The sequence below is a fragment of the Pezoporus wallicus genome, unplaced genomic scaffold (genome assembly GCF_028554395.1).
Source record: "Pezoporus wallicus isolate ANWC-B61680 ecotype Strahan unplaced genomic scaffold, APGP_CSIRO_Pwel_v1 contig_593, whole genome shotgun sequence".
NCBI classification, from domain to species: Eukaryota; Metazoa; Chordata; class Aves; order Psittaciformes; family Psittacidae; genus Pezoporus; species Pezoporus wallicus.
This window is the reverse complement of record NW_026642342.1, coordinates 8825177-8969355: the sequence shown is the minus strand read 5'-3', so window position 1 is coordinate 8969355 and position 144179 is coordinate 8825177. Positions and strand designations below refer to the sequence as shown.

Genomic DNA, 144179 nt, shown 5'->3' with positions numbered 1-144179 from the left:
AGTGCTGCAATCATTCAGAAACTTGCAGCCTTTTCAATGAGTTAACCTTTCTTCTTTGCACCTTTCACATTACTTTGCATATGAAACATCTGTGTAAAAAAGAACATAAGCTGTATATATATGAATTGTATGATTTGAAAATACATTTTAATTCCCCAGATAGCAGTATAAAAATCTTATCTACCTATTTCATCACAAATTTGTACCGTTTTCTCCTTAAAACAACTCCAAGACTTAGTTCGAGGTTTTCCTTCACAGGAGCTACATCAGGTTTGTAACTCTGGCAAGCAAGAATAACTGATTAAGCAATAATAAACAGAAAAAGTAAGAACAGGAAAGATGGTCAAACACAGAAGTCTGGAAAAGGTCATATTCTGATCTTCAAAGAAATAAGTGCACATATGCTATAGGGAGAAAGGAAAAGTGTGTAGGGACTCTCCTATGCATGGGTGGAGGAGAAGTTTGATCTGGCAGGGCTAGGGAGACAACATTCACTCATGCTGATGCTTGTTCAGTAGTAGAGGCCCAGCACACTCAGGTAGTGAGAGACTTCCACTTACATATAGAAATCAAACTGATTTTCTCAATAAAGGAAACAGAAGTCATCTGTAAGAATGGGGAGTCATGGGGCCCACTACTAACAACTAGTCTACAGACTTAGTCTGCTCATGTCATACACAGCAGCAAACTCATAGCACAGAATCCAGAAGTTAAGATTGGACTACTTTCTCCCCATTTATTGTCGTTAGTGCCACTTCTTTGTTGGCCAAAAGTGATTTTATATGTAACTCAATTTGTCTAAATTTTGCCTGTTGCCTATGTAAATGAGAACTGTCTGAGCATTCTTGAAATCTGGGGGAAAGAGAGTGGGGAGAGGAGGAAAACCTATCCATGCTGGTTTTACAAGGCTATTACAACAGTCAAATCTTTTAGCACAAAAAGAGATCTTGTGAGCAAGAAGGTGTCACTTTCAACTAACTGCTTTTCAAGATGTACTTACATTTAAATAATACACGTAAATTCTTTCTTTGACCTGCAGCTAAGACCACAGGTCTTTTTAAATCAGAATTTTACGTTCAGGCTCTTCTGTGAAATTTACTCATAGCTCTGGAGAATATCCAGTTGGTGTTATTTTTATACCAGGACACAAAAATCAATGAAAAGCCTTGTGCAGCTTGAAAAGGCGCACAATTCTGTCAATAATAAAGCTGAAGAGTATCTGACATTTTAAAAACAACAACAAAAGCTTTCCTGTGTCAATACACAAGTTCACTGTTTCTATTTTCAGACTGCACAACAGAAAAGGTTTCTTTCCTCTTGATGTTGTTATTAATACACAGAAAAATGGTAAGAACCTGAATGTGAACCCCTCACATACCCAGGTCTCCTCCCAGGAGCTCAGTTGCACTGTAAAGTCAAAGCAGCATTGTCTTAGTGAGGGAAAAAAAACAAAAAATAGATTAAGAATCATAGAATCGTTAGGGTTGGAAAGGACCTTAAGATCATCAAGTTCCAACTCCCCTGCCATGGGCAGGGACAACTCACACCAAACCAGATCACCCAAGGCCTTGCCCAACCTGGTCTTGAACACTGCCAATAAAGAATATAAAAACCCACCAAGTACTACCCAAAACCACCCATATTAATGCCTTTCAAAGTTATATTTTCAGTTCCACTCTCTTTGGCAAATTGAACAAAACCAGATGCAAGTATACATGGTCCTTAAAGAGCAGCTGCATTTAACTTTATATTTTCTGGAGAGGTCAGGCTGTTTCAGGACACACAGGTTTTATCCAGTCAAACTTCTTCAGCTGGGCCAAACCCCGCAGGTTTTTCCAATACAGAAGAGGGCTGGCTGCTCTCAAGGGCATTCTTATCAATAGAAGACTAGTCCACCAACGTCATAAAAGTAGCATTTGTGCAACAAGCCATATGATCCCCAAGCTGTATTTTGTACACTCACTCAGCAACTGAAAGACTGTAAGTCATGAAAGGAGTCTGGACAAAAGGAAAAGAAATACAATCCAATTAAAAACAAAAGAACCCCATAGTTTGTTCCCCAAACTCTTTTTGTGTCCCTTTGCCTGGTGGGTTATGCTATCTTCACTTCAGCTCAGTGCCAGTCCACTAAGTATATATAAAAGTACCATCAGAACAATGCCAAACCTTTTAAAAAGCAATATTGTCCCAGAAATCCCTTTGAAATAACATATCTAAATGTTTTTTAACAAAAAAAAAGTAAGTTAAAATGATCTAATAACAAGCAGAGAATCTGTTACAGAACATCTTACAGCTTTCATAAAACTGATTTTATGGTATTATATGATTTACAAGCTGGAAAACCCTAGCTTGAAGCACCAATATTCTCCTACCTTCTAACAATGTGCTATGGTGAGCACAGGTGGGCATGCACCATGTAGAGGCCCAACATCATTTCATTATGATTAAATACTTTAGTTACGAACATTAACTGGACAGTTTTTCCCTGTGAGAATGATCAGCCACCATTTCTTCCAACGTTTTACACACAAAGAAAGCCTAATAAATATCACTCTAGCAGTTTATCATATCAAGTAGTTTCAAGTGTTCAGAAATCTGCAATGAGAAAAGCAGCCACCTCACTGCCTAAGGCAGCCTGCAGATCTTAAAAGGATGTTGAAACGGGTTTGAAGACCAAAATGGATCTTTAGCGAGATCATTCTAAACCTGACATCTTTGTGTGCTGCTCTAAGCAATTTCACTCAAATGTCATTCTCCAACACCACAACTTGACCTGCCCAAAACGCACACAAACAAAAGATAGAAGAATGCTACTCAAGGGTGCGCATTTCCACCTCTCTGAGCAAATTTGTTTTGCAGGTTTTTTTAACTCCCTCACATTCAGGATATTTTCCACTTTAGACTAACTCATTCCTACAAATCATGGGTGTGCTCTCCATACTTCCACCCAAACACAAAGAGAGGAGCTGTGAAAAGGCAGCATCGTTTGAGGAACTGGCAAGTCTAGTAGGAGCTCTATGTGTGAACCTCCCGAGATGTCCCTGGCAGCTATCCTGAGAGGCTGCAGGTACCTGCTCAACACCAGAGCAGCAAACAGCAATAGTTCAGGCAAATCCTTTATGGAGCCAGAAGGACAGTGACACCTTGGCTGCCACACACCAAAAGGGACTTAATTTTTTCCAAGGGGAACTGTCTTTATGAAGAGGGCAGACATGTGCTTGCCCTGAGCAAAATCAAAAGAAATCTGCCTGTTATTCATACAAGAGTACATATGGGAAAGCTGGCTTGGTTTAATTTAAAATTAGCATGTTTGCAAAGTTTGTAGAGAAACAGAGACAAGCTACACACATGCTTTGCTCTGGCTGCTCTCCTAACACTGCCAAAATACAAAGCGTGAAGAGAATAGCTCAAAAGCTCAGTTACCAAAAGAGGTAGCAGCTTCTTCTCTCGCTCCCTAGCTCTCTGTCTCTGTATGGGGGAAGAGGAAGATAAAAAGAGGATATAGCAGAGGTGGAAAGTGGTTACTGCAGAGGGAGAGCTGAGCCCACTGCCGTGAGAAGGCTCTGCCTGAGCAGCTCAAGATGGCTTCAGTCCAAAGATGCAGACCTACTCCTGAAATAAAAACCATAGGAGGCACAGAAAACCCCTTCAACACCTATCCCTGCCCAAGGCAGGATTTTGTGCATCTCCCCATAGGTGTCTCCAAGCTGCCCTGTGTGTGCATGCCCAGTCAGCACTCTTAAAAGTCATGCCCTTTGCTACTGCATCTCACATTGCAGCTTCCACCCGGCCCTCACACAGGAGACAAACCCTGCTGCTCAAGCAGGACATGACAGGGCAGGACTGGGCACTTGGCACACTGTGTGGTGCCCATCTAGCTACTCAGCGAGGGATGGATGCTGAGACAGGTCTGCATAGGCTGGGGCTTCCTTCAGCTACAGTGACCACTTCTGAAACAGTTAAATCTGTTTCTCCAGTAAAGGTAGGTGGGAGCAAGAAGAAAACAAATCCAGAACTAAAACACACCTATATTTTTAAGGTTGGGAAACATCATTTTATAGACAGTATCATGTGAGGGAATCTGCGCTGCTTCTAAACATGTCATTGACATGAGTTTCTGTTGGCAAAAGAGCTATTTACTTTGGAATCACTCATAGGAACTGCTTGCCACATAATATCACTGCATGATCAGTTTTTGCAGTTCTGTTACCTCAGTAGTAGCTGGAAAGCTCCAGAGAGATAAAACGCATCCCTTCAGCATGGGTATGTCAAGTTCCCGCAAGCAATCTTCTGTTTATCTTGTTAACGTCAGGCCAATACACAGACTAAAACAAGCGTTAGCACTGAAACAAACCTCGACAGACTAAGAATAGCTGTATTTATATACTGTCTTTCATCTGAGGAAGTCAGAATGACTGAAGACAAGACACACAATCCTTCGCTGCACAGACTGCTCTCCTTCTAGTGCTGGAAATACGAGAAGCAAAAAGGGTGACAAGCACTGGCTGAGCAGCCAGTGTAGCTCTGGTCCCATGAAGTGATCCTGTGTCCCTGGATTGGCACAGTTCATCACCTTTGGCCCTGTTTGAACTTTTTCTCTGATTTATTTAACTTTAAAATACGTACAAAATAAATCTTGGCAGCACTCACTGCAGCATAGTGCATCACCAGAGTCAAATTCTTGCTGCAACCATGGATTTTTAATTACCTTGTGTTTTAAATCGCTGCTATTTCTGCCTCACCAGCAGGTCATAGGGATGGCACTGCTTTCCCCAACACCCACTACTCCAAGATGAAGACTCATCTGTCCAGGAGTGAACTCAGCCACCACTGGACTGCACACACCAAGCTCGAACAGACCTGCAGTAAATCTGCTCTGGAGCATTAGGATGTCATCTACGTTGCCTGATCTATACCAACTGACATACTTTTCTCTAAAAATTAGCCCTCACCCAGTGGCTGGCACCTCCTCCACACCATGCCAGCTGCTTTTACATACACTGCCTGTGCTGAACAGTGCTTACTCATTTAAGCCACAACAGGCAGTGCTGTGGGGAGACAAGACATGCTTGCAGAACTTGTGGCAAGATGCAGGTGTCTTGAAGCAGCCATGGCCTGCCATTTATCTTCTCCTCACCCCACCTCACCACTTCTGCAAGTCCTCTTTTAGCCAGCATTTTGGGCCCCAGCCCTGGACCCTGTGGACAGCTTCCCATGGGTCAAGGAGCATCATCCCACAGGTATGAGAGATCCTACCCATGACAGCCCCTTTGCAGCCTGCTCCATAGCACCCAGAAGTGCTGCCAAAGGCAGGCTGCTGCTTGTGAGCTCTTAGGTTTGTGGGAGGTTTGAAAAATTAGTTGTTTTTCCCCCCATTTCCTGAAGTACAACAACTTCATGGACAGACAGAAGCCCCTAGTTACTGCTTCCATTTTCATATTTCCTGAGACATGGCAAACTACTCTTGTGAGTAAGAGATGTTGCTCCACAGTTAATCTTCTTTCCAATCAAAACTGCATTTACCTACTTCAGTGCATGGGTAAAGGGCTGTTACAGTTCTGAAACTGCAAACAACAGCATTGATGGATATGATCACCACACCAAGATTGCACACCGCAAACTGTCCTCCTTTTAAAAAGAATGCAGCTTTAAGTAAACACAAGACATTCCAGATAAAGCTAATAGAAAGAGCAGAGAAAGGATGTAGGCTGTCTGGTTATGTGAGATACATATATATATATATGTATATATTACAGATATAGAGATAATTTATCTTTTGTACAATGTGCTAAAATGAGAGTAGGGTTTCATTTGGGCCCCCAAGAGCAGTGCCAGGGCTCAGTGTCACTTTTCGGTTCCCCAGAGGTCCTCTCAGAAGCTTTGTTTCTTAGCTGCATTTTACCACACAGCCTCCTGACTGAACTGCTCCAACCTCAAGCAAAGCGCCCTCTACTGCAATGTCAAATAAACTATAGAGGCTCCCTCAATAGTCACTGAAGAGCTTGTGACATCTCCAGTGAGCAATTCAGCTTTTTTAGGGTCTGGATTGCCCTCAACAAGAGTCACTCCATCCTCCTGCAGGACAGAAGGCTACTTGAACATTTGGGCTCTCAGATCACCTGTCTGTGTCCTCCACATCTGCTGGATCCTTGCATATCTATATGTTGCAGATGAAACCATACAGATGCTTATTAGGCATCTCTGCCACCCTAGTCACCTCATTACTGACAAAGATGCAGCCAGCAATTATTCCAGAAGCTAGCTGAGCTCTGGAAAGGAGACCATGCATGACTACCCTTGTAGGTTAATAGGAATTCAAACAGTCATTAGTATCTCTATTAAATTGACTAATTATCTGGTGTTATTGGGAAAAACGAAGATTCCAGTGTTTTGCTGAAACCTTCAATCCATTTATTTACTGAGTAAGCATAACTGTAATTTGTTTCCCCTTTCCTTGAGTATACTTTGGCTGGGGAATTTTCCTCAGTATTTCCTACAATCATACCAATGCCTGTGGAATATACCACTTCTTTTAATATGATCCTCATACCTCAGCTTTAATCTTCTACAGAGCACTGCCTTTTCTCTGCTTCCACTGCACTGCAGCATCTTAAGTGTGCTCAGCACATTACAGTTTCAGTAAAATCAGAGAACTCTGAACATCACCAGCTGTCTCTTTCTAACTTAACTGAAATCATACTGCAAAGCAGGGCCTGTGACACAATTGCCTTGAAACCATAGGAGATCACTCGACTGGTTTAAATATGACTGTGGTTCTTTTGGCTTTTTTCCATGTAACAACAAGCACTAAGCTCAATAAAGACAGTAAAATTATTACCAGGAAATAAAACCTTCAAAACCTGTTTCTCTTTAGGCTTTTGTAGTAAAAACACAAAGGAATCCTGAGAATTAAATCTTTTTTCTTAGAAGTAGACAGTGTGATTCATTTTGAGTCACAAACGTCCCTAAATGAATCTAAATCACATTTGCCTAATTTACAAAGAGAAACCTATTCTTTCTTCTATTTTGAATTCCACCACTGGAAATTCAGCTTGGGGAATTCAGCTGGATCATTGCTTAGTTACACATCCCCGTCAAACAAATTCTGTGCTGACTAAACTCCCTAGAAATCCATTTCACTGCTATTTTCTGGCAACACACAGACATAAGGAGGGACCAAAGCTGACGCTACAGCTAGAGCCTCACCAGCAAGGATGCTGACAATGTGAGAGAATGAGCACATGGCTCCCTTTCACGCTCATACTGGAGAGCAAACCCCTGCTCTCTCTTACACCATTATTCATTTAGAACACAGCCTAATGCTTCTAGTATCATCACTTGTGGGTTTCAGTCTAACTCAGTGGGAATTGCCCCTGTGTTGGCTCAATACTGCAGACAGGAGAAAAACAGAAGCAAAAAAGTCCTACCATCAATTAAAGTATTTCATAAGTGCACCAAGTACCAAGTCTATTATGTATAAAATGTGTCCAGGTAGCTCTTTAGAGACAGAATTTGCTATCACCACCTTCAGCAAACCAACCAGTGAGAATTCTCTCCTGTGAAAACCTGACAAGACTTAACCTTAGCTTGTAAACAGAGAACATAAATCATGCTCTGTCTCCCAGCATCCAGTAGGTGGGAATTAGCAGGGAGACATTTCCCTACTTTCAGCCTTCAGCTACACCTTGCTTCCAGACTTTTGCCCTCGAAACACCCTTGGTCATGCATCAATGGCTTGGTTTTATTGTCTCCTGCTTTTAAGCTGCTGTCTTTGACTTTCTGGTGCATTCTTCCTACAATTTGACCTTTGGACATATCAAGAGGTGTGACCAGCTAAATCTTTCATCCTGTTTGCAACCAGTGCACCCACTGATGAAAACTCTTTTCAATGGTAACACCAAATATTGTTTATTTTAAATGAATTAGAACTTCATGTGGCTGATAGCATTGCCAATCTCTGTCAATGCCAGAGTTAGCATCTGCACCATTAGTCTTGTCTTTGGGTCCCTGTTTTTCCAGTCATCACTGTTCCCTCAATTTGTTTGACTGGAAGGTGAAGAGTGCATCCACGAGCTTCAGTGTGATCTGTAAATGCCTAAAAAGCAGAGATAACATTAGCAGGAGGCATATCAGCAGAGGCCCTTGGTGCACACAGGGCCACAACAGTGATGCTCACAGCTGAGGCATAGTCCTTTTAAATATGCCTGCTAGTGCATCACATACAGGTGATGTCTGTCATCCATGACTCACCTGTATGGCCAGAAACCTCTCAAACAGCAGCTGTCATGAATGACAAAGTATTGATTTTTTTTTTTTGTAAGTTTTTAAAGATTTCAGCTCCACTCTTTTCCCATGATGTGCTTGCATAGTTCTTTAACAGAAGCACAGCTGGGAGACAGCACTGAAGCAGGGGCATGTTGAAAGGCAGTCTCTAAAGGACAGCACACATAACACACACTTGCTGCATTTACAAGACCTGGCACAGAGCTTCAAATCAGTTGCTTTGCAAAGGTCAGTAACTCAGATGGTACACATATTATACAATATAAATAAACCACTGCTAGCTCCCTATCACAACAGACAGCCAATATACCAGCACACTGGTAGAGTGATCCCAGGAGCATTTTCAGTCTCTCAGCAGGTGCAGAGTTTCCTGCGGCACAAACACTGGCTAGCTATGCTCTTCCACCAGAAGTTCTTAACGTTTAAGTGGCTGTACCATGTAGAGTACCAAATACACCACAGTCCTCCAGGCCCTAAGGTAATACCAGTTATTCAAATTTTAACATTCCAGGCAATCTGTTTCTGTCCCTGAGCATGGCCTCAGCTGAAATGCAAACCCTCTTCCATTCCCAAGCCTTCCACACTTTTTAACCTTTACATTTCAGTTGTCAAAACTAGTTTGTTCCTGGATTGCTTAAATTGAAAGGCTCCTTACCAAACTTTGCAACTTTGCTTGTCCTCTCACCTCCACCTAAGGTAGGAAGGTATCCTCCAGGCTAGGGAAAAGAAAAGACATCCCTCCAGCACTCCCTGAGGAGCCACCCCCCTCTTACCCCACAGATATCCTCTGCCTTCCTCCACCTCATGTTGCCCACTGAGGGAGTTGCCTGGCCATGGGGCTCTTTCCCTTGCTTGACACTTGCTAGAAAGCCATGGCTGAGACTCTTCAGAGAATCTGCCCCAGATTTCCCTCAGCAGAGGGAAAAAGCTGCTTTTTCCTGTACACTGGAAAGCGTGCAATTGAGTCATATGTCTTCTCATTTGTGAGCTGGGAGTCCTGAATGTTGTGTGTACCTCAGGGTGGAAAATGTGGTGCTAAGTAAAAAGTGAAGAACGGAGGGTAATGAAGTAACTGCTGTGCAATGTGAAAACAACATGAGCACAAAAATGCTGCCTGGGTTTTCTTCTTGCTGGGATGTTTGCTGCAGAGCACTCTGACCCTTCTCAGTCACTCACACAGGTTTACCTTCGGCAGCATGATGCACCCTCGGTGTCTCCTGTGCCTTGGTATAGAAGATGGACCTATCTGAAATGTATTGAAATTAAATGGAACACCTGTAAGTAATGAAGATGACTTAAAACACAGCCCTTTACTACAAGCAGAGAGATATCTGAAGAGGGGATCACCCACCACCAAGCATGGCCCACCAGAAGGAAGGCACAAGGTGGCAATCTTTAGGCTCCCAGCACTGAGGCCCTGCCTGCTTTTCCTGCCCTTCTGTTGAATAGAAACTGGCCCCTGGACCCCTGACAAGCTGGAGGGGACTAAATACAAGCTGTGCTTCCTCCACAGCCATGCAGCACAGCAATGCACAACCTGGCTGTGAAAACTCAGCTGAATGCAAACCAAAACCCAGCACTCACATTCGCTCTGTGGTTCATCTGTACACAAAGTCCCACGGTCTAACTAGCATCAAGGTGACAAAAAGAAATGGTTTTACAGTGACATCACGCACTGCCTGTAAATCTCTGTCCTGCTGAGTAGTAGCTCTCTCTACCACGGGTCCTTTGGAGATTGGTGTGGAAGGTGCTGTTGAGCAAAAGAGTGGGAAGCCACATTTGTTTGTGAGGGGAAATACAATTAAATCAGCATGGATGGGTTTCCCCTCAATCCAGAATCAAAAGCAAGAGTTATCCTACACAAAACTGGTCAATATTTCTTAGTTTGATAAACCAGGTCAGTTTAAAAGAAGCTCCAGGAAGAGATTTGTCTGAAATGTGACGGGCTATGTATATGCTAATAAACCGCAGTTTTAGAAACTTTAGAAACTTGCAGTTTAGAAACTCATCTTAATATTGAATTTGACCTAAATTTCACAAGTTTATGAGATACAGAGGAACGGAAGAAACAACAGTCTGGATCCTGGAACAATTTACTTGGAAGAAGCAGGTGTCACCATTGCAAAAGTCTGCAAACATTGAACTATGGCAGGAATAATCTCGTAGTTAAAGAAAAAGGTATTCTAACAGTTTCTCCCCCTCCCCCTGTACTTCAGCTCACAAGCCTAACTGCTAAATAAGCATCAAAGCTACAGGCCTACTTAGTTTGGCTTCAGTGGTTGTCGTTATTTACAAAGAAATGCTCAAGACCAGAAAAATTTTATGCTAATATGTTTGAATAGTTGACTTCAGAGCTGCATACCAGGAAAACAACAGGAAAAGGATGTGGCCTGATAAATGCTCATAATAACTTCATCAGTGTCATATTTATTCTAATCAACTCAATTTCAGTAAGAATTAATAAGTGTGAGGAGTCTGAAACATAAGCATACCGCATTATAAAATAACCAGTTCAATAAGCTCCATTTTCAGGCAGGAAGACAGACATTTTTAAACTCACAGCAAATGCTGGTCACCAAAAGCCATTTAAACCTTTCACTGGAGGCACAGAAAATAGAGACAAAAGGCACAGAATAGTGCAGCCTCAGCCCTCTGAGGAAAGCAAGAGGTGGCTGGTGGAAAGAGGGAGGATGGCATGAAGGAAAGGGCAGGAGCAGAGGCTCTCCCTTCACTTGGTCGAAACCCAGGTTGTGGTGCCACAAAAGCTCCTTTCAATAGGAGCTACACATCTAACTATGCATACATACTATACCATATAGTTACATATACATAACAGAGTGCAAGTGGCATGAATCTCCCCCTGCCGTTATGCTGCAGGGCAGGAACACATTGCACACGCTTGCAGTGAGGACAGATGGAAAACATATAGAAAGCAAATTCAGCGGAATCCCCATGAAAAAGTGAAAAGGCCATCAAACCCCTTTCCTCTGTCTTTCTTCTGTCTCCTCTTGTGTCCTGCTTGTCCCCATGAATATGTGCAGACTGACAGCAAGCAGAGGCTACATTGCCCCTGTCTGCATCAGTCTCCTGCAGCTCTGGCTTAGAGAGAGCAAGCAGTAAGAAATTTGGCCTTACTGGACAACTAGAGGTACAAAAATGCATAATGAAAATATCAGCCTTTACTTGAAAACATGATCAAATCTCACCACTTCCACAGTGGGAAAAAAAAACCAAACAGAAAAGGAGAATGCAATTCTGTTAAATTGCATCTCTTCTCTCCAAGCCAAGAACTTAGTAGGATTCAAAGGAACAACAAACAGATGCAAAACAACAGGTATTGGGAAGAACTGCTTCCCTTAAATCATGTTATTTACAGGTTATTTCTTGAAACAATGCTTGAATCTTTCTCTCCACAAACCCTGCAGTGCAAGGGACTCAGAGGGTTAAACATGCCACTTGCTGAGTACTTTCCTGAACATGCTTCTAAGCTTGTTATGTGCTGAATGTGGTTCACCAAATGCTTTTCTAAGCAAAACTACTCTGTACATATTGCCCCACAAACATTAAACCTCACATAGTCCTCATTTTGTGGGTAAACCAACTCTAAGGGTCAGTTTACACTATTAAACCATAGGGCTGCTCAGTGATCAGTCTCTTCGGGAACTTTAGAGCACTGCTTTGGTTTACAACAAGCACTGGTGCCAGTCTGCAGGACAGGAACAAGCCAGTGACCACTGTTCAAACTCCCTTGCAGAGTCCTGGCCAGCATGTGCCAGGGTCCTTGCCTCCTGTCCCACATGTGCTGCAGAAGAGACCTTCCCTGCCCCATCCCATGAGGAGAAATCCTTCCATCAGCCTCAATGTCAGGCAATGGGAAGATGTCCACAAGTCATTAGCATCCAAGAGGGCAAACTGCATCCTGGGGTGCATCACAGTATAACCAGCTGGTTGAAAGAGGTGGTTATCCCTCTGTATTCAGCATTGGTGCAGCCTCACATTGAATACTGCATGTAGTGCTGGGCCTCTCCAATTAAGAAGGATGTGAAGGTCCTTGAATGCATTCAGAGGAGAAATGTCCTAACACAGAGCAGCTAAGGACTTTGGGCTTGTTTAGTTTGGAAGAAAGGAGGCTGAGGGGCAATCTTACTGCTCTGCACAGTTTCGTGAGGAAGGGAATTGGAGAGGGAGGTGCTGATCTCTTCTTCCTGGTATGCAACGAGAGGAGTGGTTCAAAACTGCACCAAGGGAGTCTTAGACTGGGCTTTAGAAAGCATTTTTTTACCTGGAGGGTGGTCAAACACTGGAACACACTTTCTAGAGAGGTGGTTGATGGTCCAAGACTGTCAGTGTTTAAAAGGCTTTTAGACAATGCCCTTAACAACATGCTTTGACTCGGCAGCTGGACTAGATGATCATTGTAGGTCCCTTCCAAATTAAATAGTCTAGCCTATTCCATCAGTCAAAAGCTTTAAAAGGGGCTGGTGTTCAAAATAGGCCTGGAAATTCAGAGTTCCCTTTCTGCACCCAAATGTAATTATGGCACAGTAGCTCTTCTGAGAAGAGAGAGCAGGTCAGAAACCACCTCTTGCAGAGGTACCTAATGCTAAATGGCAACAGTGACAAAGAACACAAAGCTATTGGAAGTCTTCCTTTTCCTCTGCCTTAAATCTGAACGTGAAATGAATGAGGTACTGGACTTGCTTCTGCATAAACTGTTAGCAACCAAAGCTTAAAAAGAAAAAAACAGCCTACTCAAAAAAATACTGTATCAAACGTAATCAAATTATAAATGTGTGAAAAGGAAACAAAAATGTGCAGACTATTTTCTATGGTTCACAGACATGTGGGATGCCACACGTTTAACACAGGAGAAAGCAAATGCTTGACACCACTGCTTAACCATAGTCTAGAAACCATCAGCAGCACTGCAGTAGGCTTTAGCGTAACCAAACTGGTGTTTCAAGACCTGAACCTGTTGTGAGAAAGAGTGTGCTGGCAAGGCAGAAAAAGAAGAAAGCCTTCTGCTAAATGCACAAGGGACACTTGACCAAAGAAACCAAATATTTAGAAGTGCAGATTATCTCTAAGTTGTACCGTCTTCAAAGGAATAATAATGGAAAAAATAAATTATGAATTATGAGTGCCCAGCAAATTTCCATAATGTAGGTGACTAAATGATACATGCTTCAGCACAAACACTACCATCAACACACAACAGTGCAAGATCTGCTTCAAGGCCACCGCTTCCTGAATTCAACTACAGAAAAAAAGAGGTAAAGATATTCTTCTCTTAATCCTTGCCAAATCTGCTGTCCTGCTACTGCTAAACCCAGGACATCTGCACAGAGTGTAACTGCAGAGACACCATGCTTTTATCACATAAACACAGCCCCCCCCATCTAAACTGTTACTGAAAGTACATAGAAACACTGAAATATTCAAGTGATCACATATACAGGGAAAATTATGACTGTCCATTTTTGATTACTTCTTTTGCACGTTACTTCATACTCTCAACATGTACCAAGAGAGAATAGTTAATTCTGAATATGGAAGAGCAGACACACAAAGTATTTCTAAAGAACGTAGGACTTGTAGAAGGAGTGTGAGCATCCAGACACTATTGGTGCAACGCTGTCTCTCCTGGGCTGCATAGTGGTTATAGCAAAGGTAAATCCTACTAGCACATAATGATAAAAAACCTATGCATTGCTTCTGACCTGTTAAAGTTGTAGTAGACCATGAGTTGACACTTGGCACAGTAACAGTACACACAGTTTACATAATGAAGTAATAGGGTAGAACACAGAGAAAGTAAAAAGAATTTTAATTTAAATAAAAATTAAAAGCTTCCATTTTTTCCCAAAAAATATGTCTTTTGTAAATGCATTATTCTGTAAAAATATTTCCTTTGAGGAATATGTTATCAATATAAATTCAGGGGAAAGTAGCGTTGCCAAATTCTGACTGCTGTCACTGCATTTTTAACTCATTTATCTCTTCATGCTAACCATCTAAACTCAGATGTTTGCTGTCTTTCAAGAAGAAAGAAAGTCAAAAACTGTGATTCATCTGGCAACCTATCTCCTTTCTCTGTTAAGCAGTATTAACAGATAAACTACCTCTACTAAACACTGGAAAAGTAAAGTTGTAGCATCATACAGTTTGCGGGTGGTTTGGCTTGTTTTTAAAGGAAGCAGCAGTTAAATACTACAGTTCATAAATATCCAACTGGTTCCCTGAAATGCTAAAGATACATAGATAAAGCATTCTGGTTTTTTCAGCATAAAGATGCTAGAATTGCCTGCTAAACAGGTATGTGCATACCATGTTCAGTGCATGGCATGTATCTGTTAAGGCCTCAGTAGAAAAACAATGGGGCATGGGAACAGCAAAGTTTGGAACTTAAGGGAGCCTTAAGATCAAGCTTTCCTTATTTGCTAAGCTTCTTCTTGCTAGAAGCACTGTCAACAATAGGAATGCATTTTCTTAGTGCATTCTTCTCCTAAATATCCACTGCTGCCTCTGTCAGACAGGATGTCATATTAGACACACTATTTCTCTGGCCTAAAACAACTCTTATATTCTTTAGTTCATTATTTTCTCACAATGACATGCAACAAACTTCCCTCCCCTCCATGAGGGCTGCTGTAAGTACACCTAACCATTTCTCACAGACACACACTGGGCCCTTACACAGGCCCCAGAAACAAGGCAAGGAAAACTGACCTTTTCCATAAGAAGAAATAGAGCCTTGAGCCATGTGGGCTCTGATGAAGGTTCTCCTGGTCACCACAGGGTGCATACCAGAAGGATGCAGTTCCTCAACCGTACGAGCAGCCCTGTGAGCTCAAAATGCATCTGAGGGTCTTTTGAACTGGAGGTCCAGTTATGAGTTGAAGACCAGCATAGCTAGTAGTTTGAGTAGGGGAAAACATACAGAAATACCTTAAGAAGTGTCAAAATGACTCAGCCAAAAGGCTGGAAGGAGACACACAGAGTGATCTGTGTGTAAGGTCCCAGCCAGGGTGAACAAGTCACGCTTGAACAACTGCTTTGTGGAGTGGGAGAATAACTACAAGTGAAAGAGCTGAAACACAAGAGGCAGATCTTCACCAAGTTGTAGCTGTTGGGGCTGCAGCTTGAGAATCAGCAGAGTAAGGATGTAAGGGAATAAATGCCTGAATTGCCTGGGCCTTATTTCACAACATGGTAGAAGATTTAACAAAAGGAGTTCCTTTTGCATTTATTCACATTTCATTAGTCCTGGAGCACTGATAGAAGAACCTCCCACGCTGCTGACCTAGCCTCAGGGGTCCCATAGGAGCATTCCCAGCTGATTTCTCTGTGGAAGTGGAGATATATGTCTCAATAAATACTAGATCCCTTCAAAACTAAACATACCAGGGCTCAGAGAGAGAAATCAGCTCACCTGCTCTCCCAGGCAGAAGATTAAGCTCCTCCAGCATTGAAAGGACCATTCTCCACTGGGACACCCTTGGCACTGGTGCACAGTCAAGGATTGCTGGCACCTCTCTCTAACTGTAGGGTCCTTCAGAGGACACTAACCAGCATTGACAAGGCCATCGGCTGAGGTCAGACCAGTGTACTGGGATCTCAGCCTTATCAGGACCCCACACGCAGCAGAATAGCTCCACTTCAGTTGTTTGTGAGCTTTGGTCCTCTCTGCTTCTCACCATCACAGCTGTTTGCTCTCCCTTTTCTCACCTGTCCTGGGCTGTCAGGATGGTGGGTGGTGAAGACAACAACCTCTGCTGGTGGAGGCAGGTTATGGAATAAGCTGTCTGAGCTGCAGGAGAAGCTGTTCCTTCTGGTGACCCACCGCAGGGACGCCAGAGGGCTGAAGCCGCGTTTCTCATTTCCCCTGTAGCCACAAGATGGAGCATCACCATAACAAACAGCTCTCTAGAGCCACCAGATTTAAGTGACGGGATTATTTCATCACAGTTGTGGCACACCCTGAGGCGCAGGCAGCCCTGGAGGGATGCTGCAATAGCCCAAGGCAAGTACTTGGCCCATGGGGGGCAGGAGCAAGCTCCCATAGCCTCTTAGCCCATGTCCCAAGTGAGATGCAGGGAGAAGTTGGCATTCCTGGGTGCCACTCAGCGAGGCTTCACAGCAGGACCAAGGAGTTCAGACATGCTGTCAGCCCCCCATGGCAACCTTAATCAAGCACACTCTAGCAGTAAAAGCTTCTCCAACACCTTCCCAAGGCTCCATACATTGCTCTACTGTGGCCATTACACTGCTCACTGGGTTTAATTTTCTCCTCTCCATCAGCCCTCAGCATCACCCTTTTTCACCGTGTGAAAGGAGAGGAGTCTTCACACCTTGTCTCAAGTGCATTTGTACCCCCTGCATGCCTTTCTGGCCATTCCTCCACAGATCCCTCCTTAAAAAATATCCCGAGGAAGTCTGCTGGAATAAAAAAGTGGAACAACCACTGTTGGTGGCTGGACTATGATGTGCCAACCTGGCATTGCTGCTTCCTCATCCTCCCCTTTCCAAAGCACCTTTCTCCAGATGCCTATCCACATGGGGCTTTGTGCAGCAAGCAGGCCCAAGGAGGCATGCTTCTGGTGAGGTGGGCAGCACTTAGGTAGCATAAGAGTATGAGTATCAAAGAGAAAATGAGAAAGAAGAGAATGCTCCAAGTGTGTGAGGTGGAAACCTTGAATGAGGAAGACAGAACATCCACTCCAAGCACTGGTGGCAGTATCAGAAGTGTAATCTAGCTGAGGAATGCAATGAAGTATTGTTCACTCAGACTTTCTATCATGGTTTTTTTTTCCTTTGGGGGTGTTTCTTCTGTTTTTACTTAAGTAGAGTCATTTTGAATGAAATACCATGGGGAAACCCCAAGTACTATTTTTTTCTCTTATCTCCTATCCCCCACTGCTTTCACAGATGCACAGTTTGAATCCAGCCAATATAATCCTCAGGTTTCCTATCTATGGGCTATGCAGAGGACCAAGCAAAACTACCCCTCTGGCACTGCTTTCCCCCTTTGGTAAGAGACTGCAAACCCATGTGCAAGGTGGAAAGAAAAAGAAAGAATAAAAAAAAAAAAGAGAAATTAAATCTTTTTTCTCCCTTCCTACCTAATCAAAATCAGCCCCTGACACAATTCATGGGCAAATGCCCTGTTCCCTAGGGGTATAAACACATTTTAGAGTAAACCCTGTCTTTTCTTTAAAATACCAACTGGAAATGAACATATCAGATCACCATTGAAAATCAATGACCTCTTTTACCCTTTTGGTATCATGAAAAGTAATGGAAACAATGACACCGATATCTTAGGATTTAGCTTAAAGCACATTTTAACAGCTTATACTACCCACAGATGTTACCTACAATCAATAAAACCATGTCTTGTAGAGGAAAAAAGACAAAGGTCTGTAAGGCCAGAATTTCCTTCTCTGTCACTGGATACTGTTTTGAATGGGTGACTCAGAGACACTAGTCCCACAAAGCATTTACATCCTTAAATGGGCTCTGCATGACATAATATGTACATATTGCGTGTATGCAGACCCAGCGTGGGGAGACAGCTGCCGTAATGGAAATACGTGATGAAACCAAAATCAGCAGCACTTTATGCTTCCTGGCATCCTGACAAGCCATTTGCATGCAGCTCACTCCACTGCCTCCAAAAAACAACACAAGGCTCAAGGATTCTACAAGCTGAGAAGGAAGAAAAGTCACCAAGCAGAGCTAAACACAACCCAAAGGTAAGATGGTGAGAGAGAATATTCTACTGTAGTAAAACCTTAACAGCTTTTCTCTTGCTACAAGAGCTGAAAATTAAATATATTTGTTATAACTTGTTCTGTTTATAGCATATCTACTATTCATTCTTAAGAATGAACAGAGCTACCCTTTTTGTTCATGCTTTAAAAGTTTTCTGCTTTGCTTACAGATCTACACAACAGACTCTGGTCTAAAATCCCTTTTTATCATAAGTAGATTTTTCTCAGGTAAAAATCTTGCTGTGAAGTTGAAATCCTATTTCTCTGTAATGGGTTCCCTCTCAGTATTAGACTCAAAGTGTTTCATTTGATGCAGGGGACTCAGCAGAGCAACGTATTGGGCAGTGTCTCTGCCCAGGTCACCAGTGGAACCCCTCATCTGCCGTGAGACACAACCCAGCTCACAACAAACTCCCCAGCCCCGTGGCTGCAGGAGGGTTGAACTCCCAGGCAGTGAACGACCTGCAGCATAACAAGGTACTTCTCCCCTCCAGCCTCTCAGATCCCCAAGTGCTTCACAAACTCATGCTTTGCTTTTCTATTTGGTGAGGGGAAATGCATTCTTTCCCCTCCAACCAGCCTCAGTCGCCCCCAGATGGCAGCAGAACAGGTACTGCTGTCGGAGTTGCTGCTGCACTGAGCCATGTCCCCCCATGCCTTATAGGCAGTGGTGCTCTGCTGGAGGAGGCTTTACACAGCCAGCAGCATTGCCAGCTGCAGGGACCTGAATAAAACCTGTACCTGCTACAGCAGTGGATGGAGCCCTGCATCTGACCCCACTAGAGGGATGCTTTCCTGCACCCATAGCCCTGCCAGCACCCCATTCTCCTCATCAGGCTGGGTTTCTACCCTTGGTTTTCTCACTTCTGCAGTGTAAACAAGTATCTTACAGAATCGTTTACCTGGCACCAGTGTGTCCTCAAGAAGCAAACAGCCAACCTGCTCTGTCTTCCTAACAGTAACTGCTAGGTTTTAAGAAATAATTACATTTCCTTTTTTGCTGATGCTAATCCCCCTCAAATCACTGTGCAGGAGAGCTTACCTCTGAAATACTCAGGGAGCAACTTGATCTGCAGAACAGGAACTTTGATTGCACATTTGAAAACAGGTTCACAAGTCTGAAATGAAACAGCACCAAGATCAGTAACTCATATAGGAAAGTCACTAGGTGGAAGTAATAACAATTAGAGAGCAGCAGATCAAATGTAATTCCTGTGTGCTGACAGAAAGATCTCTGAAAGGCTTTATTTACAGGTTACATTTGCTGTGACGGAAGTGGCTGGAAGAAAGGACCAGCTAGTCCTGTGCATTTGCATTTTAAGTGATTCCGGCTGATTCCAGCATTGCAGAAACCAATGAGAGCCTTCCCGGTCCTAATCATGAGAGTTTCAAGGCAGAATTAAACCGGCACCCTTCCTCTAAAGAAGATTACTCCATGACCCCTCCTCATAGGGTGCCTACCTCAACATTTTTAGTTCCCTCTTTGCGGAGGAGAAACGAGCTGTCTTCTGCAAATCCTGTGTCTGCAGACACAACTTCATCTGCTGTGGTAAGTCTGGCTGCTTTAGACAAAACCTTGGGTTCTTAAATCTCATTCTGCTTGTAAAGATTTGACCCCTTCTAAAAATAGCCTGCTTGAAACTTCCTGCCTGCTGCTTTTAGCAAGTTTGTCAGAAGGGACAGAGGTAATCACAGCCAGTGGTGGTTCGAGAGGGTGCAGAATGCCCATGACCATTTGGGATCTTCACATTAATAAATATGCAGGACCCTTCATGCTTTTGATTCCCCAAAATCTATTATAATAGCTTGATTCAGGAAACCCAATCCAACTAATTGTTTCTATCCCCATAATCCAAGTAACCCTAAAATCAGGGGCTGCTTCCCCAGCTTTGCAAAGAGATTGCAACACTCCAAGGGGATGCTGCAGTCAAACCTATATTCTGCCTAGCCTAAATTATAGGGCAGCACAGTTTGGGGTAACAGTGCCAGTGACCTCAGAAATCCTTGCTTCTCCTTGAGGCACAATCTTGCCCCAAGATCCCTTGGCAATGATAAGCTCTGTGTTACTGGCAGCTGCAATTCAGCACACAGCAGTCCAAGAGGAAAAAACATCTCTATGGACACAAAGACCTCATTTGCCTTTGTACCGTGTCTTAAATGTGATCTTTATCCTTCTTTGTGGTGAAGGTGATTTTCTTCTCTTCCAGCTGGAGAATACCTCTTCATACCTGGAGATATGAATGAGACCCGTGCCAACAGCAACATCAGCAGTATCAGTGCTACTGTGGAACTGTTCCAGCTCATCATGTACACCCCCATATTCACCCTGGGATTGCTGTTCAATGTGATGGCTCTGTCGTTCCTGCTTTTTAAGGTTAAAAAGCTGTCAGAGTCTACAGTCTACATGGTAGCCCTTATTTTCCTGGATACTTTGCTGCTGTTTACTCTTCCTTTTAAAATTATTTCCTACCACCTTCAGGACCAGTGGAACTTGGGATCTGTGTTTTGCTCCACCTTGGAGAGTCTTTACTTTGTAAACATGTATGGCAGCATCCTCATTTCCCTCTGCATCTGTGTAGACCGGTACATTGCCATCCGGCACCCTTTCACAGCTTCCACCCTGCGATCCATCAAGAAAGCTGCTGTGGTCTGTGCTATCATCTGCCTGGGCACCTCAGCTGGGACAGTCTCTACTTTCCAGCTGCATGGAAAGGGCCACAACATCTCATCCTGCTTCCATAACTTCTCCAAGAGCACATGGGAAAATGCAGGTCTGTTCAGCGCCTTGGAGGCCACCTTCTTCGGCAGCATGGCAACCATGACCTTCTGCACTGCTCAGACCGTCAGGTGCCTGAGAAAGCACAGAAAACCAGATAACCCCCAAACACACACCATGAGGGCAGAGACGATAGTGGTGACAAACCTTGTGGCATTTCTGGTCTGCTTCACACCTTACCACGTGGCATACTTCCTGTACTTCTTGGTGAAGAATAACATCATTCACACCAGGTTTCAGCAGGTGCTACGAGACATCCTTCAGGTCACCCTTTGCTGGGCAAACCTGAATTGCTGTCTTGATGGGACATGTTATTATTTTGTTTTAAAGGAGTCAATGGAAGACCCATTGCAAAACACTGTATACAGAGTCACGTGAAAGCCGCGATCCATATGCTGCATGTTAGTTACTTGCAATCATTTGTCTGAGGCTTTCATGGGAAGTTCAGGGTCCTGAACTGCTTATGTAAGCAATTTATTTTAAATATTAAAATCTGAAAATAGTCCATAAGAAACAGAACTAAGTCCGTTCCCAGGGGATTGCTCTTAACTTGTTTTTGTTTCCTTCCATAATGTTTTGTGTTAGCATTTACGGGTAAAAAGAAATGGAATTACTGCTACAAATGATGATGCATGTCTTTTTAGATGTGATTCCTCTTTACTTTGTATAAAACCAAAACAAATATTCACTTACACGGGGTAGGATCTTTCAGCCTCCCTGTCTACACTGCACCTGCAAACCTTCTTCAGGACTTCAGCCACTACAGACTTGGGCTGCTGAGAAACAGAGACTTGGAGGTAAAAAGCTTCAAAACTAAATTCTGTTGTCCCCCTGCCCTGATCATTTATGCTCATTCTCACACCTCAGGTTTAGATTTGCACATGTGATTTGGAGAAATAAAATGATTGGAACTCTAAATCCAAAGGCAGCTTTAGGTTAATGTGGGCACAGCAAGATCTCCATGACATTCCTCCACTTACTCTGCAAGGTGCAATGCTTGTTTTAGTGACAGGTCATGCGCACATTGCACTTCTAACTAATGCTGCCACTAGCTCAAGTCCTTGGATAGCTCAGATTAACTATCCCGGTTCCAGGCTTCCTCACCAGCTCCTCTCCTACTCACAGGTTTTTCACGTATCTGTTCCTTCCTTCTTGGTTACAAACTTAGTTTCATAAACAGAGCCAAAGCAAACAAGAACATGAAATGAAAAGCCCAATGTAGTAGCAAATACGTGATTCTGAAGGAACAACCCCCACCTTACTGATGATTAAGAAGAGCCCTGATCCCTAAAGCAGCAGCCAGCAACACAGGATCCCAGGGTGAAAGCAACCTTTCAAACCTTGGAGCAAGCTGAGCACTAGCACTTCCCAAATAAACAAGGCAATAAAAATTAATCCACCAGCAGGAGCCTAACGTGCCAGTCAGTTACTTCTTAACAGTGCTTATAGGCGTCTAGATAAACTGAATGACAACATGCATCCAGCCTGGAGAAAGGCAGCTCGCTGCTCAGGGTCACCCCAATTGCTGCCTTTTTCCTGAGTGATGAGTATGACGACAACTGAAGCAGTTAGATTTCATAGTCATGTTGAGCTGGATCCCTGCAATGCCTCTCGTAGGCAGGGAAACTAATCCCAGCCTTTGAACTGTCTTACCTCTGTACGCTTTGGAGAAGGGTAACACACAAACTGTGCACTGATTTCTTCCCCAAGCAGGTGACTGCATTTGGAGACTCCAGCTCTTCAAAGTGAAATTTTCTAAGTTGTTACTTCTATGCATGAGATTGTACCAAACAAGTCCAGCTGCTGAGGAGGCAAACACTAACCAAACATAGATATAAGTGTGTGCTGCTGTTTACAGAGCTGTTTTAGTGTTCAGACAATGAACCTTGCTTCTGAGGTTATAAGGCCTGTGCATTTCGACTAATGTCCCACTCATATTCAAGTGCATGAAAATAAAACCCACCAGGGTATTCCAGCAAGAATTCTCTCTCCATATCAATTGCCATTTCCATTTGCTCCCTCAGAATATCTAACTTCTCTGCTCACAGATACTGAATCCTCATCACACCCTTGCTTATAACTTATCTCTTAACTAACTACACTCTATCAATAAACACCAGGGTTTTACCACTGCGACTTCAGGTCCTTTTGGAAGCAGAGTTAACAAAAAAATACAAGAAATGCAGAAGATTTCTTTTACTTCTCAAATCAGTGGGCAATGCCAAGAGGTTCTCCACTTATATGATAATGCCTGAACATAAGTAACAGGGATTTTGTCACTACCTCTAGAGGCAGAAAATGCCTAAGTATGAGAGAAAACTGATCTCAGTTGCTACTCTACAGTCTGTGGTATGCCCATTAGTTTTACCAGTGTGTCTTTGGGCTTACACTGCTATAATTGAGACTAGAAGCTCGCCTAAAGTTTTGGTTTTCCTCTGTTGCTCAGCTTTCTTTCACCCCTATTTTTAAGGATGTATGTTCTTTCTTACTTGTTTCCCTGCTGTCCTTGATTCCAGGATCATACAGTAACTTGCACTGTCATTTCATTTAGAGTTCTGAATTTAGGAATTCAGGGGTTCTTGGCTACCTACTTCAGCAATAACAGGTATGCTGATCAACTTAAACATAGCTGTATTTGTATAAGGGACAAGTTAAAGTCATTTCTTTTTCTCTCAGACTTCCCCCCTATGTTTTTCCAGTGTTTCAGGCCATTGATTTTTCTAGAAGCAAACAGGCTGGGATGTGGAAAGGCTGTACCCTGCCTGTAAAAAGGGTACAGCCAGACACCATCTGAGCTCCCTGCCTCTACACACGACTCACAGTACCTCTGCCAGCTATAACTAAGCACTAATGGTCAAAGGCAACATTTTCTACTCATGTTCTCTGCTGTATCTTACTGCTTCACAGCCTCTGAAAATTCACTTTCCAGGCCAAATCTGGTGTGGTCCAATCCCTGCTTTGCTCAGGTGGGTAGCTATAACAGCTCTTTCTTTTGTAGGGCTTTATATCCAGATCATGATACTCGGTATCTAGTGAGACCACAGCCATTTCTGTTTTCACCAAAAGAATATTAAAGACAGAGTGCTAAGAAAGAAAAGGAGAAAAATAAATTTGAAAATCTACAATCTAAAGTCATCACAGGCTTTCTGTATTACAGGTCCGGATCAATAAAGAAAGCAAAACCAAGGATTTGTTTAGAAATCATTCACCCCTAAGAACTGAGAACTCATTCCTAACACATTCTGTTCTCCACTAAAAATCACTAGTTTACTGTGTAAGAATGAGAATGGGGGTTAGAGAGCTGTTATGGAGCACTTTTTCCACATATATGTGTTTTTGCATTTGGATTGTGAAAGGGAAAGAGTTTAAACCAACACTGAAAGCCTAGCTGTGAAACTTAAACTTAGGTCTCCACTAACTGTGTATATCTGTCCTTTGCTTTCCACATTTCTGTTCTTCTGGTACAGCTATTATCTTGTGTTTCAGGCTCAAGAAGTATCTGTTTGGATCGGGAAGGGACAAGGTTTAAGAGAAAACATCACTGATGATATTGGCATATAAGCACAGAAATCCCAATCAAAAAAAAGAAAGAATCGGCACAGGCACCAGGAATGCAGTACTTCCTACAGATTTCACTGTTGCCTTTAATGTTTTATGAGAGATATTCACATACAATGAATGGAACAAAATATTTACCATGAGCAATGCCACATAGTAAATATGATTGTCAGTGATAATGAGAAAAACCTCAGAAAAGCAAGTCTCAAGGTAAAAGTAAAGGCTTTTACAGAAATCCTCACATGCATATACTCCTCTCAAAGCGTTTTCAGTATTTCTATTGCCACTAGAGAGGATTAGAACTGTCCTTTGTTTTCTCTGCAGAAAGACAGTGCCATGAGCTCAAGATGAATTTATAGCACTCCAGATGCTAGGAAGAAGCCTTCTGAGAAAACTTGCACAGACAAGAAGTGTGAAATAGTTAATTTTGGTGTGACAGTGGAGTACTACAGACAGGCACATACAGAAAACACACCCCAGCTCTCTTCACAGTTATTTCCCCACAGAGCAAAGCTGTTTGTATGCTCTTTTCATCTGTTACATTTCCTAGCAGTATGAGATCAAAGTCTTATAAACAAGTAAAAATGTTCTAAGTGACACAATAAGGTGATGGAGCATTTCCATTGCTGACCTGGGTGTGACAGAGACACATAGAGCCCTGAATGTGCCCAGTTCTGGTGGGAGGATACTCTGACTCACAGGCTCAACCTGTGCATTTTGCTCCTAGATTTGCAACAGGCCATGTAAAGCTACAATGCAATCAAGTGCCCCCGGTCACCTTACTCAGCCCTGTCTTCACAGAATAGCTAGGGTTGGAAAGGACCTTAAGACCATCTAGTTCCACCCCCCCTGCCATCCTCCCTTCCCCTTTCACATGCCTCTATCTTCAGCTTTCTGAAGGCACTGAAATCTCTAGAAAAGCAATCTCTTCTTACTGAGAAACTTCTACCATAGCAACCAATTCCGATGAAACACTGTCTTTAGCTACCAAGAAAGGGAAAGGACACCTATAACCCCCTTCATTTTATCTCTATTCTTCTCGTTTTGATTTTTATACACTCTTACTCCATGAGAATGACATTTACAATATCATCTAATGTGATATAAAAGATTGCTGCTAGATACTGATACAACCAAAAACCGATGAGGAATCAGAAGTATTTCCCAGGAAAGTAAGCTGAATCAGTGCCATTTACAGACACCAAAGGATGTAGAACCTCACGTCTGCTGTGTGTTACTGATTCCTATTAATCCTTATCTCTATTCCAAGACAAGTATTAAACTGAGATCACAGTTGAGAGCAAGTATCAGCAGTTTAGAGTTATAAACACTGTGAGGCAATTGTTAATCTAATACTAAGCATTACAAACCCAGGAAATCCAGTTTAGATTACACTCTAGCACACCAGCACAATCCCAACCATTCCCTGTAAAGTACTAACCTCATGACTACAAGTAAGGCCACCTCCCAGAGACTAGCATTTAACCTGCTCCCACCTGGCCAGCCATAGGATCTGAGACAATGGACACTGTCTGCAGAGACAGACAGTATTTGTAACCTACTGTGTGCTATAATGGGAAGACAAAATACAACCCTGTACACAGTAGTAAGTATTACTGAGACTTTTAATGGTCCTTTCCTTTTACAACACAGAGGTAAGAATTGTATGTTCCCTCATTTTGTAACAAACGGGCAGGAATTAAGCAGTACCACTGAGTCTTATCCTAGATTTAATTTCTGGACATAATCACACTGTTCACATGGTTATTATACTTGATTCTGTTGAAGTTGTGGGTTATTGCTCTCTCAAGTTAGCCTGTGTCACTTGCCTTGGGATGTCTACATACACCACATACACTTATCACAGAACATCTTTAGAAGACATGCCAAATCTCTCACCCACTTTTGGGCAATCAAAGAACTCACCCTGTGGGTAGACATACCCAGTCTAACTTTTAGTCTATCAGGTTGGTGCCTAACTTGCACAACACAGCAGCCAGACTCCCATACTGAAAACTATTTTGTTTACATCAGATAAAAGGCTTGTATTTCCAGAACTCCACTTATTTTCAACATCATTCTGAGCCACATTAGTCTTACAATCCAGCTCCTGCCTCATGTTTACATGTCCTTCAAAAACAGATGCAAACAGAACCCCATACGTCACAATCTCTCTTACCAAAGTTTGGGCAAAACTACTCAGGGTACAAATTATCATCTGCTGGGACAAATACAAGATGTCAAAGCAGCAAAGCTTGCTGGTCATTCTGACAGGGAGCCGAGAGGAAGGAAGCACTTCACTGGTCAGTTCAAGAACACCTAGAAAACTCTTGCAACATTTTGACCGGCGATGAAACCAGCACATAGTATGCATTCCCCAAATTCAAGGAGATGAAGACATGGCACAAGAAGCCTGTTGCAGGTAACATACCAGCCACGGAGCAGAGCTGTGTTGGAAGAGGCCCACTGGAGCAAAGGGGTAGTGGATCACGGGAAAACCCACAGCATCGGGGGAAGAAATGGGGTTCAAACATGGCTGGGAACAGCACATGCAAATTTCAGTTCTTGAACAGCTACCTTTGCCCTTGAGGACCCTGTCAGAAAGGTAGATCACCCATGTAACTGGTATTTTCTGTATTACTGCACCCCACTCTCCATTACAACCACATTCGCTCAACTTCTGCTGCATACTTAATCAACCCGAAGTTAGAAACCCTTTTCTATAGCACAATGAGTTGCTGTGGAAATGAGCCCAGTACCTCAGAGGATTAGAGTCTGAAGGGTCTGATTTAATTGCACTGCCTGGACAGACCCAGACTCCAGTGGTCAATGTCCAAATGAGGAATGAGTAATAGGGATGGATCAGCTCTTGAGAAACAAAAAGTCCCATTTTCATGCAAACAGCATTCGCTAGGAACAACAATGAAGGAGAAATAAAGAAAAGTCAGAAACAAAGCCACAGAATCCTTCTTGGGCTGAAGGTTTTTCAAGAGGCATCAGCTGCTCTTTAAACTGTAAACAACGTTTCAGAGCTTGTTTAGATTTGTTTTTTTGCATCCCTAGGTGGGAGTTGGTAGATGCAACCAAAAGCAAGTGTCCGATTTGCTTTTAGTTTCTTTTTGTCACTTGGCTCCTATTCACACCCTTAGATGGGAGTAATTTCCAACATCTGTTCCAAACTCTTAAAGGAGAAAGAAACTTTAAGAAAGAAAGAATAAGAAAAGGAGGAAAGAAAAACACAGCAAAAAGAAAAGTGGTGGCAAATGGTGGCAGCTTTCCTCGGCAGGTGCTGGCTGTGAAAAGTTCCTTTGGGAAATCCTGGCATCAGCATCCCTCAACCCAGTGCCAGCAAAGGCTGGTGGTGGGAGACGACAGAGAGCTAGCAAGCAGTGGGCAGCAGTCATAATGCCTGCAGCAGAAGCAGGAGGATATTTAAGGTGTTATGCAAAGCAAGGGGGAAAACTCCAGCCTTACACTGTCACAGAGGGAAAACGCCAAGAAAAGGTGTATACAGTGACAAGCTTTTTGAATAAATCCTGTTTTGCATGTATGCCTCTCAATGGCTATTTTTCCACGGTTTATTTTTACATCAGAGCACAGCAAGAGCAAGTCACATCCAACACTCACATGGGGAAGAGCTCACTGCTGCCCAGTGTCAGTCACCAACTATGCCAGCTACTTCCTTCTTTTACCACAGTTGTTAAGATGACAAAAGCAATGGCAGATGACAAAGAGATACCATCCCTTGTGGCATGGCACTTTGCCTGCCCTTCCTCCTCCAGCCACTCTCCACACAGCTGGTTTAGTTTGTTTAACCCCCCCAAAAGAACGCTTTCCTAAACACACCACCACATTTGGGATTTCATCTCCAAGATCATCTCCTGAGGATCTTGGTTTTGCCATGGCCCCTGACAGGAGACCAAGGGACAGGGAGGACAAGCCCAGCTGTGGGCAGACTGTGCCTCAACACTGCAGCCTCAGGGTTTCTATTAAACAGGGACAGCAAAGGATTTAACTTCTTCCGTCTCAAAGCCACTTGCCGAATTCAATGCCAGTTTCTGTCAGGAAAGCAGCGTTACTTTTATAAGTTTCCCGCAATCAGTGGAGATTTAGCACAGACACGCTCAGCTCCGGTGACAGAACGCTGCCCACCGGGCCACCTTTCTGTGAGAAACCAATGTGGTTTTGACATTTAACTACTTCTTTCAGCTTCCCCCACTTACTTCATGCTTGGGTGAGTGCCAGGACGTTAACGCAAGCGAGTATAAAACCAAACGTGAGCAGGATCGATGTGCAGGGCACACAGGCAAAGTCGGCAGCTGCTCCTTCCCTCAGCGCTGCCACCGTTATCCACCACCCTGGTACACCAGTGTGCCGGCTGAGGTGAGTGGTGTCCAGCACTGTTACAAGATGGCGGTCATTTGATGGGCTAATTACATGCTCGTTAATGGAAGCAGCCCCGCACAGGCACTGAGCAGCCCTCAGCCCAGCTTGCTGCCCGGGAAGTGCAAGCATTAGGAGGTATTAATTGATTTCATGGCTTCTGCGAACAGCCCGACATGGAGATGCCCTTTCAGTGGTCATAGCATGAAAACAGCCAAGCATTTACTGTTAATGGGGGCAAAAAGTGAACTGACAATGGAAAGACCCAAGTCTCTACAAGCACAAAGCACTACTCGGATAGAGGAGGTGTTTCAGAAACAGCTACACCAGATGAATTCAAATTGTCAGGGAGATGGATAGCAAATATTTACCTTTCAGTGCGATTAAACAACTTCATCAAAAGTGCTGAATGAAAGCAAAGTGCATTTCCTCTGCAAAGCTCATTACTGCGTTGACATGGCTTCCTCTCCCCACTTAGCGTTCCAACCAGCCAGCTCGATATTTGGCACCTGCTGTCATAAAGGCAATGAGGCTTGACTCTTGTTTGCTCATGCGTTTCACAGGCTAACACTAAAATACTGGGGCAGGAAGAAAGGGAAAGCATTTATATCCATGACACCTTAACTGAATCTGTTCTTTAAAAGCTGTTAGAAAGCTCAGAGATGACCCAAAACCTGCCTCGTGTTTCAGAGAGGCCCAAGCTACACTGCAACTGTCTGCATGGTTGTAGAGGTAATTTCCCTTGGCGAGCTGGATGAGTATCGGGATTTAACACTGCTTTTCCAAATACTGGAAATGCCTCTCGAGGCACTTGAATCAGGCGACTCTTTCCCCATTGCTCAGCAACGCAAGAGAGAAGCCCCTCCTGGCAGTGCAGGGACCTGGATGTGTTCAACTGAACACAGCAAAGTGGCTAAAATAGGGCAGGAAACGGAATATGTTGAACTGGCCCTCATTTCCTTCCCAGGCCCTGGGCTCAGGCAGGAATGCGACTGACAGCTGTGACCTCCTAAACCCAAAATATAACTAAGCTCCTGATAAAGACCTACTTGAGGGCTGTCACTGCAACTGGCAGCCAAGGCACAGGGGCTTCGGATGAGGCTGTGCTAATTCCCACCCAGCACAACAAACACAACTCTGCACCAATATGGCTGCAATTCCCCTGTGGCCACCCAAGCACGTCCAGGGCCAACCACTTTTGCCCTGATGTATGAGACAGTTTCACAACAACCTTGCCCACAAAGGGAACCCCAATATGGTTAAAAGGGGAGTTATGACAGGTGGTGGAGTGGGAAATCACCAATTTGCTGTTCCCAGCCACGTTCATTGCCTGAGGGAGGAGGAGGTCTGCCTCATTTACACAGTGGGGACTTGTGTGCAGGCACTTGTGATGCCTGTGGTGCTGTGGGATTTTTCCCGTGTTGCTCAATAGCTGGCTGAGCTGGTAGTTGTTAAGGAGGAGGTTGTGTTAGCACCTCAGACCCCAGCAGGCAGCCTCAAAGGCAGTGTGCTGCAAACCCTTTGCAGCATGTGCCCTGCAAAGGGATGTGAGCCCCGCTGCAAGCTGCATACCTACTGTGCCACATTTAATGGGGCATTTGAAATACATATTAGAAGCTCTTTATAATGCTTCAGTCTTCAGTAGCACTGGGGAAGGTCACAGATGGGGAGCACTTTCTGAAGTTCAGAGCCAGCATCCACCCCCCATACCCTACTCCATTCCCACCACCCCCCCCCCCCCCCCCCAGCTAGCCTGAAAGCCCTAAATCACCCTGAGACCTTGCTCATGCCATTGCAAAACCAAAAGCCACCAGCAGCACAGCCTGTGACATGAACAACCCAGCAGCGTGGGGCTGCCAAGCCACACAGTCTTCCCTGCTTTAGAGCTGGGGCTGCAGGTGGCCATGCAAAGCCAGTCTCAGCTGATTTTAAAGCCAGCCTGTAGATGAAGTGTCTGTACGCGGCTTATTCCATCCTGGAATAAGTATTTTTTCTTTTCTGGACATTTTTTGTCATGACCTACAGTGTTTATTCTTAGCTTGTAGAACATCAAGACATCAGTCATATAAAACACTGCCTTAAGTTGCTACTTTGAGCACTTAACACCTAATCCATAGCAGTGTCACATCCAAGCCTTTCTCTAAAGGGTGCTCCACTGGTCTGCGTTTTTTCAATTACTCCCCCACAGAGACCACTGATATGGTGGTGATGGTTCAATTACCACAAAAGCCGCTATATATATTTATATATATATTTATATATTTATACATTTATATTTATATATATATATTTAGTGTGAGGTGTCCCTGCCCATGGCAGGGGGGTTGGAACTTGATGATCTTAAGCTCCTTTCCAACCCTAACTATTCTATGATTCTATATGTTCAAAGCCACTGAGCTGTACTTATCTTTCATTTCTCAAATCCAGTTTGTCAAATTTCTCATTGATGTGCATAGAAAAGTCACTGCTCACTGACCCACAGGCATGTCCCAGGCCTCCTCAGTACTGTGGGACACAGACATGCTGCAACAGAAGGTACTGGAGGGACAGGGGTAGGCTGCACCCTCTAAAACCTCTGCAAAGGGTAATGCTCTGACACCACCACTGACATGGGGGCATTTTCAGAGGGCAGCCCCATGTATTCACAGTGCCAATGCAGGTAAAGTTATAGCTGCTTCCCTGAGTTTTGACAGGCAACAATATCCAGATAAGGGAGAATGGCAGTGGCAAACACAAAATCACCATATGAAAAGAGTGAGGAATGAGTTGGGGTCTGATCCAAAGCCTTTACTGTTACTTTACTGAGAATAAGCTGCTCCATGAATAACAAATGGGGGAACAGAGCAACATCCTAGAGAAATCCGCCTAAAAGACAACAGACTTTAACTTGTGAGGTTTTCTCCACCATGAAGTTGTCATCTTTGTTGAAGCATCTTTCCCCGGTCAGACCATGGCATTATTTCAATCACTGCAGAACATGATTTCAATTCAAATACAGATCTAAAAGTTCAAGTATGAAATTACACACTTGGCCTTTTCACATTAATTTATCCAAATGAATAGAATAACCTATTGGCTTCCACTGGAGAACACCTTTTTGCTAGCGAGAACAGTTAATTAGAGCTGGCAAAAACACCTTCCACATTCACCATAAATAAGTATTCCAAGAGCACATATTCTCAGCAAACGTAACAAAACAGCTGATTCTTCATTCTTCAGCCCACCCGTTTCTTTGCAGGTTTTAGCAAAACCAAAGCAGTTAAAGTGCTGGTAATTATCAAGCAATCCTTGCACCATGTGCTCTTCCTGCTTGACTAACGTACCCAGCTCCAGCCCATCATCTGACGTGGTCTGCTTAGAGAAAAGGTGCCTAAACCAGTATAATCAGTCCCAGTTGCAAGGCTGTCTTGCATGTTCTATCAGCTCTGCAGAATCCTCCCATGGCCTCCAGCAGGCCCAGTGGCAGGCTGAGGCTCTGGGCTGTGCTGCGCATCACTGGTCTGCAGGTAAGGAGTTGTAAGGAGTTGCCTCTTTGGGACTGTCCTGGGTTCAGCAGTAGCAGTCATTTTTCTCCTTCTTGGTAGCTGGTGCAGTGCTGTGTTTATGACTTTCAGCCTGGGAACAGAGCTGATAACAATGATGTTCTGGTTTGGCCAAGGACTTTGTGAGCCTCATGCTCTGCCAGGGAGGAGGGAAAGCCGGGAGGAAGCAGAGACAGGACACCTGACCCAGGCTAGCCAAAGAGGTATTCCATACCACAGCACGTCATGCCCGGGGCAGGGGGGGGGGGGGGGTAACTGGGAGTTACCTGGAAGGACATGGTCTTCTGGGTCGGACTCACTTCTTGGCTGGTGGTATCGTATTCTCGTCCCTTGTTATTTTCTCTTATCATTGTTGTCGTTGATAGTAGTGGTGGTGATTTGTGTTGTACATTGGTTGCTGGACTGTTCTTGTCTCAACCCGTGGGAGTTGCACTGTTTTGATCCTCCTCCCCATCGCCCTGGAAGTGGGGAAGGGGAGAGCGCTCGGGCTGGTGGGGGGGACGGGACGCGGGCCTCGACTGCTTCCAGCCCAGCACCACTCACTGGGAATGAGTGAACAAGCTGTCTGGCTGGGTTTAAACCACAACAGGGACCATCCACTGCCATAGGTCATAAGGCATGTGCCACCTTGCTGGGGAGAGCTGTGCCCCAACAAGACCCACCTGGGCTCTGTGGAAAAGGGACTATACAAAAGAAGACTATGGAGATGGGGAATGACACTTTGTGATCAGCTGTGGAAGCAGCTCCAATCTAAATGATTTTCCTTTAACGCAACAGAGACTGAAAGTAGCAGTCACAAGACAACACACAGGAACATTCCAGTGGGTATTTCTGCTCAGCACTTACCTCCTTACCTGCAGACACAGCAAGTCAGAGCCAGCTGCATTTCAGAGTAAGCAGGTCCAGCCCTCATGCAGAGAAGCAGAAGCTCCCAACATACAAGGCGTTGTGTACAGAGCAGCCAGGAAGAACAGGCAGTATCACCCTGTCCTAAAGTTAGCGTTGCTTTAAAAGATACCAGTCATTAAACATATTTGACACATAAGGAGGTTCATTGGGTCTAACTTAGGAGACTAAGGTATGCAGAAACATCCTACAGAGATGTCCTTACTCCCTAGGAAACAAAGGCTTCTTATTTCAGTATGACAAGTTGGATGGATCTAAATGTCACTTCAAGCTACAGTTCCCTCTTCAGCCCCACTGGGCCCTCCTGGCAAGTAAGGCTGAATAGTGGTTAAAAAATGAGGGACTTACCCTGCTGGGGTACAAAGAAAATTAAAATCAAAACAAAAATCATACTGAACCACAATTTGGTTCTTTATCTCAGGTTTTGACAGCCCAGAGAAAGAAAAAAAGTCATGTTTGCTTGACATTATGGTCAACATAAATATTTGTTTGAACACAAAATGAACAGTGTTTGTTCTATCACCGTGTTACTTCACCATTTTAATTCAGCACTTTCAGATAAAAACTGTTTCAAAACAAGAAATCATAACTTCATTACTAAAACATTGCAACAGATTCTTCAGCTTAGCATCAGGAAGTTTAGCAGCTTCCACCCACATTGTTATGCTATGAGGTTACGCTCACACTCTGCTTTCTGTTCATTTAGTCCAGAAAACATTCCCTCTGACAGAGCTGCAGCACCTCATTGATTTCAGTAGCACATTAATGCCCCCATCGGGAACTGTACTTACCAAAAGGGAAATAAACAGGCATTCACCTAAGAGATGGGACACTAACTCGGGAGCTATTTTTGTTAGATTATATAGCTGCCCAATCATGCTGCTTTTTTTTTCCTCTGGGAAGCTGTGGCAGCATCCACAGCACATTTTCATAACATCCTGGGGGGAATGCAGAACAACAGCAGCAAAATGCTTGGAAAAAAACTTGTACGTCCTAAGGCACATAGGTAAGTATGCTTAAGAGAGAGAACAGGCTTTCATTAGCTTGACAACAACATACTGTATCAGATGGCTGTTCACGTTGAGCTAAATGAGCTGCAGTCAATTCGCCATAAGGACAACTGAAGTCTCACAAACCATAATGAAGTGGGCACTGCTGAATTTTGGGTACATACATCATGAAGCCAATTCACAGGGTAACTCCTGACAGATAATTTTCATTCTTTATAGCATACAAGTGGCCCAACAATCCCTCTTCACCCCCAAAGCCAAAAGACAGTTGGTAAAGTGCAATACCAAGCCAGTGTGGCCCTTCAGACACCCAGGACACCCTTGTGGACCAGCCACCTCACATCCACAGCAGCAGCGGGCAGAGCTGCTGCATGGGATGCCTGTAAGCACAGAGCTTCCTGTGCCTCCTGGCACCACCAGTGGTGGTGCCCCCATTGCCCATTCTTCGCTGCCCCCTTCCCAAGGGACCTGGCAGACCTACCTGCCCAGAAGCATGGACCATGCATCAACAAGATGCATTAAAACAAACAGCTCCCCACCATGCTGGTGCAAAACCAGGTCCTTCAGCCTCCTTGCTGGAGCTGGTGTGGTCCATCATGGCCAGAACATTGCTCATCCCAAAGCTTCAGTAATCCCAATGGGCTGCACTTCATGGGATGGGACTGGACTGTAAATGTTATGTAGAAGACTTGTAACAAATAAACAACTCACTGATGGTTTAGAAGAGACATTGAGGGCCCTCTCCTCTAATGCTCAGTGTATAGGTTTCCAGCACACTTGTTAAAATAATCCACCAGAGCCTGGCAGTGGATGCTCCTAGCATTAAAACAAAACTTTGACTTACTGAGCACTGCCTCGCAAAGCTAAACAACCACTGAGCCATGCTGCAATATGCAAGCATTAAAAGGTAAACTATATTAGGTACTACCTACTATCACAGTGACCTTGGGGTTTCAACTGCACCTCTGCCACACAGTCCTCCTAAAGCAGGCTTTATTTCCAAGCTTTTATATGTACCACTGTTCAAATAAGGTACCCTTCTCCTAGAGCACCAGCAGTTCTAGGAAGTAGAACTGACTTATCTTCTGCTTCCTAAGAGCAAGGGGCAATAGACACAACCTCAGGAAATGAAAAACATAAACAAGAGTGAATGCTCGAAAGAAAATGCAGAATTTAACACTACATGCTGGTTTTCTTTGCACTGGAGACAAGGTGGCTGACATACTGGTGACTAGATTTACTGAAGCACATCTGTCATGCTCTTAGTACCAGCATTTCGGCCTTCAAAATGTGAACACATCTAAAAGGGTTGGCTTCCCCAAGGGGTGATGCAGCACTGCCTCCTCAGTCCAGTGCTGATGGAAGGAGAGGGATATTAGGCAGAGCTAGCCTGTGCTAGCCTGGGAGAAGAGGCTTTGGCAAACGTAATTACTGTAAGATGCAGCAATCTTCTGCAAAACCACTGCAAAAACATCCAGAAAAAGCATCCAGATGGAAAAGGCATCCAGTCACTGAAGTCAATGCAAAATGCAGCAGAATACTGCTGCAACTGAAATCTGAACTTTCTCACTGACTGACCAGGGACTAACTGTGGAAAGAGGATCAGCTGAGTTCAGGAACAATATTCTGACACTTCCCTACCAGAATGAAAGAGAGGTGCAGAAAGCTCAGGAGAGCACTAAGGGAACCACATCTCTGCATGCAACAAAGAGAGGAGGGAAGCCAGCCAGTAAGCTTAGGGCACATACAAACAGACAAATTCCTATGTTGAAGTCAGGCAGCCAGAGAAGCAAGGCTGAGCATGAGGGTCAGACACCAACCAGCAAGCATCAGAGGTACCTTACCTTCCTGCTTCACAGGCGGCAGTTTGGCAGCAACCATTCCACCATGGGCTGCCCTTGGGTCTCCCAGGGAAGTGCAAAGACAGGGGAAAAGCCCTGCAGACATGGGCAGGCTCCACAGTGGGCTGCTCAGCCGTGTCTCCACACAGCTCTCTCATCCCCATGGGAAAGGGCCTCCGTACTGCAGCATCCTTCCACTGCACAGCTCCAAGATGGATCACCCCTCCAGGGCAATCCAGCTGCTGCCTCCCATGAGCAACAGCATCATGCTGTGCTTTTCATTCTGAAATTCATTCAAGCACATGCTCTTCATTCTGAATAAACACACACTCTACAGATTGGAGATAAAAGATTTTATTATCCCATGGATTTTTCCTAAGAAGTAAGAATCCTACAAGACAAAATATACAAAGCATCTTATGTTTTCTCTCTAGACAACTGCATTCTCATCATATGAAACAGTTACCACATTAGTTCACCTTAAAAGAACCAAGGTTTGTCCTTACAGCTGCGGGACTGCACAGTTAGCATATTCAATGACCGGTTAATTCATGCAGAATCAGAAGGAAGGGGGGAAAAAAGGTCTGTATGCTCACCTGAGTGCAGGCTTAGGCTCCTAGAAGTAAATGCAGGGCTTAAATTTACCAGTCTGCAGCACTTCTGTTAAGTGAACCAATTCTCTTACCCATTCCTTGTCATCCAGTCAGCAATGAAAGATCAGGGCTAGCAGCAAGTTACCACTGGAAAAACACAATGCTAGAAAAGCAAATACCCCTCTAGCAGTGGGAAACCTTTCTGACCAACCTGCATGAAGCGCACATAATGCTTCATTTTACATCAAGCTTAAAGCTGAATGAAACCAAAGCATCCTCCTCTACTTGTTAAAACTTGATGTTTATAGCTCACTGTGTTTATACAGAAAAATAAACTGTCAGCACTAAGGATACACTCATACCTATTGCATTACATGACCATTTAGAGATCCTGGTTTGTTTTCACACAGTTAACTCAAAGTATTATTACTTAAAAGTTTTATTCTAAAATATATTCACTTTTTGGTTGTGCTGAATTAATGATTGTACTTGCATTTACTTGATCCTTCTCCTTCTAAAACAACAAGATCCTGAATTTCAGCAGATGGTGAACAAGTCCAGATTTGCTGGAAACCAGTTAACAAGAATGCGCCAAGCTGAAACTCACCCCATTCTTTCAAGCCAAAAACCTGCCTGCATTTCAAGAACCTAATTAGTTTTAACTATATTTATGGAACAGAGGGAAGGGTATTTAATTAATCTGCATTTTTATCTCTCTGATGATCAACAGAAATGCAGTTTTTTGATCACACAGTTCCTCTGCAGTATACTGACCTGCTAAATCGTGCCTCATATCAATATCTGTACTACAATGGTGCCTGCAGATAATGTGATACATGACCGGACTACAGTAATCACTATGAAACCAGATGTCAGAGGTGACAAACAAGATTACACACATTGTTAAAAACACTGAATTAAAATAATCTGCTTCTGCACTTGCCAGTAACTCCCAGCTCTGCTGCTGACACCACTCTGTACGTAGGCATGGCACCCCATCCGCACACAGATGGGATCTCCAGAACTCTGGAAGACAGACACATGAACATAATCTTCCCAAGCAAGCAGAGCTGGCCAGGACAGACACAGGGCTGGAGTAAACCACCCGGTTCAACCCACAGCCATGGCCTATTGATGAGGTATTAGTGATGTGAGGAGCCTTGGCACCTCACATCAAAGATTCACCTCTTTTACGCAGGCAAAGTGACAGCAGATCTGGCCAGGATCCACAGCAGCTGCAACTGTGTATTAGAGACAGGGCAACCCAGCCTTGCACTTCACCTTCTGCTTTGTGGCTGAGGAGCAGGGACGTGCTGTGTCATTTGTGTTATTCCCAACCCACCTCCTTGCCCTGGCCTCCTGCCCACCCTGAACACCCATCAGGATACACTGTATTGCTCCATGAGTCACACTGAGCCATGATGTGCTCAGGAGACATAACACAGTGGCTGCTTTCAGTGTCTGAAACTCTGATTCTGGCTTGATGCAGAAGCCCTCCTTCTGCTACACTTTCTGAACCACACTGTCTGTAACATCACAACTATTCTTTTCTAAGTGCATCTGGTTATGTATTTCTGGTCAATACACCAGCACTAAAACAGTAGCCCTCCTCTTATGCATGCACCTTGCGTCCCAGTACCACAGCACCCTCAAAGCACTACATCAGCCTGAAATCCCTCAGCCTATTTCCAGCACTCCTATTTCTCAGGCATCCCTTCTACACCAAGCTTGCTTCCAAAACATTCCCATCCTGTGGTGTGAAAGAAGCTGCGTCTACTCCCAGGTTATCTTTAACCACTGTGTAAATTTAAGCCCAACAGACATCTCAGGTAGGTAGCGGGGAGAGAAGAGAATCCATTGTGATGGACCTGAGAGGTTAGAGCTGCACAAGCATGGGAGGGAGTAAAAAATGTAAGACAGATTACCATGTCTAAAGAGAGGACCAAGAGCATGTGTGTGCATGTGTGTGCAAGCAAGCCAAGGAAGGTTACATCTGGAGAGTGGCTTCATGACTTCCCACAGATAACAGTTTCAACCACAAAAGTGTTTTCAAAGTGACGAATGCGATGACAGTTTCCAGCCTCGCGTCGACTGATGCCTAGAAGTGATTGAAAGAGAGGAGAGGGGAAATTCAACCAATGGTAATCTGTAAGAGCTGCAGCGAGTGGGGAAAGGAAAGCAGATGAGGTGCGACTCCTGAACACTGAAATGCAGGAACACATCACATAGGAAAAGCAGCGTAATGTGGTCTTTGGAAGAACCACCACATTGTCTAAGCTGTGGGCTTGCAGTAAGAGCTGCCGTGAGCTGCCTGGAAACAGCTGGTTTCAGCTGACAACATCTCAGTGTTATCACAGAGACCAGAAAGCCTCATGAAACCAGAAGTCACAAGCTGGTACAGACCACAGCTCTGAATGCACCCAAGGAGGGCTTAAAATAGCCACTTCTCTGGCGGTTTGTATCCCTTCATGCACTAATCCTGCTATGGCCCCAGTCTCTCTGGGAAACCAGGAATGCTCCCCATGCCCTTAAACTGCAGGACCTCAACTCTGGGAAACCAGGAATGCTCCCCATGCCCTTAAACTGCAGGACCTCAACTCTTGGCACCTCTGCCTTCTTACAGCAACCCCACCAGTGGTGCCCTGCTGACCAACAGGACCATGCCCTGACACCATGAGTGCAGCAGCCAGCATGCCAGCAGCCCTGTGCAAAACTGTGCAGCTCCCACTGGGAAAGCAACCATGACCTACAGCTATGGAGACTTCTGCACCCTGCTGCTTCCCCAGAGACCCAAATCCAAACTGATTACAGGTGAGCCTTTAAGTACACCACTATCTAAACCCAAATATATACAAATACTGCACTCCTGATGCAAATATTTGCTGCAAATACTCCATCAAGGAGTGTTCTGCAGCAATATTACCATTTGCATGTAAGATACACATGGCTGATTTCCATGGAATCACTTCCAGGTAGTCCAATTTTCCCTCTTTACAACTTCTTCCATATTATTAGGAATTCAATTAATTAAAGGTAATTTGCAGATCTAATCTGCTCTGACTAGCTGCCACTGAAGCATGTCTTCATTACAGAAATTTTCCATACAGTTCCCACCAGCACTGCTATTAGTTCAGCCACATGAGCCCAGATGTAAAGGCCTTGCTGGCTCCTGCAACTATTACCTCAATACTTTTACTAGGATAGACAATAGAAACACACCAGCCAGCACTCATCTGCAGCAGCAGCATCCCAGGTTTGGGTTTAGATGAACCCTTTTGGAGGGAAGCACCTCCAAAGATCTCCTGTTTGCCTACACCCCCAGGGAAACCTCTCCTCTCACCACAAAGAGGCCAGCAGGGCTGTAACAGCAGCAATAACAACTGTGATGTTGGGGAAAGTGAGTTAGGACACTGAATATGGCAAGGCTCTTACGTCTCCTTGTGCTCCTCCGCTTCAGCCTGTAGGTCTCCTTGCCGCTGCAGAGGCGGTAGATGAAGGAGCCGAGCTGCTCCATGTCACTGACATGTTCGGTGGCGACCATCTCCTCCTGGATTATGTATGTCTGAGGCAGGTATGTCCCTTTCTGAAATGATACAGTTTCCACCAGAATAAAGCACAAATGGTGCCATCATCTCTTTGAACAGAACTGTCTCACGGAGTGCACAGGATAGACACACTGTTAAAAATCCATGTTTGATGGCTCAAACTCCACTTACCGAGTCCAGTTATCATGCTCCCTTCTCCTTGCAGTAAACTGTCCTGTGCTGCTAGCCCAGAGCACACAGAACTAATTAGATCCAAACAATGAAGGTTCGTTTAGGGGATGAAGCCAGTGTACTTTCAACCCTGTTATAAACTAACTCCAGTTTTAAAGGTGGGTGTGCAAATCTGTAACTCGGATCCCCCTCCTCTGGAGAGGGCTCTAAACTCAACCAGAATGCCAGGAACTGCACTGAAAATGTGCATTTTACATTTACTTCAAAAGGCAGAATCCAAAAGTGCCAGCCCTGCTCAGGTTCCAACAGTTGCCCAAGTTATCCACATCTCCCCCTCCTCGTCGCTTCATTCAGCACAGCCACAGTGATCTCCTGCTCCTATAGCCCACAGGAATGAAGACTAGAGATGAGCCATGGGCACAGCATTTAGAAACATTGCCCTGCATGGTCATGCTTAGTGCTCAGGAGACAGAGAGCTCTCAGCACACTTCCATCCCCCCAGGGGCATCATCCAGAGACTCCGGGGCAGTACAGGAAGGCAGCTCACACAGGGAGCAAGCTGAGGCAAAGCAGGACATGTGAGCTCCCTGCTGTTGGGGTGGAGGCCACTGTGAACACGACGGTGATGTGCAGAGTGTCTGACAGGGGACATGGCAGAAAGCCACCAAGGGCCAGAGAAAATGGGGCACCTGGGAGCATCCCAGGGATGGAGGCTGCCTCTTTCCCTGTAGGAAGGAAATCTGCTTGGCATTAAAGACTCTCTGTAAGCTGATTCCTGAGTGCCAGGCCATCTTACAGCTGTCTGGGCATCGGTAATCATGGAATCATAGAACGGTTTGGGTTGGAAGGGACCTTCAAAGATCATCTAATCCAACTCCCTGAAATGAGCAGGGACATCTTCAACTAGACCAGGCTGCCCAGAGCCACATCCAGCCTGGCCTTGAATGTCTCCAGGGATGGAGCATCCACCACCTCTCTGGGCAACCTGTGCCAGTGCTTTACCACCCTCAGTGTAAATAGTTTTTGTCTCACATCAAGCCTGAATTTCCCCTCTTTTACAGTTTAAACCTGTCACCCCTGTCCTGTTGCAAAAGGCCCTGCTAAAAAGTCTGTCTCCATAATAAGCAGCTGTGTTAGAAGTACAGCTTCAGCTGGGGGCCACTTCTGAGCACACTAGATGCTAACCAGACCACAAAGTAAATACTTCTGGTCCCTTTTGCTTAAGATGAGTCAAAGAAATGAAAGAAACAGCAAATCCTTGGGCAAATATAAATACAAGGGGAAAAGAAAGCAACAACAACACTATTTCAAATACTGCATCTTCAGTTTCCACCACAGGACTGGTTATCTCCATAGGGATGTACCTGGAAACACAGTCTTAACTTCATGCCGTGCTGCTGGTCTGCCATAGACTGCTGGATCAATAAAGCTCTCCTGTGCTGGAGGACCAGATGATTAGTGGAAGTTTGTCCTACACTAACACAACAGTTTTGCAAGAAAGTCAATTACTGATTCTTGGTGGAAGAGTGCAGGAGAGGGCATACGATATGTGCCAGTTACTGTTAACACGTTAACACCCAGGGCTGGGGCCCAGGACTGGCCACATCCTTGATCTGGTGAGACGGCTTAGAGAAAGACACAGGCACACAACCCATTTCTTGTTATTTTAGATTTAAATAGTTGTCGCAGCTGAAGTAGTCAGGAATCATCCCTCTATGGCAGCACTGTGCAACAAGGATGATACCTTCAATTCTCTGCTAAGAGTTTTAACAAAACTAAAGTTTTGAGCATCTTGCATCCTGCAAAAGGTGTGGATTGTCCATCACTTAAGTGGTTCATCTCCCACCTTCCTGGTGCTGCTCAGGGGAGCATCCCCCCATCTTTTTCTCTTCAATACTTATGCTGTTCACCAAACCAACATACCTATATGGAATAAAGCCTGCAAGAAGCAGTGGGGCTGCCATTTACAGGCAAAAAAATCAGACACAAGAGGCCTGGTAATGCATACATGGTGACAGCCACACTGCAAAGTGGCACCCTAGCATCATACTGCTCAGGGAAAAAGAAGCAATGGGGTTTCAGTGACTCCCTGCACTGCCACAGTCTGCTGGAGCAAGCCACTAATGTTCTTTGCGAAACTAAGATTTCGCCCTTAGAAACAGGACTGAAGCCACTTAAAATCTAGACTGTCAGCTGGAAATCAGTCTCATTCTTTAGGGACTTGACTGGATTCAGAGATGCAAAAAACCCCAAAGTCTCCGAGTCCAAGGACCAACGCAGCTCATCCAGAATCCAAATAGGAGCACTTGTGAGCAGTGGGGCAAATCATCAGGTGATGAATGTCCCTGCAGCAGGAAGAAATTTGCCCCCTCTGCCTGATACAGGCTACCCACAGGGCCCTGCCTGTGGATATGAAGATGACAGGCTAAGAGAGAGGGGAGGGACCTTGGGGCTGTACCCAACCTGGTCTTGAAATCCAAGGATTTCAAGGAGGCAGCACAACCTCCCTGGGCAACCTGTGCAACTGCTTCACTGACCTCATGGGAAGAAACTGTTTCTGAGCTCAAGACCAAGCTCAACACTTCAAACCTATGCCCCTAAGGTGCAATCCTGCCTTTCCCACTTCCCTCTGCCCCAGGGGCTGGTGACCTGCCCTGGACAGACACGAGTTGTAAGTAAATGCATGCTATACGCCAGCAGGATTCCCAGCACATTTGCCAGCTGGTCACAGTGCATGAAAGGACCGCTAGGAAACAAACTGGGAGCTGAACAAGGACTGGAGATCAGGCATCTCTCAGGGCACAACCTTTTGCCTCTGAACCTCTACAAAGTTCATCACGCTGCATGTAGCAGCAAGTGAGCAAAGAGAATTTAAGAAAGAGGGTCAGATTGTTGGTTTATTTCTTTTCCCCTTTACTTTCCTTTCTTTTTCTTTCTTTTCTCCTTTCCTTTCAAATAGACCCTCACAGAAGGGAGTAAAAGACCCAGGCTCAGTGCTTTGCTTTACCTGCAAAAGGCTGAGACAAACATGCACTTTCTGCAGTCTTGAAAGTCCTGTTTTGCTTTTTCCCCTGCTGCTAGGATTAAATAGCACTCTGTTAAAACAACTGCTTTCAGTCATGGGCTTCTGAACTGAATCGAACTGCTGGTACTAAACCCAGTTAATACCAGCTGTGAGGAAAACCACATGAGCCCAAGTGTGATGCTGTACCCAGCACAGCTTCCCCCCAAAAGGATGAAAGCTCAAGGCCTGGTACTCCCCAAGGGACACCAAGAGCTCTCCAAATGGCAAACCACAGCGGTAACCACAGCAAGAGTGAAAGGAGGGAATGTTTCTTTTTTCCTTTCTTTGATTCCTACAATCAGTGAAAACCAGAGGGAAGGAATCTGCTGCTCCTCCATGTCATCCTTGTCAGGTTGATCCGTCATGCCAGTATTAGCATGCTGTCTGTACATTCATATTTGAGCTAAACCCACTGAGGCCTTCACTCTACATGAAGTCTCAGCTCTGGCAGAGCCAAGGCTGTTTTAAAGCAGTTTTGACTCCCCATGGCCTTCCAAGCTGGCATCCAAAAACCAACTCCAGAAGAGCATGCAAAATCAGCAGGACTGCAACTGTACCTTCACGTTAACCAACAGCTCCCACAGGTTGCGAGGAGGCATCACAATAGTGGTGTTCAGCTCGATGACGTAGCATTTATCCAGCGTTATGTCATGATAAGCTGTCAGACCCTGCATTGCAAGCACAGAAATTAAGGAATTGAGCCCTTAGCAATGGAACGTGGCTGTGAAAATGGGTAAAAAGCGGGAATTCAGGGAAGTCGGGAAACTGCTTTGAAGGACAAACATATCCAAGGACCTCCCTACCCAGCAAGATGAGCAGGTTGGAAAACCTCAGAGAGGATCTTGGGAAGGCGGACAGCTCAGTAATAAGATCATCATAAACATACTGGACAACAGTGATAGCATGGCATGGTGCTGGTGCTCATCCCCATGCTACAACCCCCCAAAGGCACCAAGAGCTCCTTACTCGCTGGAAATCATGGATGATATCTGCAGGATCGCTCCCTCCAAAACGGGGCACTGGGATGTTGATTTGCTCGTAGTTCTCCTCAATATAGATCTTGACATCCTCGTGCAGCTCCAGCTGCCCTCTGAACGGTGAGTACAGCGAGTCTTCATAGAGGACGCCGCAGTGAAACACGCTCTCACGGGGCAGCTGTGGGGATAAGATCCAGGTTAGAGGAACGACACTCACAGATCCTGTTAGGGTGGTGAGGCACTGGAATAGGTTGCCCAGGGAGGTTGTGAATGCTCCATCCCTGGCAGTGTTCAAGACCAGGTTGGACGAGGCCTTGGGTGATATGGTTTAGTGTGAGATGTCCCTGTCCATGGCAGGGGGGTTGGAACTTGATGATCTTAAGGTCCTTTCCAACCCTAACGATTCTATGATCCTTAAGACATGCCTCTTCTGAAGTGCCTAGAGGCCTGGCTCCAGAGTTACCACAGGGCAAAGCAATAAATAGCAGCACCCCCACTTTCAAAGGTTGAAGCAGCTTGTCTGGCTGCTCCAGCTGAAGAGCCAGGAGTCTTTCCCAACTCACCTGGGTGATGAAGAAGTATCTGTACACATACATTGATGCAAAGACCAAGCCCAAGAGCAGCACGAGGAGCCCCATGGTCAGGTAGCACACTCCACTGAGTGATGACCTTCGGCCCTGCACCAGAGGTGCTGGCTCTTCCTGCAAGGTAAAAATGAGAGCATCAGTCAGATGTTGCTACAAGGGACCAGAAAGAACAACAAAGACTTTTTGTGGTATGTGACTGAAAGTGGTAGGCACCATCCCATAAAGTGACTTCAGATCTGACAGTATTCTGGCAAGAAGAAAACACTTCTTGCTCTTCCCCTCACTCCCCATATAAATATATATTTATATATATAAATATATATATGTACAAATTAAAGTGTGTGTATGAACATACACACATAAATGTATACTTTGCTTCCCACCAACTGCTCAGAACAAAGTCAAGCTTTGTTTCAGTGGGCAGTAAGGACAGACTGAAAAAAAGGAAATCAGGAACTAACAGTTCCAGCATTTATGTATTTATACTCAAAAATTCTTAAGGAAATGCGGCCATGATGGAATTCTTCGGCACAACATTTTTTTAGGTGAAGTTTTCATTGGAAATTTGAGGTGGAAATGACTCATCTCAGACAGAAACCTATCGGCCCTGCCGGGGTGAGCTTACCCAAACCTCTGTGTTAATGTCAGCTTCATTTTCAAGCAGATTCCTGCACACCTTCCAAGAATATGGTCAGAGCATCAAAAGAAAACATATCTGCCATCTTATAGTGCTCCACAACCCACACAGACAGTAACCACTTCACCCCATTACAGCCCTCAAAAAGGAGGGCAGCATAAAGGCAGATTTACCTCCTGGGGACCATTCATGCCAGCCTATGATGCTCCTGTTTTTACTACCAAAATAACCCTCTGAATGTTAAGCAGGAGGATGTAGGGCCTTTCAGAGGCAGATGAAAGAAGCTGGTGCAGAGATGCCCCAGTTTCCAAACAGAACAGCTGAAACCTGCCCTCAGCTGAGCAGGCAGACGGGGAAGAGAGGCACCAGGGAAGGCTTACGCTCTGCGATACATGATCTGATGTATTTGACTAGAAAGACACTCTGTCCATGGCTGGCCAGAGACCAGTATGAACTGGAGGAACAGATTTAAAAGCAAGAACAGCCTCTCATATCTAGGATGCACCATTTTGCAAAGAAAGAGATGTTTCTCTGGGGTACCACAGCCAAAACCCGCAGGGTGCTGCAGATGTATCTCCCCAAGTGGAGATGTCCCTGGTTCCCTGCCACCCCCCTTCCCCTTTCCCTGCCATGGAGCAGCAGTCCAGTCCCAGGCTTGGAGGCATCAGGTCGCTCCTTCCCAGAGGCTAGAGAACCCCAGCATCCCTGGGGATCGCCCCCAGCTCCATCGAGGCACAGAACAGGTTCCTGAAACACCTCTGCTACCTGCTCTGCTCCAACCAGCACAGACTGCTCCAGCTACAACCTTTTCTTCTCTAGGCACATTCAGACTGATAACTGCAAAGACTAAAAGACCAAATTGCTTTGGGAGAGCTACAACCGCAGCACACCTCCAGGAGAAATTAATCTATATTCATTTCTCCATCTCAGCTTTTGAAAGATCCGCAGCATCTCTATTCACCACCAGCCCCCTATACCGAAGGAACAGTGTAATCAGTTTGTTGCTGCTCCTCCAGCAAATAAAGGGATGAGCAAACTGAAAAATGCCACTTTTAAGTTCACTTCCAATCTTTCCCTTCTTCTCCTTCTGCAGATGAGGGGCAGGAACTGTGACAAGCCACAAAGAAAAGAAACAGCTAAATAAATCACATAACTAGAAGTTTAGAAGCTCTTTGACATGAACAGCCAGGACAGAGAAGTCATGCTACATGTCAAGGGTTTCACAGGAAAAGATTTCCCCAGGTACATGTCATTGGAGAAAGAGTACAGACAGTGGGGGTGAAGAGGAACATAAAGCTCTGCTGCTAACACTGAGGCAAGCCAAGGACAATAGCAAGACATGCCACCTCTCACCATTAAAGGAGATGAGTTTGGCTTCATACAAAGGATTCCTGGCTTTGGGAAAAATGCCTGAGTTCTGCATTTTGGGAAAGGGTGGGAGAAGCCAAGTGAAGAACAGGTTTGCCCTGAGGCAAGTTAGGAGACACCAGCAAAAAACAAAACCAAATCAAACCCCCATACACCAAACCCTCCCCTTCACTTCGGGCAGGAGGTGTTCTCAGTGCTGACAGCTTGTGGATGGAGCAGGGTACAACCTGCAGGTAACAGCGGGATAACAAATCTTCACCACGTTGGAACAACCACAGGCTGCTGTCCCACACATGGTGCAGCATGCCTCCTCCTACTGCAGGACCAGCACTGCTGTAGGAATATGGGTGCTTTAAACAACAGGAAATCCTTTGCAGCAGTCCCGCACAGCATCCTTGTCTCTAGACTGGAGAGACATGGATTTGACAGATGGACCACTTGGTGAATAAGGGACTGGCTGGATGGTTGCACGCAGAGGGTTGTGGTCAATGGCTCCATGTCCAAGCGGAGACCAATGACGAGTGGTGCTCCCCAGGGGTCAGCGCTGGGACCAGCACTGTTCAACATCTTTGCCAGTGACACGGACAGAGGGATCAGTGCACCCTCAGCAAGTTCGGCAATGACACCGAGCTGTGTGCTGCAGTCAGAATGCTGAAGGGAAGGGATGGGATCCAGAGGGACCCTGACATGCTTGAGAGGTGGCCAGTGCGAACCTCATGAAGTTCAACAAGGTCAAGCGCCGGGTTCTGTACATGGGTCAGGGCAATCCAAGCACAAACACAGGCTGGGCAGACACTGGTTTGAGAGCAGTCCTAGAGAGAAGGACTTGGAGCTGAGCAAACTCTCCTGGCTTCACAGTGCTGAGCCTTTGAACACACAAAACGAGCAGGAGCTGCTAGCAAGAACTATACCCAGTGACATGCTGCCTTTGATACTTCTCATGAATACAGTACAAGGTTATGAAAAATGCATTGGATTCTATCACTCTTTCATCAGCCATGTCCGGCTGAAGCTGACAGAAGTGAGGAAATTAAAGGTGTTGCGTCATGCCTTGTTCCCTCCTGAGACGCACATCACCTCTGCAGAGGTGGGATCAGCTCACACCCTGTTCCTGCTTCTTCAGCTTTGCAAACAGCTCTGAGTTCTCTAGAAACCACTTTTCCTGCATTTCTGAAACACACAGGTTTGAAATCTTCCATTTTAGGTGTAGCAGTGCCTGACAAACAAGGGACACGGTTCAGCAAGTGCCTAAATATACACCCCAACAGGGAAAGAAGCTTGGGGCGACTAAAAATAGGTGTGATTTTGACAACTGACAAGGAAGGAGAGAAATGCAATGCAAAGGAAATGCTCAGAGGGATGCTGTTTGGAGAGAAGCGCTATCTGAATGTCAGCAAGCAGGGGTGGCCAGCCAGCGTCTGAGACTGGAGAACTCGCCAAGCTAGAGCTCTGGAGAAGCAAAGTGAAAGACCACATATGGGGAGAGGCAGATGAAGGAAGACAAGAAGGGGGAGAGGAACAGAGGGAGATAAAACCACTGCAGCAATGCAACTCATCCTTCCATCTGCCAAAGCATTTCCTATGCTCCAAAAGAGACTCCTCTGGCAAATGAACAAAAAATGAGTCTTGTCCTTCAGAGCAGTTCTGCTTGGAGGGAGTGAAATGAGGAGAAATAGCATTGCCCTAGCAGAGAGTCATAGGGTCAGGGCTCAGCACCAGCAATGAGAGGCCTCTGAACGAGCCCTTTACCTGGAAGGAGAGTCACAGAATCAATGAGGTTGGAAAAGACCTTCAAGATCATCAAGTCCAACCGTTCCCCAGCACTGCCAAGGCCACCACTGCCCTGGGCAGTCTGTTCCAATGCCTGACCACCCTTTCAGGGAAGGAATTGTTCCTAGTATCCAACCTAAACCTCCCCAGCACAGCTTGAGGCTGTTTCCTCTTGTCCCATCCCTTGTTCCTTGGGAGCAGAGCCCCGCTGCCCCCTGCCTCCATCCTCCTGTCAGGCAGTTGTAGGGAGCAATAAGGTCCCCCCTGAGCCTTCTCTTCTCCAGACTGAACGCCCCAGGTCCCTCAGCTGTTCCCCATCACACTTGTGCTCCAGGCCCTACACCAGCTCCACTGCCCTTCTCTGGCACCACTCCAGCACCTCAATGTCTCTCTTGTAGTGAGGGGCCCAAAACTGAACACAGGATTCGAGGTGCGGCCTCACCAGTGCCCAGTACAAGGGCTCAATCACTGTCCTGGCCCTGCTGCTGCACTGGTGCTGATACAGGCCAGGATGCTGGTGCCCTTTTTGGCTGCCTGGCCAGAAGCAGCTCCATCAATCAGCATCCCCAGCTCCTTTTCCATGAGCAGTTTCCAGCTGCTCTTTCAGGCTGAATAGCTTCTAATGCTTCAGGTCTGAAAAGAAAATGATGTGCTGATGTGTGGAGCGGTAAGACACACACACACACACATATATAAATGTATGGCACATAGTTTCCAAGGCAACCAAAGTCCCTGCACACAGCACTCAGCAGTGCTTGTGCAGGGCATGCAGCAGCATTTCCACAGGGAACTCAACAGAATGGCTCTGGACTCGAGGATGCCTGGAAGGCTGTAATTAAGAGACTATCACAGGGAAGGCAAAAAGGTTGCAACAAATGAATCTAATCACATCTTTACACAATGCCACAGCACGTGACTACCAACAAAGTCACTGCGCAGCACTGGATATTAGAGGATCAAAGCCAACCACTGGCTAATTAAAACCCAGCATTGCTGCTCTATGACAAAGAGCAACACTCAGCAGGATGTTACAAATGCACCCTAACGTGGGAGCTCCTGAGTGCTCAGTGATCATACTTTCCTTCTCCTTCACCAGCAAGAGAGATGTAACCCCCCTCTCTTCTGTTTTTTCCATCCCTTTCTGGACTAAGGGGCTGGTTCTTCTCCCTCTTCAACAGGAGCTGCAGCAGCTCCACCACCACAGCTAAAAGGCTCCAATTTACGTGGGCAGACCTCACCTGGGAAAGGGAAGGAGCAAGCACAGCAAAGTGAAGGCCAGGGTTGGATTTTGGAAACCCTGAAGTGGGAGGTGGCATTAAAAGAATAGGAATTCTCCCCAGGAGAATGAAGGTTAAGCTTCAACACTGGGTCTCAAAACCTATCCAGAGGCAGCTAGATCTATCTAAGTCTATCTAAAAGGCAGCTCAAGTAAGACTGAAGGAGAGCAGCTGCCCTGGGAATAAGGGAAGCTCTTAAATCAAAGGTTAGGCAAAGATGGAAAGAGACTTGATTCAAAGGTAAAGACATACGCAGGTGGGCAGACACTTGACTCTTTAACCAATGCCAGAAGCATTCAAGAACATTGAGAAACTGAGGCAAGGCAACGCCAACAGCTTTCAGCTTGTTGTTGGTGTAGCCGAGTCTTCCTTCTCCTCCCTGAAGTGAAAATGCTACCAGTTGCATACCATGCTAAGCAGACTGCACAAAAGCAGCCTGCTTGCTTCCACCTTGATGTGTGGCTTTGTAAGAAGCAAACCAAAAGCCTGACTGCTCACTAAAGTGATGAGCATGGCATGACAGCCATGGCTGTGGCACGACAGCGGGACCACGTGCTTGGGAAGGAGCTGCGGAGATCGCCCTTCCAACAGCCATACACTCACCTCTCCCCAGGCTGAAATCAGGCAATTGCTCCATGATCAGATAATTTTGGGGTCAAACAAATGTACAGTTTAGAACTACAGCACCCATCTCTGAGCTCCTACAGTCAGGCAGGTGGAGATGGCCAAGAGCAAACTGGATGTCACCAAGGGCAAGCCAAGCACTGCTAATCTGGCTGTGGCCAGTTAGGCCATCACTGTCCCACCTCACTCTTCCTCTAGAGGTAACTGATTCCCAAAAGGGCAGTAGAAAGGAGGACACAGCCATGGCCAAGATGCTTAGGAGCTGGAACAGCCAATGTACTGCCTTCTGCTGGCTCTGCAGATGAGAGGGGGCATTGAGCTGTAAACCTGTACTGTCTGCTCTGAACAGAGGGGTCAGAGTCCAGCATTTACTGGAGTTCAAGCTGAAGCACGTAACAAGGAACCAGATTTCAGGTTACAACATTTTCCTCTTAGCTGAAAATCAGGATTCCACAGTGTCACACCAGAGGATGAAGTCACTGCTCCCTTTCAGAACACTGACAGCAGTTATCTCTTCTCCCAGTAGCAGCGTAGGAAAACCCTGACAGTCAGTCCTACACTCAGAGATTCACCACAAAGAAATGGTGTCTAGTTTAACAGCAGCAAGAGAGAGGAGGCAGATTTACCCTTCTCAGCCCTATTGTTCAAACTGACTTCAATGGTAGTGGATGGCAGCAAGGAAAAACAACTCTGCAAAGCAAAAAACCCAAACCCCTCAACACAGCTTCTCCCTCAAGCGGTAACAGTGGTGTTAAAAACAAAACAAGACATGCTTAGGTTCCCACACGTTGCCTGGAAGAAAATACCCATCCAGAAGTGAAAATGCCTTTTCCCTCTCCTGTAAACCCATTAATGAGCAAAGACACGTTAGCGCAAAAGCAAGAATTGCACAACTGTGGACAAGGACAATGCATTCTCCAGCATGTTCCATCTTCACAGACCTGGAAGCACTGCTCCCCTCTTCTGAGCAGCCACCAGGAGGTGGCTCATCTCTTCTCCCATGTACAAGGGATAGGATGAAAGGAAAACAGCCTCAAGCTGTGCCAGCAGAGGTTTAGACTGGATATTAGGAACAATTCCTTCCCCAAAGGGTGCACAGGCATTGGTACAAGCTGCCCACGGCAGTGCTGGAGTCACTGTCCCTGGAAGTGTTCACACACCGTGTAGATGAGGCCCTTAGTGATACGGGTTAGTGGTGGCCTTGGCAGTGCTGGGGAATGGTTGGACTTGATCTTAAAGGTCTTTTCCAATTTCATACATCCTGTGATTCTATGATTCGCACACAACACCTGCCAGGCCACCCCTTCCCAAACAGCCACATGAGCAGCATGGTGCAATGACAGAGTGAAAACCAGCCTCCTGCTTACTGCTCCACAGCATGAGGCTTCTTACAGCAGAGCAAGGAGGTCCTGTCCTGCTGACGGTACCTACAGCGCTACAATATTAACACATGAGCAAAGCTCCCACCCCATACTTGCATTTAGTTCATTTTTGCCCATTACAACTGCTTTGGTTTCTCAGTTTTCTGCATTTTGCCAAAGAAACTGCTGCACCAAAAGCAGGTAACAGCAACAGGTTCTTAACCGTCTGAAGAGCTCCTATGTGCAACACGGCACTGGCTTCAGCTCTCCTCCAGCTTTGGGAGAATGCACACCTCTAGACAGACATTCCAAGGTTCTCAGTCTGCAGCTCTTAAGTCCACATCCATCTCTTGGGTGAAAGAGATCTCTGTGTTTCCAAATTCAGTTGCATTTATAACATTTCTGCTAGAAATAGTCATTCCCTCTCCTAATCCCCCACCAGTTTTAGCCAGATCCTTTGTCATGCTCAGCTGGAATATCAAATATTCACATCCAGAGACTGGTAAGATGACTCAAGTCTAGTATTTCACTACCATAAGGGTCTGGGGACGTTTTTTCCCCATTCAGCCCTTTTCCTAGACGATGGAGAACCAAGTAACAGTGACAACGCTTCTTTTTAAGCTGACGACTCCAGACAAGACACAAAAAGAAGTCATCACTTCAGCCTGTGTGGATATGGGAAGGCTGGGCAAATGCCAGGAATAGCCTTTGGTTACAGGAGGCAGTTCTATTAATTATTTGTCCTACTTAGATCCCTAAATCAAGACATGGTGAAAATACCCACAGCTCAGCAGCATTAAGCCTGGACTCAAGCCTGGAAACCTATCAATGAGCACAATCAATTCCTGCTGCTGCCAGCTGTTTTTCTCTCTCTCTGGATTTACAGCTTGCTTTGAGAACAAGCCTGTTTAAAAGGCTTTTCCTCACATCCCCTTCCCTCACCATCTGCTATAACCTCACAGCATCCTGCAAAGAAGTCACTCACAAAACCCAGCACTGCATTGATTGGCACAGCAGCTTCCACCAAGCTGCATGGCCACTGCTCCTCCACCTGCCCCATGTGCTGCAGCCCAACTCTGAGCGTCACTGCATTGGTAATTCCAGGATAGAGAAACACAGAATCGCAGACTGGTTTGGGTTGGAAGGGACCTCAAGGCGCATTCAGTTCCAAACCCCTGCCACAGGCAGGGACACCTTGCACTAGAGCAGGTTGCTCCAAGCCCTGTCCAACCTGGCCTTGAACACTGCCAGGGATGGAGCATTCACAACTTCCATGGCAGAGCCTTTGGCCAGGGCAGCTGAGCAGGCAGTCTCCACTACATACACAGTGAGAGGGATGAGAGGCACCCCTTCCCTCCAATATTTAGCATTTGCAGCTGGTGAAGATGATTTCAATAAAACCCCTTCTTCTCAGGGTCTTGCACTGTCTCTGCAGAGTAACTGGCTACAAGTGATAGAGGGGTTTACAAGGAATCAACCAAAAATCCCCCAACCCACATTTTGACTGGAGAGCTCCAGCCATCAGCTTTACTCAGTTCCTCTGGATTTCAACTTCCATCACAAAGGAGCTTATTTAACTCCTCAAACAAGGAGTTAAAGACATAGTGTATGTGTTTATTTCCATTTCAGGCTCTAACTCATGAGGTTCAATTAAAACTCACTCAATACTATTTTGCATCTGAGAAAGTATTTTCAAAAGATTATTTTACTGACTGCATAACCTCAAACTGCCTCCTGCTCGAGGCTGCTGCCTCCTCCTCGAGGCTGCTGCCTCCTCCCAGCTCTCACTAATGACAGCAAGACTGTTGCTTTTATAAGCCCTTAAAATGTTGCAATTGCCTCAAAATCACATGAATTTTCTGAGTGAAAATTGCATATTCCTGTTGATTCAAACTGAGCTGCACCAGGGAGAAAGCATGTGAGCTTGCTGTCAGGACTCCTCACCTACTGCTTCTCAGGACACATTAGCATCACAGACATCTTCTTGCCTGCCATATCTTTGCATTCGTGGAGCACCTGCCAAAATTCACAGGCTGCGGAAGCCGGCACTGAATCATTTCCCAGCTCTGGCTCCTATCACTGGGATTGAAGTTGTGAGATCAAAGAGAAAAGGAATGCAGAGCATCTTGTTTGCATGTCACCAATGCCATTTTGCTGCAAGGCAGCTAGGGAAAGACACACATGAACAGAATTATTGGCAGCAGGAGAAAGAGCATGACAGGAAAGCCTGCCTATGGAAATGCTAAACCCACAAGGTGGGTATTTAACAAAGCTTGTACTTGGTCCAGCCAAGTACAAACTACACCAAAGACCCCAGTGTCACAGATATACCCTGAAAAACAGCATCAGGAAAGGCCACCCTCTTGTCAGTGGATGTGCTGCTCTCTGGACACCCTCATGCTGCACTGACCCACCAGAACCTGCTCCTGCCATGGGCCTTACCCTGATTTTCTTACATGTTTGTCCACTGGAATTAAGAGACTATTGAAGAGTCTTTATTCTAAATTCATGCTTTTAAGTACCTTTCTAGTTCACATGGGCTTGCAAGAACAACACTGTGCCCTCCAGAAGTCAGAAAACAGCCCAAGGCAACGTAAAGAACCCAAAATGTCTTATTTACTACCTAATCCAACTAAATTCCTTTGACAGAACAACTGACTCCTCAGCTGCAGAAAGCTGGTTTTATGGCAGCACGAGCTGGAAGCCCACTGTGACAGTCAACTTTCATGGTCAGGCATCAAAGGCAGCAAGAAACCTACCATCTTCTTGTGTTTGTTATTAGGAAAGATGAAGCCTGGGAGTCACTGAGAAGTCACAGTTGGCCACACTCCCCCATTACAGGTTTCTACACAGCTCCCAGCCCTTCAATTAACAGATGCAACCATGACAGAATGAGCACATTCGGACACCAACAGCACAGCCGAGAGCTGCAAGCACATCTGTGCGTGATGTGAGAGATCATTCCAGTGTAAGCAACTCCCTGCAGAACTGAGCCATCTCCTGAAGCACCTCCTGTCGATCAGCTCTCCAGGGCCAGGGATGCTTTGCACGGCTGCAGGAATGGAGCAAAACCAGAGCTCCCATTTCTTGAGGCAAGGAGGTATTAGGGCTCTGTAAATGATCAACCTTCACGCACAGTCCAAAGCACTCATGAGGAATACAGCAATGCCATGTATGTCTCCTGCTCTGATACAGGAGCATGCTAACAAGGCAGACTTGATGCTGTGGGTCGCTCTCACCTCTCTGGACAATACCGTCCCCTCTATGCGGTCTGGTGCCTACCCCAGTGCGTCCACCCTCACAGAAGGGTGCAAGCTGGGGGTTCTCTAGCACAAGGGACTTTAGGCGCACTCAACTCCTGGCCAAGCACAACAGTGCCCATTCCACCCTTTCACTCTTCGAGCACCATCTGTACCACCACCACAGGTATGTGCCCAGCGCCGTCTGGCAGTGCCTGCCCATGACTCACACAGGCTGGAATGGACTCGACATAACTCTGCCCAAGGCCCCAGCTGTGCTCTGCATCCGCCTTCATTCAGCATTTATCCGATCCAGCATTTTCATTCCCCTTGCACCCAGCAGGACCTGATCTCCTCATACCCATCACTTGAACCCATGAGAGCAATTCAATTTCAGCATCTCAACCCCTATGTTGGAAACTGCAAAGCATCTAGAGAGCTGCCTGTGTTGCTATCCCCTCACTTCCCATCTTGCTCCAGCACCAGCCGCTTTGCTTCTCTCGCCTCTCCCTCCATGCCAACCCTAAGCCTTCAAGAGCTGTTAGAAAGTGAAACCTACCCACATACGATCAATCCCAAATCACATCCACCCAAACCACCTAGACGAAAGGGATTAGTTCTGATGCCACTTCCCCATTTACTCCAGTGCCCAAGGCAACCGCTCCCGGCAATGGTGGCACTGCCCAGCCCCATCCCTCCCTCCTTCAAGCTCCGGATGCCCGCGCAGCCCCGAGGATACGATCTAACGTCCATACAACCGGACACCTTCACTTCCCCCAGCAGCAGCGGGTGCGAGCAGATCCCGACCCCCCGCACACCCCTTCCAGCTCGGCTGAGCGGAATAAAGGGGGAAAACCCGTCGCAAAGAGGGTCGGGGCCCGCCCGCCCCGCACTCACGGCGCCCGCCGCCCCATCTCCCCCCGCCGCCTTTTCCTTCTCCGGCTTGAGCGCTGCCGGCGGCTGCTGCACGCCGATCTTCACCATGGCCCCGCTCCGCCGCCGACCGCGCCGCCGGCACCAGCACCGGCACCGCCCCGGGGAGGAGCCGCCGCCGGCACCGGGGAGGGGGCTCGGGCTGTGCAGCCACCGGGGTGCCCGAGCGCACCGCCCGAGGCTCCGGCGGTTGAACCTGTCTGTAGGGACCTGCAAGCCAGCGGCACCCACGGCTGCTGCCCCATCGCAGCCCCAGGCGGTGCGCTCCCCCTCTGCCAGGCACCACCGGCTCTTGCGGTGACAGCTTCGGGCTGCAGCTCTCAGCCCCACCGCAAGGTTAAGAGATGGGGGGTGCAGCCCCGGGGAGCCCTAGGTGTTTGTGGTGTGAAGCCTGCAGTTCTGCAAATGGCACTGCTGAAATGGGGTCAGCAAATCACAGATCAACCAGGTTGGAAAAGACCTTTAACGGCTGGACCATAAAGTCCAACAACCATTCCCCAGCACTGCCAAGGCCATCATTAACCCATGTCACTGAGGGCCTCGTCTACACGGGTTTCGAGCAATGGAAAAAACCAAACAGAACAAGCCACAGTCTTAAAGAAAACGAAGCAACTCACCAGGCCTGAGGACGCATCAGCCTGGAGCAGATGCACACTGGGAGCAAAGGTTACCATGGGAAACCTGCCATTTGATTCAAGGCCTGGGACCTGAATCCATGGAAGAACCGAGAAGGTTCAGGTGGTCTCTCCTCCAGGATCAGCGCTAGGCAGCAGAACAGATGGACTACCTTCACCACAGGGACAATGATCTAGAAAAGCCCTTCCTGACAGAAGAAGGGTATGATATGCACAAGAGAACTGGGGTGGTTGCTTTTGTGCCACTAAATGCTGGTTGGGGAGGAGAGCTGCTCTGACAGTGAGGGGCTGCAGATGCAAAGGAACAGCATCTGTGGGGCACTACCTGGCTGTAGGCAGGACCCACTAGCACAGCACAGACAGGAGTAAAGAACATGTTGACAGCTTTAAAGTAACAAAACGGGTAAAAAAACACATTAACAAAAGCCTCTCTGCCAGCCGTGGGTAGTAAGGAAAGCAGCAAATGACAGCAGAGAAACAGCAATACCCTTACATTGATTCAGTCCACTTAAACATGGTATTTATTTATAATGAAGCCGTCATGAGCATTTTCTTTCGACCCAGAAGGATTCATTATGTACTGAGTGCTTTACATCATGTTATGAACTAAACCATTGATAAATTAGTGCTAAGTTTTATTTGCAAAAGGCATCTTTGGCAGGGATTCAACACTGACTCACGACCATTGCTCATAGTGCTGACTTGCCACTGCTCAATATTTAGAGCTGCTCAGTCTCCCCCAGCATCCCACCGTGTGGGTAGAAGTTACATCAGGGTTGCAAGTTCTATCTCACACAGAGATAAGGGGCAGCAGTTCCAAAACAGCTCCTCATTAGGAGCTCAAATTAAGACAAGATGGTCCCGAGTTTCTGACATCGGGAGTGCTCACACTCCAAACATCTCACACTCGACATGCAAACCAAGATACACCATCAGGATCTTCTCTGACAAGCTACAAGGCAATTGCTAACTACTCTAATAATGTTTATCCTAAATGACACTTAGCCTTACACCAAGGAAATATCCAGAACAAGAGCAGAAGGGTAGAAATCCCCTCAATGCACCAGGTTATCCTGCATTCTGCCCCCTTCATCACTCCTGGGCATGTTTTCAGATTGTTTGGCTACACTCTTCCCGTGTGCCATGTTACCTCTCTTGTCTCCAGACCACTGGGCAGCACATCACATCACAGAGAAGAAATCTAAAGCCAGGATGACAGCTGGGGAAAAGTGATGTGAAATCTCTCAATACATAAATGGCACAGAAAGCTTGAATCATAGGATCATGGAATGGTTTGTACTGGAAGGGATCTCCTCAAGCTCATCCAGTTCCAACCCCTGCCACAGGCAGGGACACCTTACACTAGAGCAGGTTGCTCCAAGCCCCGGTGTCCAACCTGGCCTTGAACACTGCAGGGATGGGGCAGCCACAGCTTCTCTGGGCACCCTGTGCCAGCGCCTCAGCACCCTCACAGGGAAGAACTTACTGTCTAATCTCAGTCTCCCCTCTATCAGGTTAAAGCCATTCCCCCTTGTCCTGTCACCCTTTCTATGCAAGTCAGGTGCTGGGCTGTCAGCTACTGAATCAAACTGGGTCTTTGGAGTACAACAACTAAATTCCTGTTTTAAGTGGAAAGCAGCACTGATCAAACACGCAAAACTAAGATCAGAGTGTATGTGTTCGGGCAGATCCCTGTTCATAGCTTGGAAGCAGTCTGCTTGCACCAGTCTGGCTCTTCTCCACCAGGCAGCCCCACATGAGAGCCCACTGGTGCTGCAACTCATGCCTAGGTACAGCTTAAACAACATCACCCTGTAAAACATGAACTGGCCCCCAAAAGCGCCCACAGAGTGAAAACCGCTCCACATGAGGCCAGGAATCCTGCAGGATACTGCTAGTTTTGACATACACTTTACAAAAGAGCTTTTCTAAAACCTATTTTTTTCTTGTTTCAAATGGAAATATGCACAAGGGCCTTGAACAATCTACCAGTTAGCAGTATCTACTGGAATACTCGTATTAATTTTACTGTACCACAAGAAAAACCTTCGCAGGATTGGTGAGGAAGTTATTCTCAGCAGAACAATGAACCCAAAACAGGTATTAAAAAAAATTATAGACTACACAACTGATTATAAAATGGGTCAACATTCAAGGTCTAAAACTTTAAGCATCTTATTTAATGTTTCAAAATTAGTATCATTCACAGCATGTCACTGAGCCATCTCCTGACTTCAGTTCCACAAGGGGATAAATGGCTTTGCAAACAGTAAGAAAAGTCACCCCAGTCACCACAGGCTGAGATTCAGACTAAAAGAATTCTTCAACAAGAAATATCCTCCAGCTACAGGCCCTTCAGTCTGAGGCTGAGAGGATAAACACTGACAATGAACTTAACATTTCCTGCTAATGCAGCTTAAAATGTGCCTCTTGCCTTGCAGCAGAGAAGTGACACACTGCTTATAAAGCATCTTGCTCAAATCTACTGTCTTTTCTATTATTAAGCAGGTTTCAGTTTAAAACTGCCACCTCACTGACTTCATTAGGGCCACCTGGTACTTTATTAGTCTTTGATAACAAAGTTTCCATCTCTTGCATGTAATTAAGTTGAACACCAGGAACAATTTCCTTGACTGATCTTTCATTAAGCAGAGCAGCACCATAGAGCTTCACAAGTGATGGGATTGGCGGGGACTTTATAAACCTTTATTAGAGAAACTGATATATTCTCTACCTTGCCACTTTTCACCATGCAAAAAAGTACAACTCTATGTAGAAAAACCCCCAACATTAAAGAAAGAGCACAAGGTAAGTGCCGTAATATATTTCGAGCCACCCAATAGGTTTGCTATTTACTGAGCTGCATCTATTTCAGAGGTTAGCCTGGTATTAATATTCCCTCACTCTATCAGGATAGAAGAAAATGTGAATTTTAGAGTCCTTAAATCATTCCGCTTTACCACTGCCATTCCAGTAAGGGCTTGTACTAGACTGTATGCTGTAAAACTGAGCAGAACTCAGTAATAGGCTGAAAGTATACTTTTCCTTTCTTATGCCTGATCAGCTGGGTAGAAAGTAAGACAGGCAGAGTGAGCCAAGGCCACCCCACCTTCTTATCTCTCAGTTTACTTCTTCAGGGCTTGCTAAGAGTGACTGAGCATGCTCAGCCTGAATTAAGTAACTTTCTGGCAAGAGCACTGAAGAGGAAGAAGCATGATGCTGAATAAAAGCACCAGTTCCCCAATGGACCTTATGCAGGAAAGGAGGAAAGAAAATGTCATCCCTGTCCAGGAGTCTGACTGTTGAACTGTTTTTCAAAGCTCAGAGGTAACTGCTGTGGTGTTTTGTGACAGCCACATCCTCTACATGTCTGCTGTCTCTTTAATTAGCAGATCTTGATGAACATCTCAGGGTTTTATGTTACATGCTTAGAAAACTATCATTACCTTGAACCCAAGAGGGATGAAGTATCACAGGACATTGTAGTAATACCAACAATCCTTAGGAGATGGAGACTTCAACACGAACTCCTCCTTCTTGCCCTGGTTCCTAGATTTGGTATTTGTTTTTGATACCTTGCCTTTCAATGCAGCACTGCAAATAGACACCAGAAAGATGAGAAAACCCAAGAACAACAAAACCATGGCCAGTATGTTAGACATGCAGAGTAAAATGTGACACTAAAAACCCACGCCCAACAACTGCTTGGACATCCTTAGTTCTTTTGCCTTCTTTTGGGAAGCGTGACTCAGGCATCAACCCTTTTATTCTGACACCTTGTTTGTCATCCCCAAACCTACTGCAAACTGGGTCACATGGAAAGAATCTGCCATCCCTCCTAGCAACACATGGCATCCTACACATACCTGTAACTTCATTAATACCTAACAAAATCTCAGCATTGCATGGCTGACAAAAGAGTTTTCAGTGCAAGAGACAGAACTGCTTTTATTTATAGCATCAGCACATATTATACCAATTCAAGTAAGTTCAGAGTCAGCAATCGGCAGAAATCGATCTAGCCGTTGCTATATAAATGTCTTCTGCTTTGCAGCCCAAATGAAATAAAGCCAAAGCAAGCCACATCTAGTAATTGCCATGCTTCTGTTCCGAAAGTCCCAAGTACAAGGGAACAAAGATGTCACCTACAAACACCTTCACCAAAAATAGCTTTACTCCAAACCCTGACCAGAGACATCTTTATCTAGGATAGCTGACTTCTTGAACCCCAGAAGCCTCTCTTACTCTGGGCCAGCCACCTTTACACAGCCCTGAGCATGGCCTCATCAGCTCCACCTTACCCTCAACTGCTCCCACCCATCACCCATTTGGCTGGCTTGGGCCACTGGCCCATCAGCTTTTCTGGTGAACAAATGCAACTTATTTATAGGCAGATCTGCCAATACTCCTCAGCTCCAAGAGGAAAATTATTGAGAAGAGCTCCAAAATTTGTTCTTAATCTTAAGTGATGGCAATGATCTACCCACTTCCCCCTGCACTCACCAGGTGAAACACGTTCAAGGGTTAAAAAAGCTGAAGATAAAACACCTGGTCTAGGAACCTCTAGCTCTTCTTTGCTTCAGCCCTACAAAAGTATAAGCAGTTAGTATAGGGCTAAAAGAATTACATAGTCCCCCCTATTATATTTGCCCCGTCTTCACTTATCACTACTATTAACTACCCTTGACAACTTTATGATGAGGAGTAGAACCTGAAATCCAGCTGACAACATGGAAATATGGAAACTGGGTTTATCTTCCAAGGCAGTGAGAAAAAACAGCTGGCTTGCTTTTGGGGTAAAAAACGGTTGTAGCTACTCACTCCTATTTAGTGTCTGGTACACTCACATGACAGGGCTCCAGCTTCACAAACATGGTAGCAGCACTTCAGCCCTGTGATCTTGCAGGCCAGGAATTAAAAGGAGGTCCCCTTGCAGAAGTCAGTCATGAAGGGGACTTTTCCAGGACTTTCATCTTCACCCAGCATGCCAGCCACAAACAAATCCTTTCTGCCAGAGTCTGCCTCCTTTGGGATCAAGAAGAAGTAGTACTAGAAGAACTAGTATTTAATGGTGAAACACTTAGAACAAGCTTCTGTGAAAACTTTCTCACCCACCCCTCACTGTTTGTTGTTGTTTCATGAAAGCTGGCCTAATCTCACACGACATAGAAGGCAGCTGCTCCCTGAGGAGAAGAAAATGCTTCACAGGATCAACTGGACTTCACCACCATTAGGTGCCAATGGATAAGCAATAAAAGAGGTAATTAGATTAGCTCTAATCCAGCTCATTACATGGGCCCAGTAGTCATGTAGCTAGCTAAAGCAAGCTCTCTATACTCTCTTCTTGTCCCTTCATACTATTGAACACCTTCATGCTCAGGAACAAGGACAACCCAAATTCCAAGCAGATAACCCAGATTACAAGTAGACACTCAAACTTTTGCTATCCACCCTTTCTTTGTAGCAAATCCAGATGACATTATGTCATTGGAGCATCCTCCAGTGGCAGGCTCCACTCCTCTGTGTTTCTATTGTCAAGGCCTATTAAATCATATCCTTCCCCACCAATAACCCCTATTCCCAAGAATGTGTATTACACTTTAATGCTACATATAAGAAATCATCAGCTAGCAGATCATGTAGATGAAGCTAGTCCCTCCCTGTTCTGCCAGTGAAGATGCTGGCTGGTAGAGCATTTAAAGAGTCTTGTTAACGCCCAGATACAGTATTTTCAGGTTTCTATTACAGCTGGAGTGCCATGAACATATATTCTTCTCAGGCTTTTCCTAAACATCTAACACAGCTGTATCAACAGCCACAAAGTTGGCTGTGCCAGGAGCAGGCAAAGCTTCAGTACTGTAGGGTGGGACATCAGAGCACTCTCTTGTCATTCCAAGCATGGCTGGGGTTACCCTTTGGGGTATTTCCATAGATCTGTTTCTGATGAATGGGCTGCTGCATTCTGTGGCTCTCCATTTACATGGAGATTTGTCTTGATGGACTCCTGGGGTACACATGCTGGTCCTGCTCCATCTTCATGGTAAGCCTAGAGTGCATATGTGGTACAGGAAGCCGTCAGTCTCATTTTTAATCACTCCTGGGTTTGATTTCATTAGTGCTATTCCAGATTTTTATTCATCCCTTGTAAAATCTTCCAAAAAGCAGGAAGTCTCGTCAGCCAGGTCTGATTATGGAGGATATACTGGTTTGTCCCTCCACAAGTCCTCAGGACATATTCCCCTCATCCCATCCTGTTCTGCCAAGAGAAAACTAAAAAACTCTCTTTCTTTAAGTACCGCTGCATAGGAATTAAGGAAATATCTCCTATTCTACTATCTTCGCTGTTCAAGTGAAAAAAGATGATAAACTGTGGGTAGCAAAGGGCATATGCTGTTCTCCTGAAAACACACAGCCAGTTTTTATATAGTCATCACAAAAAAAGACATGTAGTCTTATGAGCTATCTCCCACTCTGTGCTCTTGTGACTTCTGAATCATCTTTCACAGCTCTCAGTGAGAAACACCAAAACATGCTGGAGTCTGAATCCAAGAAAATCTCCTACACAATATAAGTTTGCATCCCTGAATGAACCATACTACACTGTTACTGTGCTGGAAGCACCTCATGTATTAAAATCACCTCTCTTCTGGGTCAAGAAAGAGAAGTTAGAGCATCCCACAATCTGCCATAAGCCATACACAGAATATCCACTTTCCAGATGTGGCTCTGGAACAGCACGTGGCTGCATGTATGCATGCTGGCACAAGTATATGAGAAGTCCATGTGGATGCCCAAAGATACATATGTTGAGTTGGCTCACACTCCTCTAGATACATGTCAAAAATATCAGCTTGCCTAGTAAGGGAGGGTCCTAAGAAACAAGAGTTCAGAAGGTAATACAATAGCTCTACTTGTCCTCAAAAAATCTCTATCAAAATTTGATGCCTGACAATGAACATCATGTCTTTTCCAAGACAAAATTCCAAGAAAAAAAAAAAAGGAAATAAAACCTTTACTTGAAAGTCTCATTTTACAGTTCTTGTAAATATTTTCACAGGGTAACATGCAGTTCCAGGGAACACAAGAGACAAACGCCTTAAATCATTCCCATTTGTTAAAATCCATATTTGATGAGCAATGTAGCCTCCAGGTTACTAGAGCAGCAAGATCCATCACCTAGGTGACCAAGCACTAATGATGTCAACCTACTATGTTATTCTATTAGGTTAACCTATCCCTACACACTCTCACACTGTGCACATTATCAGACTTCCAGTTCTTGCAAGATGCTAGTCTTCATACCAACAGACGGACAGTCACAGACCATATGGATAGTCTCTGTGAGGACTGAGCTTTCCTGACAGCAGTTAAGGAGGACTGTTTCAGAGCCTGGGTAAGAGCTGAGCACCTTAGGCATCCAACATGTACAACTTGATTTACTACTACAGCAATAAGTAGCACCAGAACATGCATATTAGTAAGCTCTTAGGAAAAGCTTCTGATGGTCAAAGAGGTCACTTTACATAGTAGAGGGTTTGAAATATAAATCTGCATAAAACAGCAGGAATCTCTTGGAAACTACAGTGGCAAGTCTTCCCTCAAATAAGCATTCCTTTTGGGAAGTCAAAATTCACTAAGAAAAACCAAATCCAATAAAATAAATTCCCAAATCAATACATTATCTATTACATGGGGATAATCTATTTCAAATAGTATGTGCGTTCTACCTGCTTAAATCATTGCAACCAAGTTGCTATGGCACAGCACATTAGATGGGCTTGCCCTGAACCACAAATTGGGCAACAGACCACAAGGTAATCAGACTGGTGACGTAACCCAGAGAGGGTCTGGGTGTCTTCATACAGCACTGCAGACCACTGAAGACATATCCTCAACTACGTGGTTTTGCTAACACTGTTTAGCTCTGGTTATCTGAGAAACACTCGTGAGTACGGATGTGTTTGTTTACAACCAAGCAACGTATCACTTGGATGACAAGGAAAGATTAAACCTGAAGACTCCTGAAAAATACTGATTTTTAGGTAACTTCCATAGTCTGAACGGATTTGGGTTGATTAGGCTAAAGGGATTTTTTTCCTCTTTTGTTAAAGGGTACCTTTATATCCCATAGATAAATTGAGGCAGAAGTATCTTCCCCTTCAATAAGTGGGAATGACTCATTATTTCCACATTTTGCTGTGAATATCCTATCATCATTGTGGTTTGCTTTGTTCAGCTACTCTCAACTTCATCCAGCACCTGCTGTAATGACGCAGGAAGTCCTCTGTGGTTCTTCTGCCCTTTCAATATATCTCTCTTATCAACAGAGAGCTCTGACCTTTAAACACCACTTACTTTACTTCCACAGCAGACACTTGCAACCCCCAAAGACAGTGTTTCTTGTATCAGCTTTCCTAGATAGTAGGAGATTACATTGTCTTGACAGAATCAAGAAAATATGCCATATCTTGTCAAGGCTTTACCCTTATCGAAGCACACCCGGATTCTGTGCTGCAGTTTAGCTTCTCACATATAGAGCGAGCTGTTACAGCCTCACTGACACTTCAGTAGGTAAAGAAACCTCTTGAATCAAATTTGTTTGAGACCCAAATGTTTGCTTCCTTATCTTCTATCTTTTGCAGCCTATTACTCTATGTTCCTTATCCTGAGTAAAGATCACAGTGTCTTCTACCTCCTTATCCACCCATAGGTTGAGCAAAGGCCATTAGAAACCAAGCCCTTCAGAATTTCAGAGAACAAGAGTAACTCTATTCCTGATAAAGCCAGTTTTCTGTCTCTCTCACGGGCTGACAATGGGATTTTCCAGCAAACGAAAACATGATCAAACTAGTGCTGTACCTGAGAAGACAGAAGACAAAATCTGGCAAGAAAGGAACCTTCGGCAGATGAGAGAAATAAGAAACATATTTCTACAGTAAATGGTATTTTACACTGAGGCTAGGCAAGGGCAAAAGATGCTGGGAGAAAACAAGGCCCCTCTGTTTCAGGAAAGACATCTGCTGGCAGAGGGCTACTGGGCCCTGAAAGATTCAACCTCAACACAGAGAACACTTGAGCAGTGGAAACCAGAAAAATAAGAGCATGGACATGAATAAATGTTTTATTGTTTGCCGAGCACTGTGCATCCTTTGAAGGTCCGTTCCAACCCAATCTATTCTAGGATTCTTTGTTGTGGATAAACGCCATGTGAATTTTGCAAAGCCTTTGTATCTGCTTGCTTCCAACATGAAAACACCCTTCAGAGGTGAGCTGCTGACCAGGAATGCCCAAGGCCCCCACACTGGTCAAAGGAGAGGCCGTAGCTGTCAGAAGAGGGCTGAGGCTCAGCCCTGGCTGTGAGTAATGTCTAACAGCAGCAACGTTCAGATTCTGTGAGAGAGAAAACAAAGGACATGCACGCCCTGACCTGCTGGTATCAGACAGTGAACAGTTGTCAGGTACACGTCTATGCAGTTAACTGGCCAAGACACTCTCCATGGTTGTTTTGTGTGTGAATTCTATGAAATAATGGTTTTTTTAGTTCATATCCCTAACAGTCCTCTAAAGAGGACTATGTGAGAGATTAGCACAGTCAGTATAGCCAAGATCAGCATGCCTTTCTGGACAGCTGTGTACCTTTAATGAATAACTGAACTTTAAACAGTCAATTTAATTAAACGCATCACTTCACTAGAGAAAATATTCAGCACTTGTGACATTACGCAATGCTGCGCTCAGTGCAAAGATACAAGATAAATAAGGAACGTTCGGGGTTTGCATATCACCCTGCATGACTTCACTTCCTATTACTTTTTACCTCTCCCTTTTTAAGTACATATTTATGTTCACATATTTAGAAGCGAGAACAGGCTAACTGAACCCTTTCGGAACTGCCAACAGCTGCTCAGGTGGAAACCTCACCATTAAGAGATTGCTCAATCTCTAGAAACAAGATTTCCTTCATGAAGGGTTTGGCTGATCTTTCCTGCAGGAACAGTGGAAGGCTGAGTGCTTCTAACTCTGTAACCCTGAGAAACAAAATGGGTCGTAAATGCTGTCACCCCATTCTGACTTCCATTTTTATCACTCTCAAAATCAAGATGCAACAACAGAAAAAGCCAGTAGGATTTTGTCTGTTGTTTCTAAGTGCAAGGGCAGCTCATGATGGCACCTGAGGGGCAGCAGTGTAAAACTTCATATTTCAGATGACAAACAAGAGGAACATTATTCATCTGCTTCTTTGTGGGAAAGGAACACACTAAAAAAAAAACCAAACCAGATATTAGTGCTTGACCAAATCATGAAAGGAGAAAGGAAGGGGGCACAGAACATCTGGACTATTCGTATTTTTTCCCTTTTTATAATGCACAGAGGATATGAAAGGGTTTTTTGGTACTTCTTACTCTAAAAGAATTTCTTTTGCACCTGCTTCTCTTTTACATTAAAAATTAAAGTCCTGCCTTGAAGAGAAGGCTCTGGGGCAACCAGCATCAAAGACATGCCCAAGTCAGGACCGAGCACACTGGTAAGGACATTTGGTTAGTGCCCATCATGCATCGGATTCTCAAGGCTGCAGATGAAAGTCAACAAATTTGAAGATTCAAAATCCAAACTGAATGAAATTCAGTTCAGCTGCAATAAATCTTTTCAAAAGTTCAAATAAATTCACACTTTTACATTGCTAATGGTTTAGTTTAACAAAATCTCCAAAAATTCACAGCTATCTTTGGGCCTAGGAAACCTGTTCTTCACACTTGAAATGAGTGATAAAATCAAATGCCTTTTCATTGCCTTTGACATCAATTTGAGGAGTCTGTGGCTGGCTATTTATTGCAGTTTGGTCTGTAGATAGTCTCTCTAGGTGTGTCTGGAAGTCATCCCCCTTACGGAAAAGGAGTAATCAATTCATTCTCCTGTGCTGTTGGGACTTTCAGTGGGCAGCAGTGGGATAGTGACTGCATAATGGCTTGGTCTGCTCTCATGCTCTAAGAAATGCTTTCAGCTAATGTGCATCCACATAGGCATCAAAAGTTCTGCCCTCAAGTTGTGCTGATGGAGCAGTACTGGGCTGCTGCTAAAGACCACGTGCTGGCCCATGACACCACAGAGGCAGACCTGAACCAGAGCTACTCTTTTTGCTTAGTTCATATGAGAGGCAGGCAGAAAGCAGCAGTTTACACTGAAGCTAAACAAGGAAAAGTACTTCAGTACCTGGATAGGCTTAATATTCATTAAAGTCCATGTTTGAGACAGAAGTTTGAGGTAACTGGTTAGTCTGTGAGCTCAGCCCTTAAAAGATGGGCCTGTGCAGTGCACATGAAAACAGAGACCCACCAACACAGCGTGGAAGGACACATCAGCACTACCACAGTGTGAAGCACTGCACCTGCCTTTCTCCATCCTTTTCCCTTCCCAAAGTGATGCTGTCTTGCACATTTCCTGTCCAGAAGCCTGCTGTTTTTCCCAGATGAGTACTAGATCTGGCAATGCTTCCACAAATAGGCTTTAAGTTACTTTCTGAGACAAGCATGAATCCCAAATCCTTTTTCTGCTGAAGGGAACAGTGCTTTCCTCAGTCAGCTGGTCTCTTTTCAGAGTAGAAAAGCAGCATTAGGGCTGTGAGAGAAGGACTGGAAGCTATTATTTCTTGTGCATCAATAGAACCAACTTCAACACTGAAGTATGTTGTGCCTGCAAACATGCCAGATGATTGTTCTCCCCAGCACACTTGTCACAGGAGGAGGAAACCTTTTCTTTCAGACTGGTTGTTGGTAAAACTATCTGCTAAAACAGCAAACAACAAAAAATATCTTCTTTGTAAAACAAAGACTTTGGCTTTGGAAGCCAGCAGGAGAAAGCAGATAAGGTGCATCTGATAACATTTTGCCAGTTTCTTTCTCAGCTTTTCAACTGAGCTTTCAAAACTGAAAACTCTTTTTCCTCTATTCTGCAAGTGTGCTTTTGGTGGATTGCCTACTGCATGCTGAGCTAGGGATGCTGAGCCTGCTATGTTCTCTAATTCATGTGGCTATGTTGCCCTAGTTAGGACTAATGATATATTATACCCCGAGTCACCCTCTGCTAATGTCTGCTACATGTTTTCTGGCATTAAGTATTAGGATTGGAGCTGGCTTGAAATTTTCCATAGGGGAGATCTTCTGAAAGAGAATTCTGTTTCTGAGAAAAATAGAAATTTTCCATTAGGGGAAAAAAGTTGTTTCTGCCAAAAACCAAAAACATTAAAGTTTTGTTTGTAAAGTGGATCCAAACATAGTATTTCATTTTGAACTGACCTGGACTAACCAAATTGCCCAGTGTCCCAGAGGATCCACACTGATTCTGGGTAATTTCAGATGGACACAGGCCAGCCACAATATGAACAGAAACATCAAGGAAGCCAGAATCAAAACCTGAAAGCAATGTCACCATGAACAAACAGTGTCTGGCCTGGATCAGCTCTGTGCCCTCTGCTGTTGCAGAGGCAACAAGGGGCAAAAAAGGACCCACTTTGGCATAGGAGTTTTCTCTGAAGTGTGGAGAACCTCACATCAGAACTACCAGTACTCCATCTGGGTAGAGGTATCTTCTCATTCCCCTTCTGCTTCCTGAAATTAAAGGCCACACTGTAAGATAAGGACAATCAAATTAAACCATCTCCCTGCTGTCACAGGACTTCTGACCCTTGATCTGTAGACTTATTTTTTCCCTCAAATAAAGCAAAACCTCCTTGTTCAGTGAATGCAAGCCTCCAGACATGACAGACCCCTCAGAAGCAGACCACACATCCAGAAGCTCAGCACTACCGGCTGAAGGACTTCACTCCAGCAGAATACTCCAGACATCCTTCCAGACATCCATTGTGTCCAGCAACCTTCAAACAGCCCTATCCTGTGCCAGAGGAAAAGACTGGAGAGACGTTGTGTGGAAGCACTGGCACAAAAAGCAGTTTCACTTAAGAAACAGGTAACAGTGACATGGGTATCATCACCCCGCTCTCCAGAGAGGCTGCAGGCTAGCCCCGAGAACAGCCATCAAGGGCCTGACATGAAAGCACTGTCTGGGCAGTGTTTTGACCTCATTTGTCCTTTTGGTGTACCAATTTAAATGCCGTTTGATTTGCAATTACCTTTTCTTATCCTGAGAGCGCTAATGAATAAGACAGCAGTGGAAGGAAACAAGGTCTAGTTGAGATACTGATGATGCATGCAAATTGCAAGGGTCAGTCTGAACCTGGGCACCAGGGGCACAGATTAGTCCTTAAACCTGTCACTTCTGATAGCAGCATTGCAAATCCAACAGCAGCAGCAGAAACAGTCTTTCTGGGACTAATCCACCAACAGAGTAGGAAATCAAAAACCTGATCTCCTCTGCTGAGCTCAGAAGATTCCATGCATACTGCTATCTAGTCACAGGATGATATAGATACCATTTGACTGCTTGCTGAGCAAGGTTCACCTGCCAACTAGCTTGAGATCAGAAGGAGACTGTCCCAGCCCAGCTACCTACAGCACTGAAATGACAGGAAAGATTGCAAAAGTACACTCAATGACAGTGTCATTGACACTAGAAACCCAAATACAAATGTTTATACATTTTGGAATCAGAAGTTAAACACTGGCTGCTTTATAAATCTGTTATCGACTCCAGATATTCAGAGCCTCACACAGCTGTGTACTCTCATTCTGCTATTCACCATTTTCTAACAATACTGAAACAGCAATCCCTAGGAAACAATATGTTGCCTGCAGCAACCTTAAAATCATAGAATGGTTGCGTTTTGAAAGGACCTTAAAGCTCATTCAGTTTCAACCCCCTGCCACAGGCAGGGACACCTTCCACTAGAGCAGGTTGCTCCAAGCCCCATCCAACCTGGCCTTGAACACTGCCATGGAGTGCTGGCAAAATGGCAAAGCCTGCAGCAATGATACTCGATGACGCTCTTCACCACTGGAGATAAAATGATTACACATAAATAACTGCACTTTTTACATGAGACTCAGCAGAGACAGAGCATTTCCCAAAATGTCCCAAAGAGTCCCTCGGAAAAAGGACTGAAAAGACAAATGGCAGAAATTGGAAGGGAAAGACAACAATGAAAGAAGTGATTTGCCAAGAGAATTAGGATTTTATACATGAAGAATCAGACTCTGCAAGAGAGGGATTAACTAACAGAAAGCAAAGCTGCAGAAAACATCCTTTATGAACTTGGAAGTTCAGAAGGAAGGAGTGGGACTGCCAGAAGAGATAAAGAAGATTTAGAAACCATCATATCCCCAGACCAGAAACAGTTTGTATGGCTAACTAAACACAGTTATCTGAGTCAAAGACAGGTAACTCTAAACTGCTGTTCCCACTGCAGTGCTGTGGTAGGAGAACACAGACAGCTCGGCTGCAAAACTGGATCTTTTCCAACCCTTTTCACTGCTGCTCTATCTTACTCCGTGTTATTTTCCCAAAGGTTTTTATCTAATGTGGAAGGAGTCTGTGGGATGAGCCAATACCCAGGTCAGCCAGGAGGCTGCAGGAAGCTGAGGCAAGCTGGACGGCAGCAGTGCCACCTCTCCTGGCCAGGATCTGGCAGCAGAGCCTATACAGCTGGTGGAAGTGAGCTGAAACCAGAAGCACGCAGTATTTGACCTTGGGTGCTACCTGCCCAGCAGATGGTTTTCAAAACCAGATTTGCAGTTTAGTGCTCATTCTGAAGAGCCATCAGCCAACATAAACATCAATGCAGCTATTAGCAATTCCTCTTTATTAGTAAAATAAGATGGACTTTCTTTCTGGAACTTTTTCCCAATGAGAAAAATCAGCCATTGGAATAATCTCTCCAGGGAAGTGGTGGATTCACCAGCACAGGACAGTGCTAAGATTTGGTGCTGGGACGTGTTGGCTAGGCTATGTTTTGCCAAGAAAGGTTGGACCTCAAGGATCTCAAGAATCCTTGAGGTCCTTTCCAACCTGGAATTCTATGATTGGACAGCGCTTTGGGTGACATGGTCTAATGTGAGGCATCCCTGCAAGCTAAGTTTTATAGCCAGGTAAACCCTTGAACCTTTTAGTCTCTCCAGACCGTATTTCTCAACCTGTCTAGGTTGAGGCCTGGAAGCCTGCAATACTGTCTGATTTCTCTTAGCAACACCTCTTTCAGCTCTGTACAATCTGTAAGGGCTGGTAAAGAGCTAAAACTGATAATCTGGTTTGCTCACACCTCAACTGTTTAAACACTGCATCACATGTACTGCATGCCTTATTTAGATGCCCCAAATTATAGTTACAAAGGCTTATTTATGTTAGAACACACAACATTCTTAAACTTGCCAAAGCAGCCCTAAAAATCTATACAGCTTCTATTCTTGTGTTCTGCTCAAATGAAGTGCAAACCTAATCCTGCCTGCAAGTTTCTAAACACTAAGCAATGTGAAATTCAGTTCAACATCTCTTTTATTAGTAGAACCTTGTTAGGCAATACATTTTTATCACCCTGAGTTTCTTCTTGGTGGGATGTGAGGCATTCCCAAAGGCTGCCACAAAAGGAACAAACAAGACCTGTAATGGGATCCTCCATGACAGCTCACTATAAGGAATTTGCTGGGGAAGAAACAGAAAAATACTGGGTGTTGATTTAGTTGTAGGCAGAGCAGACTACTTAATTGGTGCAAACAACTCCAGTTATAATCATTTCTCTTAAATAATACATACACCACTGTTCCAACAGATATAGAAAGCAGCATACATATCTATCACTTATTTTTCCAAACAGATCAACCCCTGTAAAACAAATCTAAACTCTACATTCTAGCACACTGTTTATCTTCCTTCACTCCAAGGATGCCCTCTTGATCCATCCTTTACTGTTACCATTATTATGATCTCATACGGCAATTCAGGCAGTGTCACCTCCATAAGGAGAATGCTCTCCTTTGGCACATGTAAGCCTGTGCACCACAGTGGTGCTCAGCCCCACCACACCACCACTAGAAAACTCTCCTGCCATACATAGATAGTGAAGAAACCTCAAGTATGAAGGGTCTATTTATGAAAAGCGACAGAAAGCCAGTTCTGGCCAGGGCGTTTCCAAGCAAGAAAAAAGACAAATCCAAATCGTTACCTTTACTGCACAAAAGCTTGCCTTTACATTTTGTTGTGAATGCCAGACTTACTAAAAACCTAATTATACATTAGTTGCATAACTCAGGGTTTTGTGATAGCGGTTTTTAAAGAGAGATGAGTCACCAGATACCTTTCAAAAGGAAGCAGAACAGGTCTTTTCTCTCACATAATAGCCAATTTCCTTCCAAGAATGCAATATATTGGCATGTCCCTCTCCTCCCTCCTTTTAACAACTTTTCAGATTTTGATGTTGTTCTTCTGTCCTGCCTCCAGTCACATGGGACTTAAACTGGATCTACCCAGGTACACTTGTAAATACATATTACATACACTGGAAACAACTTTTCACAAGTGCTCAGATTAAGCTGAACACTGATTTAAAGAGGTAACACGCAAAAGAACAGGGTTCTTTTTTCCTTATTACAATGCTAATCATCAACTTGAATTACAGTACGCTGAAGAGCTAAAATAAACAGCACCTTAGACATCCTTACAAAGGCCAAAACCTTTGGAGAATGGAGCAGAGATATGAGAAATAACCGTAATGATGACAAAAAATAAAGGTACTGCACCCAATGAGATGGCACCAGCTCAAGTGAGCAGCCACGTAAGAGAAAGCAATAGAGACAGGAAAATTAGCAGAGCAGCCAGCAAGGGTCTAGAATAAAGGCAGGGGGAGAAGAGAAACAGCAGCAAAAGGAAAACCAACAAAGTTGTCTGCTAGGAATGACTTGGCAGGCAAGCAGAAAGCAAACTCACTGCAAGCAGCTTTGTCCTCAACCTGCTCCTGAGGGCTCAGAGTGGTTCCTGGACATGACAGCTCACAAGGCAGGTCCTGCTCATCATCTCTGCAGGGAAAAGAGATGTCAAGAAGTCAGTGCACCACCTCCTTGCATTCCCCATGCCTCCTCCTGCCCAGGCTGTTTCATCCCAGCACCCTGTCAAGTATCACAGAATTGTTTAGGTTGGAAAAGACCTTTAAGATCGCAAAGTCCAACCGTTCCCCAGCACTGCCCAAACCACCACTAAACCATGTCACTGAGGGTTTTGTCTACATGGGTTTTGAACACTTCCAGGGACGGTGATTCCACCACTCCCTGGGCAGCCTGTTCCAATGCCTGACCACCCTTCCAGTGAAGAAATTGTTCCTAAGTACCCAACTTGACCGCTTGTTCTTTTAATTAAAATCTGCAATTTGTTTGGTTAGTATAAATCACTCCTTCCCCTTGTAACCTGTGATCTGTGAGGGAGGAAAACACCAGCATTTTTATATCAAGGCTCTGATGTGAAAAGCCTCTAGTGGGGGCTACCAAAGACCAAGTATTTTTGCCTTGCAAGGCAAGTCTGTTCCTGCCTGGAAACCAGATTTTGCTAACAAAACTATCCGAACAACCTGCATAAAAGCCTCCTGAATGTTTTGTTGTTGGTTTCCTTTTGTTTGGGTTTTTTTTTTTTTTTTTTTTTGGGGGGGGGGGGGGGGGGGGGAAGGGGAAGGGTTTGGGTGGCTTATCTTTCCTGCGTAACACACACTCCTGATGTTTGCCACCTTGCAGAACTGGGGGTGTTACCTGTGAAAAACAGACAGACAGCTTCAAGGGCAAGACCACAGGATTTACTAAGGAATGAGTAACCAATTGCACACACTTTGCGCTCCCGAAAATCTAAAGAGGAAAGAGGACCCCAGATTATGGAGGACTCACTTCTGCCAATCCCATCAGGTCCTGCTTCTAGACGTGATGCAGGAAATAGCATCTCCTCTCTTTGCCCTTGGTCATGCAAAAAAGAAACAGAATCAGCAAATAATGCTGCAAATAGGCAAGAGAAACCAATAATTACTTAAAATTACTTACATCTCTAATGCAGCACTTTGTCTTTATTCCTTAAAAATGCTTTTGCAAGCCAGAATTTTCCATGATTTCAAAAAGCCGAACCCCTCCAAGGCAACGGAGGAGAAGAGATGCACATCCACAAGAAATTCATCCTGTTCAGCAACAACAGTAAAGACGAGACATTTTTCTTCAAAATTTTATTTCAATTTAAATTATGGGGCCAGCCAGATTTTTTTGGATAAGAAACGCATTTTCCTCAGGAGAAATGAAATGCTACCACGGAAATAGAATTACAATTGTATACATCTCTTATTTAAAAGAAAAAAAGAAGACAAAACAAAAACCCAAAACCCGCTCGCACTTAAATACCTTTTAGTAATACCCTTAAGCCTTCAAGCAGATAAGAAACCACTTCCAGAACAATAGGTTTTTAATACGAAGAGCACGTCAAATGAGCTGTAATTTAAATACAACTTCTTCTCAAAAGCCAACATTCAAATGTTTCCACATATTAAAAAAAGTCACCATAGCCATTGTTTCCAAGGCCTAATATAGAGTAACCTCCATCTCCCAGTCCAAATGTTTTCACTTCTTTACATATATAAATCTTTAGCATGTCTACGTTTTTCTAAAGAGGAAGCCTTATATGTTATGGTGAGTAACTTGGCAAATAATGTTTTCCTCCACTCAGCTATGATAAACCAAAAGGTAATAGACTGTTTGTACTGAACTATAATACCATCTCATAGCCAATTCTGCTTGCCTGTGATCTTCAGAGTAAGCTATTTTCCTTCTCTAGGCAAAATGAATCGGTTTGCAAAGGACACATTAAAAACCTTTGTAAGACCAATTACGACGTTAAGAGCAATTTTAAACACTCAATTTACTGGAGCTATCTGACTTCCATTGTGAAGGCTTTCAAACCAGCTTACACATCACTTTGGAGTTTCATCTTGCTGATTGCAGAATATTTTAATTAGGAAGAGAACAGGAAGCAACAAACATTTTCTATAGCATTCGCAATCGGATTCAGCCATGCAGAATTTGAACTCTCAGGCTCCAATCCATAAGTTTGCTTGGTTGTGATCTTAGCATTACTATATGACTGATAAATACAACTTTAATAACATTGAGCTATATTTAGTAGATTCCTTTTGTATGGTCACAGTAACAAAACCATGGTGCAAAATCAGTTGGTTTTTTTTGTTGTTTTTATAAATACTGACAGTTTGCAGCATTAAAGAACAAAAGCAACAAAATTAAATCATTTTGTTACCCTAGGACATCTATGAAGTTGTTTCCTGAAGTCAGAGGGGTCAGAAGGAATTGAATCACTCACTCACACAACTACTATACTGAGTTATTTACTATAAGAAAGAAATGATGCACTGCAGGCTCCCCAGCAGTAAGAGGAATCGATATTAATTTTGCATAACCTTTGCCGAGCTGGTGAGCACAATGTTAGTTTAACTGAATAAGGCCAATATTATCCAGTAAAAATGTAGTATAAAGGGTTCCAGTTCTCTATTTCAGCCTACCCTAAGCGATGGCACCCCATTAGATAAGTGAATTTGTTTGGGTTTTGGTTTTTTTTCCTTTTAATGCTGCAGGATTTAAGATTGTTAAATCAGCATTTCCATGTGATCTTAAGTATTCAATTACATATGAGCATTCATTTTGCAAAACTCAATATTAGGTAATAGTTACAGACTAATACAATAACATTCCTCTGCTGTACAAATTAAACCATATTTTAAAGAAATGAGCAGCCTAGGAGTTATATACAAAAGAAACCAGCAAGCGTTGTTGAAATGAAATGCAAAATGTCATTGCTAGGTCTACTGTCTGAAATACCTTTAAAGTAAAATTAACAAAACCCCTTAGAACATATTTCCAAGTTTACAAGTCAATTCTCAGAAAAATCAAATCATGTCAAAAAAAAAAACCAAAACGTTCTATAAAGCGGTGAAAGGCATATATACATTTTCCTTATGAACCTGGAGATTTCACTCTTTTAAAAGTTGCTAAGTTTCAATATCAGTTTATTTGCAAGACAACTGTTTATCCCAATAAGCTCACATCTTAGATACATTTCCCCTTTGATTACAAATAAAGCACTGCACATTTTTGTTTTTTTAAATCAAGGCATATAATCTTATACTATGGTGCCAGGTATGCACAGGTCACATTGTGCTCATGTCTCAAACAAGGTAAGTGCAAACATACAGATTTATTCAGATTCGCAAGCATGCAACCTGTTACTTAACTACATTAATACCTTCTCTCCTAAACCAAACTAGTATCTATACGTTTGCTTTCACGAACCTAGAATCTTTCTTTTCAGGACTCCTAAAACAAGCAGTGTCTTTGAATTCTGAAATGACACAAATATCAAGAAAGTCCACATTGTGCAAGAAAGCAGCAGCTATGTTTTTCAACTTGGACTAAAAAAGAAAAGAGAAAAACAAAAACCGTTCACTGAACAGCAGATTAGCAGTAATGTTCCTCATGAATCGGTAAGAGTGCCTGATGCTGAATATCTAACAGCAAATGCTGAATTTGGGTTTAATATTTTAAGGGTTTATTGGAGGTTAAGCTTCTTGCTGTGCTGGTCTCTTCAAATCCCTGATCTGTTTAACTAAATAGGTCTTCTCATCATTAAATTGTTCATCCTCGGTCCTGTCATTCTGAAACTTGCTGAGGAACTCAATAAGTTTGGTCTGATTCTTTAGAAGGATGTCTAATATAGGCTGTGTCTTGTTAGGATTGGCTACAAACACCTGCAAGAAAATAAAAGGCATTTAGCATGATAATAGGAAACAGAAGGCTAAGTTAAAAACAAACCCAGCCAGCAAAACAGTGATGACAATAACTTAAAATGTTTTCATCATTCCACATTCCAGTATCACTACAGACAAAAACTAATGGAGTAAATGCAGGCGGGGTTTTATTAGAAGCTGAATACCAGTACCAAAGTAAATTAAATTTTTAGGAGGTGACCAGCCAAAATACCCTCTGCAAAACCACTGAACACACCTTACGGTTAAATTGGTAGCAAATGCATGTCTTCCTGTTATATACAACATCAGATGTTTATCTTAAAGTTCCCTAAAACATTTATACCTCAGGTTACATCTCCAAGCTCTTAGGTATTTGCTTTTCTGCTGCCAAGTCAGAAGTTATCTGCTACAATGTGCAAATTGCAATTCAGGCTTTGAAATTTAGGTGACTTGACAAAAATACTGCTACCCTTCATCAATCATGCAGCATGATAAAACCACTTTTTAACTCCAGGTTGTTTCATGATCTCATGTGAAATCATGCATTCCTCCTTATCTTCCTGCTCATCAGCCTTCTGAATTCCAAGATTTTCTGAGAGACATCACACACTATCATACAGAAATCCCTAAGTGTTTTCTCAACTTTTTTTGTTACTTGTAAAGATAGATCATGATAAAGACAAACATTATCTCTCTATTTAACCACACAGTAATTAAGATAAGCTCCATTTAGGCTCAGCTAAGTCCTTTACTCAACTAAGCAACTTCTGCTGGGTTTCTTTTGTCATTTGTTCTATGGTGGGGCATTTTAAACATACCTTAAACACGTGAAAGGCCTCAAATTGAATGTTACGACTCTTGTCTCGTAGAAGGTTCATCATGAGTTTGAGATTTTCAGGTTTACTGATGTACTTTGTCATAATTGTGAAGTTGTGTCTGTCCAATAACAATTCACCAAGGAGCTAAAAGTGGGAAAAAAAGCCCAAACAAAAAAATGACTTGACATTAGACGTAAGAGACAACCAATTAACGTGCACATAGCCGTTTCTACACAGGGAAAGAAAGTAGTTGGTGTGTGCTGGACACCAACTAATGGAAGGACTGGACACTAAGGCAAAGTAGCTCATCTCAAGCACTAAAATACATGAAAAAAATAAACTAAATACTACCCAAGGCAGTTACTTAAACCATTTCAATTCAAGTCAAAGCACATGAAATTAAAGGAATTCCCTAACTTTGCACTGAAGAAGAAAATGAAAGTGCCTTACCTTAAGTGACTGCCTCTTCGTCACATAGTTTTCCGAATGAAGCAACTTCTCATATTCACTGAAGAACTGAACACAGAATAAAGAGAAGGGTTAGGACCTTCCCAAGCATCACACACACTCTTCTTCCACATGATTATAACAAACTGGAAGAGACGCAAATCCACAGCAAAAACGCAAACAAAATCCGAAGTCTGTAGGTTCCTGTAAGTCACTACTGCTTAAACACTGCATATGCCTTATAAAAAAATCAATTACTCTTTCAGGAGCATTTAACAGTTAGATTGTAATGTGGTGGAAGTAGTTATCTCATTAGAAAATCATAGAACGTTTGGCTGGAAAAGACCTTAAGATCATCCAGTTCCAACCGCCCTACCACAGGCAGGGACACCCCTTCCAGTAGACCAGGCTGCTCCAAGTCCCATCCAACCTGGCCTTGAACACTGCCAAGGATGAAGCATTCATAAATTCTTTGGGCAGCCTGTGCCACTGCCTCATCACCCTCCCAGTAAAGAACTTCCTTCTTATATCTAACCTGACCTTCCCCTGTTTAAGTTTGAACCCATCACCCCTTGTCCTATCACTATAGCCCCTGATGAAGAGTCCCTCTCCAGCATCCTTGTAGCCCTCTTCAGATACTGGAAGCTGCTCTGAGGTCTCCAGGCAGCCTTCTCTTCTCCAGGCTGACCCCATTTTCTCAGCTTGTCTTTGTATGGGAGGTGCTCCAGCCCCTGATCATCCTTATGGCCTCTTCTGGACTTGCTCCAACAGCTCCATGCCCTTCTCACTCTGGGGACACCAGAACTGAATGCAGTATTCCAAGTGGGGTCTCATGAAAGCAGTGTAGAGGGGCAGAGCTCCTTTGACCTGCTGGTCACCCTTATTTCTTAAACTACAGTAAGTAATTCCTGGTACTGGATGCTGTTCATTAGTTTCAGGAGTCCCCAGCAGGTGGAGGGGGTTATCTTGCATTCTTTGGTTGTTGTGAGTTAATACAGCCAAAAGACAAAGACAAGGAAAGGGTTCCCTCTAGTGGAAAAATCAGATCGAGTTTTCACAGAACTAGATTTCTGCCACCTTCTGTTCTTTTATGTCTTTCTACATTCAACAGTAAGGTCTTGATCTTTAATTACCTGCTTGGCAGAAATTACTGTAAATTCAATTCGTTTATATTCTGTGTAAATTTCCAAACACAAAGCTAAAAACAAGGAACGAAAATACTGATTTCTTCAAATAAGATACACAGCGCTAGAAAATTCAGGGTATTAAAATGCATCTGCTCACCCTATCGTAATGTTGCTCCAAAAATTCTGCACTTAGCAACTTGTGTCTTGTAAGCAAATCCTGCAAAACAGCACAAAACGACTATTTTCACTAAAATATTTAAACACTACATAGGCATTCTCATTAGACAGTGAGTACACATAAGACATCCAACAGAAAATGTTGCTATTTCATTAAACGAAGAAATTCAGGACGCGAACGCATTTACCTGGACATTGTCAAGGATCTTGGCATCACTTAGGAAAGGTCTGGGATGTATTATGTTAATTGACACAGGTAAACAGTCCATGGAATTATCACTGAAGAATGCTATTTGTAGATTAAGGCTACTCTTGCACACAACTTCACACAACCAAGATTAAGACCCAGTATTTAATAACGACCAATACTATGCGTACAGTCCCAAAAGTGGTTGGTTTAGGGTAACAAAAGATTTCCCCAGACAGAGTATCAGCATCAAATACACTCAGGTATGTAACAGAATATATTCACATATATTCAGTTAATGCATGACTTAAATAAAGTTGAAATCTTGCTTTCTGGAATAAAAGTTATTGGGAAAACAGCACATACATTTAAAGTTATGTCATGCATTCTGAGAAATAAGGAACAGTGTCCTGCCTACCCATCTGCATCACACCTATTTTTTTTTACCCCTCTCCATAGGCTTGTTTTGCCCAAGAACATAACATCCATCATCTGGATTCACACAGCGGAGAGAGCTGCGGAAGTAATAACAATCCAAATGTTCTATGTAAATTACCTTGAATGTGGCAAATGCATCTGAAGCAATGTCAAATGTTGACATTTCCACGTATCTGAAGAAATCGTAGAACTGTTCTGACCACAAGATTATTTTAGCAAGTGGCTCATGCCTGATGCATTCTCTAAGCATTATTCCACAATTTAGAGCAATTTCTGGAGACTCGTACCTATTAAAAGACAGACCAACAAACAAAAGAGCAAAAGAAGATTCTTTACAAATACCATCACAAGTTCGCAATGCAACACCACCCTGCTCATAACAGGTTTCAGTGTTATCAAGTAAACCAAAAGCCAGAAGTTAGGGGTACTTGTTTCCACATTAACCTCCGCTTTTACACATTTCTAGGAAATACTACCAAAATTATTGCCAGTTAAATGCCAAATTAACAGCCATTGCCAATTGACTTTCACAAACTGAGAAACAAGACTAAATGGAGTATTTTCTTCATACTCACAATCAGTTATTTTCGTATTGGTGGGATGGCAGACAGCTGGAAAAGCAGTGACTTCTGTCTTAAAAGCTGTTTGCTTAAACGTGACAGCAATTACACCAAACTATGTATGATACGAGCATGAAGAGTTAACAAGACTAGACATAAATTTATATCTCCTCTTTCGTTAAACCATTTTTCCAACATTACTCCACATATCATGGGCTTCAAACCTGGAATGCTGGCAACATCGTCTTTGTATTCTAAGACCAGTATCAAACACCTGCTTCTAAATCTGCACCTTCTTACAAGAGACCTTCGGATCATGTCCACCAGCGATTTGATGGAAGTGATGAAGCCATCTCTGATGGTTTCGTTTCAAAATTGTTGCTACATTTCCTTGGCAGGCTTTCTTGCTAAAATACTGTCGGTTCTCTCAGCTGATGTTAGCATACAGAAACAGCAGCTGTCGAGATCGCAGAACGGTGTGTTTACAATACATTTGGTAGAAATACACCTTTGTACTTACTACTAGTTCCTTGTTTCCCCAAGCAAACTAATAGTAGAACCCTGGATGAAGACAAAACTACCTTTCCAAACCAAGAACTCGTCTCAACATGTTGCAATATAAGCTGTTCCAGTCTAGAGAAAAGTTATATCTGTTATCTACCTGGTTCTGGAGTAGTCAAAGCCTCTTTTATATACCTTCCTGCCTCCTACACCTAAAGAATCCTTCATCCTATACTATTGGAAGCTAATTCAGATTCACCAGAATAATCCAGGAGCAAAGCATCATTGTGCATACTAAACATTAACTCTATTACTATACAAAAAACATTTACTTATGAATTAGTGTTAAGTCCTGAAATACTTTCCCATTTAAACTGTCAGGGAGATCTGAAATCTACTGAACTTTTTGCAACTCACCTCATAGTTTAGAACAAATTGACTTAGTTGGATATCAGATGTCACAATTAAGTTGCTAAAGCTAACTAAATGCCCATTTCAAACATCCTGACTTATGAATGTGTTTCAACAATCCATGTCAGAATAATGCTCTCTGAAGGGTGACAACAGACTAAAAATGAGGACAAACATGTTACAGCCCTCATCTAGTCAGAGATCAGCAAGAACATGCTGAGAAAGTAGTTTCATCTCTCTGTACCTCATACATCTTTGCCTTCTTTTGTAAATTATTTTGAAGAATTACTGAATCAGTATTTCCTTTGTGTTATGCCACAAGTAATAATCCTTTTGTCCCTCCAAGTCTTGCTTCCCCCCTAAATCAGGGCTATAATGTGGAGGAGAGGGGAAATAACAAAGCATTTCTGGTAGATGAGTGTTGATCTTACACACTTGTAAGAACTGAAACAAATATTCCATTCAATTTCTTGTGCTAAACCTTTGCAGTCAGCGTGAAACTAAAAGACACAAAACTCCTGCCTTCTCCATACAGAACATTTCTTGCATGATGCATTTTGCAGTGGCTTACACGAATGACCAAGATTACGTAGATTTAGAGATACTACAACAAAATAGCTTAAATAAACAACTTGAAACAACTATAAAAGTAGTACTTGAAATAGCTGCATTTTTGAAAGGACTGATGAACTCTTCTATCCCAAAATAACACACTGCAAGTGCACTTTTCAGAACTTTCTTAACGCATGTAATTAGAAACGTGAGAAATTCTTTTCACATATAGAAGCACATTCTCTGTTTTGCATCTGTCTTTAACATGAAAATTTTACCACCACCTTTCTGTTTTCTTGTGTGAAGCCCACAGCTCTACGTATGTAACTACATATTCAGTATGGCACGATTCTCCAATATCCAGCACACCAGATAATACAAGAATAGAGGAAGAAACAGCCATTTGGCATGCACCATATGCCCCAAACTGTTCTTTGTCCAGTCAAGTCTAAGTTGGTGTATTTGTTATCACTTCAGGATTATAAATCACTATGAATAACAAGTCTAAAACCAAACTGAGACGAGGAGATAGGACAGCAATCTGGCAATGACAGGTGTTAAAAGGGAAAATGCAGCCTTCAGCTCTTAATGAATAAGTTCACAAGGAAATTGTTTGAACAGGATCAAATAGTATACTGAAAGGAAAACGTTTGTACTACCCCAGTAAAAAGTCTTTTGGTTCCTAACAGTTCTCAATTTTCAGTCATATTTTATGCAGAAGTATATTTTTTGGTGGCTTATTACTCAAATTTTCCTTTACTTTGGGGAATTACAGACATGAGAAAAGAAATCTAGCAAAGAAAGAAAAACCATTTCAGAACTCACTACTTCTTCACAAATGTAGAAACTTCTTACTTCATGTAAAGGTGTATTTATGCTTCGCAACATACATACCCTTTTAATAGCATGAACAATATATTCTGTTGAGTGCAGATGTATTCAACTGTGGGAGTTCTTGTACCAATTTGCCTTCTGAGGATGTTGTTGAAGATTTGCGCAACATCTTTTTTGCCCTGTCAAAAACATCAGTGGTTAAACCACACAATATTCAAATCCACTGGGCAAGTTTACAGTTAATATTATTATCATCGCACACATTCATACCTTGTGAGCTCTGGAGCTCAGTCAGCCTCTGTACTCTGATCTTAAACAGATCAAATATCCTGTTTCTTTATACCCATTTCAAATACACCAAAGCACTCAAAACATTACATCAGGTTACAGCCATATCACATTTTACGTTAAGTAAAGCCAGCTGATATCTCATCAATCTCCTGGCCTTGTTTTATACTTGTTTTTGATGATAACATACCAGCTTTTAACCGTGCTCTTGCCTGTGTGTTTCTTCCTTATTCCATTATTCTCTCCCTTTGTCTAGAAACAGACCTTAAGAGTGTTCAGAGCATTTCTGGTGGCAGTGCTAACATCGGACTTAAAACTGCAACTTATGGAAGTTAAATAAATAAATCAAAACTATAAGGAAAAATCATCCACTCACCTAAAATGCAAGTCTCACATTTTTCAGTGCACAAAAGAAGTATTAATAAGACCAGGATGCTGGAATTCAGCACGGATGATACAGAAAGAAAATGTATAAGGATAGCACCAGACAGTTTAAAAGTGGCTGGGAATGTTCTCTGAGTATGTATACACATCTCCTATTAATTTCTTCTGTCAGACCATAGCTAAAGATGGCAAATTCATACAGACATCTAACAAAAAGCTGGTTATAAATATAAGCACTTTTCAGTATCATTCAACATGCACCATTTAAAGGCCGGATTTCTACAATTAACTTTTCATTCTGGGCTGCCATGAAGATAACTTTAGGACTGTGTTATCAGATCTAAGCCAGAAAAAAACAAGGTATATTAAGCCTGGACTTGCAAATAAAGACCTGCTCAGCAACTCCACGTGAAGCTTCCCTAAATGTTATACACAAAACCCAAATGTAGATAATGTTTCTTGACAATCTCTAGCTGTAAAATGAATGCCCCGGGTAACATCAGCCAGTCTGCGAAGTAAAATATAGGCTTATTTAATTAGAAAAAAACTAAAAACCAGCACTTATTCAAAATTATTTCAGTTTCCTAATTAGCATCAAGAAAAAAAATCACGTTTATAAAAACGTAGGGTGTAGTTTTACAAATGAGATGTTTGTGAATTACCATGGGCAGTTTTGTTCGAGTGTTGTTTTCAGGACATAAGAGTTTGTTTGTAAATGTTTGTTTTCTCAATTACAATTCCATTGAAAGCCAGCCCAAAGCAACACCAGAACGCTTTGTTCTGAAATGAGTGGAGCAGTGTTTCCAGAAATTGCTTTACTCAAACTCCACATAATATAGTCATCAAGTCTCATTCACTAGCACTGCCAATTTTGCGCTGGATCTCACAATTTGTTTTGGCTCCACCAGCAAGAACAGCATTTCCTTATTATGCACAGAACTGAGCTGATAGTGGTACACAGTAATACCAAAGCTAGTTATTGTTAGAAGGATGTATTACTAAGTGATCTCGTGGCCTAACAAGGGCAAACAGGCACTGAACCCTGTGCCAACAGTCACGACTGCGAGAGGTGAGAGGGAGACTGTGCTAGTATTGTCTTCTGAGCAGAAGGATTCAGTCCCCCTTTGTCTGGGTTTTTTTCCTTCGTTTAAAAGAAATAATAAAACTAAAAAAAGAACAAAAGAACAAAACCACCAGTTGCACAAGGGAAACCACCCCTTCTACAGGCACACTAGCGCAAATCAGAAGGGAGAAAACTGGTAAGACTGCTAAGTGGATGGTTGTGTCTACTGCTTTGACTGGAAAACAAGCTGCCAGATGAGGAAATAATTTTAAACAGGTCTTTACATACAGCAAGGTCTGAATGGTCAGTTTCTTAATTATATCATTAAAACATTTAGTTACTATTTTGAGGGGGTTGGTTTAGTTTTTGGGTTTTTTTTAACCATACTATTCAGATTCAAATACACTTCAGACATTTTACGAGTCAGAGTGAAGAGTCCCTGTCAATTGTTTAGCTGTCTGTCCCTGTCCTACAAAGGAAACCTTCAGGAATGAGAGTGAAGTTCTTGACTTAAAAAAAGGACATACCTACTCTTCAAGTATAAGAACCAACAGAAAATCCACTTCCTATCTCCACCGGTTATGGAGAAATCACTTCAAATGCAGCAGTAAGCCCACAACCATAGAGATTTGGGATATCAAAGACAACATCTGATGGACTTTGTAACAACTGGGAAGGTAGCATATGCTTGGAGCACAGGTGTGTTGACATTAATTCTAGGTAACAACAAAAGCTGGACAACCTGCCAGATCCCATCCTTAAAGAGCAGAAGTGGTCAGGCCTAGAAAGCAGCCTGAATGACTTGTTCTCAAGGGGGAACTGTCATACCCTCATTTAACACAGCAGCATAAAGTCCTCAAGTAGCAAACTACTCGCAATCTTTTCAAGTCCCCTCAGAATACAATGAATAGTTCTCCTTAATGAGAGCAAGCCTGTAGGAATTGTTATCATTCTCCATTATCAGGCGATGATGAAGGTTTCCTTCACTAATAACCAGGCTGAGTAAACACCAAGCTGATAAGAATCTAGAGGTCAGCAGAATCCAGATGACGTTTCATGACTTCCTTTCTTCAGCAATTAAAGGTCATCACATTTCAGCATTCCCTCTCAGCCTTCCCAGGTCTCCTTGCTTATTTAACAACCTGAATGTTTTATGTTTGGCATAAACAGTTGTGTGGGTAAGGAAAAAATACCACTGTATTAAACACAAATCACAGGGAGTTACGGGTGGGGTGGAAGGGAGAGAAGAAAGAAAAGAGAAGAAAGCCATTGTTTTTGGAATGTCATACAACAATAGGACTTTAAATGGTTGTGTTTGCATCCTGAACAACTTGTTTATGAACAATCCCATTTTTAAGCAACCTTAAGCGGGATGGTCTTTATGGTCAAGGCTGTGGAGATACACGGGGTTTGGCTCCTTTCCTAGACCACATGCCTCTTGTGGGACCTCAGGGAAAACAGGAAAATCCAATTATACTGCCATTTCTTATAACTAAATAGAGTGATTTTTCACTGTGGCATTGAGAAGCTAAATTATTCCATGTGATGTGGTGACAAGTGCCAGATAAAGGTTTGCATATAGTTTGAATATAAATAAGTGTTGCTATTTTGAAGTAATCAATAAAAACTTGCACCTGTTGGGGCTTTTAAATAAACAGAGAAAAGATGAGGAATACAAAAAAAGGTTGGATCATTTGTTTCTAAAAAGAGCAAGAAATACTGGACTGTTAACAAAATCCACAGCTTTAACTTAGCTAATTCTCCATAAATGTTACAATAATTCTCTTTACCAAGTACTTGAATTTAATCAGAGGAGAATATAAACATGCCCTCTAGTATTATAGCTTGTGTAAGCTATGGTAGGACAACTGAGCGATTAACCCTTCTGTGTACACAACAATCAAGAATTATTCTATTATTTTAACAGAACTGTACCATCAGAATTAGTGGTTTATCTACTTCAATTCTACACTGTTTATGTGCCTAAATTCACACATTTCATGTTCTATATTGGCTTAATTTTCCAGGTAGTTTGGAAAAGGGAGCTCTCTTTTTAATTGTTATGTCCCAGCCAGAAATAAAAGCTGAAGATCAAAAGATGTCTTAATCAACTGAAGTGGCAGGAAATCAGATGTGTATATTTTAACATACACAATGTAAGTGCCAAGCTTCTTTTCTTACCTCAAAATCAATTAGTTGCAAGTCGGCTACTAAGGTACTAAGAAGACCACTGTTGTACAGCTCTTGAGCTAGCTGTGCCACAGCTTCTGTCTGTGGTTCTTTTTCATTTGTGCCATACAAGATCTCTTTCATGGCAACAAGGTTTTTTGAGACCTCCTCAGTGGCCTGAAGAAAATGGGAGAAGAATACAGTTAGAACACAATGTCATTCGTCTTTGTAATCACACACATCTGCAAGCTTCCATTAAGGGAAAAACAAGCAGGAAATGGCAACCTGTTAAAAACACAATATATAATCTCTCTGCAAATAGGACTGTTACAGGTTATTTAAAAAGGGCAAGACACATGCAATTTATTTAGCAAGTTACCAGAAGTAAAAATCTCTTCCTTTTTACTCCCTTCAAACTTCCCATTCAACCCCCCCCCCCAAAGAATAACAATAGGGTGTAAAACAGAGGAACGAAGGATCAGATTGGAAAACATGACATGGAGGCACATGTCTGTCTAGTGAACTGTTCAGAGAGAGCAAATGTATCCCCCCAACAGGTCTTGACTCATTAAGTTTAGACAAATGCTAGGCTCCCATTCCAGACACCGGGGATGATTTTTTTCCTTTCCAACTAACAAAACCCAAAAGAAATCCTACTTTATACTGAGTTATCTCTGTATACAAGAACAAACTGGCCAGACTGGATGGGGCTTGGAGCAACCTGCTCTAGTGGAAGGTGTCCCTGCCCATGGCAGAAGGTTGGAACTGGATGAGCTTTAAGGTCCCTTCCAACACACACCGGTCTGTGGTTCTATGAAACAGACCCAGAAACTGGTGCACTTAAAAGAACACAGTGATACAGGAGACAATCAAAAGTGTAAGATGCTTCCCATCTTACAGCAGACAGACAAGTCTGACCCTTCACTTAGAGAATCCAGTGTAAGAATTCCTAAGGTGCTGTGACGGGCTGGAGCAGCATTTAACTATTGAAGCAGAGTTATCTCATGAAAAAAATTAATTAAATTTAATTTTAAATTTAATTATTTAAACAAAAATTTAAACTAAATTTAAAAAAACAATGAGAACACTTCTAAACACTCACTTAAAATTTTAAAACACAGTTTTCTTGGAGAAAAATAAAAATAACTACTCCTTTCAATATATATGTTCACATATCCTGGCGGAGCAAAATGCTAAAAATGATAATCATAAATAGCTGGTTTAATTATATTGTATTAGTTCTGCATATGCTTTAAAGGTATGAATGATTGGTAAGCGCACTAACGTTTTATATTTAGATGAACCTACCATCAAGGTATGCGTACACTTTCATTTATGTAAGGTATTCATGATTGGTGGCACATGGAAAATTAATCAACTGAAAAAACAATCACATTCTGGATACTGCCCATCTTGTAAGGGGCACGTAAAAAGATTTCTCATTTGTGCATTACACCTAAAGAGGCTCAAGATCAGCATGACTCACACACTACTCAACCCAAAGCCATTCCAGCTTTGCTAGGTATGCAAGTAAGAAGTCCATGACCTTTAAGGAGGCTCTGTATTATCTTTAGCTCCTCCACAACTTTCCACTCCCTGTTGCCCCCCCTCTTTTTTGCTAACTGCAGTTACTAGTCCCAGTTGTCTCCTCTTCATTCAAAATTCCAAAGGATTTTCTGTGTACTGCGAGTAAGACAGCAAGAAGCAGGTGCTCGACAGCTCCTGAAGATGTTAAATGAGAAAGCCAGCTCATCATATTGCAATATTATTATGCCACACAACCGCTCTATTTCTTTAAAATTCAGATGAAATATCCTTTACTAAGAACAGGAACATCTGTCAAATGTGGAGATAGGAAGAGATGAATTGATGCATGGCTACGAGGAAAAGAGGAAGCAGCAATAAAAATTCTATTGCAGCTTGTCCCTGCACACTAATTTAGAAAGCAAGATGAAAGAGGAAGAAAGGCAGAGGTTCAAGTAGCTACCTATTTTAAGTAAGATGGTGGCAGGCCTGCAATTAAGAAGAACGCCAGTGGAGAATTTTTCCTTCTGGCCTAACATGAAGATACAATTCAATAACTTCAAGAAGACACACCAGGACTTTAAATTATTTCCCACACTCTTCATAACTGTCAAGACCATCTCAGCATGCTGCACTTGAACTTGGAATAACACATGACTTCAGCAGGAAGTAATGGTTAGAGACGCAGAAACACAGCTTAGGTTGGAAGGTACCTCAGGAGGTCATCAGGGTCCAACCACAAGCTCAGCCTCAAAAGTCCTGTCAAGTTGATCAGGCTCAGGGCCAGCCATGCTCTGAACAACTCCATGGAGGGACACTCTACAACCTCTCTAGGCAACCTGTACCACCTTCACCATGAAGAGACTCGCTTGTACCACTTGAACTTAGGCCAAACTATTATTAAAGACCAAGGTCTACTGACACACTACAATTCCATAAAATACGACATTTCTGTATTCCCTTCTCTTCTGCTCTAAAACTCAACATCAAAAGGACAAGAAATAAGCTTTTACAAATTTGTTCTAGAACTCTACTCCTTTATATTCCATGAACTCTCAAACATATTCCAAATACATGATGCACAGAGCTCTTTTTGCCATTTCAGATGCAGAATGGAAATTAGATAGCTACACCAAAAAAATTATTGGCTACATTAAGTACCAGCCTTAAGAGCTAAGTGACAAACTAGTGGAAAAAAAGCAGGACAGACAAAAGAAGGCCAGCTTGCATCACCTAAAAGCTTTCCTAAGATACTGGTATCTCAATTGCCTAATGTGCTGCTTTAATCAAAAGTGGAATTAACAATCAGACACCATATATAAAAAAATATATTCTAACATAAGTAATGGATATTTTTAAATATATGGAATATATATACACAGACTATAACATATATTCTACATATTACACTCCAGAAATATATATTTATATATTATATATTTTCTATGTATTGATTTTTTTTTATCTATATCCTCAACTCTGAGAAGGAGCAGCCAGTGTTTTCGAGAAACATTCTGTGACAAGTCACATTTGAAATTCAGTGGTGCCAGACAGTCAATACAATGTGAGGACAAGTCAAACTAAAAAGTAAAATGTAAGGAAAATAAAGAGCACTTATTTTTCTATCAAACACAGGAAGACATTATTTAAAAATAAAACCAGACACAATGAAGTCACATGTATGACTGTCAAACCAGAATAGCAGTGTGCCTTAAAAAGCCTTAAAAACTATAAACAATGATGGCTTATTCCAGTCTTTTTTCACTGATATTCTCAAAATTTACTATTTCTTTAAATGCTAAGCAGTGCCAATACTTCATTTTGACTTGTAGAGCTGCAATATTTGAGTTTTATGAAGCAACACATACTTGTACTTTGAGAAACAGTAGAAAAAGATGAAGGACAAATAGTCCTGAAGTATTTAAGATGAGCTCAACACACTTCAGGTCTATGGGTTCTATCCACACCATAATGCAGTTACATAGCAGACTGTTAATGAAAACATCCATCAAAAAGTAAACTAACTGTAGATTTGAGCCTGTATGTGGTGACTGTTCTTACTAATCTACAGCAGTATCTATCATAAGTAACAAACACCACTGTAATAATTCTACGTAAATTTGCAACAGAAGAAGGGGTGATGGTTTTAAACTAAATGAGGGGAAATTCAGACTGGATGTGAAGAAAAAACTCTTTACAATGAGGGTGGTAAAACACTGGCACAGGCTGCCCAGAGAGGTGGCAGATGCATCATCCCTGGAGACATGGAAGGCCAGGCTGGATGTGGTTCTGAGCAACCTGATCTAGTTGAAGATGTCCCTGATCATTGGAGGGGATTGGACTAGATGAGCTCTGAAGGTCCCTTACCACCCTAAGTATTTTATCATTGAAGGGACTGAATTGAATGGGTTCCAAAATGCTTAAAAAAACAATTGAAATTTTGTAAATACACAATTACATCAGTGTTACAGGTTTATTTTAAAGTCAAAACTGATTTTTTTCAGCAGACATTTAGCATGAAGATATCACTGAAGAGCTAAACTCAATTAAAAGGGTCTTCTCACCCATTACTTCCTGAAGAAGTCCCATCTTTACCCTTTGAGTAACAGCCCCATACCATAGGCAAGGAAGATTCCTTAACCTTCAGCCTTCTTTCAACCACAAATCAATTGCATACACAAGTTACAATACAGTAGAATTCTGTACTTGTTAACAACGTTAACTCATTGAGTGAAATCTTTTCTATGGCATATGACATGGTATTACATGTGGACAGCTGAATCAAAATAGCATACTGCATTGTCCCATACATAGAAATATACTGTCTATTGTATAGGGCTGGTAATGTGAAGAGAAACCAACCATACCTGCAATAGTCAACCCACATGTGTTAACAACATGGCAGAAACAATCATCTGAAAGCCAAAACGGGGGCTGTTATGAGCAGGTGAACCCAAGGTCAGAGGGTAGGGAAGAACAAGTTTGTTACATGAGTAAATATTTACCTTCACAACAGTAAATGTGTGCCACAAAGGGAACTGACCGTATAAAAATAAACCCTGATATCAGCCAAAGAGGAGGAAGAGATGCAAGTAAAAGACTAACTAATGGACTACATAAAGGGTTGGTCCCATTTATATGAAAGTGTTCCTTCCCCTTCCCTTTAGCCCTTCTCTCTGAAAATACACAAGCAATGGAAAACTAACAGCATCTGTGATGAACACTTTTTCAGTAATAAAGCACTTGACATTTCAAGCTTCCTCAAGACTACCTCACAGGCCTCAAAGGGGGCCTACAAGAAATCTAGGAAGGGATGTTTTACAAGGCCATGTAGAGACACGACAAATGGGAATGGCTTTAAACTGACAGAGGGGAGGATTTAGACATTAGGAAGAAGTTCTTCCCTGTGAGGGTGCTGAGGCACTGGCACAGGGTGCCCAGAGAAGCTGCGGCTGCCCCATTCCTGGCAGCGTTCAAGAACAGGTTGAACGGGGCTTGGAGCAACCTGCTGTAATGGAAGGTGCCCCTGCCCATGGCAGGGGGTTGGAATTGGATGAACTTTAAGGTTCCTTCCAATCCAAACCATCCCAAGGTTTGATGTTATATGGTCTAGTGGAAGGTGTCCCTGTCCCATTCTATGATTCAAAATCTGTATTTCCAAGTCTGCTAGCAAGCTATCAAAGAGCATCCTCTACATAGTAGCAAAATCTGTATTTTCATAACAGCATTGTGCTGCTACTGCACGGTAGGAACTACATATAAAAACAAACCCACTGTGGTACTGCAGTAAAAAAGTACTAGTTTGTCTTTGGAACCTCACCCAGCTATAAGGTATAAAACAAAAGGGGCATTTACAATTATTTTGTGGAAGAAATACATATACATTTCAAATTCCCTATGCTCGAGAGTAAAGAAAATCACAACTGTGTGAACTCAGGTTTAAGAAACAATGTAGTGTAGCAGCCACAGCTTCTCTGGGCAACCTATGCCAGAGCCTTACCACCCTCACAGGGAAGAACTTTTTCCTAAGATCTCATGCAGGGAATACTCACACTTCTTCAAGCAGAATGTGTTGCCTTCTATATGACACGGGAGAAACAACTCTACAGGCTTAGCATATTATTCCTTGTCAAAGAAGCCGCCTTGCATAAACAAGGTCTTTAAAGAAAATGGAGATACGGGATTAAAGGCCAGCAAGAAGCAAATGGTACATAATAATCTTTAGCTACAGCTCAGGAACACAGGCATGTGACACAGTGCACAGCTATGCACAATGGAATGAAGCCAGTCTGTTCCCCATTAGAGATCTAAGAAAAAGATGACACAAGAGCATGGATTTTAAGATCAAGCCACATCTCCAGGTATTAATAATGAGGCTGAGATGAAGGAGGTAGTACCATGTTCCATCAAAAAGCACATACCCTTCCTCTCCTGACAGATGTCTTTATTAGGGACAGAAGAAAAGCAGCAACAACTGAAAATCTTCTCAGCCTCCACGGTGGCCTGCATAATAGGCCATAACATTTATCTCTCCAGTAGGAGAGAAGCAGCATCAGTAAAAAATACTATGGTATACCACAAGAGACCTGGAACATACCACATGCTGGCACTGGGGCAGAAGATGCTGATTTTAAAGAGTATCTGGATAAAGACATCAATCCAGTTAAGACCTGGATTCTCCTGCACTTCAAGCAGCAGTGCCAAATCTAGGTAAAACTGGATGTGGAGAAGCTGGCCACACTGCTTAAAAATGCTGGTGAACATAAAGAAGGTTGTGACTAACTCCTACATAGGACTATGTAAGGATGCCAGGAATGGCAGAGAACAGTTAAATAATGCTGGGAGAGGATCCAAGGATGGTATCATAGCCTGCTTCAAAAGCTAGTAAACTGGAGAAGGACATGTTTTGTTTGCTTGCGTTTTTTTTTGCTTGGCTTTTTTTTAATGTACTGAAATCTATGTCCTTGTGTTGAGTTTATCAGAAAAAAAACTTCACCTAAACAAGTAAATACCCTTTTATGCAAGTCACTAGCTGGGATGCAGCTGCACACAGGCTGAACTTGAAAGTACATTTTAGTAAAGCTATCAAGACTATCTTTTGAGAAATAAAGGGTTGTTGACAGGTACAAATCCTGAAGCACCAAACCATCCCATCTAAAGGAAACTGCACTCACACAGCAACTTTTTACCACATCTTCATGTGGGCTGTAGAAGAGTTAAGGAAAGGTGAATGTATATCCTCTACTGACATCCACTGAGAGACAAAGTTCCTTGGTTTCAGTAACAGAGACACTCTGCTCTCAACAAGTGCATCAAGAAGCACAGACAGAACTACTGCACAATAATAAAGCCATTATGGTGGACACAAGCACCAGAATACTGTATGGCTGTGAGGTGCTTATTAAAGAATGCAACATCTTATAGTTCCAAACCAAATTACTTTAAGTATCATATTAGCTGCCAGTGGCATAAAAACGCAAACCCAACTAACATGAAACGCATGTTCAAAGGTACATAGTAACTTACCCTTTATCAGAGTATAAAACTCAAAGCTAATGACTAATTTATTCAGTTTCAACAGCTGTGAATTTCTCCCCATCTTTCGATTACAGTTTAGCAATTGAAAAGTCCCAATGGTACCTTTTCTGCCTTTTTGTCAGAGATGTCTTGCTTTTCTAGAACTGCCATACTTTCTTTCAGGTTCTTCACTATGTCTGCAGGAGACTTGTGGGACTTGCCAAAGGGGAATGGCATGATGGCGAGCCACAGGGTCCTCCTTCTACAGCTCCTGCTTCACCTGGAAAAGGAGAAAGAAAAGCATGTCAAAAAAAGAAGAGGTCAGTGTAACACCACACATAAAGATCAACAGAGCAGCAAAGGTATATATTCATACACGGACTAACCACCCCTGGCAGCTGAACTACACAGCCGAATGTCTTACCAGGACAACTTGTGCTTCTAATTCTTTTAAAACACAAGATACAGAATCTAAGAACTTGCATTACAATCATCTTACGCTACAGGAATAAATAACAGAGTATATTAATTGTATCCAAAGCCACATACTGGCAAGACTAAACAGGAATAAATTATTCCAATTGATGCTGTCAAGCAAAATACCTTTGACACGCAAGTCATCATGCGTCAGTGGCTCTGCAGTGACTGACCAGGTACATGCTTTCAGCCATATTCATTTGACAACAAATGTAAAGTAGACGACAGAGCCTGCACCTCAGCACAGGAGCTAGGAGCACAGTGCAGATGTGGCTACAGGCAGCAGCTTATTTCCATGTCAAAACACTTGGTAAGTCCTGGCTTTTTTGTATCAACATTAGTGTAACTTCATACTGAAATACAGTCTCACCCCACTCATTTTAAGGGAACAGAATTTGTCACCAGTAACAGGGATAAAAGAAGGCACCTGAAAACACTAGAACCAAACTCCTGATATTTATCTTTTTCAAGAAGATAAAACTTGTCTTATGGGAGCAGCTTTCCTTTCCTAAAACTATTTGCCTCTTGAACCCAAATACATTAATTCTTCTCTATATTTACATACATTTGCTTTTATACACATAAACACCTCTACATTCACTTCCATATACAAAATAGAAAAGTACTACTAGCATACACAAGCATACAAAAGCTTTTGTTACTAAACACATACAGCCCCACTTAATAATAAACAAGTGAATTCCATAAAGCATACTTCTATAAGTCTAATCTAGACAGAAAAAAAAAACAGGAAATCCTGTATTAAAAATGCTGACAGTGCTACTTCTGCTGGACACAAAAGACAGCTGAAGCTGACAGGGAGGAGATTACACTGTCATTACAACCAAGGGATACTACCCTGAAAGTCGGTGAAGTCAGTAACAAGTCAATTATAACCATTACACAGTAAAGTTTCATATCTAAGACTGCACTTTGATCCTTGATTAAAATACCAGCTCGTTCACCATGAATTCCACAATGGTCATCCTGATTTTATTCAATCCTGTTTTGATCAAGGATTAAAAACACCCATTTGGTTCCGTATTTGAGTTACCATGATTTTTAACACAAACAAGTTGGGCTGGCCGAACGGCAGCAATTTTAAGGTGAAGGACAGAAGCACTCAGATCTTTAGCCAACAAAATGGCTCTCAAAAGGTATTTCAGGTAACCAGCTACAGAGATCATGCTGTCACATGCCTGCAACTGACCCAACACAGCTGATAAAAAGCATAAGGTAGGTAGTAGCATGTAAGGTAGGTATGGCTATACTTTCAGATACAAGTATCAGCTTAAGATTTAAAACAAGACCTTTCACCAGCTATTTCCACTCTCTAACAGCTTAAAACTTCCTGTTGCCTTTATTTTGTAGTACAGAAATTCTCATTACAGAAATCTTCCATTCACAATCTGCACTAAGAAGAGGACGTAACACTGAAATCAGAAACACAGGACTGGTACCCCGAGAGATATAAAATGGCCAATCCTTAGGCAAGAGAATTTTATGCCCCAACTTGGTCACATGTAATGGAACAGAAACCTACCTTTAAGAAAAGCATGACTACTAATTGTTATTTTATGAAAATGTAATGGTGTTTAAAGCAATGTTTAATGAAAATCACTCTATTTTCATACAGATATTTTATTCCTAGAAAGAGGCAGGTGTGAAATAAGTACAATTTCTCCACAACATAGATCACATACCTCGAGCATCACAGCAACATTTGAAATGTTCCCTTTATCTCTCCCTTCAATTACTACTCCTACCAAATTAGGACAGGGCCTGAAAACAAAGCTGGATCCTTTCAGGCTTGCATATCATCACAGATACTAATAGTATATACCAACTATGCAGCATATACACTCTGGAAGATGGCTGTGCCAGTGTAATAGAGCAAGATTGGCTCAGAAAGTTACTAGGTTTAATTCCTTTGCTATGTGTTAAATCCAGCAGGAATCAAAACAGTTTTTTGAGCAAATAAAAATATTCTATGGAATCCCAAAATCTGGTATTACAGCAACATATAAGAAAATAAATCAAAACCAAGGAAATACGCCTGCACACTCATTTTATGGATCACAAATATGTTACTTCTAAACTACAAAAGTACATGGACAATATAAGTAACATAAATACAGGATAATGACAAGCAACTGTCCTCACGGTGTGCCCAATGTTTAGGCTTGCAAAACTTGATTTCCCTCCAGATAGTGCTCAATTTCTCATTTAAATTAAAAATAGTCTACAACTGGGAGTTGAAACCCTCCAGCTTCTGCAAAAATCAGATACACACTCATGCATACACAACTCATACACAAGTTTTAGTGTAAGTACTAGCATGACTAATGGAAAATAATCATAGAATCAGAGTCACAGAATGGTTCGGGTTGGAAGGAACCTTAAAGCTCATCCAGTACCAACCCCCTGCCACAGGCAGGGACCCCCTCCACTAGAGCAGGTTGCTCCAAGCTTCATCCAAACTGGCCTTGAACACTGCCAGGGATGGGGGCAGCCACAGCTTCTCCGGGCACCCTGTGCCAGCGCCTCAGCACCCTCCCAGGGAAGAATTTCTTCCTAATGTCTAATCTCTATGTACATTCTGTCAGGTTAAAGCCATTCCCCCTTGTCCTGTCCCTATCTGCCCTTGTCAAAAGCCCCTCTCCAGATTTCTTGTCCACCCCTTCAGGCACTGGAAGCTGCTCTAAGGTCTCTCCAGAACCTTTCTCTTCTCCACAGGGGAGCACCTCTCCTATGGAGAGGGCCAGAGCAGCTCTGTTCTGGAGACAGGCTGAAAGAGCTGGGATGGTTCAGACTGGAGAAGAGAAGGCTCCTTAAGGGGAGACCTTATAATGAATTAATAACAGTTCACCAGCATGTATTTATACTTTTTTTTCCCAATTCAGGTAAGTTCCTGCATGAATTTCTCAGAAGCAATTTAGAAAAATCAGGAAATACTGCCAGCACCAGCAAGAAGGAAATCCACATCCTTGATTACTGAAGGTGACATTTTGCTTCAAGGTATTTATTACATAAAATGGACTAAATGAATTGTTCCTGCTACTTCAACTTCATTACTGGAAGGACTACAGCAGTGACAGGAACATGCTCTGGGGTCTCAAGACCCCACCAACCCTGACGCAAAACTGTATTACTGAAGAACCTGTGCCACATCCAGCCTAACAAAAAAATAGCAGGAGCAGTCCCTTTGTCTCTCTGAGCTGTACTTGATGCAGCGAGAACACAGACAGACTGTTCTCTTTTCAGCCCAGCAAAACTACCCCAAGCACCATTCTGTGCACAATAGACAATGACAACATCTGTGTGAGATCGGAAAGAACCACAACGACCCACATCTGCAAAGTGAGGAAAAAAGGAAACATCAAATGGCATCTTCTTAAGGACAGACCTTACATCATGTCAAGTGATAACTGTTACACACTACTGGCACCTGGCTGCCTTGTAAATTCATGATAAAGTTTTGACTGTGGCTTAATGAAAGGGATCAGAGGACTCTTGAAGGGTTAAACTGCAACAAGTGTACATGGACAGCTCTGTACTCTGCTGGGCTGCTTTGCTTTACCTCACCTCCCCAGAATCCTCACTGCTTTTATCCATTTGTTAAGAGAGACTGTGATTGATATTATTCAAAACTCAGGCTTTCATCACCATGTATTTTATTTTAGCAATACTCAAGCATGCCAAGTGTAACAAATTTGAAGGTACTCAAAGCACTCATGTCACGGCCACATTTAGAAATCTTAAATGCCATTGTAAATCCAAATGGACGGTCAAACATCAGTATGGCATGCAGCCAACACCCAGAGACTGAAGCTGGACTGACACACACTCAGGCACACTGGGACATTTGGGCTTTTGTGATAACAAGAAATAGTAGCCCCACTGTTTCACATAGTATATCATTCCCAGCTCTGTCTATGCAGCATGCACCAGTGCAGTTTGCTTTATGTAAAAGGCTTTATAGTTTTTATTCACCACATTGATCACACAATCAATTAATGTCTGAATGAAAACCAAGGCATTCCGTAAGTAGGACTGATTTTTAACTAAGCAGACAACACTTAAAAGCATTTCTCTGTGAGGACAACCTGCTTGCAACAAGACCAAATACAGAAGCACAATAAACAAATCCCTCTATTATAGTAACTTTTAATAGATCTAGCAGAGAACATACCCCAGCCTAGTATTTGTTCACTTTTTATTTGAAGGGTCAGAAAATGTGCTACCTATTTAACAGAAACGTGCTACAGTTGAAAACCTGATTATGTAACAGTAGAAGGTTGGGGGCTTTTTATTGAAGATGGTATGTTTTGTTTTGGCTTTAAATAAAGCATACTGTAAGATGCCTGCATGGCTATCTTCAGGAAAAATACTAGTACAAGAAACGAACAGTAGCACTCGTCACTGCAGTGCAAGGAATTACTCCACAGACGAATGACCACCACTGAAACCTGCCCAATGCAGTCTTTGAAAGCTACAATGAAGGTAACAGAATACAAGCTGTGTAAGCAAAGACACAGAAGTAAACTCAGCCTTTCTGCTTATGAGATACCAAAAGTGACCACAACATTAACAAAGCTGGAACTTCCTTCTCTGCGTAGAAGCATAATCCATAAACAAAATACTAAATGAATTCAAGTATTCACAGTATCACAGCTCAGGATAGCAAACGTCCACTTTTCCCAAAAGGCAAAATGCTACTTAAATAGCAAAACCCAGTTCTGAGAAACAACCAGGTAAAATAAATTCAATTTCTTATCCTGCTGTAGGCCCCACAGCAAACCTGTCTGTGATTCTACGTTATAAAAATCCAAGTCCAGTGAAAAAGCACCTGTAACATCCAGCTAATGTGCACTAAAGAAAAAAAAAAAACAAAAAACATCATTTTTAATAAGGCCAAGCAATTAACAGTAAGGCTCCCCAAGACAAATGAGCCAACCCAACATCTGGCTGTGGCCAAAGAGGTCCCATTTCCCCTCTGCTCCCAGCACCACACTCCCACTTATACACCACAGCCAGCTCACCCATCCCTGAGCCAATACACAGAATAGAAACCAGACTGGTATGGGTTGGAAGGAACCTTAAAGCTCATCCAGTTCCAACCCCCTGCCATGGGCAGGGACACCTTCCACTAGAGCAGGTTGCTCCAAGCCTCGTCCAGCCTGGCCTTGAACACTGCCAGGGATGGGGCAGCCACAGCTTCTCTGGGCACTCCGTGCCAGCACCTCAGAACCCTCACAGGGAAGAATTTCTGCCTTGTATCTAGTTCAACTCACTAGGCTACCAGACAGCTAACACGTAAAAGAAAAGTAAACAATAGTGTAGGGAACGCAGAAAAAACTTCCCTTTGACCAGCAATAGCTGTGAATCAGCTCCTTCATCTCATGATCTCACTGTAGGGGCACTTCATGGTAAGGCTGGAGCTGAATCTAGAGCAGGAGTGAAGAGGGAGAATCGCTCACTGTCAGTGATTTTGAGTGATGTGATACTTGTCTGAACACCCTGCGTGCTGACTGAACTTACCAACATGGCAGGAGACAAACCCAGCAAAAATGAGGAAGAAAAAGATTTCTGAAAGGTCCTTAAGACAAACCAGCACAAGGCACTCTCAGCCGTAAGCCAGAGACAAAGAGGAGAGGGCTGCGGCACACCACCTTCTCCTCCAGGTAGAAGCAGGCTGCCAACCTCTATCCTGAAATCATGTGTCCATTACAATCAACAATGCTAATACCACACAGGAGATGGCCTTAAGGAGATACAGTTAAGTTACTGAGTCTACAAAGGACAAAATACCTAGATTCACAACAAACAGTTGGGTCTACTCTGTCTGCAGATTTTTAACTGTCAATTTATCAGTCTATTACTGAAAACATGCTGCATCCTGCTAGAGAGAGGCATGTTTGTATTCAAAATATGATGCCTCCAGCATGTGTTTGTTCCTGATAGAACTGATTTCCCCTCAGAACCTGTTCTTTTGTTGTATGCCTCGTGGATTAACAAGGCTCATTAGACCAGTATTGAAAACAATAACATAAATCAGTTCTCATCAGGTCTTATTGTTACAAGCAGCTGTTAGTTCAGCTAGAATTCATTGCTGTGAAGTCTGCTTGAATGATAAAAACAGAAACAGATCAAGATATTATGCATTTTTAGAAGTGTTGCCTCACTCTCAGACATGACCACCATCCAGCAGGAAGACTGACAAGCCATTCCTTTGATCCAACCATTTTTTATGCAAGCTACCATCCTCTTTGGGAAAAGAATATTCAAGTACTTCAAAGCCAGAGGCAGACACTACATTAGTTATTCAGCCTGCTTGTACAAGATTATGGAATTCTCCTGGTTATCAGAGTAGCTAGCCAGACTTAAGTTACTGTTTTTCTTTTCTGTACAATTAGCTGTAAATACCATTTCTGTAAATCCCAGGGCAGGTGCCCCAGCTGGTGTGACAGGACAGCAGGCAAGTGCCACTCCAAAGCATCCCAAATACCACCATCAGCTCATCACTGCCAATTCCTGGATGCAACGGATCTCCTGAAAGGCCTCACACTTGCTATTTCATAGCATTACAAACTGCTTTTTGTTGGAAGGGACCTTAAGGCTCACCCAGTTCGAACCCCCTGCCATGGGCAGTGACACCTTCCACTAGAGCAGGTTGCTTCAAGCCCCTTCCAACCTGGCCTTGAACACTGCCAGGGATGGGGCAGCCACAGCTTCTCTGGGCACCCTGTGCCAACGCCTCAGCACCCTCCCAGGGAAGAATTTCTTCCTAATGTCTAATCTCTATGTACATTCTGTCAGGTTAAAGCCATTCCCCCTTGTCCTGTCCCTATCTGCCCTTGTCAAAAGTACCTTTCCAGGTTTCTTGTGACCCTTTTGGGCACTGGAGCTGCTCTAAGGTCTCCCCTTAAGGAGCCTTCTCTTCTCCAGGCTGAACCAGCCCAGCTCTCTCAGCCTGGCTCCAGAGCAGAGCTGCTCCAGCCCTCACAGCATCTCCATGCCCCCCTTGCTCCAACAGCTCCACCTCCCTCTTGTTCTGTTGCCCCAGAGCTGGACACAGGACTGCAGGGGGTTCTCAACAGAGTTCAGTAGAGGGCAAGAATCCTCTCCCTCAACCTGCTGCTCACGCTGCTCATGAGGCAGCCCTGAACTATTTGCAGAAGTACAGCTGACCAAAGGTAGCATCCACCATTCCCTTCAGTGTATTATTTACAGTGAGTACTCACATTCATCATTAAAACATTCCTTGACATTTTTCACATGATGTTTTCTACTACATCTTTCTGTATATGTGACTTCACACTAGATTAAACTATTTTCTAGAGCCTCAGCATTATACCAAAGTAAATTCTCAATTTTATTTTGGATATGCTAAGCAAATTGAAACATGATGGCCTGTCATCCAAAATATTTGTCTAAATAGCATAGTTAGTTACTACAACATCACGTGCAAAAGCTTCCTCCCATGGAGGAAATGAGACTGATAGAGCAGAAATGGCACATACCTCAACCTCTTTCAGGGCTACAAGTATTAACTACTTAGTATAACCATGGCTTTACCTGCATCAGCATACTATCAACAGAATGGCTATAGTTGTAAATGGTATTTAACTGGCACTACCAGCTGGCAAAATCTAAGAACATACTCCAGCTCTAAGGCTTTTTTGCCATCCTCTAAATAACTTCACATCTTTTCAGCACTTTTCAACAACATTTTAAAACATGGATAGAAGGACTGGATCAACTGTCTCACATGTAAGAAGTAAAACTTTTGACATCCTAAATGGCTACAGCAACTATCTGTTTGGATCTGTTCTGGTATTTTGTGAGGAACACAATATATGTAAGTTTCCCTTCAAGACAGGTATGTTCATCTTATACCTGGCACATCCCACCCACCACTGAACACTAGCATCTTCCTTAGAATTCACTATTAACTTGCCCTATCAAGTCTGCAGCACACAGGAGCTTTAATGTGATTCAGAAGCAGTTTCACAACTCTGCATCACAGAATTATTTGTGCTGTGACCCACTTAAAAGATTAAAATGGAAAAAAAATCCCCTAAGAATGGCAACTTCATTCAGAGAAAAATAAAAATCAGGAAGGAAAAATCATCTGCTGTAACACAGATGAACAATTCAGTGAACAAAAAAAAGATCTATGCAGGGGGGGAAAAAAAGGGGTGTGTGTGGAATTTCTGTGTAAAAATTAAGTCCATAATGTGAGATGGCTTCTTGCTTTCTGGAAATTTCAAAGCAATTAAGTCCCCAGCAGTTCACAGCCCTGCTTGTTTCTTTAGCACCAAATGCCAGACGATTCCTTTCATTAAGCAGGCTTCTCTCTTCCCATTCAATTATTTTACTGATCCTTCTGCCTCTTCAAGAGCCCACTTCTCCAGCAGACACCTGCACCGTGCTGGGGGAACAGAAGGGCAGCTACAACCATTAGGCTTTCTAGTTCACCACAGCCTCCTAAAACTGTTACACTTTGGCTTGCACATCGCTATATTCACTGCAGCTTAACACATAGCTTTTGCAGAAACTTAAGTAGGAACTGGTTTTAAATAAGGCTGTGGCTTTTAACGGGCTTCTGACACCAAGGAGAAGCACAAAAGCTTGCTACTACGAATACTTAGATTTTGAGATCCCAGCTCTTTCTCCATATTCAAGGAAACCTCATGACTCAGCTGCTTTCCCTGGAGTACCCTTCAGTTACCCCACCCATTTGCTTCCCCACAAACCTTGCTGCTCCGTTACAATATGGTCTACAGACGAGCACCTAAATGCCTCACCCATTCCTTGCTAAACACATCTGTTAGCAAATAATCATCACAAGTTTCATTGCAAAAAGGAACTCCTACCTCTGACAGGCTGGGCACAGAACAGGAACTCACTGCTCACTCCAAGAGAAGCTGTCAGTCCATATGCCCACTTCTGGCCAGGCGGAAGCTTGACTGATTTTCTCATAGCCTGGCATCACAGTCAAACCCCTGTTGGCTCAGATGCCCTCACTGCATCATCACAAAACCCAGAATATTTGTTACATGACAAAAAATGCTGCAATTACTCACATGCCATTCTAACCACCCTTGGAAGTTCAAATGCAAAGCAAGCGTCTCCTTCATATAATGTTTCTATTCCTTTCCAGAGGATTTCTCTTTTCGTCATATTTCAATATACATTTACAGGTTAATTTTGAGAGGGAAGAAGTGGCAAAAGGGGAGGCAGAAGGTAAACTGCAGGTTCATCTCTAACCCAGTTTCACACAGGGCAAAGGGGTCTGCAGTTAACATGTTCCAGTAACTAAAGATGGCTGTACGAGCATCAGAAACCACACAGGCGAAGGACAGGAAACCTCACTAGCACCACAACATTGACATTTAGTCTTAACCAGAAAGACAGAGGAAAAGATATATTATCTAAAACATGAATTAGTTACATTATAAAGGAGGATGAGACTTGTAAGTACCAATACTATTTGGGAATGGAAATGCATGTGGGCTCTTTGGTGCATTTTATTTTGAAGAGAAGCTGAGAACAAGTAAACCATGAGAATGGACCTGGGACTGCTTCAGATGCAATCCCCAAAAATACTACACTCAGTAAAATCATTCTGTAGAAGCACAAGTAACAAAGCTAGGGGGAAAAAAATCAAAATAGATAAAGTATTTACCCAAATGCAGTTTTAGTAAGAACCATGTCAAAGTACAACTGTTAAAAACAATGTTTAAGAATAATAATCTATGTGGCAGTTCACAATTAAAGACTTTTTATGTCAGACTACTGTAGAGTTCACCTCAGTCCCAACAGCCCTTTACAAACCAGCTTAGGTGATACTCAACCAGGCACAGCTTAGTGTCTCTGGATTTACTTTTGTGCATTACCTTGACATAAGTAGGGCTGAAACCCAAACCAACAAGGCACAGCAAGCTGTGCTGCAAAGAGATGTCAAGTCAACTGGTGAGACTCCTGAGAGGTGACTCCAAGGCCATGGATGACTCCTCAATTCTGCTATTTCTACTTCTATTGAGAGATCTCACTGCCTTGACACAAAGATTGAAATGTAAATTATTCTGAGATCAACTCTCATGAATCCCAGCTGATCCTTGCTACACAAAACCAAGAGAACTTGGCACATTGTTCAATGATTAAGAATCTCCTCTGTGAAAGGGAGTTCCTGACAACCTATGGGAGTTACGTACTAAGTCACAGAGAAAGCAGAAGGCAATCAATAAATGACCCAGAATCATGACCCCAGCATTACTGTGAACCCTTTTCTTCTAGTTCATTACATCCTCATTCAGAGAAGGCAAAAAACTGTTCAGTTCTTGGTTTTTATCCTTATCTCTTACCTAGTACTAGGAACTGACGCACAAGCAGTATCTCAGCTGATACAAAAGCCCATCATCCATTTGACGAATTTGCTTCCTGTCAAACTGTTTTTTGCCATGGTCCCTGGCACTTAAAACACGTTTGATGACAATACAAAGGGTTTACTGACACAGCTCTGCTGGTAAATCCTACAAGTACAGCTACAGCTTACACTGGTAAAAAAACCACCACCTCTGACCACAACTGCAACTGTGCTAGGGCTTTACTCATTAAGTACCTTTACAAAGAGTGCTCTTTCCTTCATGCTGCCAATCAGCACCAGCACCACCATAAAGCAGCTGATTTTCCCAGGCTAGCTGTGCGGAGGTATGCTTTAGTATGGAAGTTTCATCCAGCTTATCCTAAAATGAAAACCCTCAATTCTTCTTGAGTATGCAGTGTCAAGGACAATGGGATGATGGGAAAACACCACTAATGACAAAATCAGAGGCTACTCAGGGAAAACTCCTTTTTCCCTAAATACTCAAGATGGAGAACTAGTTTCACAGGTATTGCTTGAAAGAGCAAACAATCAAAATCAACACATTATAGGCTAGAACACACCTGTGATATTCAGATGTACATCTCATTGCTATCAATATAACAGTGTGTTTATAAGAAATAAAGAGAAATAGCTGGCTGTAATTCATAAGATCATAGGAATCATTGGACGGCTTGGGTTGGAAGGGACCTTAATTCAGCATGAAAAAAACTGCCATGGGCCTAGGAAAAAGAAAATACATTGATAATATTATCTTCTTTTTTAAACAAACTAGAAGTCATTACTGAATTCATGTCAAATTGTGCCACGGTAATAAAGAGACAAACTAGCAAACACAAGAAAACCCTAAAGGATAATTCACTCCATCCTCCCAAGAGGAGAACCAGGCAGAGTGATACAGGAATTCCACATAAATAATTTCAAGATCACCTAAAGAAGCTGTAAAAAAGTGTCCTTTACATGGTTCACTCAAAACCTCTGTCTCTCCTGCTGATTCACGTGTTTAGTCTACATCTTCACAGTCAGTAATGGCCTTGAGTTTTGATACATAACCCACATGGCACCTCAACGGCCAAGACAGGTGTGTTCCTTTGGGGCAAGGCAGATCACAGAACACAGAAAGATAGATTTAAGGGCAGAGATGATGCATACCAGGGTTAGGAGAACTATCCATGGCACAAACCTTCAGGACAGATGAGACAGCAGCCAGAATTTTAATACCATGCCGTTGCATTCTCCCTCAGTATGTTTTGGGGCAGAGAGAGAGGAGTTTGAACCTAACCCTTAACTCCATGCTATGAAATGCTCTGCAGGATAGGAATCAAGAAGGGGGTATGATCTAGACTGCCCCCCAAAGTGTGTACAAGCTCTAGCTGTGCCAAGCTAAGAGTTCTTCTGATGGCTCCTCACAAGGCATCAGTCCAAATATCTATGAAACAGGAGGGTAAATCAGCATACACACTCTGAAAAGCCAGATAGTCCTAGGTGACACACACCAAAGTCCTTTTCCCAGTTGATACCACCTGAGAGTCCCAGTTACTGAGAATTACTTGCACATTAATTGGGAACAGAAGAGAAACAATACACCAGATGCCTGTGGTGAACCATCACTCCATATACACTCCACATTTCATCAGTCCTTCCCTTTTGAGGACACTTGAGTTATCTTTCCAGATGGACCATCATGGCAAGCAAACTTTCCTGCTTCCATCAGAGCAACAAATACAGAAAATAACAACTCTTTAGAAGTTTAACATTTAAACTGATTCCAGCTAAAAACCACAAGAAACACCTTATAGTTCTTTCTTCTTAGAACTAAGACAGGTTGCCCAGAGGTTGCAAAAAGCACTTTTGCATATAAGAGACGGGTAGGGGGAACACCCCAACAGAAAGGTACTTTTCCAAAACAAAGACTTTGCAACTGATTTTGCTTCAAAGCAGATAGAAGTAGCTGTTGTAGATGTGATTTTCTGAGGCAGACCAGCCCAGAAGCTTTGCAAAATGTAAGTAAAACCAGCACTGCTGTTACTTTCTCTATGGCAGTCAGCATCAATCCTGCAACACACCTCGAGCTCCACAAACCAAAAATGACTGAGAGCTATCTGTCCAGAGACAAGAAGTTAAAAGAACAAGGCTTGAAACAAGAAGCAACTAGTATCAGGCCAAGTAACACAACGGAAAAACTGAAGCAACTCTGAGGGACAGTTCCCTAATCTGACCTGCTAAGAGCAGCTCGACTTGAAAAAGGAACTATCAAATTGTTTCACAACACTAAAATAAGTGTCTCCCAATTCTCCTCTAATGCAGTTGCTGTGTAATGCTGCCAAGAGAAACTTGATCACTACCAGAAGTTATCTGTCTACAAGTTTACCAAAGGAATGATCACATATTACCGCTGTGACCACTGAAATAAAAAACATTCTGAAGCACAACAAATCTTCCAAAGGGCAGACACCAAGCTCAGGTGGAAATGCTGGCACTTCAGCTGATACTTAGAACCACAAAATAGTTTGGGTTGGAAGGGACCTTAAAGCTCATCCAGTTCCAACCCCCTGCAACAGGCAGGGACACCTTCCACTAGACCAGGCTGAGCCACAGCTTCCCTGGCCACCCTGTGCCAGCACCTCACCACCCTCACATGGAAGAATTTCTTCCCAATGTCTAATCTCAATCTCCCCTCTGTCAGGTTAAAGCCATTCCCCCTTGTCCTGTCCCTATCTGCCCAGGCTTCTTGCAGCCCCTTTAGGCACTGGAGCTGCTCAAAGTTCTCCCCTTAAGGAGCCTCCTCTTCTCCAGGCTGAACCAGCCCAGCTTTCTCAGCCTGGTTACAGAGCAGAGCTGCTCCAGCCCTCGCAGCATCTCCGTGGCCTCCTCTGGACTCGTTCCAACAGCTCCACGTCCCTTTTGTGTTGCTGCTCCAGAGCTGGTTGTGGGACTGCAAGCCAGAGTCTTCCCAGAGCGGGAGACACTGGGTATTATCATTTCAGCTACACCACTAACCTATCAATGCCTTATATTCCTCAGGGATATGTGGGGGAAAAAACAAACCAACCAACTCAAACCAACCATTATAATTGTTAATCGGTGCACCAGATTAACACTAATTTTATTTAAATACGGGATTATAAGAATTACTTTGATAAGAGTTTTCAACAGTATAACGTCATTGCTTTCCACACCGAGACACTTCAATCAAGAGCCCTTAAACAATCAAATACTCTAGAAATAAAATAACTGCAGCTACCAAAATTCACAGTCTTGATAAACTCTACATTATGCAAAATCTTTCCTATGTTCTAACAGACTTGTTCTAATTACAGAGGCAAGTCAAAAGAAATCATAATGCACACACAGACACAAAGAATTCTATATCCAAGTTCCATTTTCAACAACAAAAGTCATCAACATATTACAAAAATGCTACCTTTAAGAAGAAGAAAGTGAGGTTATGCTTTCAAGACTATCACCTAAGGTTTGAATGCAGTCAAACTGCACTCTTGGTTATAAATTCTGCAAGATAATGTATAATGGTATGTTTTAAATTTCTGAAAATAACAAATAAAATACAGTGTTAATTTTAGAATCTAAAACTCATCCTCTAAATACAAAAGGAAATCAGGGACTTCACAGAATTAAGGTATTCATCAAAATACTTCTTTTTTACACTACTAAGTCAGAGAAGATTTTAATAATGTGATTTTCAAACTATCCAGATTTCTCTTTTAGCTCTTAAAACACAGATTCTAATTATTCCATTCACAATCATTTTAATTTAGTTTGGTTACCTAATTTAGGGATTTGATGAAAGTCCAGATTTTCTCAGTTTTGGTATAAATCCCAAAGGCATGAATCCATAACACTGGAAGTTAAAGTACCATAATAAATAGCAGTGGCAAGCTACAGAAACTTCTGCTGTACTTATTAAGACTTTTCATGCTTGCAAGTAATTCTGAGAGTTAAAAATAACCCACTTAGAGAGAAAAGATTCTGTATTTCTGGCCAACAGCCCTTCTCCTTGTTCTCAGAAGAGATCATTAACAGCTACTTCTGAAACACAGGTTTGACATTTCTTCCTAGATTTGATATTGCTATGTCCCAAACCTGTGTAAATACATGAGATGCACACACACAAATATGAATAAACTTTTCCAAAACAAGAAGGAAAGCCCACTTAGCAGAGTTCATTTCTCTTTAGCTATAGATTGAAATGTACATATATACAGGCAGGAAAGAATAACTACAATCACCAATTAGAAAGCTGGGGGGGGAGGGCTGGAGGCTGTTTGGGTTTTTCCAAGTTTAAGGAAAGAAGAAAACTGATATGCAATTCTTTCACAGAATTTAAACTTCCAATACATTCACAAGTTTGTCATCACACACAAACACCCTGAAGTTTTTGTGACTTCTTAGGAAAATATTCCGTAAGCCTGAAATAAAGAAGCTCTTTTGGATCTAAGGATGTCAATCCCCACACCCTACCACATGGGTTAAGAGTAACACCAGTCTGACAGCACAGCTATGCCAGGACTCTGCCCAAAATGCTCTGTGAATGGATGCAATTCCTAACAGAAAAACTGTTTACTCCAGCTCCACCCTATTACAGAGTTTGCAGTTTAAATATTGCTCAATGGCAATTATAGATGCAAACCGGAACTGTGTTAGTCAATACTGATGAGTCAATATACTGCTTTTCTTGGAGATTACCAATCTCAATAATTACAGCCAGAATAGCACTTGTTTAGAGAATTTATGATTATTTTCAAGCAGATTCCTTCGTTTTCAGTCATCATCCATGAAACCCATCGAAAAAGCCTATTCACCCCTGTCACTAGAGCCCGAGTTTACTTTCAGACCGTATTTGAAGCTGAATTTCTCATGCTCAGTCAGCAAGCTCAACACCCAATGCTTCAAGATTTACGGTTTTCTAATTGTCTTGATAATTTTAGCTTTCCTGAATCATACTTTTTTCTTTAAAGAGAAGCCTTCATTCATCCCACTGACAAACTATATCAGACTACAGAAAAGACCAGTTTTTCACAAGTACTCTTCCTGATTTGATTTTTAAATAGGAAAGCATTCAACAAGGCAGAGAACAGCAAAATCCTCAGTGAAGACTCACTTGTCTACTGCCCCAGAGAGCAGAATTCTACCCCAACTCCTCCTTTCTCATTAGGCAACACACAACTCAAGTGCCTAACATGTGGTCACACCCTCTTCTTGATTCTGAGACTAATACCACAGCACCAATTCAGGTGCCTGAATGATAAATGCCACTGCAAATGGCAAAGCTGGAGAACAGCACAGCTGGTCTCCAACTGCCCCATGAGAAAATCCCAACCCTCCTACCTGTCTTGGGCAGATGCCTTGGAGCATCTAAAATACTATTAGGTATCTATGTTTAGGTAATTGAATCTCACACCACAAATGGATGTCATTGGAAAAGAGCTCTGGAAGTGCATCACCACACAATACACACAACATCACACACACAAATACATGAAAAAATTCTTTGTGCTTAAGCATCATTAACTGAGAAAAAAAGAGGAAGAATAACCACACTGCTGAAGAATGCTGCGGAAAGTACTTTCATTAATATCTGTGAACCAATAAAAAGCCCACAGGACCTGAATCCTTCTGGCTTCAGTAAACTGAGTTTTATACAATGAAGTAAAAGACCAAATATCATGTCACAACTAAAGCACACAAAAAAGGATGCCCCTTTGTCAGTGTATGAGTGCTCTCTCCTGCACTGACAAACAAAAGGTCCTACTGAAAACAACCCAAGAACTATCACTTAAACTGTGTATCAAATAATAAGCAGAATTAAGTTCTGAATATGTTACCCTTTGAGAGATTCACTTTGCTCTCTCAACGTCAACATTTTTCTAACAGTACTGAGCATACACAAAGCCTGTATCAAGAACTGTGCCTCAACTCTTGCCCCTACAAGGTAGCTCTTTAAATCCCCCCGCAAAGTTTCTCCATCATACCAATCTCTGGTCAGAAGAAACTTGGGACTTGGACAGCAGGTGTTACAGGTTAGAAGAACGATGCATTCATAAACTGTGTGGGAGAGACTTCTCAGGGATCACCTGTGTTACACTCAGTGCATGTCTGTATGACTAAGGTCTCATTTAGATAGAATAACACCCCTACATTTTCTTTCCTAAACTCTTACTTCCCTGTGAACAAACTTTCATTTTGCCTTTTCTTTGTCTACACACTATATTCAAGAAAGTCCAAATGTTATATGCCAGTTAATTTTATAGCATTACAATACATCGGGGGGGGGGGGGAATATATCTTTTGACATACGTTAAAAGGAGTACCATCTGCCAAAGCAGTAAAGGGGATACTTCACACCTAACAACCAAATTCACGCGTAACAATAATGGTAAAATATGACACAAGTTACCTTTTGCCTAACTTCTACAACTGTAGCAAAACCTCTTGAAAATGCCTGCCCTAAGGAAGAGATCAGAGATTCTGTTGCACAGGATGCTCTGAATATGTGCTATCAGCACACACATCTACCACATCAATCCAAGATGCAATTGATAACTGTCTACCAGTTTATTTTGAAGCAACCTCCTCATCAGATGACCTGGGAAGCTGGCACGGCTCTGAGTGAATACCTGAAAGAACAAGAGGTATCCATCCATGCTAAGCCTTCCCAAGTGAGCTCTTGTCCAGAGGAGTGAAAAGGAAAACAACAGAGAAAGTCAGAGAGTCAACTTCTGCCTCGCAAAATCTGAAATGGCACCACCAGGCCTTCCTCAACTCTTTCTTCATCTTTCTAGGCACTAGCATGCTTTACTTAAAACCCAGTAAACAAAACAATGAAAGCTTTTCAGACAGGCATTTCTTTAGTGCCTGGGCACTTCTAGCAGCCAGAGAAAGATGATGCATTCCACATTTCTGGAAACACTTCTCAATATTTTCATTACATGTTTTAACACAGATATCTTGAAAGGAGCTAAGGCATTTCATACACACGAATGACTGAACATAAGTACTTCTCCTGCAATCACGCATATTCAACTCCCTGAAAAGCTGACATATTAATTCAATTTAATTTACAGCCAAGTTCTATCTTCAGTATTTTTAAGTGTCACATTTCAGATCTTGCAGGGTTTGCAGCTGAACTTTCAGTTGCATTATTTTAGTAAGAAAAATGAATTTGTTACCAACACATATGGATCCAAAAACCCCTACACAACAGGGTATGGATCAAAGGCAGCACACAGCAATTTTTCACTGAAGCAGCCGTTTTCACTGTGAAACACTTGACAATATAACTGACCACTTAAAAATAACTCCAAGTAGTAACTCCTGAATAACTTCAACCAAAGATGTTTCCGAACTTAGAAACACACGTTAGACTAATAGTACAGTTCTGTACTAATTATAACTCCTCAGGTTTTGAACTGTCTTGCTATATTTAACTTTTTAGCGATGAATTCTCCAAGTAGTTGAAGGGGAAGGCGCAACTACAGAGTTAACAGATCTTTAGAAAAGAACTAGGTATTGTATGAGAAGTAGCAGATTACCAATAAACAGGAAAATTACCTACAACATTGTTGTGGTTTAACCCCAGCTGGCAACTAAGTACCATGTAGCCCTTGCTCTCACAGTGGGACGAGGAGAAGAACTGGAAAAAAGGTAAAACCATGGGTTGAGATAAAAAAAGTTTAATAATTAAATACTAATAATGATAATGAAAATAGAAATAACAAAAAAAAAGAAAAAAATAAAAAAATAAAGGCAACAAGACAACAAACAACAGCGATGCACTGGAAAAACATTCAGTGAATTCCCCCAGTATTTTATGGCCTTGTGGATAGGCTTAAAATTACTTCCTTTTAGTATATCTGAAATCCACAGTCTGCAACTTTTTACAGCATCTTTTAAGTATATGAAGTATTAGCTGGAATACTCAAATCAAGGGATTTGGAAAGCAAATTGCAGCTGTTTATTTAAACCTATGCAATTTACTTTCTAAATTAATGCTGTCTGAAAAAAAAAAAAAAAAGGCCATGAAGGCTGCTGAGGAACAACCACAGTTATTCCTGGAAGCACACAGTATTCCATCTCCTTCCAGTCTGGATAAATACTGGATTCAATCCTTTATAGACTATTTAAATAGGGACAAATGAACGTGCCATTTTATCATCAGGTGGAATAATGAATCCACATTGATTTGCTCAGGCTAAGACTGAACTCACATGACACCAGTTTAAGCCTTAGGTACTCCATAAGCGTGCATTTTATAAGCCTAGCTCATGTCCGTTAAAATAACTCAAGACAGCCCCACCTTCTAATTTAACTTTGTGTTTGTACTTGGGGGGTGGGGGGGTGGGGAGAAGAAGAAGGACGGATCTCAGCACAAAGTTTCACCTTCTAACTGAAGACATCCAGCTTCTTTCTAGCGCACACCTCTACATCTTGTGGTGCAAGAACAGCAATACCAAGCAAGAACATGGGGAAAGAGACAGCCCACAAGGAAGAGAATGACAGCTGAAGTTGCAAACTACTCAGAATAATAAAACCCCTAAACTAGACAAGAAACCAGGGACATAGCATTTGTCTGGTTAGAACAGCACAATCTTGAGCACTAGCAGCAAATGGAATTTTTTATCTTGCTTAAGGTTTATCTACAGCTACAAAAATACAGTTACAGTGAACACTATGACTTAGGATCATTGGACTAAAAAGGATTTTGTCCAATGTGATGGGTATCTGGTTTTACCTTGCAGGTAAGAATTGACAAAAATGTGCACAGCCCATTCTTTCCTTATCAGAAATTGCTAAATTTACAAGACTTCAACTGTACAGTATCAAAAATACAGTATTTGAAAGTCAACCCATATTGCTGCTTTGCACATTATTCACATAAATAGCTGCAGGCTGTTGTGGTACTATTCATTCTGAAGGAGCAGATGAGTCAAATCTTATTTTTGATAGAAAGCTGCAAGATGCCTCCAATTAGACAAAGGTAATTATACTTTAATAGTTGCTCTTGTAATTAAACCATGTTTTAGGGTGTCAGAAGTACAGAAAAGCAGGGCCAAAAGGGAATTTGAAAGGTCATTTAGGCTCCTTCTTCAAACCAGCATCAACTACTAGAGCCCCATTCTACATGCAGTACAAAGACTACATGCAGTACAAAGACGACATCCTTTTAGCAAGTGTCTAATGCCTGTAAGCACATTACAGCAACTATCAAAGCTTTCAGAAAGATTTTACACAAAAAAATTAAGGCTGCAAACATCGCACTAAAAGAAATCTGCAAAAGCCCAATACAGAATTGATTCAAAAAGGAGGACACTGGTTGGTAATTCCAATATTAAAAAAAACTAGAAAGTACAGCATGGAGAGCACAAAAGTAAGGTCTCACTCAACTCCCATCCATTAATTAATAAGAGATGCATTAGCTTCCACAATAGAATGCAAAATAGACACCGTTCCTCCTGAATGTTTCATAAAAACAAACACGGAATTCCAACAGGTGGAGTTTTTCTTAATACTAACCCACTCCGATGGGAATACACATTTGTCTGTGCTTGATAGTACCCAATAAGCACAATTATCTCTCAGAGACATACTGTCACAAATTATTATTTAACTGGCACTTTTATTTTGTCTCCTTCATTTGGATAAATACATATATCTTAAAAAAAAAAATTCTGTTTTATACTTTTCCATCCCCAACCATGCATTAAATGTGTACAGAATGAATCAAAGTTTCAGAACTCTGTGTCAGTATAAAGAGAAAGCAATTGAAGTGAAATAAACTCAATTCTGCCAGCAGATAGAAATACTCAGCAGCACATCAGCCCATACATGCAAACTTACATTACAAGACCTCTATTCTGCTTACTCCCAACACCACCCAACACCATCTCCACCTGTACTAAGGTGCTTTTTCAGTGTGACCAAGTAAATTCCCCTACGGCACATGTATCACTCTACCATTGAGATTACAGTTTAAATACAAGAAAATTTAAGCCAAGCATATACTACCTTGCCGACTCAGGGTCTTGCATCACAAGACCACTATAAAGCTAATTGTAAAATACAATATTCTTACAACATCAAGCCCATGACAGATAGAATCCCACCAAAACACAGGGACAGAGGGCACCATTTTTTTGATAAAAAAATCAAGTTATTTCTGATCCCAAAACAGGTGTCACACTTATAATTTCACAGAATATCTCTTAGCCTTTCTTTTCTCTGCAGTTAAAGGCATGTGCCACATCAACAGGTATTAGATAACAGGTATTAACTATAAATACACAGTGTTTTAGATAGTAAAAAACTATTATTTAAAAGCTTAGATGCCAAGGCACAAGCTCAGGATGATAAATTCCCTCTGACAGTATATGATTTCATGAGCTCTCTGGGTAAAAAAGGAAGACAGATTTCCTGATGGTGAACTATGCTGTTGAAAGGAAAACACAGACCCTTGAATTAAGAGTTCCTGACAGGTTAGGTCTAACAAAAAACACACACACAAAACTTGGCCATATGTTGATGCTAACCGACTTTCATTTCTGATCCACATTTAAACTGCTCCTCCAAACATTGTTACTCTCTTCACTGAAACTAAAGAGCCTAGGTCATGTAATTTAATCTTTGACTCATCATGCAAATTAAATCACACCATTCCCATAAGGCTGCATATAGGCTTTAAATAAATCCTATGCACCTACATGATCACATACCAACAATTACATTTCCTTTGGTTAAAAAAGAAAAACAAAATATTGGATACATCCTGATTTCAGTGTTAGTGCTATTCACAGATTGGTAGGAAAAACAACAAAAAAAACTTTCTTTACTTAAGGAGCAGAGTCTAGTTTGCAAAAATAGGATCTTCACAGCCCTCATATCCAGCTATTTCTGCACAGAGGCCTATGAGGACGATGAACATGAGTAACAATTGTACATAGAGGCCTTAGACCTGGACATTGAGAGGGCTGTGTAACTTAGTGCCTGCTCCACACCTCTCATCGATTCATGTAACACAAGACATAACAAAGAAGAGGTTGTAACTGGGTGCTCTCCTGACCGAAGGGCTCAGTCTTCCTCGGCTGGGCAGAGCATTCATCGCCCCGCTGCCCACCCCAGACCGGACCGTGCGGCAGCGGCTGCCTCTCGCCCCAAAACCGGCTCCGCTGCTGCGGGCTGAGGTAAACCCGGCTCAGCTCTGCATCTTAATTAGCTGCCCGGCTCTGCATTTGAGGAACTCCGGGATACAAGGCGCTGCCGCATCACTAAACACAGACGCTGGCCTATGCCCTTCCCCTTCACACCGCCTCCAGCTGTTACACACCGACACCTCCACCCCAACCGCACCGGGGGCAGCACTCAGCACCCACTGGGACCTGCCCTCTGCTCAGGCCGACAGCAAGCCCCGGAGAGGCGGCACCGCCTCCGAGGCCAATCTAACCGGCAGGACCCGGCCGCCGCCGACCCAGGAGTGGGGGCCGGCAAGCGGCGGGCACCAGCCGGGCCAGGCCGCACTGCCCCGCGGCCCGCAGGACACGGCCCGACCCTGCCCCGACCGGCCGCCCCGCACGCACCAGCCGCGGGGGCGCTGCTTCCTGACCCGGCCTCACGCCGTGGCGGACAATGCGCGTCGAGCCCGGCGGCCTCCGTCCCTCCCGCCGGACCCTGGCCCGACCCCCGGCCCCACCGCCTCGGTACCTGCGTGCGGAGCGCGGCCTGGCACCTCCTCAGCGGCGTGTCCGGCGGGGCCTGCCCCTGGCGGCCCGACCGCCCCGGCTGCAGCGGCTGGCGGCGCGGCTCCGGCGGCTTCAGGCAGAGGCGCGGCGCGGCCCCGGCTCGCCCGGCCCCCTCCCCCCCCCCCGCCCCGCGCTCTGCTGCGTCGCAGCGGCCCTTCCCTCGCCCGGCGGCGGAGCTCGGCGGCGGCGGGCGGCGGAGCGCGGCGACGCTTCCGCTCGCTGCCGCACGATACTGCCCCCTGCCGGCTCGGAGGGTCGATCGCGGCGCACATGCGGGGGACACGCACCGGGGGGAAACGGAAGCTCCGCGGAAGTACCGCGGAAGTCCCAAAGCTCCCCCCCCGCCCGGAAGCACTCCGGCTCCAGTGGGAGCGGTGCGTTTGGCGCTGTGGCACCCCGGGGCTTGCGGGTCTGCGTCATCAGCGTTTGCTAACATTCCTTCTATTATTTACTGTTTTTCCAGTGTGATTAGTTATTATTCCAATAATAATTGGAATTATATTCCAGTGTTATTAGTCTTTGTTTCTATTATTATTTCTATTTACTGTTAACATTTTGTCCTGTAGTGGTATTTAATATTCTTCTAATTAATTACTATTTAATTTTATTATTATTTTCTGTTTATTGCCGTATTTTCATTACCTATAATATTGTTAATTTATACTCAATATTTTAAATTCAATAAGTACTTATAATAATAAATAATAATTTCCCCTCTCCTCTTTGCCCTAACCTCCTTCGCACCCTTTGCACTATCAGAAAACTCTCCTGGTTTTTCCATGTCACAAGCCCCAGGGCTCAGATGTGGGGCTGTGACACAGCGTCCTGCCTTCGATGTGGACTTCAGCCAGCCACGTGCACTAAGGCACTGGGGCATTATGGTCGAAAGGTTGTTTCTGCTAATTCCCATCGTGGAATGGAAGGGCTTTGGGCTGTTGCTGTGGTTGGTAATATTCATGTATTGAGCAACCTGCTCTGGTGGAAAGTGTCCCTGCCCATGTCAGGGGTTTGGGTGAGCTTTAAGAGGCCCCTTCCAACCCAAACCGGTCTGGGATTCTATTATTCTTGCATGACAAATGCAGAGTAGCCTGGATTGAAAAAAGCCCACATCTCTCCCAGCACAGATCAAGTTGATGCTGTCCATTAGTGCAATATAATACACAAAATGATTTTAAACCAGAGAAATATATTTTTATGAAGCAAGCCATGAATTTCTTACAAGCTGGAAGGTGAAACCTGGCCCCTGCAGGTCTGACGCATTACTGCTGTGCAGCACTGTGGGACTTGCTGGCCTGGTTTCGTGAAAGGTCCTTAAGTTCCTCATGTGCTGACAGCTTCTATCTTCAGCTTATTTCTAATAACGTGTGTCCACATCACAGAATCACTTGGAATCTTTAGGGTTGGAAGGAACCTCTCGAGATCATTCGGTCCAGCCCCCTGCCAAGGGCCACCTACAGCAGGTCACACATCCACGCGGGGTTTGAGTATCTCCAGAAAGGGAGACCCCACGACCCTCCTGGCCAGCCTATTCCCATGCTCTGCCACCCTCAGTGTAAAGAAGCTCTTCCTCACATTGAGGTGAAACTTCTTGTGTTTCAGTTTATGGCCATTGCTCTTCATCCTGTAGCTGGGAACCACTGGAAAGAATCTGGCACCATCCTGGCACCTGCCTTTGAGATGTTTATGTGCACTGATGAGATCCCCTCTCAATCTTCTCTAGACTAAAAAGGCCCAGCTCCAGCAATCTCTCCTCATGAGACCCCTGATCATCCTTGTGACATCCCTTTCCTGTCCTTCCCCATCACATCACTGTGGAGAGTTTGGGTCTGGCTTCTCAGTGCTATCATTTTTCCTGCAGCAGTGCGCTGCTGCTATGCACTTCACGCGCTGTGGCTGCCTCATCCATCGTACAACAAGCAAGCGCCATTGGTGGGAAAAGCCGCCTCTCACTGGGATGTTGCATGGGGCACAGCTCAGTGGTGGGGCTCAGAGGGGGTTAAACTCCTCTCACTTCAGCTGTACTTATAGCTCAGCGAGCTTGTATTAGAGTGAGAATCTGCTCTAGCCATGGTGAGGTGCTGGGAAGAGGGAAACACGAAAGCCTTTTCTCTACCTACACCTGAATTAGACCAATGGGGTGCAGGACCTACAAACTCCCCTGGGGACTGCAGGGTCTCCTCTCTTCCCCCATGCCTGACAGGCATTCCTCCAAGCTGGAAGTTTACCAAGTTAAAACCAAACAGACTCAAACATAAGCCAGAATAGTCTTCATACCCAGGCAACAAATACCATCCCCAGATGTCCGAGAGAGCCCAGTGCTCCGGCAGTGCTTGGCTGGCATTGTGCTGCCCCGTGTGTTGCATTTTGGCTATACATCCCATGTGCTCTGCTCTAGCTGTGTCTTTTAGCAGCCTTGCAGCAACCTCCAGTACTTCACAGTCCAACTTCTCACTCCTGTGAGATGGATTTTCTTTCCTGGACCCTTTGTAGTATATAGGCTTCCCTGCTCCAAGTCACTGTGTTTTCCTCCAGCTCCCACCGATGGTTCCCTTGGCTTGGCTGCAGTGTCCTCTGGGAAACAACTCCTTAACACCAGAAAAAAATTGATTCCTGGTACTATCTCTGTGGTGGAAAGACTTCACAGAACATGTGAAATGCTTGGCCAACAGGCCTTCTTGAATCAGCCTGCTTAGTCAGCTGTGTGCTACAGCTCGGATGCAGAGATATGTTTCTCACCGCACTTAACAGCCATCCCTGCATCCAGCAGCATGGAAGCACAGAGAGAGTTTTCACTGGGCAATATAATGTATATTATGTATATATATTTTATGTATGATATATATGCACACTTTATATATATACACAAATATATAACAACAAGTGTAAATATATATATGTTTATATTTATACTTACTTGCCCTTACATAAAGATATAAGAGATGAAGCAGCTCTGGACATGGAGCAGGCAGGGGGAGATGATGCCTGCCTGGGATGACAGCCCCTTGGGGAATGGGTTGCCAAGCTCACCTTGACCCACGCTGCATAGTCAGCAAAACATTGGCAGTTCATATATCCCACTTGTGAGCTGGTTTCAAAGCCAGGATGGAAAGGGTGCGTATGTCTGCGTTCAAATTGTTAACCTGTAATTATGCTAAAAGACATTCAGGTTTAAACAGATAATACGCAGGGCACTGACTACAGTGAATACAGGAATTAAAGGCAAGCGCTGGCAAAGGGATTTGACATCAGCTGCTAGAAAATAGACACTATTGCTTTACAAATGACGGTTGGAAAAAAGATCATGCAAGGAATAGGTTCAGTGCAATTACCACCCCTGTGTGGTGGACTGCAGGGAAATTCCTGAGCAGAGAGAACATGATTTTCCTAAGCTCTTAGAAGCAGGAGTTAAATTGAACACGTGAGAGAGCTCTTAGTACACTAGCAATTCACTTATTCACAGCCAGGACTGAGACATCCATTGTGAAGTAATTAATCCTTGCAAATTAGGAAGTGAGTAAAGGTTAAAAAATCCAGGTTACTTCACTGGAGGAAACAAACAAAGGTAGTTAGAAAGGCAAGTACTTGGATGCTTTGCTCAGGAGGAACAGGCAGCTGAATGGGATCCTACTTTTTTTGCTGCTAGTTTGAGGCCCAAGGCTCAGCTCCATTAATCACCATCCGGCACTAACAAATGGTCAGAGTAGGGAAAAATAATATATCCTCCTATGAAATGAATCCTCCTTCAAGTAGCTCTGTTTTACTCACCTCTTTTCTTCCTTTGGGTGTACCTTACACAGAGCCGCTGTGTCCCATGCAGGATGCCAGGTCCTGCATGGCAGCAGCTCGCTCTGCAGAGCCAGCTTCCTTTGTGCCAGGTCCTGCACAGCAGCAGCTCACCCTGCAGAGCCTCCCTCAACTCCACTTAAAGCCAAGAGGAGGTTGGCCAAGAGCAGGGAGGCTGCTGAGAGCACCACAAGCTCCTGTGGCTCAGCCAAAACCCAGGCCGGGCCAATGCATCCCTGCAGGAGCATCCTGCTGACAGGATGCCATTCACACAGGGATGCTTTCCTGAAGAGAGCACCCACACAACCGCCTCCTCTCAGATACGATTTTAAAGTAGGTCCGCAGCAGCCCCTAGGGTCTCTGTCCCACCCCATCCCCAGGGACCAAGGCTTATTTCTTAATCTCTCTGCTGCACCCTCCTCTTCCTCAGCACTACCAAATGACTGGAGGGCTCTGGTTATTTTTAAGATGCTTTCCCTGTTGGTTTAGGCTTTAAGGAAATTATGAGCCAAGTTTACTAGGTTGGGTCAGATTTAAGTATTCCCCCCCCCCCCCCTCCCGTTAAGGTTTGAAGCCCACGCCCTCTGGATAACACTGCTACATGCTTACTTGGTGCTTTACCCCTTCAAAGGACTTTGCAGAAGCTAATTAATTACCTCTCACAGCAGAGAACCACCGCAGTGAATGGTCTGGGCTTAGTGCTGCTGGTCAGCTGGATTCAGTCTCAGCTGCTGTGAAGCTAAGTTAATGCAGGAGCCGTTGCCGTGTCACACTTAAACCTGTGTTGAGCCACTCCAGCACATACACGCAGGGACATTCCCTGAGGCTCTTGTAAGCTTTTCCATGCTTCTCTTCCTCCTCATGGGAACCCTGGCTCCTGAGAAGGGCACTTCAGAGCTCTGCCTGTCTCCACTTTCAAAGTCAGGCGCTGGTTTGGGGAAGGGCTCAGTGCGATTCACCTTTGAAAGAGAGATCATTTACATTCTATGGTGAAATTTGTATCACCTTTGAAACACACCCAAACACCCACCTGAGCACTGGTATTCGTCTGCAAAACTCCTTAGGGAGCTCATGTGTATCATGGCCTCTGTTGCTTTTTGACAGAGCAAACCCTAATGTTAAATGTAGACAAGAAAAGGGAAAAAAAGGGGTTGTGACAGTGGAGGTTTTTTACATGCCTCATTATGGAGAACCTGAAACAAGTGTAAGCTGCACTTTTCCCCTTCACAGACCAGTGCATGGAGCATCATCCACCCTCTCACAGCACCTGACTGCTCTTCACCCCATCGGGGCTTTCATCTTCCTCACACTGAGCAACTGTGCCCCAAGAGCTAGCAGGGCTTCCTACACCCTTTGGTTCATCCAGAGGAATGAGGAATCTTCATCCCTATAAAAAAGGACAGGTTCCTTGATGGGTTTGAAGAGGGGGAAAAAAAAAGAAGAAATTAAAGAGAAGAGAGAGTTAAAACCAGACAGCATTTATAAAACAAAAAGCAGCATAAACCACTTTGCTTTAATTGGTTAAAAGAAATAAGTCTAAAACTATGGATACAAAAGACCAGCTTAGAGAGCAGGATGTGGTTTTATGTACCGTCCAGGACAGACCTGGCTCACGAATACCTCAGCTGCACTGAGGCTGACCCAGCGAGTGTTTCCCCACTTCCTGGGGTGCTGCAATCCCAGCCCTGCAGCACCAGAAATGAGCAGCAATAGGAAATGCCATTTGATAAGGACAAGGGCTGCGAGTCGCTCTCCCCACAGAGCATCACCAGTGAGCAGCCTTGTTGGTGCTGAAGGGGTGTTTTATGCCAGGGGGTCAGGATGAGGGGTCAGCACACACATACACACCTACTACACAAAGAAAGCTGTCACATGACCATGCGGAGATGAAAGCCATGTTTATCCTGGTTTATCATAGAAGGAACTAGGTTGGACAAGACCTTTAAGACCATTGAGTTCAAGCGTTACCCCAGGACTGCCAAGCCGATCACTAACCCATGGGACTGTGGGCAAACTGATCTCCCCTCATGGCTGCCCTTCATGATCCCCCCTCACAGCCACCCCTCATTTGCCCCCGTAGTGACCCACACTGTATAGCTATCACCCTTACCCCTTATGGCCACCCTTCATCTCCCCTTAAGATCTACCCTCATGGCCATCCCTCATGCCCCATGGCCGCCCCTGCTCTCCCCTCACGATTTCCCTTCACAGAAAATATATGTGTTTCACAAAGGTGAAACTTCACCCAAGCCCTGCAGCTCCAGGAACTGAGAAGCTAAAAAGACATAGACTTTACAGGACGTGCAAGGGCTAGAATATAGGATGTGCAGGGGTTGCCGTATGCGTATGCAGGGGCTGGGGTACAGGGTGCTGAGCGCTTGGTTCTGACATCTGGGGAGCCCAGCACTCCTGTTGCTGTGAAAGAGAAGCTTACCAAGCACTTGTTGCATTACAGGTGAGTCTTGTTATCACACAAAAAGCACGAGAAAGCCCAGAGCTGCCCTCCTGAGCACAACAACCCCTGTGAGGAAAGATCAAGAGCCCCCTTTGCGTTCTCCCTCAAAGGCCCCTAAACCCTCTCCACCAAGCTTGGCTCTTCCCCCTTACACTACCCCTTGGGCACAGGCAAGGGGCTAACCCTCATCATCCTGTCACCTCCTGCATGGCTTATCAGGTTTTCTTCTTCCTATAGGGCCTAGGAGCTGTGTTGCAAGCAGCAGCACAGCTGTGAAGCAGCAGATAACACTTCCTCCGGGGCAGGGAGCATGGCTAACTCACCAGGCAGGAGATAGCTTGAGCAAAGCTCATCCTTAACAGGAAGGCTGGATGGAGGTGTGTGAAAGAGAAGCTGAGAGTTACTCAGCTGGTGCCAGCCTTGTAATTATTTCCTATCCCAGGAGTCCACTCCCAAAGTACCTTGATTTCCTACCCCAGGTACCATTCCCTTGTATCAGGGAAGCTGAGCTGGGGCTACTGAGGTTTGCTGCACTGATCTTCATCAAGAGACATTCCAGAAGATGTCCGGTGCAGCTTCCGGAGCTGGACTTCCCCTATGATGAAAATGCTGCATGTCCAAAGCCATAGATGTGTTCTCTCTCTCCACCTGTAAACATCTCTAGACAAACCTCCAGCTGCAGTCCTATCCCTGTCTACGCTATGGTGAATGCGTAGGACATTGCCCTGACGGGCCACCACTCGACCATAGACATCAAGACTCATCTCCCAGATCCCCTCTGCCTCTTTCCCACATGCCACACAGCACTTGCCCAGCCACAAACCCCATTGCCAACAATAGTGACCTGGTACCGAGAGCATCACCCCAGGCCCAAGGATTTAACCTTCCACCGCAAAGGGCATCTGGAGCAGCCTTCCCCTACACAGCCGCAGCTCCCCTCGCTTTTGGTCCTGTGTCCCATCATGGATGGTGACTGCAAATGCTCTTCTCCACACCCCATGCACAGATAAATCACGCTCTGCTTCTCTGCCCCAGCTTATTTCCAGCACTACCATGTCCTGGCTGGGCTGCATGACATGTGGTCCCTCTGCAGACCCTGCTCACCAGCCTGAGGTGGAATAACACATAGGGTACCACATCCTGAAATGAGGAACTGCTGCAGTTTAAGTGCCCTCAATGGGGCTTTTCTTGACTCTGCTCCCTTTTCTCTAGGCATCCCATTTTCCTATGAAGTGCACATACTGAAACATTACCAGCTTTTCTAATTTTAAATCATTTCATTTTACCACCTGGAGAGAAGGGGAGAGGGTGAACAAAAGGTTCACAGAAAACACTTCTTTCTCTCAAAATATTTATTTTCCATTAAAAAAAAAATCCTCTTTCCTCAAAACCAGCTTTACGAGGATCTTTCAACTGGTCCTAATTGATAGGGTTGGGGATTCTTTTACTATGGGCAGAACCTCTTAGTTAACAGCTTCATTAAAGCCCCCACTCCCACAGGTACCTGCCTTCCCCCTCCTCTGCTGCCGCCGTGAGGCAGCCACCTCCCGTGCACCGAGTCTGCAGCCCAGCAGAGACCTCCAAAAGGACAGAGCTTGGCCAAACCACCCCACAGGGAGCAGGTCACGGGGGCAAGTAGGGGACACCGCTGTTTGCAGCCTTGGGGACACATTCCCTCTTCCTGTGGCCGCCGGCTGCCCCGGTCCCCTCGCCGGCAGGCCCGGGGGGCACTGCCCATTCCTGCGCCGGTTATTAGATTGTTCACGGCTCTCAGGTTTGTTTGAATAAGGGCTTTTGTTTGGCAGCACTTTCCCACGTCCCTCCGCTCGCTCGGCAGTCGCGTGTCCCGAGTCAAAGAGGAGCCCAGGCCCGCCAAGCACCAAAGGAGGTTTTCTGCGGAGCAAGACATCTGCGTCGAAGGGAACCTGCCAACATCTGCCACACTTTTCCCCCTTTTCAAGAGCCTTTCTTTTCCCACTTCAAAAGTTGCAGGAACAGATGTTAAAAGTTGTTTTCTTTCTCCAGGGTGTGAAATGTGGACAAATAGCAAAAAAAAAAAAAAAAAGGAAACCTTTTTTTTTCTTTTTTTTGGAAAGCACAGGAAAAAAAGAGAAAAGAGGCTTTGTTGGCGAAGGAGAATCCCTTTTCAGTGGAACCTGGCAGTGGGCAATGCAAAAGGAAAGCGGGAATTTGCAGAAAGCTCCTTTTAATGCTCATTTGCATTGGCCTGGTGGGTCCCTACAATCCCCAGCACAGATGTCAGCCTTCCCCTAAAGCCAGGGCAGCTCCCGCCAGCAGCACACACACACACACATACACACGCCCACCCCCCCCCCCAGCCTCCAAAATAAAGGCCTTTGGCATGACTGAGAGGTGTAAAATAACTGTTTACAGCAAAAGCTGCTCCTCTTTTTCACTGCGGGGCTGTCTTACAAATGAGCCTTGAAATGAGCTCACCCAGAGCAGATGCCAGCAGGCAAGCCAAGGGGCTTGTCCCACCAAAGATAGGGACTCAGCTGCCCTGCATGGGCTGGGCAGGGACCATGGCTGGGCACAGGGGGCCACCACAGTCTTCTCGGACCTATGTCACACCTGGCTGTCCCCAGCACCCACCACCTTGACACCATCACCCCCCTGCCTGCTGGATTCATGGGAGCCACTTTGCTATGGGAGCATCCCTTTTGCAGAGCATCGCCCTTGCAGAGCATCCCTCTCATAGAGCATCACCTTTGCAGAGCATCCCTCTCATAGAGCATCACCTTTGCAGAGCATCCCCCTTGAAGAGCATCCCCTTTGTAGAGCATCCCCTTTGCAGAGCATCCCCTTTGCAGGGCATCCCCTTTGCAGGGCAAGGAAAGCAGGAGGGAGAGTAAGGCAGGAGCAGCAAGTCCAGGCCAAGGAAGAATGTGGGGGCAAGGGAGGAGATACTACCACCACCACTGAGACCAGAGAGACTTTTCCTCTCAAATTCCTGCTTTCCTTTTGCATTGCACACTTCCAGGTTTCACTGAAAATGGATGCTCCTTCATCAGCAAACCCTCTCTTTTTACCTGGGCTTTCCAATTAGGAAAAGAGAAAGGGGTGAGACCTGTTTGAAAGTTTGTTTGCTGTTTGTGTACATTTCACACCCTGAAGAAAGAAAACAACCTTTAACATCTACACAAGGTGCTGGTGGAAGAGTGTTTGTGGAGGGACTTCTCTTCCTCACCCACCATCCAAGCCAAACCCAGGTAGAAGCTGTGTGATAGGCAGCACTCCCAGCCTCCAGCACCCTAGCAGAGTGCCCAGAGCCAGGGATGCAGCCACTCCTTGTGCCCCTACCCCAGTGCAGCTGCTGCCTCTTCCATGCTGAGCCATGGGAATTGCGTGGCAATGCAGATACACCTTGTATAAACACTGGCAACACTCCACTTCCCACGTGAGCTGGAAAAACCTTGTACAACACAAGTTTTCATTGGTGAGCAAGCCGGAATGGCTGCATGAGGGGTGGTGGGATCTCCTTTCACTGCACGGGACACACCTGAGATAAGGAGCCCATCCCTGCTCCCTTTACCTGGCACTAAGGACAAGTTATCAACCTTCCCCTCCCAAACCCTCCTCTCCCGGTGCAACAACCGCACCAGCCCATCTCAGGGCCTTGCCAAGTAGGACACTTATAAAACCAGTCAACTGCGAGATACCACGTCTGGGGCCACATTTCCACGCTGAGCCCGGCAGCAGGGCGTGCAGGTATGTTTGCATTCACACACACACCCACAGCGTTTCAGCAAGGGACGTGATGTCCTCGCTGGTATCACTGGGGCACATCCCTACCCTGGGCTGGAGGAGGGAGAGGGAGCTGGGAAATCCCACTGGCTTGCGGTGCTTCTGAACCGCTGCGGCTGCTTCGTCTCCGTATCAAAAAGGTGACATATTCAACACCAACCCAAAGGTATTCACCTGCGGGACTCAACAGGACACTGCCAAATCCTGCTCATTAGCAAAGCAACCATCAGAAAGCAAAAGTACGGTCATGAAAAATCCCTTCATACCTCCCCCCTGAACTAAACAGAAGGGAGGAAGCATCAAAGCACATTCTCACCCCGTGCCAAGTGTCCTCCAACGGCCCCTCTGCTTCTGCGCTAGTGTTTCAGAGGAGCAAACAGAAAAACACCTTTCCTCCCAATGCCACACAGGCCTCCTTGCCACATAGGGGAAAAACATAACAGAAGTAAAAACTCCATAGAACTAACTCACCTCTAGGTTTGTTTGCATCTGTAAGGGCCTGTCTGTTTAGTGTTCAATTCTACACACCAGCCAAAAACTAGAAGAGTTACTCATTTCCTACATCCATCCATGCGCAACAGAGAATTCGAGTTCCCAAAGGGAAGATAAAGTCTTTGTGTTTTCCCTTGAGGATGTCTGTGATCAAAACCACATTCCTATGGGTATCTGCTGTCAACAGGTTTTAATCAATCAACATTACCTTGTAATAATAATCCCTGGGAGCAGGAACTCCGGGCTCCAGTACTTGATGATTAAATTAAGAGTCTTCTTCAAAGATGTGAAATGGTTAGCAGGTACAAATAGGCAACACTTCAAGAGGCAGAGGGGGAAGAGCTGGGCAGAAGGCATTTTCCCAGGTGTAACTCAACCGCTTCCCGGCTATTGTTTCCCTCCCTGGGAATGTGTGGAAATTGAGCAAGGGGCTGTGCAAGCTGCTCAGAGCGCGCCCATTTTCCTTCCCTTCTTCCCTAACAAAAGCCGCCTCCAAAGCCCGGCGTCAGAGGCTGGACATCTGTCGCCGTTTGGGGGGGGCGGCTTGGTCATTGTAAGGAAGCAGTGACCTGTCAGCTTTGATTGATGGCCACAAACCTCCGGGCTCGACCCCTCGTGTGGGAAAAGAAGTCCCGCCAAGGCAAGTCCCCTTTCACATGCTAATTCTGGGTTATAAATACAGCACAGGAGCAGCAGAGCAGCAAAGAGCCCAGCGCGGGAACGAGAGACCCACTGCCTGACTGCCTTCGTCCCGTCCCATCCCATCCCGTCCTTCCCAGTGCCTGGGTTACAATGACCGCCACGGCCACCTCCGGCAGCACCCACAAGCTGGCCAGCACCAAGGAGGAGAGGAAGGTAGGTCCCCTTCACACTGCTGCAACAGCAGCCCCATGCCTGGCTGCTGGTGTGGGGCATGTGAGTGATGAGTGCGGGGCTATGGGCATCCTCTAAGAAAGAGAAAGGGGACTTGCTTTGTCATCTTAAGATGCTTTCTGTGATTTTAACCGATGTGGGTGTTTGTTTTGCTTCCTTTCTCCATCTTAGAAAGGCTCCTCTGTGTTTCATTTAGGTAAACTCTGCTTAAGATGAGTGGAAGTGAAGGAGTTTAGAGTATATAAGGGTTAGGCCATGAGCCATGAGTTAGAGATGCACACTCTCCATCCATCTCTTGCCCCTGCCGAGCATTGTGCCACCCTGCACTGGCGTCATGCAGGGGATGGGGCTTTCCGACCTCACTGAACTGCAGCAGAGATAGGAAGAACAAACATCAACTGCATTTCTTCCTCTCTCCTTTTCTTTTCCTTGCCAGTTACGGAAACCCCTCATTGAGCGGAAACGAAGGGAAAGGATTAATAACTGCTTGGACCAGCTGAAGGAGACAGTTGTGGGTGCATTTCACTTGGATGTAAGTGCTTATTTTTATGCTGGTTTTTATCTTTTTGCTGGTGGGGGGTTGTTTTTCGGGTGGGGGGTGGGGCACGACAAGGGTGTCTCTTCTGGATGTGGTACAAACTGTTCTAACCGCTGCACTCTTTCCCTATCAGCAGTCTAAACTGGAAAAAGCAGACATCCTCGAAATGACTGTGAAGCACCTCCAGAACATCCAGAGCAGCAAGCTGATGGGTGAGTGCCTGGTTCCCCACCCTGCGAGCACAGTCAAAAGCATCTTTCAAACCCGATGAGGCCCGCCCGGCTGCTCGGGTTGAGTTTCTCCACTAGATGGGGAGATGGAGCTGGGCACTGGTTAACCCACGGAAGGTGGGTTTTCTCCTTCCAGAGCCGATTTCTGCTTTTCAGTCTGGTTTCGCTCTGCATTACCTTCCCCTTTGTGGTGGGTTGACCCTGGCTGGATGCCTGGTGCCCACCAAAGCCCTGCAAACGATTCAACTTAGAGTAAAGCCCAGTCAGCTTCTGCAATGAGCCTCAGGGAGCCCATCTGTGCGTATGCAAAACATACAACCATAGCATCGGAATAGTTTGGGTTTGAAGGGACCTTCGAAGCTCATCCAGTCCAATCCCCTGCAATAAGCAGGGACACCTTCAACTAGATCAGGTTGCCACATCCATCCTGGCCTTGCATGTCTCCAGGGACAGTGCATCCTCTCTGGGCAACCTGTGCCAGTGTTTTACCATCCTCATTGCAACAAATTCCCCTCTCACACCCATCCTGAATCCCCCCTTTTTTAGTTTAAAACCATCACCCCTCATCCTTCCACAACAAGCCCTCCTAAAAAGGACCTGGTGTATGCCTCTAAGCAGGAACACACTGGGCAGCTTTTACCTGCTCACCAACTCCCCTTTGTCCCCTCTCCAATGCAGCTGACTCCAAAGTGGGTCTGGAAGCCCAGCAGCGGTACAGCACCGGGTACATCCAGTGCATGCACGAGGTGCACAACCTCCTCCTCACCTGTGAGTGGATGGACAAGACCCTCGGGGCGCGCCTCTTGAACCATCTGCTCAAATCCTTGCCCAGGTCGGGTGAAGATGCCTGCAAAGCAGCATTAAGGTCTTTGAGCCCAACCCAGCACCCTCTCTTGACACCAAAAGGCCCCCCGAGCCCTAAGGGGAGCACACGGGGCACAAACCCATCACAGGAGCATTTCTATGCTGTGGAGAACAAGCAGGCTTCCAAAAACTCCTTCCAGCTGCCACTGCTGTCTGCTTTCAGCCAGGCTGATGCTGCACCTCCCAGACAGGTCCTGCAGCCCAATTTTTCCCATAACAACCCTAGAATGGGGTCATTAGATATGTGGAGACCATGGTAAAGTGAGTTTTAAAACGTTCATCCTAACCTTAGACACTCTTACGTATGTATCTTATAGATATGTTTCTTTAAAACACTTGTGGAGCAAGTCTGTTCCTGTAGGTGTACTAAAGACCAGGGTACTTCAAGCCGAAGTAAACCTATGTGTAGCCTGCATTGTAGAAGGCTGCTATTATTGTTTTATTTATTTAATACATCTAAATTATTGTATAGAATCCTCTTGTGCTCTTTAGTGTATATCGATTATACAGCTTGCTTACATCCTTAAAATAAACTTCCTATTAATAATGATACAATAATAAAAGACAACAAGCAATGAGACTCTCTGGCATCAAGCTTAGCTCTCAGGTCTCACATAAGCCACTGAGATCACTGTGTTGGATGAAGGTGGAAATTGCCCATGTCTTCTCCTTTTTAATTTTACTATTATCTCAGTGCAGGTGAAGGAGATGCTGGTTCTGATTCCTGTAAGAACACTGCTGTGATTAGAAATAGAGAAAGGGAGATACTATGGACCATTAGGGCTGTTTAGAAATGCTCTCTGGATTGCTTACTCTGGCCTTGCTCTTCCCAAACCCAGACATCCTGACATGATGGTTAAACCAGTGAGCTGCGTGTATATATGTATGTAACACATAGTTATATTTAGGGATTATTTCTTTTGTCTCCAGAACTGAAAGTTCTAAATCAACTTTTGGAAGATAACAACTGATATTTCTCCCAGCCTTGTCCTGTCTACTCTGAATAAACAGTTCTTGAGGATCTGCTTTTGTTTTCTTCTCTCAGAAATGGTTTATTTCTGAATCCCAGACTGGTTTGGGTTGGAAAGGACCTTAAAGCTCATCCAGTTCCAACCCCCTGCCACGGGCAGGGACACCTTCCACTAGAGTAGGTTGCTCCAAAAGAGAAAAGAAATCAGGAGTTGGGTTTATGAGCCTGGGTCGATGCTTTAGCTTGTACTTACAAGGGAATGGCGGAGATAATCTAAAGGGCAGAAGGTAAAATTCCCTGCAAATTCGACCAAGGAGACTGTGACAAATCTGCAGGGCAACATTTGTTCTGAGTTCTCCATCTCAAAGGCACTTAAAAGCTCCTCACATTTCAAATGAAAGAGCATGGAGAACTTAAACAAACACCACACATACAAATTAACGGACCTGCAGTTCAGAGGGGTTCATTATACAGCGGGATCTATTCGATGGCATGCTGAAGGAGTGAAATCCATCACCTCTGGGTTTAGCATCTTTTTCTCTGAAGCTCTCCCTTTCATCCAGCCCTCCTGAAAAGCCATTAGGAGCAGTGGCGTAAGGGTGGTAGGAGAAACAAGTGGCCTATGCATGGCTCTGTGGAGGCAAGGCAGGTTTCTTCAGCTTCATGGTCAGAAGGCTGGTAAAGACACAGAGCTGTACAGATCTTACCACAACCTCAGTTTCCACCCTCGGCCTGAAAACTTCCTCCTTTACTGAAGGTAACCTTTGCAGTGAACACCAATGCAGAAAATACAACCCTATCATAGAGTTATAGCATCACAAACTGCTTGGGGATAGAAGGGACTTTAAAGCTCATCCAGTTCCAACCCCCTGCCATGGGCAGGGACACCTTCCACTAGAGCAGGTTGCTCCAAGCCCCCGTGTCCAACCTGGCCTTGAACACTGCCAGGGATGGGGCAGCCACAGCTTCTCTGGGCACCCTGTGCCAGTGCCTCAGCACCCTCACAGTGAACAATTTCTGCCTTAGATCTAATCTGAACTTCCCCTGTTTCAGTTTTAACCAGTTACCCCTTGTCCTATCACTACAATCCTGATGAAGAGGATCATCCCAGCACAAAGATCCAGATGAGGGTGGGAGCTGTGGCCAGCCTGCACAAATCCCTGCAGCCAAGCACACAGAATACTCATGGGCAGAGAAAACAAGCAGGCAAAGCAAACCACAAATCCTGGAAGAGACATTAAAGACCTTCCCAGTTCATTATCACACATAACTGCTGAGTTTAGATAAAGCACCTATGGCCGCCCTCACCAGAGGAACATCCATCACCCAGAGCTGTGCTCTGCACACCAATGGGGCAGGCAAGAAGAGCAGCTTCTTGCCCAAGATCAGGCCTGAAGTTTTCTTTTACTTCTAGATGGTGTCAGTAACATATCTCATGGCACTTGAGGCCACCTTATTGTTCTGCTGGGAGAGGCTGTAGTAAAAATATTCACTATGGTTTGATAGCACCAACTCAAAAACGTACTTTTCCCCCTAAAAGCTGTAAATCCCCAGTGACTGCAGTGATCGGCTGTGATTACTGTGCTGGAAAGAGGTCAGTGGGAGATAGGCATTTCTCACCATCCCTGCTTGCTTACTTTGCGGTTGGTGAGTTCTATTGTTTCCTGTTTCTAATCAGTTCAGGGTTTCTCTTGTGCAGGGTGCAGAGGGAAGGGTCACATCGCTGCTGGCCAGAGGGCTTTTATAAATAGAACAGTGTGAGTGCAATCCATGGCCAGTGACGTCCGGGAACAGTTTTAGTTCAGGACACTCATTTTTCATTGCCTTCCTTTGCGGCCAATGGTGACCTTCTCTGTTATCTCCCTGCCGCTTACGCAGCGAATGCTGCGGGAATCTGTTGCGAGTCCCTAGTTTCCAGGGAAAGAAACACTTCTTCAGAAAAGCAGAACATTACTCATACCACTTCATATGCGCCAGTTTCAGGTATTAATGGTGTTTGACAAAGGAATTACGTATTTACTTCAAACCCACGCGGTTTTACCAAAACCAGGGCTATACAAGAGCAACCATATTTTGCTCTTGAACATAGGCGCCTCTCCCAAAACCACATTGCCAGCTACTAGCATCTTCTTCCTGAGAAAAAGGGGACACAGAGAAGCTCCCCCAGCCAGCTGGCTAATGCAAAGTAGATAGCACTGTCATTGTGTCCTGGGTTCAGTCTTTGAAGCTGCACCATCACACATGCTCTACACACAGCAGCAGGGCCCCTACAGATGCTATTTTCACATCTGCAGCAAGCACCAGCAGCTTTATACAAGCCTGTGATGGGATGATCCTCTTCATCAGGGACTGCAGTGATAGGATAAGGTGAAATGGGTCCAAACCTTTACATAAACTGTGCTCCCAGACCAGCTCTCATGGAATCCAAGTGGAAAACTCCTACTTATTTCCAGAAAACAGGACCAAATCCTTTCCCACAAAGAAGGTACGGAGGCTTACAAGTACATGAGAGAACTCATGGCGCTGCCATACTATCTTCTCCCAGATACACACAACCCTCTGGGCTTCTGAACATTCCTGCCTTTTCCCTTACTCCTCTTCCCACCCTCAGTGCACTTGAGCAACTTCTTTCTCACCCACACAGTCCCCACAGCAACCAGGCCAAAATGCCCTGGGGATTCAGGTATGCTGCTTAAAAATGAGCCAGACTTCCAGTTAACCTCTTTATTGAGGGCTCACAGTGGCAAAGAGGAGCTGTGGAGGGGCTCCTGGTCCCCTAATCCTCCACACTCACAAACAAGCACCTTGTAAAACCCCATGTGAAAGCAATGCCAGGGCAAAACATTTGCAAACTGCTCTGAACCTCACTGCAAGTGCTTATAGCTCACTAGTGAAGTGTTCCTCTAGGGAGGGAAGTGAAAGAAAACCCACCAACAGCACAACAGCAAAGACTTTACCTCCATATGTGCCATTATCTCACAGCTTCCACTGTATACATTCCTGTCTTAACAGGGACATGCTCAGAGTTCATCTCATGAGAAGTAATGTGTTGAGAACCTAACCTTCGGGGCTTTCACATCCTCATGAACTACAGAAGAAGCTGAAGCCATTCTGCTCTGATGGGATGCTTCATTTATAAATCTCAGCCCTGGTGAGAGCACGGCTTGCTGCCTGAGTCATCACCACAGACTTGGGAGCCTGGGAACTTGCTCTGCTTCTGAGACTCTCCTATGGGCCCTGCCTTAGGTGTCACAAATCCTATCCATTTGGAGTTAAATAGCATGGTAATGCATCGTCAAGTTTTCTATGGCTAACCCCAAGAAGCAAATGGACTTCTTCAATCAGTCCCATATCTACTGCCACAGAGAGATCTGGTCCTCTAGAAGCAGCTCAAAGGGGCTCTTCTTTGGGGCTGAGGGACTGTCCCTTCTGCTCTACCAAATAGAAAATGCCCTCAAAGAGAGCTGGGAAAATGGCTTGTCTCTAGCTTCTCCTCCCAAGGAGGCCAGGGGAAACAGCAGGGCAGAAGCTTTGTGGCTGTGGGAAAGCTGCTCAGCAGGGAAGGGCTTCACTGGGGTAAGAGGAAGGATGAAGAAACCCCCGTTAAGCTACCCCTTCCTTCATTAGGAGCTTCCTAAAATCCTCTCCTCTCTCCATCTGCCCCTACCCAGCACCCCTTGAGCGTACCCACACAGCAGCCATCTGCTGTAGGAGCATTTCTCACTCACATTGCCATGACAGTATGACCTTGTTTTAAACCCACAACCTTGAAGCTTCCTCTGCAGAACAGGCCTAGGTGGTTGAGCTGCAAACTTCTTTGCAGGGAGGAGAAACTCAGCGGCTGGTCTTGTTGCTCCAACAGAAATGCTGTCTTGTGCTGAAAAGAGCCGGGTTGCTGCCTTCCACAGCCATATAATGAAGTGCTCACCTTTCCACTTTTATCCTCTCTGGGTATGGATACAGCAGCTCCCACATGGTCCTGGCACACCGTGTGTATTTAAAAACACCCTCTTGCCCCTGTGTGTCCCTCACCCTTTGCTCCAGGATGTATGGAGAAAAATCGTGAAGCCAGAAGCAAGCCCTGCACAAGAAACACAACAACAAGGTGAGGAAAAACCCCAGAGCGGCTCTGGAAAGCCATTCCTTTGTGTCCCAGACAAGCAGTGGATGGAGCATGGACCATACCAGGGAGCAGCTAACTTCCTACCACACTGAGCTTTCCAAACTGCTTAGCTATCCCCCAGCAACCTCCCTGCACGGTCACAGCCTCTGCCACTGCTCAGGCTGTTCCTGTCCGCCTCCTACGGGCGGAGAGGGAGAAAGACAGAGTAAGTATTTACTCAAGGTTGAGGAGAGCAGATGTCAGGCAGGACAGGTAAGTGAGCCCGGAGAGCCACAGCTGAGCTCCCTGGGACAGAGGAGGTCCCACAGCAAGGGCAGAGCATCTCTGCGGAGGCGCTGGGACTTTCCTAGGTCCCTCTGGAGCTGTGAGAAGAACCACTCAGGAGCAACCACATAACCTCAAACCTCTCTGCCCCTGCCCTTCCCTTGCCCTACCCTGTTTAGCCAACATGAGTATTAAAGTACAAAGCGAAGCGCTGTAAGATATGCACTCTTCCCAGCAGAGAGGCTGTGAGAACAAGCAGTCTGTGTGGGATAGCAATCATACCACCTCCTGCACTCCTCAAAGTGCTGAGATATTGATAGGTGAGATAGAAGAACCATCCAGACCACTGAATGCATCGAAAGCAATACCTGGACAGACAGGTTCTCCAAACCAGTCACATTGCTGTCAAAATCCTCTGGGGAAAAGGAGACCAATGCCTCCTGGCATTTCCCATAGTTTGGTGCTGCACCCATGAATACACACCTATGAGAAGACCTCTGCATCAGGCCAAGGTTTTGTCTAACCTTATCCACAAGAACCCATGAGTAGAAAATGCTTTCCAACGCAAACCAAAGACACTGGAGAAGAGCCCTGAGCCTACCAGTACACCTTACCTCGGCCACAGCTTTGGACCTGGTGTCAATTGCCCCATGGCTTTTCAGGGCAGACACAGTTATAGCAGTGTAGTGTGGGGCAGCAGCTAAGCGTGGCCCCACAAGAGAGCTGATCTTGTTCTAAGACCAACTCTCACCTCCACCTGCTCCACACCTGAATTTATCCAGTCTCATGTTTGGGGGTGATGAGTATATTAATCTCAGAGATTTCTAGATCACAAGCACTAGCAAGATGCCAGTGATTGCACAGATTAAAGAGATGAGGCAGGACTGAAAAGCACCTCTCCAACCATCATGTGAATCTCTTCTCCACTGTCTTCCCAGCTTCGGCACTTTCCTTCTTCAAAGTCCCTCTGTACCAACTGGAACCTTCCCCACGGTGCAGGCAGTGCATGGCCCAGCCTTCTCCCTGCTCTCAGCCTTGCCTGATCCACACTTCCCACCTAATTTGCACCACCCAGCTGCTCTCTCATTGTGTTGGCAATGGTATGGTTACCCCAGGCTGTGCTACCCCATCAGAACTGCCCAGCTCACACGATGCACAGTATCAGTCCTGTCTGAACTCACCCCATACATCCCCATCAGGTCAGGCACTGGTGGTCCTCCCACAGCTGGCATAAAGGCACCATGAAAGCATGAAGCTGTGCTTGGGAAGGCGAAGCTGTGGCTGGGTGATACCTTGGTTTTGCAGATTGACCCTCTGTTTCTTCCACAAGGAATTTTTTTCCAGTCCTAGCCCCTTACCAACCAACTGGAGGTGATGCCTGTATCAGAGCAGCAGCCTCTGCTCAGCATCTCTGCCCCTTCCTGAGAGAGGTGATGCCTGGTCACTCCGGGCACTAGTGATTCCTTTGGGAAGTGTGTGATTTGAGGAGATCTGCAGCTGGGCAAGGAGGAGCGAGGAAGCCTTGGCACTGCACTGAGTACTTGTTTGCTGGTTAGGCTGCCAGGTCAGAAGGACAGAACCTAAAGGTGGTTAGGAGGTGCTCGCAGGGGTATTCCCTGGCACAATGTAGTTGCTGGGTAGGTTCAGCCCGGCTTCGGCACAGCCAGAGCACAGTGCCCGGCCCTGAGCACAGCAGCACTGCTGGCAGTGAGGCAGGGCAGGGCAACACACCTCACCTCCAGCAAAAGACTTCCAATGAACAACCCCAGTACCTCCCACACCCTGATCTTCTCCAGTGGAGGTGATTTAACAACCGGAAAGGGTGGCAGGGGCCTTCCCAAGGGATCCCAGGTGGCTGCAATTACCTTCCAGACCACAGCAGCCCCAGGAAAACCCCTTTCTCTGTCCTGATGGAGGTCTCAGCAGAGACGGAGGAGGAAAACCCTTCTGGCCATTCTCTGAAACACCTAATGTATGAAAGAGCGGCCTGTGTTCTTGACAGCCCATGCTGACCCTACCACACAAGGAAACACTTGGCCCTTGCCCTGGCAAAGAGGAGCCTGCAAACACTTCAGCTCAGGCCATTCTGCAGCTGTAGGTGTGGGACACAAGCGCGATGACCTATGGTCCCTGGAGACCTAAACTTCAACACCCACTTGAGGCCACTGCTCACCAGGGGCTCAAGGTCATGTAGCGCAAGGGCAGTGTCTAAATCAAGCAAATAGAGGAGGTCAGGTGGCTGAAGCAGTTGTTTTGAGGCTTCTGTGTCTACCACGTATGCTGCTCCAACTTGTTGCTTCCAGTTAGACTTAGTCGCCCTGACCAAAACCTGGGTCATGCCTGTCATTCACAGCTGCCCAGAGGACCAGGTGCTGCTTCTGACTACCACATCCTCCTCCACAGCTGGAAAACATCTGGGACAAGCTCAGAGCAGAGCTTCTGATCTAGTTTTCACCACAATGAACACAGTTTGTGAGCAAAAGAACTTTGACCAATACGGTGTGTAAAGAGTAAGGACCATCTGGAAACTTGCTTCAAAACCACATTGACTGCTCCAAAATGAAACACGAGGACAGTTAGAGCCTATGATCTCTCAATTCCCACTGTTTTGGGGGAGAAATATGGCTACACCAGATGGAGCCTAAAGTGTTTCTTTGGTTTCACAGCTTTAATCCTAGTCCCTTGGCTGTGCAGGGGGGTTGGAATTTTACACACCTTTCACCTTTCATCCAACTGTCTGTGTCTATATCCAGCTCCTGGCATGCAGATCAGAGGGGCCTCTCCCAGCACGCAGACAGTTCTCCTTCCCTAAAAGCGGGGCAGGCATTGCTCCAGCTGTAGAAAGCCAGCCTGCAGCACTGCTGGGATCGGGAAGCAAGTCTGAGCAGGAAGGGATCTGCCTGCCAATGGCACACCCCTGGCCCAGCAGTCTGGAGATGCTTTTGGGTAGCACCTACCTGTCCTCAGCTGGTCAGGGTCCCATCAGGAGCAGGGGTCTCTGCTCCAGAGCACCCAGTATTTCCAATTTCAGGCAGAATCCTATGTAGATGGAGAATTCTGTCATAGAATCATAACATCCCAGACTGGTTTCGTTGGAAGGGACCTTAAAGCTCATCCAGTTCCAACCCCTGCCATGGGCAGGGACACCTTCCGCTAGAGCAGGTTGCTCTGAGCTCCGTCCAACCTGGCCTTGAACACTGCCAGGGATGGGGCAGCCACAGCTTCTCTGGGCACCCTGTGACAGCGCCTCAGCATCCTCACAGGGAAGAATTTCTTCCTTGTATCTAACCTGAACTTTCCCTGTTTAAGTTTTAACCCGTTACCCCTTGTCCTGTCACTACAGTCCCTAATGAAGAGTACCTCCCCAGCATCCCTATAGCCCCCCTTCAGGTACTGGAAGGCTGCTATGAAGTCTCCACGCAGCCTTCTCTTCTCCAGGCTGAACAGCCCCAACTTCCTCAGCCTGTCTTCATATAGGAGGTGCTCCAGTCCCCTGATCATCCTCGTGGCCTCCTCTGGACTTGTTCCAACAGCTCCACATCCTTCTTACACTGGGGACACCAGAACATAACTACACATACACATAAGGAAATACCTCTCAGTCTGCTGGGGGTAAGGAAAGATCAGGGAGTACCCCCAAAATCATCAGCTCCTCTTTAGCATCCCCCTCTCCTCAACTCAAAAAGAGTAACTTCAGAAGCTTGGTTTGCCCTGGCCATTCCTAGCAACAGTATATGTGCACGAAATGAAGGAGACGCTGCATTCCTCTGGGGCAGATAAGGAGACAGAAGAGAGGAATGCTTTCCCCTACATGTCTGTGCATGACCCAGACCTAAACAGCAGCAGCATGTGACTGGCAGCTCCCCAGCAGATGATTCCCAAGGTGCTTGAATGCAAGTCAAGGTGGCAAAAACCATCAGCCAAAAGCCAGCCTGTACAGACATCTAGGCCATGCATGGCACAACACTGTCTCCATGCTTGAGGACCTGGGGTTTACAGAGCTCAAGCTTCGGTTGCTGAAATCAGTCTCTTGGCCCTCTCGAGAGAAACCCTTAACCCCCAAGGTAAGATGGGTTATGGGCACATGAGCATGGGTCCACACATGCATACAGTGAGTTCCCTGATGAGTACTCTGTTCCCAGTGATGGGAAGTCCACCACATAGTCCTGCTTCCAGATATGAGCAGGGATTAGCCATGCCCATGGCAGGGGGGTTGGAACTGGATGAAATTAAGGTCCTTTCCAACCCTAACTATTCTGTGATTCTATGATTGCATGCCCTACCCACAATGCATTGAATACTGGCTTGGGAAGCAAACATCCTCACTGTTCAAACCCCTGAGCCAGCAGTGACTGAACGGGGAGGTACAGTGTATTGGCTGCCAATCCATTGATATGCATCCAGCTCCTCTCACCTGCACTCAACCAGTCTTGCTGGTGCAGCTACAGTGGCAAAACTCCCCACCACAGCAAAATCCGCCAGTGCAATCAGCACATCAGACAAGGAAAAGCAGCTCTGTCTGCCCAGTGCTTTCATGCTGGTTTAACTGGTAGGGAACTGGCAACGAAGCACTGTAACTCAAATCAAACAGATGAACCTTTGCCACCAACATCCTGCACTGACCAGACTTGACAGTGGGAGGCTGCTTGATCCGGGGGTCCTCTGCAAAGCAGGTACAAAGGATGATTCCAATGGCCAGCAAAAACCTCCCATCTCTGGGATGAAATACGGATGCAGAAGGTGCTTGGGTTGAGGTAACTGATCAACACACTGTGGCAGATGGAAATGGAGGAAGAAGCAGAATGAAATGGAGAAAGCAGGAGCAAATGTAGGAAGAAGCAGAGCCTCTTAGCATGAGGCTTTGGTCACCATACCTCTGAGACTGATGTATGTGGCCTGTAGCCTGGAGACCCTCCAAGGTGTGGAATGTACATGTGCAGGAGTGTGTCCAACAGGTGGGTTAGAGACAGGAATTTCCCATTTGTACCATTGCTTGAAATACCTGTTACAAGAGCATAAGAACAGCTTTAGTGAGAGCAGGAGCCCACCTAACACAGCATCCCCTCCCTGACAGTCCATAGAGAGCGCACAGAGATGTTATTCCACAGCACACCACCACCCCCCTTATGTTTTTCCTTTTCCTTTCCGTTTGCAGACTGCCCCGTTAGAATCCCTATATGTTCCAGTCAGAATTAAGTAGAGCCAAAAAAATGCAGCTTATGAAGACTTGGATTTCGGAGAGCTGCTGCTGAGGTTCCTATTTTAAGTCCAGCCCAGTTTAGGGCTGCCAATCAAACGGTCACATTTGCCTTCAAAGACGGCTGTGCTATGAGGCATTTCCTGATGCTAAGCGCCCTGGCTTAGCTGCCCATTGCCACCACAGGCAGAGAGCTGCCACACCAATCGCTCTCCTTTCAAATACCCGGCAGCTCAGTGCCCTTGTTCAGGGATATACAAGTATTTGCCCTCATCTCATTTTCCAAGTGATGGTGCGGTCCCGAAGGACACGTTGTCTGGAACAGCCTGCATTGGTCCCTGCAGCACCATTTCTCCAGAGGTGTCCCTCCACCTCCCATCAGTGAGGACACCTGATGTGCTGAGGGCCTCTATTTTGCTTCCATGGTCTCCAGTCTCCCAAGGAGAGGTTTGCTGATCAGCCAACACAGCCAAGAGGAAGGAGATGGGTGAGTACAGACAAGAGGTCCCTGCTGCAGCACTGATGGAGCAGCCAGGGCACAGATCTCCCCTGTGCTTCTCCTCCCCTTGCCAAAGCTTTTACAATTACTTTTATGAGTTTCCCCAAGGGAATAAAAAGATGAAGGTGTGAGTAAGGAAGAAGAGGCATGTGGAGCCTGGCCGCAGCACAGGGGCCAGCTGAGGCTCCCGCCTGCACTGGAGGAGGTGTTTTGATGCCTGCAGCACACAGGAACTCCCGTTTCAACTTCTGGGGACCACCTTCACCGTACCTTGTGCTCCCACCATGTTACCTTCCTTGGCCAACGTGCCCCCAGACAGGGCCATATCTCACCTTGTCTGCCTGGGCACCGTGAGCTCTTCAGCTCATGTCCAGTGGCTATCCACCGGGGGGGGGAGGAAAGCTGGTCTCAGAGTTGAGCTTTGGGACCTCACCCCTTCCCCAAACCAGGAGAATCTGGGATTCTGATCTGCTCCAAAGTCTGCACAACAGCCCCTTTACCAGATCCATGGCTCCCAGTTCGTGGCAGCCCTTATTTGCTTTCTTGGTGTCTTCTTTATTTGTCTTACAGGAACACAGATTTTCAGGTAAGGAGGTGAAGCGGCTTCTGGAGGAGATGCAGCTCTGGCAGGACAAGGGAAGCTCCACACTGGTCTCTTTGAAAGACTTCCTTTTGCATGTGATTTTGGCATGGCTGACCACCAAACCTGCTTTGGGAGGCAAAAAAAGCAATACATGTACATCACCCTGTGCGAAAAACAAGCACAGGAATGACTGCCATCAGCAAAGACTTCCCTGTACAGGTTGTGCTGCATTAGGAACAGCCTGTCAGAGTGACTCTGCATCCCAAGCCCAGAGTCAGAGATTCCAGATGCAGCCAAAGCCTGCTGAGGTACTGACCATGGGCAGCCCTTCCCAAACTGGCACTGGGGTGGTAACCAGCCTACAAAGTCCTATGGAGCATCTCCCTGGTGCTTGCCCACTGGAAAGCCTCAGCACGGGCAGGGATAGCAGCACCTTGCTGCTGGTACCTGAAATCAGAGTGCAGCAAGGTGCCAGCTCCCTGGCACCAGTGCTAACTGGTAGGGAGCATCCTGCTAGGAAGAGCACTTCAGCACAGTGTGACAACCCGTGTTGATGGGAATACAATACCCACAGCAATACACCGGGGACTAGCCTGGCTGGCGGAAACGCGGCAGCTCCTGCAATTACACTCGACGTAGGAGAGACAGCCACCACCTGCCTGGTGTTTGTACAGCACCACGAGGCAGCTGCTGCATGCCCCCTGCCTCCCAGGCTGCCTGGAAGGTAAATACAACAAGCATAGGATAACCCGACATTTCCTGGCAGCGAGGGCAAACAACTTGATGGGCTCTGAAAAAGAAGGGCACAGACACAGGGGATTTTACCAGGTTCTCTGGGAAGGAGCTACCAAAATGCCCGCAGGTATTTTCTTCTCTGAAAGTTGCATCTCTTCCTTGTCCTTGTTATTTGCCAAAGCCCAGTAAAGCCCTGAAATCACACCTGACTGAGCTCTGCAGAACAAACTCACAGCTGTTTGAAAGATGGGTTTCTCCCCCATCCTCCTTTGCACTCAATCAAATGCAAAAGGCAATCATGCCAAGCTCCAAACCCTTTCCTGGCTTCAGACCATCATGGGACCAGCTTTTACGCATTCTATTACTTAAGGGAAATGAAATAGAGAGAAATGTCCCAAGTTTGCTCTGAGCAGACTGGATTCTGCTAAATCCCAGTGCACAGCACTTAACCCACACGAAGCTCTGCTAAATTTAGAGAAGCCATGCTCAGTGACACCCTAGGTAAAAGACCGAGAAGTAAAGCTGTCAAACATATCCCCCTGGGAGGCGTGATGGACACTGCCCAGATTTCCACGGAGCGACAGCTAATCTAAAGCCAGAGCCGGTGCACGGAGGTTTCAAGAGATCCACTGGTTCCAGTGTGTACCAGGAAGACAGCTTTTGCCAAGGATAAAAATGGGATGAACTGAAAGAAAAAAACCTCAACAAAGAGGTTCCACGAAGGGTGAAATCACTGAGGATCCACAACTTGTGCCACTGTGGTGTAGGGTTCCCTGTTGTGTGACAGGGGCTAAGATCTGCTGCAGCAGGTCTGCAGTGAGGACACAGACGGCATCTCTTTGTTTCCACCCAACTATGGCCCTGGAGAGCAGGGGCTGTGCAGCCCCCAAACCCAAATGCTCCCACTTCAAAGTCAAGCCCAGCAGCCAGCCTGTCTGTTGGCTTTTATTACACTGCTGTTGCTTGCGTGGTGAATTCCAGACGGGAATGTAACAACATATGGGCTAGGATCACCTCTCTCGTGATACAGCTCAGGTACAATGTGTAGCCCATACAGAAGAGTACTCTGGGGTTTCGTCCTGAAATCACTGTTTTGAGTCACAGGGGTTTGCATAGTGCAGGCACAAGGGCAGCATTTGCCACCTTTCGGAGAAGGTGGGTTTTTAACCCAGTGCTGGAGATAGTAAGAATATACCAACCAAATATACTCCTGTTAATGGCTGGCTCATGGGCTGAAATCCTGGAGTGGGATGTTGGTTGCAAGAAGGGTGAGTTGTGGAGCTTTGTGTTCCATGTGGAGCCCTGCTTGTGGAAACCATTCCCCCTCCACCTCGCCCCACAGGCTGTAAAGGAAGAAAGAGCAAGGGAAGGGGATACAGACAAAGGGACATCATGGGCCATGTGTCAAGAAGGAAAAGTACAGTGGTAATGCACTCAGGTGGGTAGGGCAACAGAGGGCTGGGTTGTTACTACATCTGACAGCTGTTTGCTGTGTGACTTGGGGGGAAGTCCACTCATTTCTCCACCCCACTTTTCCAGTCTACGGAAGCATTTGAATAACAGTATTTGCAAACTAAAGAACAAAAGTCCTACCTATAAAATAGGCCTACTCAAGCCCAAGT

At 44.5% G+C, this 144179-nt stretch overlaps 4 protein-coding genes and 1 long non-coding RNA gene across 6 annotated transcripts; 2 read left to right on the top strand and 3 right to left on the bottom strand.

Annotated features, from left to right (window-relative positions):
- Window positions 1-19443: 19443 nt before the first annotated feature.
- LOC130609786 (G-protein coupled receptor 55-like) lies at window positions 19444-21439 on the top strand. The gene is made up of 2 exons (XM_057429093.1): window positions 19444-19605; window positions 20264-21439. The coding sequence occupies exon 2, from the start codon at window positions 20293-20295 to the stop codon at window positions 21208-21210; it is 918 nt and encodes a 305-aa protein (XP_057285076.1). The 5' UTR covers window positions 19444-19605; window positions 20264-20292; the 3' UTR covers window positions 21211-21439.
- A 16696-nt stretch (window positions 21440-38135) lies between these two features.
- Window positions 38136-56463, bottom strand: ITM2C (integral membrane protein 2C). The gene is given in 7 exon segments (XM_057429282.1): window positions 38136-38763; window positions 40098-40248; window positions 44003-44113; window positions 44412-44600; window positions 44986-45123; window positions 56183-56421; window positions 56424-56463. Coding segments are annotated over 7 exon segments (960 nt in total). The 3' UTR covers window positions 38136-38671.
- Window positions 56464-61594: 5131 nt separating this feature from the next.
- On the bottom strand, window positions 61595-72625 carry LOC130609875 (uncharacterized). The gene is made up of 3 exons (XR_008974902.1): window positions 72323-72625; window positions 68368-68634; window positions 61595-61878 (listed from the first exon to the last, which is right to left on the bottom strand). It is a non-coding gene; the product is annotated as an uncharacterized LOC130609875 (long non-coding RNA).
- A 4291-nt stretch (window positions 72626-76916) lies between these two features.
- On the bottom strand, window positions 76917-117169 carry CAB39 (calcium binding protein 39). Its single transcript, XM_057429281.1, has 9 exons — window positions 117149-117169; window positions 94693-94849; window positions 87541-87705; window positions 83685-83803; window positions 80885-81053; window positions 80122-80181; window positions 78841-78906; window positions 78391-78534; window positions 76917-77572 (listed from the first exon to the last, which is right to left on the bottom strand). Exons 2-9 carry the CDS (start codon window positions 94804-94806, stop codon window positions 77384-77386), a joined length of 1026 nt encoding a protein of 341 aa, XP_057285264.1. The 5' UTR covers window positions 94807-94849; window positions 117149-117169; the 3' UTR covers window positions 76917-77383.
- An 11269-nt stretch (window positions 117170-128438) lies between these two features.
- LOC130609874 (transcription cofactor HES-6-like) lies at window positions 128439-130756 on the top strand. Of its 2 annotated transcripts, none has more exons than XM_057429284.1 (4): window positions 128439-128536; window positions 128991-129086; window positions 129229-129304; window positions 130001-130756. In XM_057429284.1, the coding sequence occupies exons 1-4, from the start codon at window positions 128474-128476 to the stop codon at window positions 130444-130446; spliced, it is 681 nt and encodes a 226-aa protein (XP_057285267.1). In that variant the 5' UTR covers window positions 128439-128473; the 3' UTR covers window positions 130447-130756. The 2 variants fall into 2 exon arrangements, with proteins under 2 accessions (XP_057285267.1, XP_057285266.1); XM_057429283.1 differs by having other exon boundaries at window positions 129226-129304.
- The last annotated feature ends 13423 nt before the right edge of the window (window positions 130757-144179 follow it).

Coding starts and splice junctions, on each gene's coding strand:
- LOC130609786 (XM_057429093.1), top strand. CDS start 20,293: ATGAATGAGACCCGTGCCAACAGCAACATCAGCAGTATCAGTGCTACT.
- CAB39 (XM_057429281.1), bottom strand. CDS start 94,806: ATGCCATTCCCCTTTGGCAAGTCCCACAAGTCTCCTGCAGACATAGTG. Junction 87,706..94,692: donor CTGACAAAAAGGCAGAAAAG/GTACCATTGGGA, acceptor CATTTTCTTCAG/GCCACTGAGGAGGTCTCAAA. Junction 81,054..83,684: donor TTGTTCATGCTATTAAAAGG/GTATGTATGTTG, acceptor GTCTTTTAATAG/GTACGAGTCTCCAGAAATTG.
- LOC130609874 (XM_057429283.1), top strand. CDS start 128,474: ATGACCGCCACGGCCACCTCCGGCAGCACCCACAAGCTGGCCAGCACC. Junction 128,537..128,990: donor GCACCAAGGAGGAGAGGAAG/GTAGGTCCCCTT, acceptor TTTCCTTGCCAG/TTACGGAAACCCCTCATTGA. Junction 129,305..130,000: donor CCAGAGCAGCAAGCTGATGG/GTGAGTGCCTGG, acceptor TCTCCAATGCAG/CTGACTCCAAAGTGGGTCTG.